This window comes from Argiope bruennichi, chromosome 9 (genome assembly GCF_947563725.1).
Source record: "Argiope bruennichi chromosome 9, qqArgBrue1.1, whole genome shotgun sequence".
In the NCBI taxonomy this organism is placed as follows: Eukaryota; Metazoa; Arthropoda; class Arachnida; order Araneae; family Araneidae; genus Argiope; species Argiope bruennichi.
The window spans coordinates 124,772,554-124,878,829 of NC_079159.1; the positions used below are offsets into that span (position 1 = coordinate 124,772,554).

Below are 106,276 nucleotides of genomic sequence, written 5' to 3' on the forward strand. Positions count from 1 at the left end.
AGGTGCACACGTCCACCATTCTACATATGTGTCAAAAATTTGGCTTGTAAAGTGCCAAAACACACACATTCAACTTTATTATTAGTATATAAATATATTTGTTACACTTTTTTTTTATAATTAAATGTTTTATTATTCATTCGTTGAAGCAAGTTATGTATGGGGTGGATAAAAAAATGATTCCATTTTTATCCTTACAATGTATTAAAATAAAATAGTTAAATATAGTAATACTAAAAAAAAAAAAAAAATATGCATATGATACAATATTTTTTTTTTTTTTTTTTTTTTTATGGATTAGATAATGCAGACAAAGATATTTACATAAATCATAAATACTACAGACGACAACTCTGTGCATGATGACTTGCAATTCTGTTATTTGGTTAAATGTTACAAACGTATTTTGGTTTATATATTATAATTATGCTAAATAAACTAGTGAATCTGTAGAACTTCAGCTCTCGAGAATTGAATAAATTTGATGATAGCTAATAGATCATCAATGATAGTTAATAGATATTTTATAGAAATTTTTAATTTAATAAATTTAAATAATAACATTTTATAAACTTTCTATTGCAAACAACTTTTTTTTATTATCTTTATTCAATATAGAATAAGAAATGAAATACTTTTTTTACTTAATATACAAATGAATCTACATTTTTCAAGGCAAATTTTTTTAAAATTTCAAATGCAATTTAGTTTCTCCATTGGTATATTGTATCTAATTATTAAAAAATATAGCATTGTAGTTTTATTATAAATAGTTTTTCAAAAGCATACAATATATTTCATCATTTGAAAAACTTATTGACTTTAAGAGGCAGAAAAAAATACAAATTAAAAAAATATAATGAAAATAGTTATTTCCATTTTTTTATTAGTATTTATATAAAAATGTTCTTTTCTATGAGAAGAAATATTATATTTCTATAATTTTATATTATTTATTTTATTTTTTTACAATAAAAAATAATAAACACAAAATAAAGTTGGATGGACACTCTAGAAACAAAGTTATAGCAAGTCGGAAAAGTCAAGGAAACAGAATGAAAGTAATTTGATTAAAACTTGTTTTAAATATTTACATAACAGCTCATTTTTGTGAGGCAGTTAAGAAAATGATATATTTGTTTTCATTAGGTTTGCTTCGAAATCATTAAGGAAATTAAAATATGAATGGCTGATAAGCATAGATAATATACTCTCAATTAGCATTGGAACCATTGTGATGTATATTGTGCATTATATATATAATTCTCAAAATTGTGCTATAGGTATAGGAAAAATATTTATTCACATAAAATATAGAAATGTACAGTATTAAAGAATATAGTAAAAATATTTACAGATTGGTACCCATAAAGCTACACTTTGCTGAATGCCTGCTAAAAATTTCTTTGGTAAGTGGTTAGTGATTAAAAAAAATAACTACAATCTGCTATTTATTTACTGAATTATATAGGTAATTCTCATAATTTATAAGACTAACAATGAAAAACATTTATACATGAATATTTAACCAAGTTAGTCCAACAAACATTGATATTGCATAATAGGAGATGCTTTGGACGTAGAATATTTTACTATATAACTTTCAAAAATCAAATAATAAAAATAGCAAATTATTTACCAAGTAACTAAATTGAATTTTTTTTTTTTTTTTTTTTTTTTTTGTCTATTGAATTGATATATTTGGCTCTAATTTACAATGTAAAATTTTAATGAAAGGAATTAACATTATCAAGAGGGTTTTGCAATGAATAGACACATATTAAATGCATAAACTACATATAAAATGCTAAGCAAAATGTGTAAACTTTATTAAGAATCAGAACAACACATAATATAAAAAAAAAAAAAATTACAACTGAATAACATAGCTACCATAATTACAATTCCAGGATCAATAAAGTAAAGAAAGCGACAAGAAGGAAAAATTTACCTAAGTATTTTAAACACTAGTATATCTTCTCACAAATCATGTGATGTGTCGCATTTTATCGTTAAAAAATGTGATGTGTCGCATTTTATCGTTAAAAGATACAAATTGCCAATACTGCAATTGATTTTGAATACTTAGTACATTCTAAAAGAGACACTATAAATCTATGTGTGCAATATTTTTACCTTCATTTTTTTCTTTTTAAAAAGAATTTATCATAGTATAATTATTTTTAATAACTGCAACTGGCTAATTGAAAATAAATGTAAAACATATGAAGTTCCCAAATAATGTCTTAAATTGTGTTTTTATATGAGAACATGATACAGTTTTGGGAATGAGATTTTTATTTCAGAAAAAAATTGGCCATATATATCTTTAAATTGGGACTGCAGAAAATGCAAAATATCAGAAAACATTCTAAATCCATTCCAAATTTATTCTGTTTGAGTTTATATTCTGAATTAACAACATTCTAATCATATAGAAAATACTTCTACAGAACGATTATATCAGGAAGCTTATTCTATTTAAAGTATATGTATTTCAGATACTTCAATTTGTCAATGTCTTTTGTGACAGTCTATGATTTAAAAATCCAACTTTTAGTTTATATTACAAAATTGAAATGTTCTCATGTCATATTTTAAATTTAAAAATAGCAAAATACATTTTTTTTTTCAGTTCAGGTTACATATTAAGACAAATAGAAATGTGAAGTTTCGGAATTATAAAAAAATAGGCATACACTGTTCTGGGAATGTAAAGGCAAATATAAACATTGGCAGAATATTTTTTTTTCTCAGATTATAAAGATATTATATCCATACAATCATATAAAGTTCTAATAGGCACATCTTTTTTATTTATTGCAGAAATAGTGCACGTTAGATGTAAATGAAAAATATGTTTCCATATTATTCAGAAATTCTTCTGTAAAGAAGTGTTATCATATTACAATTAAATTTTTTTCAAAATCAGTAAATTACCAGTTTTGAAAATGATGTATTAATGGAAACATTCATCCGGTCGACTAGCGTTGAGCTACAACTCAACATTTAAAAGACAACGTTTATCCCTGATGCCCCTCTCGGTCAAACGTCCCTACCTGTCGAAAGTATGGTTTGGGATGGATTCGCCCATCCCATAGGGATAGATGTTGCGATTGAGACGCTAGTTTCCCTAAACATCAGAAAATCCCTATGTTTTCCCCTAAGAGCAAAATTTTGGTGCTGTCCCTAGAGTCTAGTATTTGTCTATATCCCTCACTGTTTATGTTCTGCTGAATAGTTCTGGAGTTAAGATTTTGATTTTTAAAGTTAAACTTTTTAAAGTGTCTCTGTATCAGTCTTTATAAGTAATGCTAATTCTGTTTGAATTTAGTATATCCTTATCAAATACTTTTAGATTTTATATTTCCAGTTATTTGTAGCAATAAAATATTTTAGCATTCTTTGCAAAGGACAAAATTTTTTGGTATTCATATATTAATGTAGATTTCTGGATTTCTTCGTGTTTATTGGAAGATTTTTGTGTAATGGGAAAAAAAGTAACCTTTGTAAATCTTCTTTTTGATTTAAGTATTTTTGAAAATTGTCATATGAATGAAATCTTATATTTTGAATGCATTGTAGTTAAAATTTGTTAATAATTGAATATGTGATGATGCAGCTGAATGATTTTAAATAAGTGTTATTACATAATTCTATATAGAACATGCATTGACATAGAACAAACAATATATCCTATAAAAGGCATAAGAATTGAACAATCCATATAAAATAGAAAATATATACAATGTGCAGAACATAAACTACTCTTTAAAACTCAGTTTAAAAAAGTATTATGCAAAAAAAAAAAATTGTTAAATATGTAAGAATAGAATAATGGAACAGCAGCAGTTGTAGAAACCAGCTTTTGTGATTACTATTACACTTCCAAAAATTTTACAGCAGAAAAATAATTTTTACATCATTTTTAAAATTTAAAAATTGTTTTTTTAGTTATATCCATTTGGGGTTTTTTTTTGTAGTTCTTTTCTAAATTTTAGTATTTATAAACACTGCATAATTTTTTAAAATGTATTTTATTATTAAACTGAAATTCAAAACCTTTTTATTGCTTAGAAATATTTAATCTCATTATTTATCCTATTGTTGAATGCTAAAGAAGAATTTAGTTTATTCTTTGCACATTTTATATGAAAAATAAAGTGAAGTTATAATACTGTAATAGATAACCTTCAATTAAAAAATAGATTACTCATATGTGAAAGCAGTATGATATCATGAAACTAGACCCCATAGGAAGATTCATTTTCAAAAATATAAGACTATTTAAATACATGACTCAAATATTTATCATAATTTGATGCTTAAAAATGCATTTATGAAAGAATCATAAACATTAAAGCTATCCATAAAGTAAATAATTATAAAATATTTTCAGCGAAATAGTTGATTGCCAAGGTAGTTAATATAAAATTTTAAATTTCGGCATATGCACAAGATAAATCTTATCCTCCCCCTATAACCCAGTAAAAAATAAACCATCCTATTTTGATTATGTTTTATGTAATTTAACATGTTTTATATTTGTAAATATTTTTATTTAATATGTTTTATATTAGAAAGATCTTTTTATCAACATTTCATTCATTTTATGATGTTTTAAAGTTTTGGAAATTTTGTTTATATTTGTATTCTTGTTGGCAATATATTATTTTAATTATTTCAGAACTAAAGTAGGAGTTTATTGAATTTTGATTTTAGAAAAATTGTGCCTATTGCTAGTGAATTTGAAAAATTGTTTTCAAGATTCTATAATAAATATTATATTGCATTGTATGTTGAAAAAATAACTAGAAATTTATTTTTGAAAAATATTCTTAACTTTTAATATATTAAAATTATGATTTTACAAACCATTTTTATTAATGTATCTGCTGCTCTAATTGCTTCCTAAAACACCTATGAAGATGCAGAAAGTAGGAACTGCAAGTTTCAAGTAATCTCTGACTTTTAGATAAAAGATATATAATGGGTGACTTTACTTGAGCTGTCATGCTAACATCATAATTTTGGATATGAAGTTTATATAACTTGCTCAGGATATACAGTTAACCTTGTACATCTTTACTTCTTTCTTGTGAAAAATATGGTGTTCACATAGAAAAGCTTTATGATTTTTAGAACGGTAGTAAAAGTATAAATAGAAGAAAAAATTAATGGTGTTTGTATAATCTTTGCATGAAATAATAATTTTTTTACTAGCTTAACTGCCCCAAATGTGCGAGAAAGTTTTAAAAGTACAGCATTATTTTACGTCAAAAATTTGAAAAACTGAAGAAATTCTATAAGTGATTTAAACTTTACTATAAAAGTCAGAAGTATTATTTCAAGACTTTTACTATTTAATTCTGTTGACCTAATTAATCAGTGTGATCTAGATTATCAACTGGAAGTTAATTGTAGATAGTAAATTCAATATGGTAATGTTGAATAGATAGTAAATTGAATTGTAGATAGTAAATTCAATATGGTATAGTTTGCTGTAAATGTTTTTTTAAAAACAAAGGAAAAGAAGAAAATTATCAAATTGGCAAGAACATGTACATAAATTTCTACAAATTAGTAAAAAAAATTAAATAGTATATTGTAACAATATTTTGTACAATATATTTTGTATATTTGTAACAATATTTTTTGTTAACAGTATATTTTGTCTTCTTTTTCTTTTTTTCTTTTCCCATCTAGATGTAAGCTGTATTTTTTGGAAAAAGATAGGTTTTTTTTTATTTAGGTTTTTATCTTATTTTTTTAGATGTATTTACTCTAATTTCTTAAAGTCATTAAAGATAGATTACAGAAAAAATCTAGACTTATGGCATCCTCTTTAATTGATATTTGAATTTGAGTAAATTTTTTTTCTGTTAAGCTTGCAATTTAAATTATAAGTCTTTAATTTTATGTATTTTGTATTTAAAATTGGATTTAGCTATTTTTCGTGTTTCTGTAATGTTTTATACATTTTTTATTATAGAAAATGGTTGAAGTAACTGTAAAATTTAGCAATAAATTGGCACCATCTGATCCTCTTAAGAATGGTGTGCTTATTATCGGACAAAGGCAGCATCTGATAACTGTGCCATTTGAAGAGGTATTCATGAAATTTGGTACACGAGTAACTAAAGAGGTATGTTAATAATTTTACTGTGCATCTTTTAAGATAAATTTCTTTGTGCTATATGATATGATATGTTTTCTATCAGTAATTTGATTAATAATATTGGGAAAATTTTAGTATATTAAATTTGGCTTTTTTTTTTTTTTTAAGAATCAAAAATAGAGTTTTGTGATTGATGAGTATTCATTTGAAAGTCTTACCATTTTCATTTTTTGAATTTTTGTTTAGTAATAGTGAATATTCTATTTTGAAAAGGAATTTATAGTTTTTTTAGTAAAACAGTTTTATTGGACTTTTAATGTGTTTGTGTATTCTGGTTTATAAACTTAAATATTGAAATACACCATCCTGAAAACTGGGCGATATGATAAGTATGTGTATAATAGCATTCAATAATGTTTTGTGAATCTTTAAGCATGTGTAATACAATTGAACTATATAAACTAAACTAAAAACACTAATGTATAATTTAAATACTTAATAGATATAAAAATCCTCTTAATTAGAGGAAGAGCAGCTGCATTTCCAGTTATAAGATCTACTCAATTCTGAAATCAAACAAAATTTATGTTAATTCTTGAGTGGAGACTGTATTTCTACTAGTCTAGATAGATATTTTATTTGACCTTACTAGTCATTCATTTTAATTTAATTTATACATTAAAGCAGTAAAGAGTAAGTTTATCATTTTATCATCCTCCCTGTATGAAAATATGAATAAAATTACTTTCGGCCAAATTTATTTCCTTTTCCTTAAAATGATCTTATACTTTGAAATGCAATTAATTTGCTATATAAAATTTAAAGTCAGCCATTTTATACAAGACGTCATTTACTTAAACAAGCATAGAACGTGTCAAATTCTGCCCTACTGTGGTTGTTACAATTAGAAACTCAACTTCATAAAAAATTATCATTATAAATAGGATGAGTCATATTAACTGTCTTTAAATTAGCAGATAGATATATGAGTGGATGAAAGACACTTTTTTTGCCACTATTGTGTCTTGTAATGTCGTCTTTATATTGTCACGTAGGTTCTTTAGTGTGGAAAGCAATGACACACACAAGAAGTAGAGCTAAACCAATTTATTAACTCAACTCTGAACTGAGAACACAGTGACTGACAAATCTTCTGCTTTTATACTAGCAGGGAAAGTTCCAGAATACTTTTCTGGAGACAGTAAGAAAAGTCCAGAATACTTGTTTGGTAAACTAAAGAAATGTCCAGAATCTTCTGGAACATGAAATAAAGGGAAACATAAAATCAAGGAATTAAATATTTACACAAACTGTGAATCGCATTGCCTATAGTGGGATTCAAACTTACAATCTCTTGATTATGAGATCAGTGCTATGACAATTCGGCCATGGAGAGTCGTCTGCCTCTTTTCAATGTGGCAATATATATATAAAATACGTGTATTACACCTGCTTCCCCCTACCCTTCTTTTTCTTGTTCTATCTCACTTCCAGTGTTTAAAACTCTATTAATCTGCACTTGGAATCTTTCCCATAATTTATTTTTACTCTAAAAAATAAATTATTTTTATTTCCACTAATTTAATTTATCAACAGGAATTATATAATAATAAGGAAAAATATAATAAAATATTGAAAAGATTTCATGTAAAAGAAAGTAATTAATATGATGCTATTCTCTTAGCTAAACCCTTTGTGTTGCAAGCTTAAATGCTAATACTATTTTATTAGTAAGGCAAAAGTTGTTGCCAAACCTAAATATTGCTAATATGAGTGAATTACTAAATTTAATATACTGTATACTCCCAAGTATCCAAATTCTGTACTATCCAGCCTAGTTTTCTTTTATCATAATTAAGTGAGGAAGGCAAGGGGTTGCATTGGCATTATTGCCAAGGTATTAGAAGTGGATGTTTATTACAATTCTCCTACTTTTTGTGTGCAAAATACAAGATGTGACAGGAAAAGAGCAGAGTTCTGCTTGTTGTTCATTTTTCTGTCAGTGTATAATGGACTTCACTTGATGACAACAATAATATAGAAATGATGAAGCAATGAGAAGTAAAAGAGGAGGAACAGGAGCCTTTAAATGACAGGAAAACTCACATCCCACATTCGGAAGGATTCAAGAAGATTGAGGCAGTGTATCAGTCAGTAAGAGAAAGCAACGCCAGCTGATATCATTTGTTTGCGTAAGTGAAGGAATATTATGTTGCGGAAGAAAGCTATAATGCAGAAGCAGTCATCTATGAAGAATTTTTTCAAACCCTAAAAACTAAGTTTTGACTCTTATCTTAGGGGTGCGTTTTCATATCTGTGTAATCCTTTATCAGTGAAAAATAAAATCAGTTTGAGCCATTTTTTTAAGAATTAAGTCTATGATTTACGTTAATGTTTTGTTTATGCTTCCAGCATTTAAGTTGGGCATTACAGAATTTATGTTAAAATGTGAACGATTTATATCCTTTAACTTACTTTTTCTCTAATAAATTCTTGAAACATGCAGTGCTGTATATAAAAATATATAAACTACCAGTACAGTGTCTTCTATTTCAACTCTCCATGTTACCAGCAACTGCTTCTATGATTCACTGGGCGGCGGCCGCCACATTCACATTCTGCATGGCTTAAGATAAATGAAGAGCTTAGTACTCAATAAGAATTGTGAAAATGCTTATCATAAGAGTAAGCTTTGGTATAAAAAAATTTTGTCTTCTGGTATTGGTGGGCAAAGAAATGAGTTCATAAAACTTCGACATATCCAGCTTTTATGTTACCCAGCCTGCCCTTCTGCCATATTAGGTCAGATACTCGGGAATGTACTGTATTTTTATTTGAAATTTCAGTAATAAAACTGTACCATTAATTTTAAATGTGTATTAAAATTATATTACATCATTATATTTGAAATGATGTTATCATTGTTTATGTTACTATCTTTTTACCTTTTTAGCTTTATGACAGTGCCATGGACCAAATAAAAGGCTGTCATTTGGATTTAGTACCTCTTTACATGAAGTATGCTAATCTTGCAAAAATTAATGCAAAATGCTCAAGACACAATACTCCTTCTCATTGCCATATATTATCTAAATTCATTAAATGTCATTCAACAGGAAAAGATGAATATATTGTGGTAATGTAAATATTCTTTTTGTTTCTCCTTCATTATCCTTAATATACTTTCTTTTGAATATAAAATAATTGATTTGATACTAATAAATTTTTGATGACAGAAAATTACAACTTCAAAATTCTTTGAAGCATTGGAAATATATATTAAATTGTGGACTTCCCTTTTTTTATGTCATATTGATAAAAATTCTTTTTTTTTTTTTTTTTACTATGGCAAAAATAATATATTCAAACTTTGTGAATAAATATATATCAATTTTGATTATTGGTGGCCAGTCTAAGAAGATAAATGTTTAATAGAAAAGTTTGTAATAATTAATGTAGTTACAAAATAGATATATTTAAGAAAGAATGTTATACATAATAAAATTATTTTGATATTGGTAATTTCCTGAAATCTAATTAACTTTTCTTATGATTCCAAATTGCTTCATAGCAATAAATACATATTCCTATTTCTTGCCTTGTTGCTAGAATATATTGCTCTTTAGAGACTGTCATCTCCAAAATTTGTAACCTTTTTCATTTTTTGACTAAGCTGATGCCTTCTACTAATATTGCAGTTATTATTCGCTTTCCTAGTTTATTTGAAGGTGAGATGTCAGCTTGTTATATAGTGATTTGCATTGATTTTCTGCTCTTGACTTTCAACTTTTTGCTATACAGTTCTAACAATTTATGAATTTCAGCTTTCAAACCTTATTGCTTGTCAAAATTTACAGCTTCTAATTGTATGAGCATTATCACAACATTTACTACAATGTTGGTTGATATATATTCTGGTATTTTTGAATCTTTGTTCATTTTTGAAAGAAAAGAAAGAAAGTGTGCAGATTCCCTATTTGTCTCTCATATTTGTTTTGCTTATGAGTTTTACATTAAAAATATATTTTAAAATTAGAAATATTTGAAACGGGAAGGGAAAATAAGGAATCGCATAACTTCAAATTTAGAGTTATAGAATAGCTTAACTTTGACTTCAAGCTTACTTCAAATTCAGTAAATAAGTATAGTTTAACTTTGGTTATTACTATTTTTCATTACTTAAATTCTTTTCAGCAATAGGACAAAAATTACATAAAATTGCATTTAATACCATAATTACCACAAACAGATATATTGGAAACTAGGCATTAATTGCAAAAGGGCAATGTCTGTATGCTCCCATGGAAAGTTTTGCAAAATACTTTCCACTATAATTTATTGCTACCTGTGTAACTACACCCAGTACATTGGAATGCTATTAATTAATTTTGAAAAGGAGTCTGCTTAGGACAAGCCTGTATCTTAGAAGGAAAAGGGAGTTGCAAGAGTAAATAAAGGAGTAACAGGTGGGGATTGAATCTTGTGTCATTTCTATGGCAGTTAGTAGGTAAATAAGGTAGCAGCATTTCTTAAGGGCCCTACCACACCATGAAATTTCTTTGAGTTATCAAGAGTGAGTAAATTTTCTTACAGTATGACTTTGAGTACAAGGTAACATTGTTACAGTCAGATAAAAGACTCACTAATTTAATTGCTTCTCAGGCATTTTTTTTTTTGTCTTTTATTTTTACTTCTGGAATTAGTATGTACTTTTTTGCTGTTTACTTGAAATTCGGTCTTCTATCCATCAGTAATTTTTTAAACGTGAGCTTATTTACCCATTTCTGCATTCTTAATTAAAGTTTGGAATTAAAACGAATTTTCATTTTATACAAAATATGCAGGTATAATGGGGTCAACAATAAAATTTTCATGTTTAGATCAACACAAGATGTATTCATGAAGATTGCACTGAGCATGGATCAATGACCATCCTTGCTTAGCAGCTCATGCAGCTATAATCATTAAAATGCATATTAAAATTGAAAAGAAAACTTTTTTTAACCGAGTTATTATTATTATATAAGTTTAGTATTGATTATTAAGAAATAACACAAAAAATAAATTTTTGTTTGTGAAAGGGCATTTCTTAAAAAAGATGTATTTGAATTCCATGAAAGCTTTTAATACTATATTTCATGCTGCATGAATATTTATCTTTAATCAGCTGTGTGCCAGGCTATATTATTAAATTGATAAAGTATACAAATTACTTAGAGGCTTCTATCTTTTATACAGTATTTTTATTTTTGATATTTCCATTTAAACTATAAGGGCTGTGTATTCAAATTTATTTAAACTAAACTCATGTCTTTTAAATTTTGGAACATTATTCTAAAAATATTCGTAATTTATTTTGTGATTTTAAATTTATGTTATATTATATTTTTAAAAGCTTGATTTCTAATTTTAAAAAAATGCTCTATCTTATAATTAAATATAATTGATATTTTATTAAAAATACTATCATTTTTTTAAATAACTTTTTATAAAATCACTTTTATATTTATATTTTTAGATGCAAGATATTGAAACTGACTTTCGAAAAAGTTAACAATTAAAAAATTTATTTCAATGTCGAAAAATTTCCTTCTTAAAATTACTTACATAAAAATTAAATTTAAATTAATAAAAATATTTAAGTTTTGGAAAGTAAGAGAGGAACAGAGGGCACTGGCTGGGCGATTACTGTTTTTTATTTTTATTTTGGAAGAAACTGATTTTCAAATTTATGGTAAGTTAGTATTCAGATTGACCTGGCAGTTGTCAATCAGGTAATATTCAGAACAGGACACTTTCAACTTCTACAGTAAATGATTAAATTATGATTTCAGAATTGTAATCTTCATTTTGGAATATTTTTATTTCTCAATATTGTTTTCTATTTCATACAACCGTGAACTTCGTAAAAATATGTAAAACTACTGGAGCACTTTTGATTTATCACATTTTTCTTTTTGTTGGTTGAATAAACCTATTTATGAACATTTAAAATTTGTTATTGTCTGAAGGTAGTAAATTTTTTATACAACTATAGTTTTCACTGAAAAAAGCATCCTCATTTGCAGATATTCATCAAATTATTAGTAAAGATAACAAAATTCTGCACCATTGTCAATCATCTGCAAGATATGAAATGTATGAAGAGAAATGTGTATATATCTGAAAATCTAAACAGCACTTTCCATTTCATTGAATGACTGTGATTGAATGAGATCAAAATGAAATATAATATTCATTTCCAACTTTCATATTTTGTAATGTTTATTTTACATCAGAAATTCTTATTTCTTACTAAGGTTTTTTCATAATCTTCTTTATGGATATTTTTTTTAGTAACTAGTTATGTTTTTAGTCTTGTTTTAATATTAAGTAAAAGAATTTTGTAACATGTTTGTTTTTTAATTCTGTTCCAAGTATTAATATTTTTATGAAAGGATTATTTATCTTTTAATTCATGAAGAATCCAATTTGGAATATATTAAAGTTATTTTTGAACATTATAATGTATTAACATTGCAAATAATAAAATATAATCACTATGTCTTAAATTTTCTGAAAGGAGGCTCTTTATTTCGACAAATTAGAAATATAATTTTTTAAATTTATAAATTTTTTTCTCTTTGTTTAGGTTGTATGTGAATACAAATATCTTCTAGCTTCAGCGTGTGCTGTTGCACGCAGCTATCCAGTATATAGCAAGAAAAGTGTTAGTTCTTCTTATACTGTTACAGTTGAATTTATTGTTTGTGATTCTAACAATTCTAGCAAGCATCTTCCCCTCACGGATGCTGATATTAATTGTCTACAAGCAGCAGGGGATGCAGTTCGTACAGCGGGAAGGATTGTTGACACACCTTGCAATGAAATGCATACTGACCTGTTTCTGGAGGTAATGGATTTAATTGAAGTTTCGAATTTTTAACTCTTTTTTTTTTCTTCCTTTCTTTTTACTTCTTGATTTGAGAATTATATTTTCTGTTCATGTATGTATCTTGTGTTGAAGTGGAGTCTGGTTTTAGCGTTCTTAGTGAATAAATAGCTCTTATCACCAAATGAGTTCTTCAAAAAAGGACTGACTGGTATTTGTGAATTGAAAAACTTTTTATCAATAATTATCTGAATAAATCAAAACCAATACTGAATTCTTGTTTTTGTCCTTTTCGAAATAGCAACTGAAATTTGAAAATAATTCTTTAACCACAAATATAATAATTTATGGAAGAAAGAGAGAAAGAAAAAGGGTAACATTTTTTATAAACTAGCTTCCTATTCTGTCTGTTTGTCTATTCAGTGCAAATTTTACATTTGATTTTAAACTATTTTCCAATGAACTAGGGCTTGGAATTTTCAACTTAAATCAGAACTGGGTGACCATGTTTCCATTGGAAATTATATACATGATTTTCTTAAACTGCCTCTAATAGATTTATCAAATGTTGCTAATATATTTTTCCTTAAAAATAATTGATTTTAAAAGTTTTATTTCAAATTCACAAATATCTCATCTTTTTCGATATTTATATCATATATTTGTGAATATACCTTTTTTAAATAATTCTCTTATTGTTATTTTAAGCTTATCTTTTTCAACCAGCAATTATGTTAGAGGCAAGGAAATGTTGTGAAATTAAAAGTTGTTCTCTAATTCTCAGATTGAAATATTTTAGAGCATCTTGAATACATTTGATTTTTTCTTGTTCTTTTCTAATGTTGTATGTCTTTCTTTCTGTTAGTAGTCATGATTGCCTAAAATTGTATATGAATTTTGAAAATTGTTTGGGTATATATGAATAAGACTTGCAGACAAATACAAATGTGCTCTGAAGTGTGTAATTTTTCAATCTTCTTTCATTTTCAAAGCTTTAATGCATTTTTTAATAAATCATGGTTTAAATTAACTTTGTTAAAATCCATGCACAGTTCTTCCAGTCAATCCTATATTGGATGGAATTCTATATCTTGCTGAACTACAAAAAATATTTAGGGTGATCCTATACTATTAGTATGTATCATAGGGTGACATTTAGTGTATATCATGATTCTTTTGTAATTATTTATCAGAAACTGATATGAGGAGACAAATGAACTTTTTGATATTAAAAGTTTCAGAAATATTTGTGGTATTGCCCGACAAAAAATTAAATTAAAAAGAATATTGCATTAGTGTGTTAAGAAATATATCTTCACATTAAAAACATTTTCCTGGAATTGATGGCAATATTGATGGAAGGATATGTCAAATTCCCTTTTCATTCCAGAAAGGCATAAAATCATTAAAATTTTAAGGTTGAGAAAAGTTGAAATTTTTTTCAATATATATATATATATATATATATATATATTGTATGGGATAAAATTACAGGAAAATTGTTGAAATGAAAAATCATATCAGAATGGCAACTATTTTATATTGAAATAGTTGTAAGATAAAATGGGCATTATACTTGTGAAATGGATATTGATACCTGTGAAATGGTTTCATTAACACTGCATATTTCTTAAATATTTTTTTTAATTTTTTTTTTAATTTTCTTGTTCATAAAAGTATCATAATTTTTCAGAAATTACTGGTTTAGGATTTTGATGAATTTTATTATTTTGGATGTTTTTTTTTTTTTTTTTTTCTGTTTGAAAAATTCATTTTGGATATTTGTTTCTGATTTCTTGTGTATTTATGAGTAAAATAACTAAAAAGTGCAACAGATTTATAAATAATAACGTTTTATTTAAATGTATACTTAGTTTGTTTCAATAATAACTATACAAAAAAGGATAACAATTTTAGTGATTTTTTTTAATATGCTCAACTATGAACTGAATTTCTAATTGAAATATTGTTTTGAATTGTTATTGACTGTTAAAGAATATGACACATTGCTATGAATTTGTTCTTTTGATTATTTTCCAGAATTCCAGTATGATTTAGTATCAAATATAGTTTTAAGTTTTATTTCAAAATATATTTTATTATGAAGATAAATACTATTATCTATTTTTATGTGGGTTTGTTGCATTAACTAACTGTAACAGGGAAGGTTTGATGTGTATGATGCTGTAGCATATTTTCAATTTCTATATGGAAATCATTTCTATATAATCAATATTTTAATATTTTACAAATCTCCATATTCATGTTAATATTTCAGATTTAAATATCAATTAATTTAGTTTAATTTTTGTTCTGTACCATAGTTTGAGATATGATTTCAAAATTGGAATATGTAAAATAATTAAAATAAAATTCTGCTATTTTATATGCTAATAAAAGTATATTTTAAAAAACTAAAAGTATATTTTAAAAGATTTTATCCTTTAAAATATATATAATTACTGTCTAGAGACTGTTAAGTTAAACATTGCGTTCATAATACCTGGTTAAATACAGCAACAAATATATGCTTTTAGCTCTGATATCTAAATGCAAATTTTAATTTTTGTTTGCATTTCAATGAAATTATAGTTTAAGATGCAATGTATCTGTTTTATTCATTATTTTGATAGTCCGTAATAAAGTATTTATTGTTTGTTTCTGTAATATTGTTTGTACTGTTGTAAAAATATTTATTGTTTAACTATTAAATTTAATTTTAATTAAATATAGTTACAGTAATAAGCCTTTATAATATAGAACTGGTTATTTTTATGTGGGAATATATAAGGAAGTCGAGAGTGGAATATTCCTTTGTTTTCTTAGTTACAAATTTCAGAAAAATTCTGTTTTTGATGTAAAACTTTGTAATATTTCTTTATCTTGTGAATTTTGGCTAATCCAAAGCTGAAAGGGCCACAATTAAAATACCAGTTTAATTGAAACCATTAAAAATAAGTACAGCAGGAAGCAAAAAAAGTTTTTTTTTTTAAAGTTAAAAGTGGCAATAAGGATTTCTATTTAAGATTTTTTTTAAATCTAATAAATTGCTCATATTTTATAAACAATAATAAAGTAATAATAATTATAATTAAGAATAGTTATTTTAAAAATAACCATAATAAATTAATAATAAGTAAACATTATATGTCATTTTCAGTACAATAAAATTTCTTTGAGTTAATTATTACTCAGTTATTTTCTAAGAAATTTATATATTTTGTAAACAATAAAAAAAGATAACATTTAATTTAGTTTTTGTGATTGTAAACCAATTTTTTTTTTTAATTTCAAGTTTTATTGTTGAACTGAAAATAAAATCATTTAACACTTTAAAAAATGAAATTTTTTGTTCAGTACTGTAATGTTATATGATGAATGTATGATTTTAAATTTGGCATATATATAATCTATGATACAATATGTTGAAACTAAAAACTTAATTTAATTTTCAGTTTTGTTGTAAAGCAAATTTGCAAAGCTAAAATTCATATAAAAGGGAGGTTTTAGTTAATTTTGAAAGCCAGCACAGCATAGTTTTAAAATGTTTTATTTAATCTTACTTTCATTTTATGAAACTGTATAGCATTTCAAGATATTTTCAAAATATTATAATATTTTATTAAGTTCAAATATAATTCTGAAATTGAAAATGGCAAACTTAATTGAATTTAATATGCAGCAAGATTTTTGATTATAATCTTTCTAGTTTTATTTTTTATAGAATAGCTGGAAATTTTTTTTTCTTTATTTTTATATATTTGCTTATTAGAAACAAAACAGAAATATTTTTAATTAAATAGGAGTACTTTTTTAAATGTTAATATATGCCTTTATTTTTAGGAGATATATAAAATAGGAGATGCTTTGAATATCAGACCTGAAGTCATTCGTGGTGAAGAGCTACGAAAACGGGGATTTGGAGGTAAGGTTTCATTTTAAATAAAAGTTGTATATGGTGCAAACTAGATTGCCGTATTATATTTATTTTTAATTACATATGATATAAATTCTGCTAAAAAAATTTTAAATCATTCAGATAATTCTAAAAATTTTATTCTTATAATTAACTTCAGATAGAATAAATTAATTTGCATTTGCTTTATAATGTGGGGGACGGGCATGAGCAAATGAAAAGAAAACAATTTTAAAGAATATCAAATATTTTGATTCCTTTTAAAATAAAATGTAGAATGTTTTAGTGAATACTACTTCTTAAAAAGAACCAGTAAGTGCATTCACATTGAAGAGCATTACAACACACATATAAATGGATATAGTGGTATTAAATAATAATTTTTCTTTCTTTCCAGAATTTGTAATATTAAAAGGTATTTCAATTGTAATAAAATGAGGCAATAAGATTTTTTGGAACATCCAGATTTTAAATCTTCTACTATCACCCCTCCCCCCCAAAAAATATTGATTAGATAAGCATAATAATACAGCAACCAAAAGAGTTAGTAGAATAGAAATTAAGTATGAGATATTTGCACCAAATTTGTGTTACCAATTTTTAATGAAATTCTTCAAACAGTATTATATTTATCTGTCCATTCATATATATCTTTGTGTGAATTGATAGTCATACAAATATTAGGGAAGAGGTTTTTAGTCTTTTCACTAATAGCAATACCAAGAGTGTAGATTTCATTTTAAATATAATCATTATTATTGGCATATAACTATCTTACATATATATTAATTTCAATTAGCAGTTTTAATGAATATTTTAAATTATTATAAACACTATATTTACCCATAGTTGTCCTAAACTTTATAAACTATATAATATAATCAAAATAGTAGTTTCTTAAGCAAAATTTCTATGTTAAAAAATAATTTTCATTATTTTAAAAATCTGATAATATTTGTGTATTATGCCATTTTAAATTAATTAACTGGCTTAATTTGTAATAAAGAAATCTTTGTGTTTGCCTTAGACTTACATTCTATAGCTTTTCAATTACAGCGCTCCACTGTGACTTTACTTGTTTACAGCAGTGGCTCATATTAATGGTAAAACATTTTTGTGTTTACTAAAACTGAAAAAAAAAACAAAAAAAAGGAAATACCAATTTTAAAAAAAGAGGGTATGAGCTTGAAATATCATCCATATGTGCCATTACAATTTTATTTCATCATTGCATTCATAGAGTTGTTAACACATTTTATGTTTTGTGAACTTGTTAGAATTTCTTTTGTTATGGAATGTATTGAATATTTATTGAAAAATATTTTTAAATTTTGAATTTTAAATACATACAATTCAATTATTTTATTCCTTAAATAGTCTATTAAATATTTTTGGGGAACTGTTAAAAACTTTTAATTTTCAAATCGTGTTTATTAGTTTTGTAAATTTATGAGTTACTGTTTGTTTGTTTTTTCAAATAATAAACTGTGTTTATTGCATGAAATTACTTTAAACTATATTTTATTAAAATAAAATGTGAAAACTGCATTTTTGGACTAGCAAATTATTAAAATGTTGGGAAAAGTTATTGACTTTTCCTAAGAATTGCATGTGAAAGCTATTATTACAATAATTTTTCATTTAATAAGGCATTTGTCAGCATTGCATGCCTGTTGTATTTGGTAAGAAGTGATATGACCTTTGCTTTGAATTAAATCTACTCCTATTAGGTTGGCTGGTAGCTTATAAGTGTTTCTGAATTTAGTTTTCCTCTAACTATTTAATGAAGAGTTTTGTGAAATGAGCTGTACTTCAAAGATTCAGTACACAGCATAAAACTCATGAGTAGCTTTATTGTCTTAACACATCAATTAATTGCAAAATATAAATGGTATGAAATATGTTGTTGAATATCCTTTTAGATTATTTGAAAATTCAATTATAAAAATTCAATTATTTGTAAATCTACAAAAGTACACAGTAATATTAAGAAGTTAAAACTGTCAAATCTTGTAGTCCATGGATTCTCTTTCAAATACTGTAAAAATTTTACCAATGTAATTATCAGGGTTGCTACATCACCGGGAGAATAAGAAAAACACAGGGAATTTTAAAATCTTCTGATAAAACGAGAAAATGTAGGAAAATTTGAAAATTTTCATAAAAACAGGGAATTTTATATTTCTTAGTTTCTTTCTTTTTTCTCATCTAAAAAAATGCTGATCTTTAAATATTGCCGGAATAAAAGATTGTAGTCATAGCTTCCAAAAACGAAACAATACCATTTGTGATTGTGTAAGGCGAAACATGCCTGGTTTTTCTATATAGATCATCCCAATTCGATTTGCAAGACATTTATTCTTTTTCCATGAGATTCCTGAATTGCAGCTAATGGGCATGCATAAGACTTCTGTAAGTGCGCAAAAGAACAGAATTAATTTCTCTGGTGAAATTCGCAACATTTAATCTGCGGAAGCAGTGCAGTGGTGTTTAGTGTACCATATTTGAGTTTATTGAATGATTGTTTAGTATTTGAGAAACTGTTATTTTATTCAAAATAGAATAGAGAATAGTTTTAAATCAATGAGCTTCTCAAAATATGTATGTAATAGGAATTGGGCGGATAGAAAAAGGAATCCTGATTTTGCAGAATGAGTTCGAGAAGTTCCACAAAATCAATTTGTTGCATACTCTCCTCACTTTGTAAGAAGATAATAAGCTTAAGTAATATTTGAAAATGGGCACTTACTACTCATGCTAAAAGAGGAAAACATACAAGACTGCATGCCAGTTCAAAATAGTTATCATTATTTCTGGTTTTAGTATCTAAAGGGAATGACATGTCAAATGTGAAAACATCGGATTTAATGTCAAAAAATAAACCAATTTCGATCTTTTTAGTTCAAGAGCAATAATTTAAATTAGAATTTTTATGGGCATTAAAGCTTGTTGTGTCATATTTATTCTTTAATTCATTCAATGATATGCCTTAAATATTTTCACATATGTTCACTGAAAGTGAAATAGCTAAAATATCAACATTAGGCCAAACAGAAATGTCATATCTTATTTGTTACGGATTAGGTCCATTAGCTCCATGAAACTAATCGCTGAAAAATCTGCAGAAAATGATCCTTGAATACTTGAATTGGCAAAAATGAATAAATAAAAAAAAGTAATCTTGCTTTGTAATGCTTTTGTTAAGTAATCATTAAATGATTTGATGATTGAATGATTATCACGATAACAAAAAGGCTTTGTGTTTTATTTCACCTTAAGTCCTTAATTTTGTGTGACTTACAATTAAAGGGTATGAAAGGTAATATATCCCTGACTCTAATGTATAAATTTTTTCTAGTTAATTTCTAAATAATAAATAAAAATAAATTTTTGTCATGTGAGAACATGATGTTGTTTTAGTTAGGAGGTTTTAAAGCTCAAAATCGTGTAGGCAATGAATAAAGCATAAATGGCAATTTTCATCATCTTTTAATCCATTATTTTTTAATCGATATTTTTTTTACCTGCTTTTACCAGCATTGCATTATTATTGTGTATGCTTCTTTGAAAGCAGATGCGTTTTTAAAATGTTGACTTAGAACTATGACATCATAGCTGTTATTTCATCACAAAATCGGTCAAGCTCCAAAATTTTGTTTGTCAGCACTAGAAAAATTGAAAATGAAAATTTAAAAAAATTATATATATATATATATATATATATATATATATATATATATATATATATATATATATATATATATAATATGTAAGCATAATTTTTAAAGCAGAAGGCAGTTCCAAAGACAGTGAAGAGACTTTAGATTTTTTAACTTCGTTTTATTTATACAAATTATGAACAAACAGAAGCGGCGAGCACAACACAGAATGACACAACACGAAATGAGGAAAAGCTACTGAAAATTTTATCCCTGTGCGATTTTAATAGAGATTTCCATCGCATGTCAATCACAAATAAGAGAAACACAGGGATCTTTTAGTGGAATTTGTTTATATCAGCAATATTTTATCTCTTCACTCGGACTGTGGGAACCTCTGATGAAAGCACAATGCTTCAGTTTAATTAATTAAATAGAAAAAGTGGAATGGGATCAGGAAATAAGAGAATATTTTAGAATGAAATTAATATGGGCTAAATTAAGCTAAAAAATAGGAAATTAATTAAGTTTAAATTAAAAAAATTTTCAAATATCATTACATATATATATATAGAGAGAGAGAGTGAGGGTTGGTAGAGAGCGATAGTGAAGTCTTGTGATTATTTCAAACCAACTGGTTAATGACTTAACTGGTTTTAAACTGGTTAATGACTTAAATTAATTAAGACAATAATGACTTAAAAATAATAATGTTCTCACATGATAACTTGAAATTTGCGATCGTATATTTCCTTTTAATATTTTCCTTTAATAATTTTCTGTATGTAAATATAAACCTTCTTTTAATATGCTATTATTTAGAATGATATTTAATTGTTGCTTCCTTTCATTGCTTTTTTCACTCCTTAAAACTATGAGTACTATTCGCACAAAATCTGGTATTGTGAATTTTTATACAGGGAAAGCACAGGTAAACACACAATACAAACACCTGATTTTATTTTTGTGTACATTTTTAAAACTGAAGGGGGGGGGACCTTTACAAGTAATGACTCAGCTCAATAATAGTAGTAATTGATTATGTTTTACTTCTTTTGTATAAAAAAAATCTTCTATCTGCTAATGGATAAAATCGAAGCATCTTAACAGACTGAGAATTTATGTTATTATGTGTTAATATTTCATAGTAATATATTGAAAATGCTGTGGCATTTATGTTGATCAACCAAATCTTATTCTATTTTAATAACATAATTATTTTTAAGAGTTCTTCAGAATTGATCGTTTATTTTTTAAAATGATGTTAAAGAATTCTATTCTTTAAGCTTTCTAAAAGTTTTGACATTACTTTTCTTTCTCATGCACTTTACCTTTCTTACAAGGACTCAGTGCTGTGGGCAGAGCTGCAGAACATCCTCCTGCTCTTGCTATATTAAGCCACACTGTGCGTGGTGCCAAAGAAACTATTGCTTGGGTTGGCAAAGGAATAGTTTATGATACTGGTGGACTTTTTATCAAAGCCAGGGTAATTAGTCTGCTTTTTTCCCCCCCTATTATCTTCAAAATTATATGCTGTAAAAATATTCAAGGAAAAACAGCAATATTTTTGTAAAAGCATTCACCATAATTTCAAAATAACTGTATATAATAAAATATGGTAGGATGTTTTGAAAAAATATTGTATTATAAAAATATTCTAAATTAAATCAACATTTTTTGAGAATGTACTTTATTAATTTGCTAATATTTATAATTTATATTTCACAATTAGTTGGATGATAAAATTGTAATTGAGTTGGAATAATATATAAATCAAATATTCATTATATGATAGTAAAAATTGTTAAATAGAAGGATTATTCTAAAAAAAATCAAAGATTAAAATAAGAAAAAAAATGTAGTTTTTTAATATTAATTTGTTTATACAATACTTCCATCAGAAATATGAACCATGATAATTTTTAATGAATAATAATGAATTAAGCAGGAAAAAATAAAATAACCTCTGCAAATAAACTTGAATTCATCTGTTAAAGAAAAATTAATCTAAGACTGTGTTATATTTTTTTTGAAAAGATACAGCATGATTCAGACAATCATATATCTTCAGATTTTTTTAATTATTATTTTTCCTCTTGCAACACAAGCTTCCATTTCTTTATTGAATTTAGCTCTACTTTCTTTACTTTTATCATTTTTTTTTTTTCAAATTTTTCACAAGGAACAAATATTCTTATTTGCCACATTTAAACCTACTTGAAATAAAAAAATTATATTCAAAATATGCAAAGATATAACTTTGGCTCATGCAGGATTCCTTCTGAAACCCATTCAGCTATTCTTTTAAAAATAAAAGCTACTTACTTCAGATAAGTAGAAATTTCATTTATGTATATAAAAATGGGTTTCTCCCTCCTTTTATTTAAATGGAGGAGAGGTAATTTTTGGTGGAAACATTTTTTAAAACCATTTGATATTTGTGCCAACCTGATTAGTAGTGACAAAAGGTACATTAAAATTGCTTTGCAGTTTATATTTTTTTAAAAAAATTATTAACATACCCTCAATTATCTCTAAATGTAGTTTTCACTGTAATAGCATTTTTATTTTGTTGTTTGTTTTTGAATTAAAATGAAAATGTAGAATGTTTTCAGAGTTCCATGCCAGGTATGAAGCGCGATTGTGGTGGTGCAGCTGGCATTCTTGGAGCATTTTATCTTGCTGTCAAAATGGTATGATTAAGTTAGGATATATTTTCATTATAATTTTATTTTCGTTATAATTTACTGTCTCACTCTCCTGGGAGTTTAGAGCATTAATGCAGCAATTGATCAAAAAAAATTATTAACCTTTTTTTTAATACTTAAATAAGTGTTAAAAGAAACAATTCTGATTATTTATTGTTTATTCTTAAACAGTAAACAATTCTGGGATGAGGAAGGAATGAAAAGAAATATAAAAATGATATTATTTTAACATAAAAGTATTAATAGCTTAAAGGAACATAACCCAAGTTTAAATTAATGCTGTTTATTTTGCATGTTTCATGTATGTAATGTTAGAATTTTGTAATCTATTTTTGATTAATTCCAGCTTAATTTTTGGAATTTTGTGAAGTTATTGGAAATAGAAGACTATGGAATCTGTACTATTGTTTGAGGAGAATGTGTGTTGTCGGTGTACGGAACAGACTATTAATTCTAAAGCTATGAAATTTGATACAAATGTACTTAAGAAAGTGGAAACATGCATCTCAATATTTTTTTAAAAAAAATTAATTTGGTGTGGGGGATGTACTAATTTGAAAATATTATTGCTTAAAACTTATTTTTATACCATTTTAATATTTTTAAAAAATGTATTTTTTTATAATGTCAATTTAACTGCCATGCATTATTTTCCTAAAATTTGGCAATTTAATTTTTTTAATTAATTTTTAACTCTAGATTTTATTGTTATTAAGAAATTCATAAATAATAATAGTCATAAATAATACTATACTTATAATTTTAAGGATTGGGGGAGGGCTTTTATCACTGCATTAAAAATAAAAAATACTTTTTAAAAAACAAAAATCTAGAAGACAAAAAACATTAAATTATTAGGTGCAGAAAGTAATAGGTAAGGTGTATAAAGCAACGCACAACAAATATCTTAAACAAAAAATACCAAAATTTATTATATAAAAACACATTATAAATTTGATTATGATTTCAATGTATTCAAAACTTTTCTATCTGTACTTCATTTGTGTACAATTTTTATGTTGATCTCTTGATTTTTGATGGAAAAAATTATTTTTCCATTTTAATTCACTGATAAAAATGTCTTTTTTGAGTAGAAAGTTTTTTTTTTTTAATATTTATCTTAAAACAAATATAAATTGATTTAACCATAGTCAAAATAAAAACCAAGTAGAAGAATGTGCTGAATTTCAAAAGCGAAATCATTGGGCTAAGAAGCACCATGATTAAGTCTAGTGATGAGCATCTTTGCATCTATTGAAACTGAAATATTTGCAATTATTTCAGTTTACTACTTGCAGTTCATCTATTTCTTAATGGTTTCCATGACTCATTTAATTCAGATTGGAGTGAGTTAAAATTATATAACCTATAATGATATTATAGGTTGAAAGTACGTAGATCAAGTTTGGAATAGGTTGACCTCAGAGCCAGCGTGAAGAAAAATAGTATCCCATGCAAAGTTGACTTTCTAAACCATTAAAACAAATTTTGTATAGCAAAATAATTCTTAATTGCATTTGACTATTTATTGCACCACATAAATTAATGTAACAAAGATTTAAGGAATACATGAGAATGATAAATAATTAACTAATTTGTATGAAATTTTTATTTTAATCACACAAATAATTAATAACATATAGCACAAGTAAAAGCTTCATAAACTTATAAAACACAATATGGTATGTAACTTGCTAGAATAAGGTTACAATACTTGATTCATTTTCTAAGCATTTAAAGGTAATTTTTTTTATGGTAAATTCATTGTAAATATTGTGGTATTTTTGTCCTAGAAGGCAAAACTTGCCATCTAATTTTGATTTCATTAAAAGTATCAGTATCATGTTATAAAATACCATTGGAGTTTTTTGCAACATTTGAAAAGATTTCCTCAGCCAACTTATGAATATTATCCATATTATAAAAATGTTTTCATATCTATGATAAATTTTGAGTTGTTATTAAAAGAAATAAGGAAATTTTTTTATATTTAGAATTGAATTATGTTGTAGGTGCATAATTACCTGCAAAACATAGTGAAACAGAAATACCCATATTTGATTATTTCACTTCTAATTCAATTTAGAATACCAGTGACATTTAGAACAAATGCTCCTATATAATTACAAGATAATTACATATTCGGAGGTTTTGATTTAAAAAGACATAATCTAACTTTATTGCTAATTGGACAAATTTAAACATTTATATCAAATTTCATATCAGTTCATCCAATTTGCTATATGTATTTAAAAGGATCTGCACAACCTTAACCTGAAAGATTGTTTAAATAAATTTAATCCCATTTGCAGTTAGTTGAAACATGCAAATAACATTTTCTGTCAGAGAATCTGTTTGTTAAATGCATATAAGCAAATTACTTTTATCCAACCCAACAGGGGTTAGAGTTCAATTTTCCCTTGCAATATTTTTAGCCAACAAACAATGAATATGTTTCGTAGATAAAATATATAGAAACATAAAAAACATTCTATACATCAAAAGTTATATTTTATTAATTTTCAGGAAAACAGATTATTAGTGAGATACAAGTGAGTTTATTCATTGTTAGTGAGATACAAGTGGGTTTATTCAGTTGAAATTGCTTCAAAGTAAACTTGAATTGTGGAAAGAATGCAAAATTCTGTTAGTACCGTAATCACTTTTCAAAGGGATATGTAAAAGAAAAAAAAAAAAAAAATGCAAGGGCCATTGTTATTTATGCATTAATTCAATAATAAATGCAGTCATATTATTAGATATAAGACTTCAGAAGAAGTATTCTATTTGAAAGCATTAATTCTTGCTGCATTTTTAAAGAATTCTGTATCTTGCTTTGAACTTTATTCAAATCATAATTTAGGGTTTCAAAGAAAATCTCCATGCCATTTTTTGCCTTGCTGAAAACGCTATTGGTCCATTAGCCACGAGGCCAGATGATATCATAAAGCTTTATTCAGGGAAGTAAGTTATTCTTCTTAATTCAACAATTTTAACATGAAATAGAGATTTACAAAACATTGTGTAGGTTTTCTCAGGTCAGATGATATAATAAAGCTTTGTTCAGGGAAGTAAGTTATTCTTCTTAATTCAACAATTTTAACATATATCTTGAAATAGAGATTTACAAAACATTGTATAGGTTTTCTCAGGTCAGATGATATAATAAAGCTTTGTTCAGGGAAGTAAGTTATTCTTAATTCAACAATTTTAACATATATCTTGAAATAGAGATTGTTTTCTCAAATAACAATGTATTGTATTTTTTATGTATTAAAATAGTTTTTTTCTCATGTTTATTATATATTTTTAACTAAATTACAATTTTTAAAGAAACAACATTGTGATTGTGTTATTTTGCATGCCAAATTGTGCCATTTTCTATTTTTGATTGATCTTTTAATTGCACAAAGGCTAATTCTGACCAAGTTGCCCTTTTTCTGTTTTTAAAATTCATCTTACTCTTATTTGTGTATATATATAAAAAAAATATTGGTGATACATTTAGTTGAAATGTTCTATTTTTGATTAATTGATTACCATTTTATGGCATAAGGGCCAGTTATGACCAAGTTGCTAAATTCTAGTTTTGAAATTCATCTTTCTCTTATTGTGTATGTGCAAAAAAATAGCTTGTTGGTGATATATTTAATCAAGATTTTTCTCAACTTTTTGTTTTTACTAATTTTCAGAATTGTTTTAAAACTAGCACAACAGCAATTGATTTTCCCCCCTCTTCGTAAATCTTGATGTTGCTAGAAGTTGTGCTCATTTATATGCTCTGTTATTATTTTAATAATAGCTCATATGTAATTTAATGTATCTTGGTTTTATCTTGCCCTCGTTGTTCGTTTCTTTTTCTTGCTAATCTTTGTTTTCTGGTTGTGGGATTTTCTCTATACATAATGCTCACAAATACTGAAATCAAAGTTAATATTTAAGAATGGAATGAAATAATGATTCAATAAAAAAAACAAAATATTTTTAATAAAAATATTTAAAAAATATTTAAGATCTTATTAGCAGTTATCTCTAATAATATATTTGAATATATTATTAGAGTTGAATAATATTGAAGTGAGGATATAATGAGCAAAATTGCCATGGTAGAATTCAGAAAACCGGGAAAATGCAGTGAATTTTTTTATAGTTCCTTTTTTATTCCATCTAAAAAATAACCTATCTAATGAATATTATAGGAATAAAAAATTGTTGCCTTAGCACTAAAAAGGGAACTAGTCTGTAATCGCAGAAACTCGCTTCTTTTTTACTTGTCTCCCCTCACCTCTTTCTTGTATAGATCAGTTTAATTTCGATTTCAAAGACAGGTGTTCCCTTTTTATGAGATTCCCGGATTGTAGCTATTAAAGATCCGTGAGATTGCTATAACTGTGTGAGAGAATAGAATAAATTTCTGTGGCAGGAATAGAAACATTTAATTTACAAAAGTATCGTGGTGGTGTTTGATCACTTACATGTGAGTTTATTGAATGATTTTTTTTTATTATTTGAGTGATTGTGAGCTTAATTAGAGTAGATTAGAGAGCTATTTTAAATAATGACCAACTTAAATTCTGCATTTAATAGGGATTTGTCAGAAATATGAATTCTGATTTCGCTGAATTGGTTCGAAAAATTCCGCAAAATCCTTTTTTTTTTTTTTTTTTTTTTTGCGTACCACTAGCTATGTAAGAAATTTATAAGCTTAATTAATAAGGGAAAAACAAAAATTTGTTAGTCATACCAAAAGAGGATAACATGCAAAAATATGTGCCAGTTAAAAATATTCATTGTTGATGTCAGACTAAAAGATACATAGGAGAATGATGTCATGTTAAGTCTGAAAACATCAAATTTGAAAATTAGCCTATTTCAAACTTTTCAGTTCAAGAACAATAATCGAAAACAGAACTATTGTGGACATTAAAATTTGTTGCGCCGCATTCGTCCCTTAATTCATTTAATAATGTATCAGAAATATTTTCATTGATAGTGGAACAACCAAAAAAAATGTACATTAGATTGTACAAAAATGTCATGCATTTTTGTACAAGGTAGTTTGTGACAGATTTTTTCAGCATTCTTGTTTAACAGTAAAGAAAAATGCCATCAAAAACATAACTTGTAAAAATAACCAAGTCTCGCAACTCAGTTCTTCTATAGTAAAATGTTGTGAGATCCATGTAATACCAAGTCGGTCAATTTATTCAGTCCCTACTTAAGGGTCTTTCCTTCTTAAGTTATTACGTAATTAGCTAACCTAACAACATCTTATAGTGACCATATCAATATTGAAAATCTTTTATGGTTTAAATAAATAGAATGACTTGGCCATCGCATGAAAACACAATGTATCTTTACATTAAATTAGATTACATTAACATATTATATTAAATTAGATTGTTTAGTGCGATTGCCAAGTCAATCTATTTATTTAAACCATAAAAGATTTTCAATATTGATATGGTCACTATAAGATGTTGTTAGGTTAGCTAATTACGTAATAACTTAAGACAGAAGGACCCTTAAGTAGGGACTGAATAAATTGACTGACTTGGTATTACATGGATCTCGCAACTTTTTACTATAGAAGAACTGAGTTGCGAGACTTGGTTATTTTTACAAGTTATGTTTTTGATGGCATCTCATTTCTTTTTTTAGATAGTCCTTTTCTTATTTTTGTATGTAGTCTTCCTCTTTTTCTTTTCCGATACTACTTCTTGAGCTTCAGCTACAGTTTTTCTCATAGCCCACTCCCTGTATCTATGGGTTTTTCTCGTAAGCTTTGATGTTACAATTTTTGACAAGTCTGAACGGTAAATACTTCTTAGTCTGTTGTATTCACAAATTAAGGATTCCTGCGCTTTAATACTTATAAAGTCGACATTTATTAGATGTAAGCCGTCCAGACTTATAACTCTCGAAATTGCTACGTAAGCTTGACCGGATGTGAATACTGCAGAACCGATATTCATCAGTGCATTATTTAGATTTAGGCTCTGACTTTTGTGTATGATTATAGCACAGGCTATACATATGGGAAACTGTTCGCGATGAACATAAGCACTATTAATAATTTAAAATTTAATTTTGACCGGACTAAGCTCGTAAACATGTTCTTTATTAAATGTAATGTATATTTTCTTAATTATTTTTGTATTTTCCTTATCAACCTTTACTCTTTCCACCATACCGATAGAACCCTGAACTAAACCAAGACTCACGTCAATATTTCGCCTTAACATGACTTTTGCTCCTATTTTTATAATTATGTTCTCTTCCAGGGCTGCAGTCGTAGAAGCATCGTCTTCGTATTTTTTTATGCATTCACGAGCTCTTTTTGTGAGGTATCTGGGGCAATCTGTGCTATCTACAGCTGTAAGTTTTATTTCGGGATGTGGAAGAGATTTAAGCATTGCAGTATTTAATTGTTGACACATGTTTTTTGTAGGTAATAAGCAAACAGTATCATCAGGAAGTTTCTAGAGGTGTTCAATTATTTCAATTAATCTGTTTTCATTTGAATTGGATTTTAGAGTTATTAATCTAGTCGAGAGTAAGTCGCGGTCCTTTCATTTGAATTGGATTTTAGAGTTATTAATCTAGTCGAGAGTAAGTCGCGGTCCTTTTGTGTAGTCACATCAATTCTTAGTCTATTTAGCATTTCAACAAAGTCAGAATCATAGAGCTGTCGCATGTTAATTGTAAGTTCATCGTATATGAACAGTTCAATCCACAGATTCGTTATCCTGAGGGAACCTAACAACTTATTAGTTTCAGCAGTTGGTAGTTTTTCAAAAGGTGACTTTTCTCTTACTGGCGGAAGCTGTAAGAGATCTCCGAAAACTGCAAGATGTTTTCTACAAACCACCCATTCTGATCATCGCTTGTGTCGAATATTTCAGGAAAGCGTAAATGAATATATGTTAAAGTAACATTGGATATCATTGACACTTTGTCTATGATAAACAACATTACTTCTTTCAAATCAGATCTCAGAACTTGGAGCACTTCATCAGAAAGTGGCTTGTACTTCGGTGTTTACTTGTGTTCTACAGGCAGCTGCAATAGTCTATGTATAGTCAATCCATTCACATTGAATGCAGCTATTCCTGTTGGAGCACTAACTGCCACTTTTTTGTTTAAATACGCCTTAACCCAAACTTTCAGAGTTTTTATTAAAAAGCTCTTTCCAGTGCCACCAGTTCCACTCACAAAACAGCGTAAAACGTCAGCGTTATTATCAGTTGTGTCCATTTTATTTGTGATCTTATCAAAGACTCTTTTTTGATCGGCCTTAAGTTTTACGATCATACTTTGAAGATCAGTTTGCTCTTCTACCAGATTGATTCTCTGAAAGTCACCCATTGCGTTTGCAGCTTCCACAGCTTCAAATTGAATTATTCCAAATTAGATACTGTTACAAACCTGTAATTTTGCTTCCCAGAGCAAATAGTGTCATCATAAGAAAGACCGTTTTACAGTAATCTGTACTGGATGCTGTTAGATGCCGAGCCAGTGATCCCAGAGCTTGGAGACAAACTTGGCGACGAATTTGCCGACAAAATAGATAATGCTCGAAACTTCGAAAAATTTATCGATCCGTCCATTATTACACGGATATTTTAGTTTTTCCTTGATTTATACACTAAACTCTAATTGTATTCTAAATTTGAAGCTTCTATGTCTGCTAGAAGTGCCTTAGAGTTTTGATGATCTGTCAGTCAGTCAGTCAGTGACAAAATTCACAAACTTTGACTAGTTATAATTCTTAAACTACTGGTTCAAATTTAATGAAATTTGAAATATACCGTATTTATATAATGCTTGCTTGGTTACTGAAAATTCAGGCTTCTAGTTTTATCCAAAGCAAAGTTATAGGGGGGCGAAAATGGCCTGAACTGCTTCAAGAAAAGGATGGTACGGCCGTGCCGCTTGTTTTTTGCTCGACTTGGTGGGGGCACTGTCGTGCCCCCAGATACTAGCTAAAGGAGCATGATAAAAGTAGCAAAAATATTAAACAGCTTATCTTTCACATTCCTAAGAATATAAGGTTGAGAAAAGGTTTAGTCAGCCTTCTGTAAATTAAAAATAAATCATTATTGTAATTGTTATTTTTAAATTTGCTGTTTTCTTGTGTACTGATTTTTACATTCAGTTTTTCTGAATCTAAATTTTAGAATTCATCAAAATATTTTATAACAACATCCGATTCAAATCGTAATATTTGCCAAGTTATTTGTTTATAATATATTACATACTGAATATTCCATCTGAAAAATACTTAACTTTGAAACACATAAACAAACTCTTAGAAGGATAAAAATGGAATTATTAACAGAATTTCTGTTCTGTTTAGAACTGTTGAAGTGAACAATACTGATGCAGAAGGCCGTCTAGTATTAGGAGATGGTGTAAGTATTTTGATTTGTAGTGTAATATTTTCTCTACATTTCTCATGTTTTGAATCATTTAATGAAAGTCGTTTTGGCGTTAGAACTATTATCTTGATTGAGTTGTATACTTTTCTATTAACTTTTTTAAAAAATAATTAAATAGTAGCTTTTTATCAGTAATAAATTAACATTTTATTTTGAAAAGTAGTGTTATGAATCATTCATCACACATCGCCACTAACTTTACATTAAGCAGAAAATATTTAAAATTTCTGAATGCTGGGGGAAAAAAAAATCTGAATAATACTTTGAAGTTTCCATCCAATTTTAATTGCTTTTTATGTAATTTTTGAAATAGTTTAAATTTTTGTGAATATGTTGAATCCAAATTTCTTATTCATATTTTTACAATTTTTAGGTTGCTTATGCCAAGAAAGATTTGCAAGCCACAATAATTATAGATATGGCTACTTTAACTGGAGCCCAAGGTGTTGCTACTGGGCGTTATCATGCTGCATTGCTTACAAATAATGAAGAATATGAAAGAAAAGCTATTTTGGCTGGGAAATTATCTGGTGACTTAATCCATCCAATGCCATTTGTGCCAGAATTGCATTTCTGTGAATTTAACAGTTCATATGCTGATATGAAAAATTCAGTATCTGTAAGTTAACATATATTCATTTTAACATATATTAAATTAATATATGTTAAATTTATTTATGATGATAATTCTAAAATTCTTGGGGCACTATATAAAGTTCCAATTAAAACTTTTGTAAAATGTATAGTTGTGTAAAAATGTATTAAGCATTTTTTCAATCATATTAAATTTACATAATCGGCATGATCAATGGTCCTGCTGATCACCACACATTCTCTCAAATTATGGGATACACTAGACAGAGCTTCCTCATTTTCTTTTCCAAGTTGATTTTCACAATATTTTATGATAGCTGTTTCCAAAATCCCTGTTTTTGTAGAGTTAAGATATTCAACTTCTTTAAACTTTGACATTCTAGAGGTAATATTTATCTTTAACTGATAACAAAAACTTAATTATTTAATTGATGTCATAATCTGTGAAGAATTAAAAATGTAAATAAAATGTGTGGAAGTTGAAACACCATTTTGTGGACCACTACATCAATGTACATTAATCAATCTATAGAATTAGGTGTTGCACTGCTGATTAATAACAGAATATTCAATTTTTTTTCCCTACTGAGAAATTCATATTTTTACTGATTTTCATTGTTAAGTTTTAATTTATTTTCTGAAGAATTTTAGTTCAACAACTTTGAACATGATATCTAAATCTTTAAAATTCAGAACTGTGAGCAGTTTTTGTTTTTATGCTGGTCTTTTAATTGTTTGGAAAATCTTTTCAATGTGTTGGTATTTATGACAATAAAAAACTATTGATATTTATTTTTATTGAAATTTCATTTTAAAAAATTGACATTATATATTTCAAAATCGGTCACTTTATCAGCTTTGCAATAGACTGAAACTTTGTTATTACCTAGCTCTAATTGATTCTTGAACTTGCAGCATATTACTTAAAATTTTGAATATGTTATCATTAGGGTGGGAAATTTAATCTTGATATTGTTTTTAAATTCTTAAAGTGCTATAAAAGTTCAGTTTAAGCACGAAACTGCTTTAATTTCATCCAACTAAAATGTAATATTATTTATCATTCGAAAACAAATATATATATTTTTTACTTCTATTGAAATATAAATCTTTACTGTAAGTCCTTAAAATTTTCTTTGATTTTTCAGGATAGTTCCTGTGGTGCAGTATCTTGCGCTGGTTTATTTATAGGATCACATTTAGGATTTGATTATGATGGGAAATGGCTCCACATAGATATGGCCAAGCCATGTTATCAGGTAAAATTATTTTAAAATTAATTGTTATACATGTTTTGGTGTGTGGTTTAACACGCATTGCCAAATTTACTTTAAATTAAAGTATTACAACATTTTTACTTAATGAAAACTGCCAGCCATGTAAATAACAAAAATAAATTTTAATTACAAATTAAATTAACAAATATAGAATATGATACATTGGCCGTAATTCCATCGACCAGCACGAGGCAGAAGTTCTAAGCCAGCTGGCGAAGGCAGGAAGTGAATCACTCGTATCCGTTGGAGAGCAAAGTTCATCTCCAAAGGTATGATTGATGCTTATCGCCAGTTGGCGAAACAAACAGTCATTTATCGCCTGTTTGGCCGCTGCACACTCCCTCCGCAGTCTCATTGGAAATGGACATAACGACGTGGGGGTCGAACTTGTTGGCCTGAGCGAGTTGTTTGCCTTGCTGGAACGACGATGGATGTCTCAGCTGGAAGTGTTTTGGTACACTTAGTAGTGGAACTTGCTTCTTGCTTGGCCGGTGGTATACTGGAACACTCAGGAGGAATTATAAAAGCAGGTTTCAGACGGTCTATAGAGATGGTATGGGAAGTTCCCTTGATCTCGAGATCGAAAGTTTTCTGTCGCCTGACTAGAACTTTGTACGGTCCATCATATGGTGCTTGTAGGGGTTTGCGTACACCGTCATGTCTCACAAATACATGTGAACACACGTTGAGGTGAGGATGTACAAAGATTGTTCTTTGGCCATGACAGGACGTTGGAACTGGTCTCATCGTTGCAAAATGACGTTTTAAGTCCTCCACGAGTTGCTTGGGTGATGCGTCTCCAGGCGTTGGATCGAAAATTTCTCCTGGTAGTCGCAGAGACTTGCCATATACCAGCTCAGCTGTCGTCGCTTGCAGATCCTCTTTGAAGACGGACCGGAATCCTAGTAACAAGGTGGGCAGTGCTGCAGACCACTGATCTGTGTGTAGGCTTTCAAAGCTGCCTTTAATGGGCGGTGGAACTCTTCGATCAGGCCATTGGCCTGAGGGTGATAAGGAGAAGATCTGATCCTTTTAATTCCTAGTAGCTGAGAGAGAGCACGGAACAAATCACTCTCAAACTGTCTGCCTTGGTCAGTAGTAATTCTTGCAGGACAACCAAATCTGGCTATCCAGTGCTTAAAAAAATTTTGTGCTACTGTCTGTGCTGTCATGTCTGGAATTGGTACGGCTTCTGGCCATCTCGTGAACCTATCTATCATTGTTAAGCAGTAATGGTTTCCTTGAGAAGGAGGTAGAGGGCCTACAAGGTCCAGGTGCACATGTTCGAACCTCTGTGATTGGGCTACAAATTTTCCTACTGGGGTTTTAGTATGGCGAATTACCTTCCATTTTTGACACGGGATGCAATGCTTAGCCCAATTGTTGCAGTCTGTTCGAATGGAAGGCCAAATAAAACGCGATCGAATTAATTTTGAAGTGCTGCGAATGCTAGGATGAGATAAATTATGTAGTGATGCAAAAATTTGTTGACGAAATGATTCAGGAATATAAGGTCGAGCTGTACCTGTTGATACATCACAATAAATGGGAGTTTCGCAATTTGGAAAAGCAATTCTTTTAAATTGTAATGTTGCAGAATTATCGATTAAATTTTTTAATTCAGAATCAATTTGTTGTGCTTGTGCAATTTCGTTATAATCTATGGGATTTGGCATGTTTATTGCGTTTATCCTCGAAAGTGCATCTGCTAATATATTCTCAGAGCCTTTTATGTGGTGAATATCGGTGGTGAACTGAGATATAAAATCTAATTGTCTAGCCTGTCTCGGAGAGCATTTGTCCAAGCGCTGTTGGAAAGCATAAGTTAACGGCTTATGATCAGTAAACAAAGAGAAATTTCTAGCTTCAAGCATATGCCTAAAGTGTTTGATGGCAGCATAAGCTGCTAATAACTCTTTGTCATAAGCGCTATAGTTTCTTTCTGCTGGGGAGAGTTTCCGAGAAAAGAATGCGAGTGGTTGCAATTCTTCATCTACTAATTGAGACAATGTCCCTCCGATTGCAAAGTCTGAAGCGTCGACTTGTAAAATTAATGTGGCATCTGGTTTTGGATGTGCCAATAAAACAGCATTTGCGATTAATTGTTTACAATTTTGGAATTCTTCTTCCGCTTTATCTGACCAGTCCAATTTCGTTTTATCATTCTTTTTTGCACCTTTTAAATATGAAGTTAAATGTACCTGATGTTTTGCTATGTTCGGTAAAAATCTACGGAAAAATTTTAAAAAAACCTAAAAATCTTTGAAGATCTTTTACTGTTTTTGGTTGTGGATACTTAAGAATCGGTTCACCTTTATCGGGTAAAGGTTTAGTTCCCGAACCAGTAATTAAATGACCTAAGAAAGGAATTTCTGAGACGCCAAATATGCATTTTGAAACATTGATGGTTAGTCCATATGTATTTAATCTCTCTAGTACGATTCGTAAATGAGCTTTATGCTCTTCTTGGCTGGAACTAAATATTAAAATATCATCCAAATAAACATAGCAAAATTTAATATCTCCCAGGATTTCATTCATGAATCGCTGAAAAGTTTGCGCTGCCCCACATAGTCCAAAATTTAAGAATGGGAATTCAAACAGTCCAAATGGTGTACAAACTGCTGTTTTTTGTATATGATCCGGATGCACTGGTATGTGAAAATAAGCACGGACTATATCAAGTTTCGAAAAAATATTTTTTCCGTAGAGTGCATTGGAAAAATCCTGGATATGGGGTATGGGATAACGGTCCGGTACCGTACAGGCATTCAATCTTCTATAATCACCAACAGGACGAATGCTACCTGAGCTTTTGGAAACGACATGAAGGGGAGATGACCAAGGTGATTTTGATGGTCGGCATATGCCTTGATCCATCATGAATTGAAACTCTTTTTTGACGGCGTCATACATTTCTGGATTTAGCCTTCTAGGTTTACTATGGAAAGGCGGATCTGTTGTTTCAATAAAATGCACCGTATTATGTTTAACAGGTTTTAACCCAAATGTTAATTTTGTTAATTCTGGGAATTCTTCCAAAATTTTATGGTATATTGATTCACCAGAAATAAGTTTTAGAGATGCATAATTTGTTGATTTTGAAATTATTCCGGATTGGGTAAATTTAGTTACATTATCAATAAGTTTGCGCCCTTTGAGATCTATTAATAGGTTAAAGGTTTGTAAAAAATCCGCCCCTATTATTGGAACAGGCACATTAGCAATTAAGAATTTCCATGGAAAATTTCGCCTGAGACCTAAGTCCACATTTAATAATTTAGATCCATAAGTATAAATTTTGGAGTTGTTAGCTGCAAAAAGTTGCAGATAATCAGGTTTTAGATTTTTTTGGTTTTCATTGAGTGGTATGCATGAAACATCAGAGCCAGAATCGATCAAAAATTTGAAATGTGATCTCTTATCAAAAACATGCAAACAATACGATTGCGCGGCTGCCGTCGATGTAGGTTGATCGACAGCCGCTATTGCGAGTTTTCCGGATCCGCGTTAGTTGAGTACGCACATGTGCCTTTTCTCCGAAACGCGCATGATAACAGAATTTTCTCCCACGATCACCAGAACGCCCACGCGAAAAACTACGGTGTCTGTTTTTCCGATGGAAAGGGCCTCTGCTTCTGTCGCGTGAAAACCGTTGTACCTGCTTACTTAAAGCGGCGATTTCTATTCGGAGTGCAGTAAACTCATCCAGAGTGGAAGCTTTCCGCATGGCATTACTTTCCGCGCTTCGGCTTACGGCAAAGACGCTACTATCTGTTGAGGAAATACGGACCTCGGCAATTTTGTCAGCCATGTTGGCCAAATTATCCAGGGGTTCACAACTTATTGATAAAATTGCCTGCATTTTTGACGGTAGTCTTTGCAGCCATAAAGTTTTGAGAAAATGATCTTTTATGCCTGTGCCACCACCGAGTTCGCGCATCTTTCGAAGTAACTGCGATGGTTTATCGGCGCCTAAATGTAGTTCCGAAAGCAGTCGACGGATTTGTTCATTTTCCAAAGCGGCAAATTTGGCTACAAGTCGAGCCTTTAATGCATCATATTTGTTGGTGTCGGGGGGTGCGAGTAAAATATCAGCAACCGCTGATAAAGTTTCCGGATCAATAGTTGCAATCAAATGATTGTATTTTGTAAGATCGTTACTTATCTTAGCTAGAGCGAAATTGCTTTCTACTTGGATGAACCATAATTTTATATTGTTCCTCCACAGCGGTGGTATTTTCACCGAAAGATGGGACACCTGCGACTCTGTCGGAGCGTCAGCATTGACAGTTTCGTTTTCAGAATTAAGCATTTTTGGTTTCTCGTTGTGGAAAACTAATAATTTTACAATATTTACGAATATCAGAAAAATTTATAATTATTTAAATACACGTGGTTTTTAAAAAAATTTGGGAGTTAAGAATCATAATAATAAACATGGTAGCCAAAACGAAAGTAATAAGAAATTCGAATACAAAAAATAACACGAAAAATAATACTGAATATAAATAATACGATTTCTTCGCCAAAATAATGGGGAAATAAAATATTGACCAATCACAGAGAAATGAAAATAATATTCGAACACATACCTGATCCTTGATGTATTACTTCTCGGCACCATAATCCAAAATAATCCATAACGAAAAGTAATTGAGAAAGTACCGGGTCACCAGTTTGGTGCGTGGTTTAACACGCATTGCCAAATTTACTTTAAATTAAAGTATTACAACATTTTTACTTAATGAAAACTGCCAGCCATGTAAATAACAAAAATAAATTTTAATTACAAATTAAATTAACAAATATAGAATATGATACATTGGCCGTAATTCCATCGACCAGCACGAGGCAGAAGTTCTAAGCCAGCTGGCGAAGGCAGGAAGTGAATCACTCGTATCCGTTGGAGAGCAAAGTTCATCTCCAAAGGTATGATTGATGCTTATCGCCAGTTGGCGAAACAAACAGTCATTTATCGCCTGTTTGGCCGCTGCAATGTTGTTACATTTATGGACCAATGAATTACAAAATCAGATTTAGTATTGATACTATTTGTGTACTATGCCATGTTTCCACAATATGTTTTCAGTAATTGGGCTTGAACTAAATGTATTAACCTGCAAAGTTTCCTAACTACTGATAATTAAAGAAAAAACAATTAAAAAAGTAATTTTATTTTGAAAAATCTTTTTTTTATTGACATTAGATAGTAATGAAAACTCAAAAGAAATGCAGAACATTAAAAAAAAAAAACGATTTAAGTAGTGAAAGATATAATAATATTTAATCAAAGTATTGATTTATTCAGAAGTGTGTTTGATTAATTAAGTTTAAGAATGGAAAATTGCTTAAAAATAAGAATAAGATGTTCCCATCAGTTTCATCTTTTGACTGAAAGATATTTGAAGTTTTTAATCAAGCTTCTCAACTGTATGGAGCATAAAAATATCTATCTTTGAAAAAATTTTAAAAATGTGAAACAGAGTATGTTCATTATGAGATAATTATATCTATCAACTTTTACAGGGTGACAGAGCCACTGGATATGGTGTTGCTTTGTTGAATACATTGTTTGCATATGCATCCCAGAATCCTATGCTTTTAAAGTTGGCAAATTACATGAAGGAGGAATCTCAATGAAAGCAACACATTCTAATAATCCTATTGCATTTTATTGTTCTTTTAATGCATTGTATGTCAGTAAATGGACATGCTATCATCGATAATCAAAAATAACAAAAAGATTTGTTATATACTGATATTTCTTCAAACTTTTCAAACGCATTTGATGTGTAATATCTAATTATTGTTTGGGGAATGTATAAAAGTATTATCTTCTTATAGGTTTGCAATTTATTCAAAATATAAAATAGAATATGTATAATTAAAACATTATTGATCATCACTTTTTCATAAATAAAAATTGTCAAAAAGCGTTTTATAATTCTTTGACATTGTAAGATTTAGTACAATAAAGTATTTCAAATGTAGAGAATGAAGAAGTATAATATGCTGAAAATTATTTAGTAACCAAACTTTTTCTTACAAATTGTCCTTGTTAATCTTGCCCTAGTCGTAATGAAATGAAATTTTCCTTGCAGAGTACTTATTTGGAAATTGTAATGCATGTAGAATAAAACTATAGAAAATTATTTAACCAATTCAGATATGTGTTATCTATTTGCTATTGTAATTAACAAATGGTTAAATATTTAAAGTCAATGTATATTAGAGTTCTTCTACATAAAAATTGAGACAAGGAATGGAATCTTGTAAGAAAAGTTGTTTATGAGAAAAAGTAAAGTTTGCTACATTAATTATATTTCCCCATGCTAGTATGATGGCACTTAACATTCAATATAATGTTGCTTGTCCAGTGTCCGTTTTCCAACTACATCTAATACAAGAGCACATTCTTTATTTCTGTTCATTCTGTACAATATGTATCTTTAGATCTAAACGGTGTGTTATGTGCAATTAATTTGTTAGTTGCCATTTTTCCCCCTGGAAAAATTATTCTTTCAGCTAGAAAAAAAGATTAAGAAATAGCTTTATTCTAATTATTTTTAACAGTAAATGAGTTGTATTAGATGGAGCAGAACAATCTTAAAAGAAAGAAAGAAAAAAAATGATCAATTTTTCTATGTATTTCTCCCTTGTTTTTGAAAATATTTCAAATATTGATGAAAAATAGTGGTTTAAAAGAACATTTGTATGTCTTCAGTGTTTCTTTGAACAACCAATCTTTCTTTCTTCAAATTGCAATATTCAAAGTTGTTGTGACTCATAATTTTGCATGCTGCAAACATGTTGAACAATTTCAATGTATATGAATCCAAATTCAAATGTTCTGTTATTGAAGAAATTGATTTTATAATATAGGATGTCATTGATTTGGGAATTATTTAAGCTGTATTAAAGTATGTTAGTTGTATATCAACAAATTCTCCAAGGTATTTTGGTGTATAAGAAAAATATTTTTTAAAAATTAGAATTTAATATGAGTTTTACAAAAAATACACTCACCCATCATATGTCGTTGAAATTTGAAGTAAAAAAAATTAGTATTTTTATAAGCATTTTTAAAACATATAAAATAAATTATTCACTTAAAAACATATATATATATATACACATTGTTCCTAAAAATAGGTACAACCAAGAGAATGCTTGTAATGGACTAGTTCCAAATAATGTGAAGGAAATTGTTGCATATTAACATTCAGTCGTTACATTGAAATTTGCTTTCCATTTGTCAAATAGACTGGTATATAACAATTATGTTTCATGAAAATTTTAATTATAGGCTTAAATTTTAATCATTACACATTTTTTATTGTTTAATTTATTTTATATGTAGTTTTTAACAGAGTCACGAAAATTAACTGCAATCATGGTAGCATTACTTTCTCCATATATAGTACAAATCTCTAAGGCAAGATAGTGGCTAAAATGATTTTTATTTACTCACATCTCATTTTAAAAATGTAAATATAAAAAAACTAAATCATTTTTATAGCTTTTTAGATTCTCAATAAAATAAATTTTTTGCTAAATGCAATTTACTTCTGTGTTTTAAATTTGGAAAAAGAACCCACCCTGAGTGATTTTTCCCTCATATATTTCCTAATAAAGGCATCCCCCCTCTATGAATAAATTGTGGATACTGGGCAAGATCATGAACAAAATGTGTGCTCCATTCTTTTATTAATATTATTATTTATTTCAAAATAATGCACATGAGCATTTTTTGTTTCATAATGAATAAAGAAAAGCGAATATGTATTTTGGATGCCTTTTTCTTGACCAGTTAAAACGAAAATTCGCACAAATCTACAAGTGTTGGAAGAAAAGCGTATTTTATTTGTCTAAATTGTTGCTTTATCGCGTTTACATTCATACGGATGCATAGATGGTAAACCTATTGATGCATTTGGTCCAAAATTTGGCACAGATCTGCACTTCAAATATTAAAACTGTCTACTAAAGTTAATCCATTGAGCTCTTTTTACTCAGACACAAAGATCAACAATCTTCTTGTGTATAATATTTATAAATTTGAAACAAAGCCCACGTATTAAAATTCATCCATCAAGCTCGGAGCGTTTTTTAACTACCATATCCACAATGAAGCATAACTCCAAAAGTGTTCTTTTTAGGGTTAAGGAGGAATTTGAAACAAGGAGATTCGTTAAAATCGCGAGTTCCAATTTTTTGACGATTATGCTTTCTCTTTGTATATTTTATATGTGAGAAAGAAAAAAAGCTCTTAATTTAAGCCCGTATATTTTATTAAATACCCGGAATTCTTATTTCTAAACTCGCAAAACCTTCAAAAATCATTAAAACTACCTTTGAATTATAATGACTGGTAATTAAGTTCCTGATGGTTTACGGCGCAAGTCATTTATATATTGTATGATATTTTTTCTTTTGTTTGTATTGTATTTCTATTTATTACATAATCATTTTAAAGAGATATTTTTATTAAAGTTTATTTTTAACCAAAAGAGAACAATGTAAATGGTTTTTAGATTTTGTATAAATAAAAAAATGTATTTGAAAGACAAACATGTTCTGTGTACTTTATTTAATATGGAATTATGAATTGCTACAGCAACTTATTTTTGTACGTTTTGTCAATATGCAATTACATTTTAATTTTCAAGGGCCTTTATGCATTTTCACAAGTCAAACTGAAAAGCATATTGTCATGCAAAATGCTTCATATCGAAAATTCCATTTGTCAATACCTCCCGATATCACCAACAGATGCCAACTTGCCCACGCCAGAATACAAGATCCAAACTCAACTAATAAAAGTTCAAATAAATAATGAAAACAATCTATGAAATTTCTGCTAAACGGAAATTCTTTTTAACTCAAAGATTGCTTAAGATCATGATTTAACTGTAACCATTTCATGGCAATGTTCACCTTAGCATATCTGTTTCATATTATAAAATTTTCGGTTACCGATATAAATGTAGGGACAACTTACTATAATTTTGTATTTTTGTTTAACTTTATATTATGTAGCAGTCTGAAGGGACAAGGTCAATCAGTGAGATAAAAATAATGCCAAAGCCAATTTTTTAATTTTTTTTTTTTTAATGAAGCGAAAGAATGATAGAAATGAAAATTAAATGAATCTCAACTTTTAGAGCGCCCTACTGCCTAACACATTTTTAAGATGTTAAATGAATGTAAATAGCAAAATCATTCATTTCATTGGATTGAAAACATAAAATCTAATATAAGTACCCACACAATACGAAAGCAATGTAAAAATGATTTGTTCTTACCATTTTGTCATTTTTATCATCTAATCCAAGATACAAAAAAAAAGGTGCTAGGATATCTTTCCACACTCACTTCCTGGTGACTAAAAACAGATATACTCTCCCCCTTCTTCAATATTGCAAACTAAAGAAACACTAAGTATATATCTAATAAGATTGAGCCTCCTTTATCATTTGTACTTTGTAACCCCCTATAAAAAATATTTCAAAGTACAGAAAAAAAAAGAAAAAAATGAGTGTCTACGTCATACTCTTTTTGTCTTCGAATTATGTGATTTTCGTCGCCTCCATTTTAAAAACTGGAATGGTTTGAAGGTTTGTTTGTTTTTTATTTCAAAAACTGGTGAGTTTCCTTGTCCTACAGTTTTACGACAGTAAAATGCATTAAAAAAAAAACATTACATCACCTCCTGTAAGAACCGCAACTTTACTGCAAAAAGGGCCATCATTCCTTCCTCCTCATCCGCGGTTTCTTCCAGTAATAAAAATCTGGAACCTAATTGCGGTACAGACTAGATTGTGTTTCTAACTACATCCTAGTAAAAGAGGATGAATATAAGAAAAAGGGGGGGGGGGGTTTCCATTTGCCGCCGAGAAAATTGGCCGGTTCGTGTAACAACTCCTGAAATGTTTAATCCTCCACAAAAAACTTGCTGGTATTTTTTTTTTTTTTCTTTACGCAGCATATTACATAATATTTAATTTATTTCTTTTTTTTTATTTCTTCATATTTAATTCTTAAACTTTATTTTTTTTAAACTGACATTCTTACATCTTTTCCTAATAGCAAGACAATGACTCATTTCGCCATTTCTTCGATAGGAGCATACGTAATTTGTCACAAGCATTTTGATAATCAAAAGATTTAAACAAAAAATAAATGTCATGGCTAAGAGATTATGATAAACGGGTAAGACTACTCCAGGTGCAAAATCAAATAACATTTCAGAATTACTTAAAAACAGTTGAGTCTCAAAATCCTTGTTATAATAGGGGCTAAAAAAGATTAGCGAGAATTTCATTCGATTAGTTTGATGATAACCTTAGGAAGTGAGCATTATTTTGGAGCCAATTCCAGCAAATTTGTGATAATGTATACATCGCACCTGCAAATAAATTCCAGCACCTTGCTCAGACGACTCCGTGTCCAGAGTTCGGAAAGTGAAAGAAAGTGTACCACTAGCTTGAATCATGTACCTCCAAGGCCTGGATAATTCAAAAGCACGATTTTTACTGTTATTAACTTTTATTAAAGGTTTATGTTAGAAAATTGTTAAAACCGATAGAGTCGATTCAAAAGTATACAAAAATTGTAATGATATATATATTCAAACCTCGAACCGTATCTGCAAATATTCCCCAATAGCAGACATATATTGTATCATATTTTATGATATAAAACAATATTCGTAATATTGTTTAAAATTGGATAATATTATATAATATCGTACAATACTGTGCCACCTAGGTTGTAGAATCATTCACAGATGGTAATCAATACTAACAAATGTGCTGAATCCATGAACAGAAGTGTTCTTCGGCAGCCAATATTCAACTCAGCTACCGGAAGCTAATACTCAAATAATACTAAAGAATAACCAACTGATGGTTTTCCTTAAAGCAGAAGCTAAAAGACAAGAAAGAATTAATCTAACAATTAGATACAGATGAAACACGCTAATCATTTTTTTAAAGGAATTTTCTTACGAGAAAAGTAAAGTACAATTGCTGATTCATTGACCATAATTTCTAAGGACGAGAATTTTTTTTTTTAAACACTAGTAAGGACTTGAGCTCAATTTTTTTTTAAATTTTTTTATTTATTTATTTATTTTTTTTTTTGCTCAAAAGATGACTAGTATAGAATCAGATTATTTTTAACAGATTAATTACACTATTTTAATTGTCCGACACGTAAACACATAACTTAAAAGCCATATCTAACAGCATGTAAAGTCTTTTTGAAATGCGTAATATGTGGTAAAAAAGGCGCCACTAATTTATCATCCATCTCAGATATACTAGCAATAAGTGAAGGACAGTCCTCAAATTCTAAAATCAGTGTATTAAACAACATTTGGAGTTTAAGGGTTGCAAATAATTTATTAAGTCTACAAGACAGGTTTTCATTCGCATTTTGAAAATAACGCTAGTACCAAGAAGTAAAGAAGTTTTGTTTGAGAAGTCTTAGATTATGGATTCCCCCCCCCCCAAAAAAAAATATATATATATGAAAAGTCTGGCAAAAGCAAAAGGATATATTCCGTAAGAAAAGAATTCTAACACATTCCTTATCCGGTGTCATTAAATTTGATAAGTACGAATATACTTGTTAAAGAATCGGGTTAAGAAACTTAGACAACAATGCAATTTACAGCATGGAAACTTCAGAACAGTCGTCAAAATGCGATTACATTAGGTTAATGTATTAATGAGTTTGAAAATACTAATTAGTTTAGTTTAGTTTAGTTATATTAACGTCCCGTTTTAAAGCAATACAAGGGCTATTTTGGGACGGACCTCGTCATTTTGAACCGCGGTACCATTTTAACGTGCACCAGACCCGCTTACACGACGGTTCTTCAGTGGAATCGGGTCTCGAACCTGAAACCCTCCGGTTCCGAAGCTGAGACCTCACCACCAGGCCACCGCGGCCCTTGAAAACCCTAAAGTAACATTATCAGGCGTAGATAACTAGCCACAAGCTATACAAATATTCTTTGGTACTGACGTAATAAAAATACTTATGATGGCCATGCGATAAAAAATTTACATAGAAACATTAATTGGTTGATTTTAGTGACGCAAGGACCCCAAAAGTGAAAAACTTTAAAACAATGCTATACTAATGACTTTTTTTCATAAGAAAAAAATGGATATTTCTGCGCCAGCAAAATGAAATATTTTGAAGATGCAAGAACGCATTCAACGAGGGGAAAAAATAAAAAAAAAGGTTCTCAAAGAAAATTTCTAGAAGCTGTCTAAATTGATGAATAAGGCTATTTTTTTAAGACTATCTTACTTGCTGATCATTTGCCTATGAAAAATAGTTTTAATTTCGTACTAAAAAAAAAGTTACAACACGTAAGCGCAATATCGAGAAATTATATGAACACATGTAGAGTAGTCTTCGTAGAATGGAAAAAGGAAGATATCTCGAAGAGGTTCCCAAAGAAAAAATGAAGTCGTCACTAATTGCCACATCGACGTATGGTAACAGTGCGTCTAAGATTAGGCAGGAGTATAATGCTTCTTCAAAATATAAACGAACTCTCAGTCTCAATGACCGAGTTGAGAAAGGGTAAAATTTGTTAGAGTTGATTCCTCTCTATCACAATCAAACTTTATTCGCATAAATTTGCAATACTTGAGATATGCAAGGTGTTCTTGCAAAAAAAGTCCCTATAAATGAGGAAGAACCCCCCCCCCCATTTCCGCGGTATGCCAAAATTTGTCGAAATCTAAAATTATTAGGATGAAAAAGTTGATATAAATATTATTCAATTTTTTTTATTAAACGGATGAATGAACTTTTTCTAGTGGTGCCAGAAAAGTAATCAATTTGATGGCTATTTTTCAATGTATAGATGAAAGTATAAAGTATCGATGAAAGTTCATGTATAATAAAACTAAATTTGCTTTTTGCAGGAAAGTAAAAAGAATTGCTAGTTTGGAGCTTCTTAGAGTTATTGTTGCTGGTTCTTCCTCACAGATGTGGAAAGAATTTCAAACATACCATGTAATGTTAAGGTACAGTACTAGCCTGGCTAAATATAGAAGAATCATGGGTGCATTACCCATAATTATTCAAGAAATCAGAAAGATGCCTACGGATCCTGCAAATTAGTCAATTGATATTCTTCAACATAGCAGCTTTTCAGTTCGAAATGGTGAGAAGGTCCTAGCTCACTATGTCCTCCTCCTTATGAATGGCCAGTTAATAATGTAGTTGTATAAGCCAATGAGGAAGGAGTGAATGAAGAGACAAGAGGAACCATTGTGTCCTCGATGGTAAATATCCAAGTAACGAGTATCTAAAATAATCATTTTATTCACAAATAGTACGAAAAAGAGAGAATTAAGTAACTGATTCTATGCTTTCATTACAACCTTTCCCATGAAAATAAGTTAAAGGCAACATTATCTAAAGAATTCAAACAAGTTGAATATTTGGTTTTTAAGTTCCTGCAGTTAAAAGCTTTACAAGATTAAAAGTTTTTTTACTAAAACGCAATCAGTTGGTGACGGAAGTCTTAGAATTAGGATTAAATTTGAAAATAATAATGACTGTTATAAAAAGATTTCGTCTAAATTTGCTTAACTGTCACTTTATTGTCCAGTCAAAGCTAATTTGTGTAGAGCATGGGAAAAGTAGCCCATGTTGGTTCCTCAATTTTATTCGTTCATTTTAGAGAAACATTTTGGATTAATAATGGATAATAAAAATCATCCTCCCTGGTAATTATGCGAGATATGGTAAATTGAAACCAATTGAAGTGCCTTTTGCAACCCTGCCTAAAAATATATTTACCCAGACGAAAGTATTTGAGATATCTGGAGAGTAGAACATTGATAAACCGTAGATTGTGCTGGTTCTTTCTACACAACATAAAAAAATAATTTGAATGCTTTATTTACTTTTGCTGTCTGTATTTTGAATTAGTACAATCATTCACTGAAGAAGTTTTCATTCAAACATTAAGACAATTTATTGCAAGAAGTGGCAAGATTTTAGTTCTCTGCTAGAATGGCATAAATTTCTAGAAACAATGCATTGAAAGCATAACGTTGGGACAAGGTAGTCATAATCCAACTGCTCAGAAACTCATTAGGAAATGTATCTTTATTTCTGCAACATGCTTAGGTACCACAGCCTGTCGCACAACATTGTTCGATATGATATTAAACAATATTCTACAATATTAAACAATATTGCGAATATAGATCAATGTCATACAATATTTGTGTGCTACTAGGTGATGTTACTGTGGAAGAGGATGGTGAAAAAAGTGCAGAAACCTTTATTGCTGATATTAGGAATATCTTCAGTAGATTGCGAATAATGATGTTCGTGTGATTGTAAGTCAGTAAGAAATTCCGGACTTCCGAGTTGTATACAAAATGATCCAAAGAAACTGATACCTCTTACTCTCATCAGCATCTTAAGGAAACATTAGGGCAGTAACTCTAGATCTAGATAAAGTGGACCTATCTCCCATAACCGCAGAATCATATATATTCGTAAAAGCATGAAACAAAGGCTCAGAAATGAATATTGCTTTTCTGGTTCACAAGAGAATGGAGAGAAATAATGCTCTACGTGTGATTGTTGCGCTCATTGGGCGCGATGATGTACAGCTCTTTGATTGGCCTATTAGTCTTAGAAGTCTATTCAGAAAAAGACGGCGTTCTAATAATTAAGAAACTAAGAATCTTACAAGATAAGAAAGAAATTTCCAGAGGCTTCACCTATTAGAAATGTCAGAGGAAATTGGTAATGTCTTAAAGAAGGTTGGAAAAAAAAAAACTGACTTGCCTGTTGAAAATATTTCCGGCTCTTCCACTGTGAGCACTGATATTTCTGAAATGAAACACCGAGATAAAATAAGATCATGAAGAATCATAAGAATTTCTCAACCCAGATTAATATACTTTCCTCTTTTCCTCATAAGAATTCCTCCTTTTACACCGATTAATATACTTTGTTTCTATCATTTTATTCGACAATGGTAAGGACAAATTTCTTTCCAAAGTCATAAATAGAAATCTCTTTTTTCATTTAAATATTTGCTTAATAATTTAGTATTATCCATACGTCAATATAATGGGATTCGCTCTCACGAATCTTTTCTTTTGGTAAATTAGAGCTTCAATACTGTTTGTAAATATTTTTCTTCCGCTATTTTGATCAAGCAAACTTTAAAGAACAATTTGAATGACAGGAATATTATTTCAAATTTTCCCCTTTTTATTTGTCAATTTATACAATTTAAAAATTTTTTGCAAGATTTTTTTAAAATTTGCATTCACTGAATTGTCGCATGAGTGAAGATTTCTGCATATTCTTAAAATATAAGAAGACATAGTTATATCAACAAGCTTTATTTCATAAAGCTCACACTGACAGATTATATAAACAGTCGGGATAAAAATTATACAATTATATAAATCTTACAGACAAGAAGTCTTAACACATCATCGTTCAGTACAAAAAGATCCAGCTTTATGTTCTTGTTCCTGTTCCGTAGTTAGCACCGCCCACTTTGTCAACGGCCGCCCGAAGATATTCGTCTGTTAGCTCGTCAGGGGATTCGATTTGGAGTTCTACCGCAAAATTCTGTAACAAATGGAAAGAATGAGTGCGCTATTCGAAAAGTTTCTTTTTTTAAATTATTCTTACTATTAGGTCTTGCATGAATTTTAATCAGCGACGTCTATTGATAAACATGCGAAGTATATATATGCGACAACGGTTGGTTTTACCAATTTAGTATTATTGAGTTATTCAGTATATAAAGACCCCACTCATGGAACGCTCCAAATTATATTTTCGACATTCATTGCTTTTTTGTTGTTGATTTGAGGAAATCTGCTGCCAAAGCGCATCAGACACTTTTTGAAACTGATGATGATGATGCTGCTCCGTCATATCCCAATTGCCACTTTTGGTTTCAACGATTTAAAAGTGGCGATTTTGATGTCAATGACAAAGAACGACTTGGAGGGGGGTGGGGGGAATTCGAAAACATCAATTGCAAGATTTATTGGACGAAAATGGGAAAACATGTAGAAAATGATGAACAATTTTTTGATTGATATATATTGTACCAATTTTTTTCAATAAAAATGTTAAAAAAAAGTGAAAAAATGATCAAAATACACGTAAGCACCCAATATAATTCTTCCTCACCACTTTATACATTTATTTACAAAGTAATATTTACAAAGCAATGCAACCAAAGGAATTTGATTTTTACAAAGCCTTGCACAGAAATCTTCAATTTAAAAAGAAACTTCACGTGTTCCAGTTCATTAAACAAATACCCGTGATTACGTGCTTAATATTGAATTTATGGAGTAAATAGTTCGATTCATTCAAAATTCTGTTTTATGTAAAAAAGAACACTTTTTTTAAACCTTTGTTTTGTAATTGTATGATGAAATGTGTATGAATGGCTCCGCCACTCAATTCGTCCCACTTCATGTTTTCTTTATTTTCGCTTTTTCAAATGAGGTATAATCTAATTTTACTGTCACAAATCGCATTAATTCATTAAATATATTTAGTAGTTTTAAACAGGTGTAATTTTTGTCTTATCTAAGGAAGTAGCTTATAAAAATCCTAAAAGCACAGAGGCATAGGATTTGACGTACAATCTCAATCTTGATTTGTGCACAAAATTTGTAATTTTTGATGATATAACAGAATATTGTAAAATAAAATAAAAAATGTGCTAAACGCAACGAAAATTCAAGTAGTAAATGTATTCCAAAAACAATTTGCCTGCAGAATAAATATATACATAAAATAAGAAATTAAATTTTTTTCCCAAAGAAAACTCATTTTGACGTGGGAACCTTAATTTTAGTAAAAATAAGATAATCAGTAGCCGTACATTTAATGTCAACGAGCGAGAATGTTTCTCGTATACATTTGCATTATAGCACATTTTGTTCTTCGCGTAATAATATTGAAGCGATTGAGATTACATTTTGGATCTTTTATCGATTGAAATTGTAATTCAATATTTTATACCATTTAACAATTTCGGTATAAATAATACCTTCTGAAATTCATCTGTCACGTTCCGTTTTTGAATGATCGAACACGACGATCACATGCATATGAATGAACACATTTTCAAACAGTGAATGCGTTAGAAAATGAGATACAGATCCATAATTTATCTGCACTTACAAACTCGGAACTTGTTTTTTCAAGCTATTGTGTTTCTTGCACGAAAGTGGACATTCTTTTGGGGAACCGATATCAAAATTTGATAGAAATTAACGAATTTAGAGAACACACTAAATTTCATTGAATGCTTTGCTCTATCGTGTTTACAAAAAACAAAACGATATAACACCAAAAACAATTTCTCCCAATAAGTGTTGTATGAGACGAAGTCAAATTTCTAATTACTCGTGTACTTACACAGAGAAAAAGGATTTGAATTGTCGAATTCAAGATTGATTCGTTTCCATTTTCAGTCCGATTTCCGAGTGATAATTTTGGAATGACGCCTGTCGTCCGCTCTATATTTGCCCGTGAAGACAGGAACTCAAAAACGCTTCGAGCTAAAATCCGATTTGCTATTTTGAATTAGCTGAATAAAGTTCAAAATGTTTGGATTTCCATTAAATTTTCGACGAAATTCATTCAGAAAGTGTTTGGTTGGTTGTCCGAGTATAAGTGAATGATTACTACAGCTAGGTTAATAATATTTAGAGCATACATGTAGCAACTAAAATGAAATCTGTATCAGATTTGAAATCAAAACCCTTCCATCTGCCGGCCAGTTTGTATTTTTCTCATGAATGTAAACGAAGAATAACTAAAACGAAATCACTGAAATGAAATTTGTTATAGAAACGAGATGACATACCAAAGTTCAATTTCAAATTTCGGTTTCAATAGGTCGGAGAAAAGGCGTCCAAAGGACTCATGCAGGTTATAAATCCGTACTTTAACTCATGAGACGGAATTCTGTTCTCAGAGTTCTTTTTCTTAAATTATAAAAGCCTTCATGGAAAAAAAAAAAATTCATGATTCTCTTTCCTATATATTACTGTAATGCAATTGATATTAATTACTTCCTAGCACACCACAGAGTAAGAGAAAGTATTGTAATTGTAAAGTAAGTCCGAGAAGTTTTATGCTATCCCAAGTCCGAAAAATATTTTGAAATTACGTCAGTCCTTTTTATTTTTTTTACATACGATAATTAATAATTTCACAAACTGGAAGTATGGAATATATGATCTTAAAACCGAAATTATATTTATGTCAAATTTTTGACATGATGCTGAAACCCCCGAAAAATGTCTCTTTTTAACAGACGGCTTTTTCATTGATTATCGACCTTAAAAGAAATTGTTCAGTTCCCTACTCTAATATGCGGTGCATTGATGACCAATACAATTTGTCAGAGATTTTAAGTTATATTACTAATCGCCTTTAAAGCATTATTTTATTAATGACAAGTTTTTTAACGAATTTTTCACTTTGCATGACCAGTTAACCAATCAGAATAGTTTTTGTTTAGTATGTAAATAGTACTTTTATTTGATATGATAAGGTGGATCGTTCAAGTCACATAATTGGATTAGTTAATGTTATTAATATGACTGGCGAAGAGGTGACCGTTGAAGTAGATTAGTGAGTTGCGAAAGCTTAGTGTAAAACGCTATGAAACCGAGAATGTATGTTTTACTACAGATTTGAAGTTCATTTATTTGTTGTTTATATATCAGGCATTTGTTTGCATTATATATCATGCTTCTCGCCAGAAACTGTTTTGCATAAAGGTAGGACTTCGAAAGTCTTTGCTTCTGAAGAATTAGATATTCCAAGTGCAAAAAGTTCGAAACGAAAGCATTTTGTATAAGGAAGTTAAAAATCACTCTGTAGGATTTACTATATGTATTTATTTTTAAAAAAGAACAAAGAAATGTTTTAATTTTTTAAAAGCAATATTTTTTTTTATAAATTACTTGCATGAAAAACACCTATATCATAATATTATAATCACAATAATTCTGACGATCTTAATAGATGAATCTTAATTGTTACTTTGAGCAATAATGTTTGAATACTGTTTGTTATGTATTTCATTAAAGCATAACAATAACTAAATAATAATGAACTGTTGTAACAATATTTCAAAGGTATAACAGTGTGAATAATGATGTGTTGTTTCATTATTTGCTTGTTTTTCTTGATACGGTGAGCTTTATTTCGACTGAAAATAGACGTTTGATTTTTCAAAGCGCTTTTGATTTTATAAACTGCAATTCAAAATGACGACGGTGATAGTAGCTACTGTTTGCCTTGTGCTCTTCTTGGTTTCAAATACTCTGCAATTTTAACTTTTGGCACTGTTTCAATCTTTTTCCATATGTGGTTTTCTTCATGATTTTGGACCATATGGACTCTAAACGCAAAAGGCGTCATGATGTAGCTGTGCAAGCGGATATTGAAATGGTGAAGGATGTTTCCACTCAAACGAATGATTTGTTTGATGAAATGAAATTTCATGAACGTATGCTGCTTCTTGTCAAACGTTTTTTAAACAAATTGCTCACTCAGTTTGAACATTGATAATGAAACAGTTACGATGATTTTCCGGCAAATACCTGCGCCATACTTGCGATTTATATTCCAAATGAACTGAAACAAAACAGCGTTTTCGACAAATAGCTAGGATTCCTCTGCATTTTCTTCCTCTATTCAGCTGAAAAGCATGCACAAGATAAACTTTTTGTGACATATTATGTTTGAAACTCCATTACAAAGAGACATTTACAATTAAAACCACCGAAAAATATAAACTGCAATCATTTCTGCTCACTTCGTACAATAGTTTTATCAAGAATTCTTTGAATATTGAAATATCCTCAGCACTGAAAAAAAGAAGCAACGGAAAATCCTCAAGTTAATCTACTTTGGTATCTCCTCGTCATTTTTGAGTATTTTGTAAATACTCGTGTAAATATTGTACATAAATTTTATTTTTATTATTTTGTTTGTATATATATTATCACTGCGGACTATTTTTATTATTTTTTTGTACATATACTTTTTATCACTGTGGACTTTATTTTTATATGAAGATAAATAATTTCTTCTGATATTGTGAAAATACTTAACCAAATGTGACTATATGAAGCCTCATGAAGGCACTACGGACTATGACATTGCGGCCTGCTCTTTAAGGCTTACCCGATTTTGACTTCTGCCTCAGTGAGGTATCCCGGACTTTGACTGTGGACATGCAATTTGAAGATTGAATGAATATATGAGACCAGTATCTGACATTGATACTTTTTGAATGACCTGATATCGCAAATGGTAGCGGCACGGCTCTGGCACTGACTTCTGGTTGAACATCTAGTGGGTCTGTAAGAACGTACAAGACTGTATCTCGCTTCTCAGCATCTTCTGACTTGGCGACGGCATCTCTGGAACTTGTTTCTTAGAACATTAAAAAAAAAATGGACCCTGAACAATTACTCCTTGTTTTGATACATTTTTTCTTACAATAGTCAAAATTTGAAATATCTGGTTTATTCAAAAAATAAAATTTCGGCTTCAACCATATACATGTGTATTTGTTTCCTTTATTTTATTGGTTTCTCACACTACCCCTATTAATCACCTCTAGCAATCACATGATTAATCCATAACATTAATAGCCTTAACTTCTTTGTGCTAAATACTTTTAAAACTTGCAATTTATTCCGCTTTTGGTAAGCTGAAAGCATTCGTTGTTATGATAAATAAAAAATTAAAATAAATTTAAAATTTTTTAAAAAATTAGAAAGCAAGAAAGTATATTAGAAATGTGTTTTAATAATTTATCTGAATTTTGATATATTAATCAAATAAAAAAAGTGCCATATGTTCTGCGTTTATTAATATATATAATTTGCATACCTTTTTTTTTTATTATTAAAGTTGCTAAAATATTTTGCAGAACGAATCTATTCAATATGTAATATTTAATGAGCTACTTATTGAAAATGCTTTTTTTAACTTAATTAATTCAACATGAATTCTAATTAAAGTTTTATAAGATTTGACGTAAACTCTTAAAGCAGCAACATTTTGCTAAGTTTACATTAGAATTTCGAATAATTAGAAAGACTAAAAGAATATCTTTGAGCTACACATTCCCAACTTACAAAGTAAATGAGTATCAAGTTTGGTAGCTTTAAGTTAAAAAATTCGCACTGTTGAGCGCCTGTGTAGTTAAACACGTAGTTATATGCACACATTCGTCTTTATTATTATTACTAGTCGCCTTTGGCGACCAGCCGATTCGCCAATCTTAATGCACGTTAAAATTTTAGTAATTAAATATTTTATGGAATTCCCATTTTAATTGCTTCTTCATTTAAATATTTTAAAACTTCAAATTTTAATAGTCATATAATTCACTCATAATATTATAAAGGCCTTCAGCCAGAATGTAATAATGTATCTCTAATTTTATGTTAGCTCCCGTAGAATTTATGCTTTAAATTAAAGTGGAAATGATTAAACTGCAATAAATATTATGTTATATATATATTTGCTGAAACGAAGCATTTTTTTTTTAAATATGAGTACTGAGAACAGAGTCGCTTAGTATTTAAACCTTATGGGCACTAAAGAATATTTTTCTTAATTTATATAATACCTCAAGAAGTTTTCAACAAAATTCTCAGATTCATCATGAACAGATCAATTTATTAACAATGTTTAGTTTTAAATGCATCAAACACTAAAAAAATAAACAGAATCGTTTGAAATTTCTTAAGCCTATCCTCTCTAGCGTGGGAAAAAAAAGAGAAAAAACTAAAGCCTTACTCATTTGGCGGTGGGGAAATGAAAAATTTTTGGCGGGAAAGGTAGTTTATAATTAATAATTAAAATTCTAATAATTAAAAAAAGGGACCCTAGGTGCGCATTCCCGATCTCCAAGGTATGCAAGTGCCAGATTTGGTAGCTGTAGGTGGAACACACACACACACACACACACACACACACACACACACACACACACACACACACACACACACACACACACACACACACACACACACACACACACACACACACACACACACACACACACACACACACACACACACACACACACACACACACACACACACCTTTATATAAGTATAGATATGGCGTGTGCCAATAGTGACGTTACACCGGTAAAAGCCCATTCAACATAATTACACATTTATAATTTAGAGGTAAAGAAACATTCCTTCCCTAAAAGATAAATACATTTGCTGATGTAACAGACAGACATGAAGATAGAGAAATGTATATATATTATATATAAACAATAAAGAGATAAGCAGCATAGTTCCACCAGGTAACACAAAACTTTACTTATTTTCTTTTTCATAATTTATTCAAAATTTAAACTAAAACATAGGGTAAGTAAGACAAAATGAACGTCCCAATTTCATAGATGCATCACATTATCAAAATTTACGGGTCTAAGCCGATGACGAATCTATGAGATTTAGGGACTAAAGACCAACGAGTAACAGATGCTTTAGCATAAGTTTATCGTAGACGCTATGGAGACAAAGCATTATTGCTTTCATGACACTTTTTAAAGAATATTATGAAAGGCCGAGACATAAAAGAATGATGCGAGCAGTATTTACATTTGCTGTAGATAAAAACTTCATATTTCCTTGGCACCATTTACTTTTGGGGATGATTCTGAAAACAGTTTTGCCTCGTTGTCAGAACCAACCATTTCTAACTTCCTAACTCAAACTTATCGCTCATTTAGTCGTAAAAGTTTCATGCATTCTATGTCATTTCAAATGTGGACGTACCTGGACGACTTGCTTCACCAGCGCCTTGTCAATGGATACTCGAGCTCTCTTGAGAGTGCTGACGGAGGGGCCAACCCACGTCAGGAGGACGAACTTCTTCCGCTTGCTCATCTCGTCGCCGGCGAACACCCGCACGAACGCAAATGCCCGCTCATCGTCTGCAAGGACAGAAAAGTATCTTTCCAAAATTCACATCAAAATAAATAACTTTATTAAACTTAAACACAAGAGTTCGAAACCCTTTTAGAAGTAGAAACTTATTTTTCTTCGTGAAAACAATACTAATTGCCGTACAAATCCATAAAAGTAGAAAATTAATGCCGCTATTTATTATATTATGTCATATGTTATTTTTGTCATATGTTAGAATATTTTAATATTAGGTTACCTACAACCACCGCTTAGTTAAAAACTGATTTTAAAAACAAACCACAACCTCCGATAGGGTTTAAGAAGTACGAAATGTACGACTATGCAAATACTTTATATTTTTAATTCGTGAAATTATAATCCTGTTTTGAAGTTCGCATTGTTCTAAAGAGGCCCGCGTAGATTACTGGTTAACACCACTGAGCTGCTCATCTGCGATCGAGATTTTGTTGATGGATCAAAAAATATCATTTACAACATAAAGTCGAATTGGCTCAGAAAATATATCGAAAGAATCAATAAAATATATCTTTAATCTATAAAAAAGTGAATAGATAAAATCTTCAATTTTTTTATGTCAGAATTATTTTCAATCTTAGCTACGTATTTACACTTAAACTCTTGCAAAATGATAATGATGAATGACAAGAATGAATTAATCATAATCAAAATATTCCAAATAATTAAGCATAGTACAGAAAATTTGTCCATGTTGAAATGCGTAATATCTTAGCATTTATTTTAATGTAAAATATTGATATTTTATGTCTAAGCTTAGAAATACAGAAAATGCATTTGGCTAAATTTGCAAATTCTTATATAGTAATTTATGAATGCATAACATGGAGATTGACTTTGAACTTTACTGACGCATTGACATAAAATGCTATAGTTATGCCGGCTCTTTTAATACTTTCAACGCTACCGACGAGATCTCATCTTTCAGATACTTCCAACTAAATTGGAAAAAATTAGAAATTAAATTGATATCTTTAAAAAGATTTTTTGAATCTCAACACATTTATCGCTAAGGATAAATTAGATAAAAACCCCATGATAAGACAAATATCAATGGAAGTATCTGAAAGGCGAGACATCTCGTCGGTAGCGTTGAAAGTGTTAAGTGAATAGCCTTTGCTAATTCCCCGATGACGACTAGCTGAGGGGTGTATCATGCTTGTATCTTCTCTACGCCACTGTTTTGGAAACGCTCTTTCAACATCTACTTCTCACGTACTCGTTGTTAAACAAAGGAATTTGTTATTTTAATGCATTTTTACGGTAATCCCTGGTGTGCGTTTCCGAGACACAGTCGCGTCACTCAGTGGTAATCACGGCGGAAAGACCTTGGAGAAAGTCAACAACAGACCTGGAGAGAGAATTGTTTCGCGTCCGTTGAGCAAGAAAAAAGGTGATGCAATCTTTGTCCAGGAAGAGGAGGCAAAATGCTCGGACAGGCAGGAAAAAGTTTTTAAAACATCTTGGTTTGTGTGAATTGCTTTACAAATCGGATTTAGCTAAACGAAGGACAAGATGCACACTTTTTCACGTGTCAACTTTATTTCCTGTTTTGAGTTTTCAAATCGCACACATTTTAATCAATAATACTTTCTATTTAAAAGTATTTTCAAATTTTTTATTTAAGTTGACAAGTTTCCTTTAAAAATGGAATTTTGGAATCCATTTTTTTTAAAACTCATTTACTGATATATTAGAGTTTTGAAATTTTGTATATTTATGTCTTCTCCATGACTATTAAAAGTTTTGGAACTAAATTACTTAATAAAATATTAATTCAATATTAGTGGCGCTAATTGTTAGTGAATTTAAGGAAAGTATTTCTAATTGCGAATTGAAGACTAAACCAGTAATATTAATTTTGCTTTAAATATTGCCCAATAAAAGGGTGTTATTAAAAATATTATTACGCTTGTTATTTAAGAAATAGCACAAAGATGGTTTTTCCTCACTTTTACAGAAAATAATTGAATTCTAGTCTACAGAAGTTATAAAGAAAATTGAAATGTTTAACTTTACCATGTGACTATTTCTTAGTCACTTTATTAATTGCTGCATAATTTTTTTCACTTTGATAATTCAAGAAAACTTCAAAATTGCAAGATGTCACAATTTAATTCTTAGGGAGAAATTTTTTTTTTATTTCTTGAAATTATAAAATAAGCCTTTTTATTATAAATAGTTAGACATCTCGCATTTTCCGAATGCAATGAAGAAAAGAATTGGCTTGATTGCAGAAAACTCCTATTTCATTTAAAAAGATTGTCCCAGGTTTCAGCATTATCTGTGCTAACCGGGAATGATAGGTACTTCAGAGATTTGAGATATATGCGTATAACACAGAAAGAAATTTCAAATAAGCATTCTTTCCAGTACGAAGCATAGAAATAATTAAAAATAAAAAAAGATAATTTCTAATTAAGTTTTTACTTTGGAACAAAAAAAAAAAGTAAGAATTCTTTTTAAAATAAAAAATTCTGATGTTGGGAGAGGATCACTTTATGAGAAAATAAATTTAATAAAAATATATTTTTTTAAATATACCTTTATCTACTAAAAAAATTTCCTTTTTATATTTTAGTTACCTTTTATTTTAGTCTTTAATTTACGATTCATTATTAAAAATATGAATGCTTACAATTTTCCACGATTCGCTACCAGGTGGCATTACATATAAGGGATCAAAGTTTAATCGTGAATGCATCGAATCATTTAATTAAGTTCCGAAAAAGGGTGTTGCCATCAAAAATGCAAAACAGTACAAGTATTCAGAACTGTGGCACTTGAAGTGAAAACTCAATTACAACATTCCATCTTTACAGATGTGAAATAAAGAATGTAAAAATGCTTTAAAAGAATATTAAATTGCTTAGATTTAAAATAGAGTTGACTGTAAGAATATGCAACAATATTCTTACATTAAAATTTAAATTGAATTTGGAGAGCCAAAAATGTATACAGCGCATAATTTGTCAGATTAAGAAAAGCAAATTCGTATTCAAGCTACAAAAAGAGGAAATTCAATGTTTCAACAAAGTTTTTTTTTTTAAAGGACATATTCAATAGATACATAAAAATAATAGAAATCTTATAAAGCGGTTTTGTTTCTTTATTCCATTTTTGTAGGAACGGAATTGTGTAATTGACTTTTCACTACTTAAACGTATTATCATCAACATATTTTATGTATTCATGAATTGTTGATAATACACTATTTCAATACATTCAGAACCAAGTTATCAGTTAATCGATTTATTTAATTAACTTCTGAAAACTTGGTAATGAATTCGAGAAGCATGGATTTCAAGGTTTTATATTAATAGAGAATTATAAATTGAAGACTAAAAAATAGATAATAAAAAACACCTTTTTAGCATATTCATAAAAGTGCGTTTTTAAAAGTTTATTATGGATAATGTAAATACAATTATTCTAATTACATAGAAAATGTTTCTCGTAATTAATTAGAATCGGTAAATGGCATCACTAATCGATCAATACTCCCGATTCGTGATTGGAAGATGGCTTTCCATTTACCTGATAAGGCATCTTTAAGCTCTTGTAGATTCTCACCGGAACAATCATGGACTATCTCGGCGCCTTTATACCTGAAGAGAGCCCTGAAATGACAAAAGGAGATAATTTAATCACTAATTCATTTACCAACAAATAAATTTGAAATCAGCAAAAGAAGCTGTTACATAACTTCACCCCTAAAGATAAGATTCTTGTACTCTTTCAGATAATGCAGTTTCACTTTCTTGTTCCGAAAGTATTGTCGTTGTCTAAGAATTTGATATCGATATTTGTATGAATTTCACATTCTAAGTCTGAAATTTCCCCATTAGCAACCAAAATTAGTTTATCATTAAATTTCGGAAAAAAAAAATCCATTTATCGGGAATCAGTCAGACATTTGCTAAACGAATAAGATAGTTAAAGCTAAAATTTAGAATATAATCTTGTCACATAAAATGCAGATTGTGTGTGTGTGTGTGTGTGTGTGTGTGTGATATTTTAAACTCCAATTTCAATTTAATTCATTTCCAAGATTTTGTCTTAATTTAGTGCATAGTAACTTCATTCTAAAATATTCTCTTATTTCCTGGTCCAATTCCACTAATTAATTCATTCAAGAGAAGCTTTGTAAAACTGCTGAATCGGCTAAAAGCCTCATTTTCCCAGACTCCGAGTGAAGGGACAAAATACCGCTGACGAGAAAAATTCTTTTTAAAAGATCCCCGTGTTTCCCCTGCCTCGTCGACACGTGTAGCAAAAATCCCTATCGAAATCTTAATATATCAACACTGTAAAGAAATATTTTTCCTATCAAAATCTCAGATTATATAAGACCAGGAATAAAATGTTCAAGAGCTTTTTCCTCATTTCTTTCTGTGTTGTGTGTTGCTCGTCGCTCCTGTCTGTACATAATGCCTGCTTCTCCAAGATGAAATAAAACAACGTCACTAAATCGAAAGTCTCTTCACTGTCTTCGAAACTGCATTCTGCTTCACATAAAATAATGCTTACATTATATATATATATATATATATATATATATCTCGCTCCCAACCTACACGCGAATCATTTGCGAGTTGTTTCACCCTCCGTTATGAGATCTCGCCTGCCTTCACAAACAGTAACGCAGTGCTTCCTATTGCAAGAGGAAGTAGAAGGAAGATATGCTGGCTCGCTTTTTGTGCAAGGTTCGAGTGCAATTATCTAAAACAAATCTTTCGTGCTCGCGAAAGGTAGGAACAGATTTATACTTTCAAAAACCTGAGAAACATTCACATCATCGGAGTGGAAAGAAAAAAACAGCGGGAATGGTCACCCCATAACCCTTTCGCATACTCTCTGATAAAGGCGTTATCCCGTTACAGAATTATGTAGATTTCTCTCCAATTGTGAGCAAAATCTATTCAGAGGAAGTCCGACTGTTCGAATAATAACACTGTAACTACAAAACGAAAGGAGCTAAACGGATAATACACACATTAAGTATCCATAGCGTAGATACATGTCAAGTTTTGACCAAATACAATGAGGAGCTGATTGTCTGCTGATCTGTACTTCCAGAAGCATGTAAACATGATATTTAAAAAATGCGATAACCTACATGTCAGGTATGTGATGCGACTACAAATGTAGTTGTGTCAAATTTAGGTTTCAATCGATTAGAGAAAGCGTGGCTGAGACAAAAATTCACATTTATTAGAGAATATGCGAAGAAGTTTTGAGTTGAATGCAAGTTGGGAAAGTTTTCTCTAATAGGTAAACGGTGGAATGAAATAACAGCGCTAATTTCTTAAATTCGACAAAATAAAAGGAGGACGCCGACGATATCGGACAATTAACCGTCATCAGTGTGAAACTGAAAAAATGACGTGCACTGAACTGCCACGAAGAGTACACGTATCTCCGCTGTCGAGCTTCTGAAGATACCGGAAAAGGATTTCACCGGCGGATGCGCGCTTCCTGTCGCCTTTGCTCCCGAGAGACGCCTTCAGTGGATGCCGCTTCATTCATAAGCACCTAGTTTGTGAAGACTCCGTTGCGTTTTCAACAAACTCGACAGAAAGCTAGACTTTTCATAACTCTCTGAAAATGAAGCAGCACACTGATACTAGAATAATAATTAACTACTACTGTAAAGCAGTTAGCATTGCTTTCCGACATTTCCCATTTCGTCCGTTTCCTCTCTCATATTAACCGTTTTGTTAAAATGCAGGAAAGAGATCGAATGTTTAATAATAGCAGTTTTTGTAAGCACCCTTTTTTAATGTTTAATGTTAACATTAAGTAATTTTTATTTTAATTATTTTTAATGTTTAGCCATTAATCACTCAGAGTTTATTAGGAATTCTTGAACTATTATTTTTCACAGATTCATTCACAGGTCATTCGTATGGAATGAGTAACGGATAGATCAAATGATTTTGTGGAATATTAAAACAAAGTGCTCTTAAACATTTCTAAAATTTCAAAACTAGCACCCTCAAGAATCGAGTGAAATTTCTTTCGCTACAAACAAGGAAAAGACTAAATAGAAGTGCTAAAAAACAAAGGAAAGCCTGGAAGATGACTAATGGCTCTTGAATGATCTCTAACGCAATTACCGACATAAATTTTATGATGTTGTGAATACTTTTAGTTTGTGCCATACACTGCCGCCATGTCTTTTCCAGAACCAAAAGTGGAGTAAGCACAGATGTTTTAATATAACTATTCTGATCAAAACTGTATTATCGAATGTATTGTTCAACTTGAATTTGTGAAATCATTCGCTCGTTTTTACCTGACGGCGAATTATCACGGAAAACGTTCAACAGTCGATCGTTATCACTGGAAAAAAACTGATAAAAAAAATCGTTAAGCAGCAACGATTTCGAGAGCGTTTTTCCAGACGCTGATTTTACTTCGATAATTCTTCGTACTTTAAAACCTTCATTGCGACATAGAATATTTTAGACAATTGTTTCAAAAACTTTTTGTTCATTCTTTTTCTATATCTTTTTTTTTTCACAACAAATAAATTCTTGATTTAGTTAGTAGTCAACTTTGTTAGTAAAATGAGGAATCTATGTTTCGGAAGATGAAATTTGGTTGACTCTTAAAAATCGATGTTTCACAGCAAAAATGAATAGAACAGGAAATATAAATCCATAAATATTAATAAATTAAACATAAATAAAATTAAATAATCCTAAGAAAGGCAAACGGATTGCGATGAAGAAATTAAATAATCGGTCATCGTGAGCGAACATGCAAAAGCAATTTACGACAAAAATGCCTTTAATCTGCTGCGATGCACCCTAGTACTCAAAAGATCAGGTAAAAATACAGCCAGTAAAATTGGGAAAACAAAAATTCATTTTATGTCGGTTAAATTTTGAAACTAATTAAATTTCCATAATTTCACCCTCAAATTTTCAGAATTTCATGTTAGAATACTGATACCGGCATTTTAGCTTTCAACTGCTTCGCGATTATTTTTTTTAATGAATGGTAAAAAAAAATATTGAGGTACTCGGTTAGAAAAATGAAATTCATAAAAGTAATTTCAAGATAACCAGTTCAACAAAAAAGTATAAAATGCAACATAAAAATTAGATTACAAGTCATTCTAATATTAACTAAAAACTACTCATGCATGGAGTATTTGGTAATATCTTCTCAGGACCGGCATTTTCTTCGCGGTTATCAACCCAGAACAACTGGACTGACCTTGAACACATTCTATTACTGCACAAAAGCAAAATAAACCTACGCTAACAAGGAGGTTACGGCGGGAAGAATCTCTCAAATGCAAAACGGAAAAGGTTATCGTCACTTCCATGAAACAATTACGCAAATCCCAAAGCTGCGAAAAAAAGAAAAAGGAACGGAATATTCCCTTCAACACTGCTGTATTTTCAAACGAGTCGGGATAGGATTTCTATAAAAATATCGTCTGCTGATTGGAACACAGGAGCGTATAGAGTCACGAGACGGAGAGGCCACATCTTCATGACTGCAGAAGGTGAAAAGTACATGCAGACGCGAAACCGGTAGACAGCTGAATTGATCCTATTGAAATATGCTCGCGATTTGTGCTTCGAGCGAAGGTCGCAAGTTTTTCCCCGTAGCTTTTATTTTTTTCCCCCCATTGTTGTAAATATTGGTGAAGTTTTAAGCTTGCCGGTTTTCAAATCTAATATTTAAATCGTCCAAGCAAGCAATTTTAGAGCGCTTAAAAATATTTTTAAATTTATAGAAAGAAGAATTGTAAGAAAATAAATTGCTGAAGACCCTCTGGTTAAAACGATCAATTTAATTTTGCATTTCATCAATACAATTTTGATTTAGCATAAGAATTATTTGTTTATTTTTCTTATTTCAAAAACTTTGCAAAAATGAATATTTTTATTTGACTCAAAATTGCACGTTATCTATGTCAGTGCAAAATGCAATTGAAACAAAATGTACAAAATTATGCATAAAATTATATATAAAATAAACATTATAATATTAATCCACGCAATAGCTTATCGTTTATGTTGCCCCACGGCACCGACTTATTTCTTTTCAGCATTACCCACCAGGCTTCTTAAAATGCAGGGCCGTTGGTAGTTATATTAACGTTCCACTTTAAAGTATCATTAGGGTTATTTTGGGACGGAACTTGTAATTTTGAACCGCGATCACATGACAGTGTAGAGCCGTTAGAGTGACGATTTACGAAGTGCGGGTTATAGATGCCACTGCTTGCCACTCACTCAGCAGATGTTAATTTTTCCATTCGAGAAAAGTTCCCACGTTAAAATGTTCCAAATGTTGTTACTAGCACAATCGAATTGTTCTTTGACGTGGAAAAATATATATAACAGAAATTTTATTTTTTTCAAGTTAGTTATCCAAAACAAACCTCTACACTTATATCCGTTTATGTTATTAGGCAAGAGTGAGGGAGGGGTAGAAAGCCAGTTTCTCTTTTTGCGTTTAAATAAGAAGCTATTAATCTGAATGGAAAGCTCTAAATTTTTTTAAAAAAATGTATAAAATTAAAATACCTATAAGATGAAGTATCAACTATTATTATAACTTAATTACGGCGAATAAATTTTAAAAAGCCCATTTTTTTAAAAATTCCATTTAAATATGTATTGCTTAGAAAAGAATATCTGGTTAAAATTTCAGATCCATATCTGCATTAGTTTTTGAAAAATATAATTTTTCTATTCAATCAAATTCAAGGACTGAAAAAATCCATTCTCAAAATATTACTAATGGTATAATGACCCGTTTTCATAAAAACTTGGCGATTTATTCTAAAAAAAACATTAAAAAGTGGTGTTCACGAACGCAACGGTCGCCAGAAAAGAATACATTCCTGACAATTAAGACAAGACACCTTTTTTTGAAAATCGACTATACCGATACCATCGGAAATGGCAGATTACTTTTAGAATACGATTTTTTTCGGTTTGTGAATTTTAAATGATAAAAAAAGTTAGCTTCATTTTCACAACCTGTTTTTTGTTTTTTTCTGACTAAACCAGATTTTTCAAAATTAATATAGAAATAGAAATTTTTATTAGTTATTCTTTCCTACATAGCACATATTAATAAGGAATATTAATATTAAACATTTGCTCAAATGATTTAAAAAAATATTTTTCAAATTTGGACTTTGAAATTTATTCAATCGAATTAAACTATTAAGATTCATTTTATAGGTCTTATAACCTTTTAACTTTAAATTTCCTTCTGATTAATAGCTTTTCATTGTAACACAAAATTCTGGCGTTCCAACTTCCACACCCTATCCTTACCCCGGGGCCTATTTTGAGAGGCCTAACTCGATGACTCAAACCAATAAAATTGCTGTTATTCACCCCACCTCCACCCCAACACTGATATTTTCCCCATGACTATTCAACTAGACTATATTAAACTGAACATTATCGCCAATTCATTGATTTTTACTTTCTCACGTATGAAGTAAAGAGGAAATACCGTGGAACTTCGGTTAAGGAATGAGATTCATTTCAGAATTTAACTAGTAATGCGAAATAATTTTTCCCCGCCATAGGATTTCATGTAAAGCAGAACAATGTGTTCCATTCCAAAAGAAAAAAAAAATATTTAAACAAATTTATAAAATGTAATGTATACTTTTTACATTTGTCTTTGGCTGTACTTCAAAATGTGGCGAAAGTTATAACATTATCATTAAATTAGCTTTAACAGGGTGATGCTTCCCAACATACAATTCAATAATTTCCTATGCTTTCAACATCTCCTTTATTTCACTGGAAGTGTTTTTGTTCTGTTGTGTCTATTGCTTCTTCCGCTCCTGACTAAATCTCATCCTCAGCATTTTACTTTGATACAAAACGCAGCTCCATAAGCTCTTCGTACTCCTAGATATGTTTTTGCTCCAGCTCACCGATGTCATTGCTATCCTTGGCTAGAGACAAAATTTCGGAGCCGATTAAGGCTCCACAGACATTTGCTTAGATCCCTTTAAGTCACTTTCGACACCGCTATCCGGCCAAAACATCTTCCATGTAGATACGAGGGTTTACAAACAAGAACTCGGCAGACTGATACAGGTCAATCTAGCATGTGATATCACGGCGTCTTCTAGCCACTCATTCTGCGAAACATAGCTCACTAAGCGAGTCACTTTTTTACGTTTTGTTTTGCTCCTTATGCTACTCACTCGTTCAGTAAGATTTGACTGTAATTGCAGAAAAGTTCAAACTCGAGATTTTAAGGAATCTCCACGTTTCACTTTCCCGAGTCCGAAAAAAACATTTTTGGCATTATGACCGTCTGCTGCAAATGGACAAGATAATTCAAAATCTCTCTAAAGCAGACCGCTGAAATTGGGTACCTAAAATAACAACAAAATTTGTAGATTTTTATTAATAATTTGGCGTCCTATCATAATCTTAATTAGAAATCAGTTGCAGTTTAAAATAATACCTACTTGAGTAACAAAGGGGGAAAAAATGCCTTTGAAAAATGCCCTTTCTCCGACTAGCGTCCTGCAATTCGTTAACTCTACGTCGTTTGAAAATACGATTTTGCAAGGTAGTCTCCATCACAATTTGTAGACGTAATTAATTTCAAGTGTTACAATCTATTCTATTTTGTATATTTTTAATATTAAAAATATGTATTTGTATATTACTTAAATGTATTATAAATCTAAATAGTGCACTTTTAAAATTAAATTAAAACTAATAGGCAGTTTAAGTTTTAGAATAAGAAAACTATTATTCGAGAGAAAATGTTGCGCATTTATATAATACAAGAGTTTCATGCAAAGACATACTTCAATGAGTTCTTTGTTTATCTAAATAATTCTGTTCATTTCAATTCATAAGTCTCTATGGTATTTATTTCTTTATAACTAGTTGATATCCGACATTGACTCGGAATTTAAAAGTATTAGAGATGAAAGTCTAATATAAAAACTAATTTTGTATAAATTATTACAATCGTTTCAATTGATGGACAATCTCTTTTCACTCATCACAGTTTAAAAATGAAAAGTACATGAATTCTTTTCGTTGTTTTAGGCACCGTTAAATAACTGCTTTGAACCAATAAAAATCCCAAAAGAACTTTGAAACAAATTTCAAAAGTAGTGGTAGAAAAGATTAGAACCTTACTTTCACTGAATTTCAAATCCATCGGCATTATTTGCTAATGAATGAAAATTGAGAAAAAATGGCACAGAATAGAATTTGGATATCATTGAAAAGATAAAATTTTAAACTGTAAGATATAAAATATTTTCTATAAAATAACTAGCCCTGAAGTTACTATACCAGAAAAGGTAATTTCAGTTATTGTTTAATTAAATATTTAATTTACTTTTGCATTTTAACTATATTAATTATAGCTCATTTATTCCAGTAAAAAAAGAATACCCGGTAATCTGCAATGCATATCCAATGTTGGACTTAATCTATCATCGAGTTGAAAGACCAAAGTATGAATTGTGACAAAAAAAAAAAAAAAAACTGCAAATATATTAGATCCCTCGTCCGATAAATTTAAGAGGGCCAAATGCACACAGATCGCTTCATATTTGATTTGTGTGATAAAGTTTTGTGAAGAAGACTGTAGTTGGTATATAATATTCATACCGGCTTTTATGACCGTTTATTTACATTTTAAGTAAATGGGTATTCAGAGGATGATCCGATTAGATGATTAATTTTTTGGATTCTCTTAGTTTCCTTTGGAACATGGAGATTAATTCTAACCTCTTTACTGTACAATTATCTGTTTATATATGAATCGCTAACGCGCGTGGCACAGAAATCGCTCTTATTACGTATTGTCGAATGGCAACAGTTAAATGCAAACAAACCACGAGACGAACGTTTTTACAGCTGCATTTAATTCAAGCTTTGCTTAGCTAATCAATGGATAATAGTTTCCTCACTGTTTGATGATCAGTTGAGGTGTCGTTGCGACTTACGTTTCAGTTCACGGTTTACCTAGATTCCATTTCCTGAAGGTTGCTTGCAATTTCATTGGAGTTTTGAAGTAGTTTGTAGGCCAAGAAATGACAGAAAATTTCACAATTTCTCATTCGAAAAACGAGAAATTTCTCTAATTAAAGTTTGTTTCATCCTTTCATATACCGCCACATCTAGGACTTTTTAATGTTCATTCGGAGCCATTTGACCATTTTTAATTCCATATCAGTAATAATTCAAGGAGGCGGACTAATTGTATTAGAAAAAATTAAGAATAAATCAACAAACATTTACCTCTTTTCACTTAGTAATATTTCAAGTGAAAGAAAATTCGAAACATATACTTCAAATTACTTGAGATTGAAACAGGAATCCAATAACACCAACTCGAAAGCCGTGAGAAAAAAAAATCTCGAATGATTTGCAGATACGAGTCTTTAGAATCCAACTGATGTAAGAAAGTAGAAAATAATAAATGTTATTTTTTAAAACACGTTAATTAAAAAAAAAAATTAAGATTAAATTTCTTTGGTTAAAAAATATGACTAATAAATATTGGGTTTTGAAAATATCACTATTAAGAAAATACACTCTGATGAATACCATAAAAAAATGTCATAAATGAGAAGTACTAACAATTAACTTATTAAAAATGTGACTTAAATGTGAATTATTTAGAATATTTTTCTCGGTGTATTTACGATTTTGTTTTGATGTCCACAATTTTGAGTAAAAAGAAAAAAAAGAAAAAATCCCTTGCTACTTTCAAATATTCCAATAAAAGCGCTCTTTAAATAAACTTTATTATTTCAAACACTACAGGTAATAAATAATTCATAGTCAATTACAGACGCAATGTTCAGGGAAAGAGTCAAATTTTTCGAATCTCAGTCATCTGGAACATTTCTTTATCTAAAAAGACGCCACCTCGGTACGAATCCGCTCGCTTTCTTAGAGGAAAAGAGGGATCATCCTTCCAACTGGACCATGAAGGTCTTGGGCTCGTGAATTCGGAACATGAGAACTTTTCATTTCGTTCTGAATGAGGGCCCGCAGCAATCGTACGGCGAAGAGATGCTCCCAACCCGCCTCATCCCTGCCAGAACAAATATGCCAATACAGATTTAACCTTAATTCTCGTTCTCTTATTCACAGAAGACTGCCGCTTTCGCATACTAAACTGGAATTATGCATCTCGGAAGATGAATTCTCACACAAATCATAGCGAAAAGGTATCGCAGTGCTTTTTTCCTTAATATTTTAAGTGTTGGTTACAGCACTTAAACAACGGCTCAAAATAAAACAGCACTTCAGAAAGATATAGACTAATATTTATGACTTTAAATTCTCTCTATATATGAATACTTTCCCATGAAATGATATGCCGGGTACTTATTTACAGTGTAATAGGTGCTCAATATTTTCGAAATTTTTAATTCAAGATTAACACGTTAAACGCACACCGATGCTTCCTTCCTTTGCGTTCGGCCCGCGGCCTCAACCGATGTTCTTGATGCTTTGATTCCACTTATACTCAAGATGAGGGGGTGGCATTAAATCAATCGCGATCGACTGGTGGACTACCGCCTACCTCAGTAAGGCGGGGTGACCGTCTTACTAAGACTTAAGATGCGCATACTAAAAGAAACATTTACGGAACTTGAATTTTCTTTATCTCTTGAGGAAAATGAAGTTTTTCTCCTTCAAAATGGCAAAATTTTAAAGAGCACCTTATTCAGAACCCAAGAATAACTTTTGGAATCTAATGGACGAAGTAAAGCATCCTAATTTTTAAAAAAAAGCTGCATATCATTTAACATCGTTCTTTGGCTCTACCTACCTGTGTGAATCTGCATTTTCAACGATGAATATAATGAAGGCAACATATCGTTCCCATCTCACAGAAGACCACTTAGAATCCAGTGCAGGATTAGTAGGATTTAATTAAATTCAGTTGGCATAATTGGCATAATATTCAAAATTGGCAGACAGTATGCAGACCAAATCTGCTACAAATTATAACTTTAGATGAAAATGATTTTTTTTCTTGTATTTTGAATTGTTTGATATTAAATGCATCATCTGATATTATATTTGTGGATATTATTATGTTTGTAGTTATGTAGGTAAGTACATATTCCGTATTAATTTATAATACATTTTTTCTTTTAGCTCACCGCACCTACGCTACTGGGTGGACCGCAACACCTTGAAAAAATTAGAAGTAGCCCATAGGCTGGAAAAGTCTGCTCATCCCTGCTCAAGATGTTTGACGTTTTAATGAAACCCATTCAAATATTTTAATCGCATTTATTTATAGAAGGATTTTTTTTTGTTTTATATCGTATTTTATATTGTCAGTCACAGGCGGCTGTAAGGAAAATTTAACGTCAGTCACGAATGACTGACGCAGGTCGAACGGAAAGTTCAGTGTCAGTCACTGATAACTGACGTGGAAAGAGACAAAACACCGTCTTTTACACCCATGACCCTTTTAGTCACTGTTCGATTGATGCGCGAATCAATCCTAAAGCATCATCATGCAACGCTATTTCAATTTAAAATATGAACTTCCTTTTAATTTCAACTAAAAGTAGTTATTTAAATTAAATTTCGTGTTTGCCAACATTGTATTTTGTAATCGGGTTTTCAATCATTTGTTGTAGTGTCTGTCATAGGTTTTTGACATCCTTGTATAATTGATGAAAATGTTCTATTTTCAGAATCAGATGATCAGTAATTGAATTCAAAATCCGTATGAGCGGCACCGTCACCAAGGAGTTATTTTAAGAAAAAGTTATAAAAATGGAAACTAATTACAATAAAAATTCATATATTTAATAATGAAACCGTATTTTTGAAAATTATTAAAGTATGGGTCATAAAAATTGACTCAAAATAAAATCGCATTTTAAAACGATATATCTCATACTATGGTATGACAAAAAACTAGACTTAGTATAATGAAGTTATAGAATGTAGAGGAGTATCCATAATTTAAACTTTAATTCTAGATCGTTTCGTAGCAACATATGCCAATATTTTTGGAGAAAAAAAAATAGCATACACATTAGTATTTTTTTTAAAAAAATACAGAAGGATAAAATAATAAATGTCAAAAAATAGAATATCTGATACTGGTACATGAACATTCATTTCTGAAGGTAAGAATATTCATTTCTGTTACAAACGAATTTATCTACCATAAGAGTAAATGGAACGTGTGGTCGAGAAAAATATGTCTATATTCTAAATAGGAAACTTGCTAAAAATTGATTTTGAAATCGCAAATCGATGGCTTTGTATCTAATTTTACACAAAATAGAGCAAAACATAGTGGGAGGGGAGGACTGAGCTTTTTCTTTAACGGCTTTATTTATGCGTGTCATCTACAAATAAGCATTAAACCAATGAAAATGAGGGAAGATAAAAGTGCAAAAAATTTTCAAGGTACTTGAACTAAACATGTAGATATATTTTACAATTATTTTCTCTTTTTTACTTACATTTCCTTATCATTCATATCATAAAAATTTGCAGTTCTCAAAATCGCAGTTTATATACAAGAGCAGAGCTTGTTTATATTAAAACTTTTAATAAAAACTAACCGTTAAAGATAAGAACTAAATTCATTTTTATAATTTATTTACCTATAAAATTGAAAAAAAAATTAAAACTTCAGAAAATAGAAACGCAGATAGAATTTATTTCTGATAAGTGTCCGAATTTATTAGTTTCACATTGGTGGAAAAGTTAAATTTGTTGGAGACCACATTCGACGATTTGCTTAAGTCATAAATCAAAATTAAACATTATTTCATTCCCAATAAATACATCCTGTATTTAAAAACTACAATTATGTAATCCGAGACTTGCCGAAAGATTCGGGGTGAGCATTCAATCTATTATATAAAAAAACCCGAAAGACAATCTAACTACAAAATACATAATAAAATGAACTTGAAAAACACACAAAAAAAGGAAAGCTATAACTAGTAAATCATTAGAACATTAAATAATTAAGATACGCATACAGTCAATCTAAAAACATTAAAAAAAAATTTCTAAGAATTCTAAGCCAGACATTTCAGAAGCTCTTCATTAAACCAGAAGCCACTCAACTGTCACAAATGCGTATGAGGAAGTAGTCAGACGGGGTTGTCCAACTGGATGCATTTTAAAAATGATTTTCAGGACCATGAAGGCAAAGATTAACCAAGTGTTTCATTAATGTCGTAACAATTTTGTTCCTGCAAAAACACGCGAATTTCATCTCTCATCTTTGTTTACTGTGGCGTTCAATCAATTTTTATTTTTTAATTTTGCGTATACAAAGTAAACAAGATATTTTAATTGTTGAAAAATTCAGCCTTGAGATTTGGACAATTCTACATATTTCAGACTTACCTGGACCATAAAAACCATTCTGTCCATTTCACTGTTGAGTTACAAGTGTCACAGACGGATGTCTGTCAATATGATCTCAGAAGCAGAATGGAATTTGATATACGGTCTTAACAAAACTGCCGATTTGTATCGAATTTTGTCAAATGGTAGACTGCCTGTCAATGCGTCTATGTCTATATGCATGAATGCGATTCGGAAACGCCACAAGCTTGATAAATGACAGTCTAATTCGTCTTCACGCTAAAATTCTAGACGTACCAAATTTTGGAAGTAACCCTTCAAGAATATGATGCACTAGATGAACTAGCTGAACATAATACTTGAACATCCCTCTTGATTATTGTAACAATCCTATTTTCCTCTGGACCCACTATAGTCTCCCATGGAAGGTCCATCAGCCCCTGGGAATTTCCGCCAATTGTTGGGAGCCAATACTCTGATTCATTCAACGTTTGCGAATAAGATAAATCAAAGATGAACTCCAAAATTGGTTTCTTCAGACACGGGGAGATCTGTAAGGCTTTTTGTATTTAGTCTCATCGCATGGCATTAGAAAAATTATGCATTTTGAATCATTGCCTATTTCCTTTGGCACAAAATTTGATATACATTTATAATTTGCAGTCATTTTTCAGTTCGTTGTGTTAAATAGTTGCACACGGGCACACGGGCAGATAGATCAATAATCTCTCGGTTGAAGGATCTCATTTTATATAAATGCAATAATTTTAGCATGAGTACAAAATTGCATTGATCTAGTTCACCTAGTATTTGAGTAGTCACATTCATTCAAATTAAAATGTGCAGGTAGATAACTTCAAAAATGCATTTTTCTGATTCAAAGAGGTCTCAAACGAGGAAAAAGTTCATTAAAATTTCTAGATAGAATTTACAATATAGTAACTTGACGATAGCAGTATTTTCTTATAACATACTGGGTGATTATAATTAAAATACAGGTGTTTTAAATCTAAAGGGAAAACTATTTGGAGTATATTGAAGAAACTTGGTATTTGTTGTATTTAGAGCACGGGAAAATGAATTACACACTGTGTGTGTAATTCATTCGATTAATATAAAAAAGTTAATGTAAAAGGGTTAATATAAAAGAAGGTTGAACTAAAAGAATAGTAACTATACCACTGCTTTGAAAGAATATCGTCGTCTTAAAGCTTTGAGAAAAGAACTGATGTCCGTGAATGGCTTGAAGATTATTAGTAAATTTGAAGCTATAGAAAATTTCTGGTTGTTCCCTGGAACTAAAGGATGAAGCGCTGTGAATCAAAATTTTGTGGAAGAAACTAGAGAATCAATTGATTCAGGCTTAGTGGATGACAATATGTAAGAGCTAGAAGAGTAGCAAGGACCATGACCGACCGTGAAAGAAGTGCTATATTTGCGCTATATTTTATGACGCTATCCATACGAAATTAAAATTTTGTAGCGCTTAGAACCAGGAAATTCACAATAAAGAATTGATTTTGCTAACTTAATTATTTCCAAAATCGATGACGAATCGTAGATTTTCTGGGCCGATGAAGAGCATTGCACTTTATCAGGAGAAGTCAATACCCAGAATTGTAAGTTTGGGGGTGGGGGGGATCAGCCAACCTACAAGCAGATTTCGGAAAATCTTTTCATTTAACGTTTGTAACAGGTTGGTGCATAACTGCGGACTATATTAATGGTCCATTGTTTTCGAAAATCTTACACCATCAGGACTCGTTCACTACACCCAATTCCGTTTCTAATGATCGTTTCACCTGATTTGAATCCTAGCGACTTCTGGCTGTGGAAATATTTTCAAGACCGCGTCTTTATGCCATGTTGTTGATTTCAAAGGAGTGTTACTGGACATCCTAGAAATTCAACAGGAAATATTAGGTGCCACTACGGATCATGCTGCCCTTCGTCTGTAGCATTTGACTTAAAGACATATATTGAGCAAATATTGTAATTTTATATCTTTTGATAAAGAAAAATGTTGTAATTTCAGCGTTTAAAGTACAATTACATTAATAGAAGATAAACTGCTCTTTCTAAGCAATGTGTTCATGCAAGAGTTCAAGTACTTTGAAATTTGTGCATGGTCCTGAAAAAGAGAAATCGCATAGCAACACTGTGGGAGGTTCGGGGAGATTTTTGAAATGTACTCTGAACTTAAGCAAATTGACATTTTCTGTTGTAACTTTGAAAATGATAATGCAAAATGTATTTTTGTATTTAAATCTTAAAAAAAAAACATTTAAAAAGCCTTTAAAAATAAAAATTATACCAATTCAATAATACCAATTTATTCATACAATTTTTAAATTTTGACAACTTAAAAAAAAAATATTTATCCTTAGTTTGAAAAAAAAAAATGTTTTGCATTATTTCAATGAAATTTAAATCATTTTCTGTATTTCTACCAATATTTAATCCAGTTCTTTTTTACCTTCCATTGCTGACAGCTGAGAATAGAGTATACACTAAATTTATATTTTTGGAGGAAAGCATTATACATTTTTACTTTCTTATTTTTATTAATTCAAAGGAAGAATTTATAAAAAGAAATTAATAATGAAAAATCTATCAACATCCTCTAAGATATTAGGTAGTATAACCAATATATTGAAACTCTGTTTAATTAATTTAACCCCAATAACTATGTCAGAGGTGCTCATATAACAAATGAAATACGCTGCACCATTTTAAAACAGGAACTAACTGTGCATATGACATAAGAAATAAGTGTTTTAGTACCACGTAAAGAAACATGCAATCAGATGTCCGTCGCATGTACTCATACGACGGATGTGTTTTTAGGAATCGGATGTTTTTCAGGCGACGTCATGCAATTTGAATGTATTACATTCATATAGAAAATATGAACAAATGTAAAATTATAAAATGTGATTTAAATGTATCCATAATTTGATGTTTAAAATTGTCAAATTACAGAAATATTTAATTTAAATTAAGTCAAATATTTCTGGCTAACTAATTGGTCACTAAAGGCGACTACTGTTCATTTCAGTATCCTGGGACGACCCCTTTTCGACGAATCTATCTCACTAAGGGATGACATGCGGAAGGATGTGCGAATTTCCGGAATTTACTTTATTGTTAAACGTAAACATGGCCCCTTTTCCTCTCACCCTTATTTTGTCGAATTAAACCTATCCTAACACACGCGCAAAAGCGCGGAAGGTTGTAGAATCCGTTGTCAAACAAAATAACGACAGAAGTGAGGGCAAAAATTATTAAAGTAAAATCTTAAGAGAAAAACTTTTTATTCCATATTAAGTCAATATGATTGTTCCTGAACAAAAGGCGTGCAGAACAAGGATTTCATCAGAGAAAGACAAAGTAAGTAATTCAATGAGAATTAACCTTCGGAATTGCATCGCAAAAAGATAACAGATAAATGGTTTATTTTTTATTGGCACTGATAACAATTGCATTATGTAAAGGGGCAGATCAAAAGTTGTATTTTAAAACAATAGCACAAGTATAAACAAGTGCGATTTGGAGAATAATCGTCAATTAGTAAGTAGTAGATGACACATACATGCAAAATCAAGGAAGCACTTTAAAAATACATAAAAATGCATTGCTCTCCGATATAATTATCATTCAAGTGAAGTTCAGTTATAAACCCAACTCGTTTTGAAGAAGCGTGAAGCTTGTTTTGAGACGGACTTCAAAATTTTGAACCGTAATCAAATGACTTTTGATTCTATACGGCCTTGTAAAATTTCCCATCACACTAGTAGGAAAACATTTGATCCTCGTGTACCGGGCCATATATTCACTTTCCTTACCCTATTTCAAGTATGGAGGAAAACTGGGCAATATTGACTCAAACGACCGAGAACTTTGCAAAGGGTAGTGTTAATCCAGGCGAACATAAAATTTGTTTGGTTCCTCCACCTCCAAAATGAATCATCCACTTCCTTTAACTCGTGTTAAAAATGAAACGATTGTAATGAATATGGCGGCCAAGCATTTGCATTCGAATTCCGAAACTGTAGAAAGCAATGATGTAATTTTCGTCAAATCGCGAATTAAAACCCATGGTCAAATCCAATTTCTTAATAAATCTTTTGAAGTATTCGTACTACATTTTTAATGTAATATACAGTTAAAAAAGTTTAAACGCATGAAAAAAAAATGTTTTTTCTAGAAATATTTTTAGAATTTATTATAGGATAAAATAACTTTTTGCTTGCAGTTTTCTATATTTTGTTGACAGATCTCCTGTTGTACCTATGTTTGAAAAAATGCTTCTTGTCATTTATTCAAAAAATGGTGTTTAGATTTTTAGGAAATATTTCCTTTTTAGACATTATTAATAGTGTGATAATTACTATTTTTCATCTTCAACCTGTAAAAGCAAGATATATATTACATTCTTTTATACGTTATAAATGCCCGATATGTGTTACAAAATTTTAGAGATATACGAAAATTGCATTTATTGTAAAATTACTATAAACGTATGTTTCTTTTTAAATCTTCAAAATAATAGAAAACATTTTCAATCATATTTATACTGTAAAAAAATAGCAAATAAACATTTCTTTTCCCTCGATTTACCGTTCTATTAAAATCCGCTTGATTGGCGAAAATATTGTTTTTTTTATTAACATAACAGTTTCTAATTTAAACTATATTTAGAATTGTAACCTTTCCCTATTATCACAATATGCTCACGATATTATCCGTGTATAATACCGTAGAGATCTCGTAGAATATCTTGTGCTGATAAGGTTTGCATCATTTAACCTTAAATTTAATTAAGGGATATTGCTATTTCATTTTTTTCTTTAGTAACACTTTGCAGTGCTCATTTCTATGTTTGGAAATTTCAATAAGATTTTTTTTTCTTATCATTAGTTATGGAAAAAATATATTTTCAAAAAAAATTGCTATTATTGTTGTTTTAATTAAAATGAAATATTTTTGCATGAATTCAAATCAAGATTCTAGTTTTTCTGCAGCTGAGAAATTAATACGATTTATTTAATAATGGCTAATTAAAACTTAGGACAAACGCTACAATTAAAGGAGTGTCTTGTTAAATTTAGAGAATATTATTCAAAGCATACTGAATCTGAGAGTAGTGATGGAATGGCGCATTTTAAATACTTTCCGAATACGATAACAAGCTGAAAGTTCACTGATGATGTTGGGATATTGAGGGGGAGAAATTCATATACGATATATTTTAAAAAGTTAAAATTTTCAGACGCACAGATAATAGATTCGTTACCCAAGCAATTACAAATCGTGGTCTTTGTCCCAAATATCTGCACCGTTGCAACTTTAAAGCCTGGAGTTGGACAAGATAATATTTATTATTGAATATTTAATATTTATTGAATATTTATTTATATTTAAGGGTTCGAAACCTTACCATTAGGGCACTGCGCTCCAAAAATACGAGAAAATTAAAATTAATTAAAAATTTATAGCCATTTCAAACCGATTGAGACATCTAATTTCTTGCTGACCGTACCGAGCCCATCGCTCGTTCTGCACTTGGATGTTGAACAGGACGGCTTGCTATATGCAGCGAATAAGGAAAATACTTTCCTGAAATTCTTTCTGAATTCATATTTCTCTTTTCTAATGTGTTCATTCATATTCGCTTTTGAATCGTATTACTTTTTCTGTGTACTTCGTATGCAAGAGTGAAAGTATTTGAATGGTAAAAAAATTCCAGATTTCGCCGAATCTGTGTGTTTTAGAAGCCCCTGATTTAGACACACACACACACACACACAAAAAAAAAAGTTAGGCATTGGATCTATCTGTATGAGTCTTCCGATGTCTCATTTTATGTCTACTACACTGTTTAAATAACCGGACGATTATAGTTGCAGGGGCATGAAATAGTTTTATGTTTGTCTGTGATAAAGATAACTTCAAAACGCGTTGAGCTAGATGGATGAACTTTGGTCACGGTCCACACTTAAAATTTCTATATTTCGATAATATTTTGAGCAAAATTCGTTCAGAAGTATCTGTTCGAATGTCATTTTACACGATAAATACAAAATGAAGAGAGCTAGATGAATAAATTTTGGCACACAGAACATTTATACTGTAGACATTAAATTTTGAGCCAAATCCTACAAGAGGTTGAACCGACTAGCGGTCTGTACCTTCAAAAGAATGCAACTTAAAATATCAAATTTAGTATGTGATTTTATGAATACAATTCTAGTTCTGTATCAAGTTTAGATTTCAATCGGTTGGTAAAAAAGAGTGTAAAACAGAAATTTGATTCTTGGATACTATTAACCGCTTGCCAGAGATTAATCGCCAAAAACCTCACTAATAATCATGCGACAGATTCAGTAAAAAAGCCAATTTCAAGCCAAAAGTTAATATTTTGTAACTGTTTTAAGCCAACGCAAGCAAGAATGTTCTATGGGATATCTTATTAGAGAATATGCGAGAAAGTTTTGGAGAGACCAGCGCCGCTTGCTAAAATACTGGAAGAGAACGCGAGGATGCGCACAGAGTAACGGACTGATGCGCCATCGAAATCAAATGGACTGGAATGGTGGCAAACGATTAGAAGTTTATTTGAATGAGTCGAATAATGACCTTTTCATACACGGCTTTGACTTAAATTCTGGAAAAGATTTGCAAATTTTGTAAAAGTGTCATACCAAATTTCACGTCTGGCGATCCTTTCTTATGCTATCATGCTCAAAAACAATAGCCGAAGCGCGTTTTTATGACCCGAGTAAGCTATGAAATGGAAATGATCAACAACTCGAAGTCAATTTTTTTTTAATTGCAACATTGTTTACTTCGTACACTTGCTGCGCTCAATTGCTTATTTCATACACAAGAAAGCCATTTAGCCATTCCTATGGTGTTTCGAATTTCCATAAAGATTGAGAGAAATGCAAAGATGGCGTCGTGCTGGGAAGCGATTGAAATTTTCAAACGAATCTGTCCGAAATCTCGATACATGCATCATATCGAAAATTATAAGCTGGTCAATTTCGTTTCTTCACGTTTTTGCCGCCATTCAGCTAGTACCTAGAGAGATTACGAACTCGATTTCAAGACAAAAGGGGACTTCATTGGAACCGGTCAGTCGCCTCGGGATTGATCAAAGAACAGTTTTGCTCTATTATTCCAGATTAAATCGGCTGTCTTTAGGAGCACCTTGAAGATTTGAAATACATAACGCCATTCTATGGCCCCGGTACCTGTAACACTGAGTTATCTAACCAGTTGGATGAGCACAAGATGGAAGGGGAGAAAAAGAGAAAAGAAAGAAACGACAAACCATCCAAGAATCTCCACCGAGAATCCCATCGGTGTCAAATCCTGCAAGGCTGTATTTAATGTTTTGGCGAATTAACTAAATGGAAGGAACAATACCTAAAAACAAATGGTGACAATGGATTGAACTTAGAGAAATGATATTACTAGTTGAAAAGAAAAAAAAAATAATGAGTAACAATATAAACATCTATAAACATAACAAACATTGTAGAATCAGAAATCTATACCGTCATTCTGGGATCTGCGATTATGATTTCTTTTGCGAGAACGTGGTTCGTTGGTTCTATAAGGTACTACAATGATGGTGGAATAATTTCAACTGATTCTGAAGAGTGGCATTTTGGTTTTAGCTATTGTGTGGTCTTGAAGAAATCTTGGTGTTTATGAATGATTTACTAAAGCGTGAATCTTGCCACATGAAAGGACATTCGATGAAACTCCAGTACCATTCTTCCGTCGAGACTTGTTTCTAGCTTTCCCATGCGTCATGAGAGTCAGCAAGCAGTCTGTTGCATAGTGAATTGGGGATCCTATCTCCTCACAGCTACAGCAAGGAGTTGTCCAGATGGAATCTATAGGTATATCGGGAATGGTTCGTGTCCAATGCAGAAGAGGACATCCACTCTGTTCCAGTGGGTTGTTCTCACGGCCGAATGATGTTCATAAGATTTTTGTATTGATGTTAGAAATTCACATCTTACTTCGACGCCTGGTTTATGAGGTACAATGCCAGTGTCAAAGAAAGTAGCACACAATATACTAAACAAATCTGTTCTTACTCGTGCCCATTGATGAGGTACACTGCTTTTTATCTTTTTGAAGTAGTGCTAAACAGCCGCATGTTACAATGTTCATAAATTCCAAAACAAGCACCAAAGTCAATTTAAAGGCACAGGCACAGTATAGGCACATATTTTTCTATACCATTTTAATATACTTCCTAAACTAGACGACGTAGTTGATTTATAGTTCATTCACTGAACTAATAAATAAGCGCTTATAGAATCATGCGAAAACCGAAAAATATTTCCATATGCCTACATACATTGTGTGTGCGTGTGTGAGGGTCCGTGTGTGTGCGTGCATGCGCGCACATTTTGTGTAATGTTACAACAAACTTATTTCTATTTCATCTTTAGGCTATATGAATATGCTGAAACAGTAGCACAATAAGACAAATGTTACACTCTTTCTATTGTTTTCATTTTATTACGAAATTTTGAAAAATTGAGAAATCGGATGTTTTGAAAGATTTTCACAAATGTTCTTCTCTTTTTCCATTCTTTATTTCTTTCAATTTTAAGAAGTTGTATTCTTAAAATTGAAAAGGTTATAGATCATAATTCGTTTTTATCAAAAAAATTAATTCTCAAATGGCCTTCAAAGAATTTGGCTCGTTTTATATAAATAGTTTAGAATGGAATGATCTCACTGTGAGAATCTCATTAAAGCACATGCACATAATGGAAAAGAATCCTATCAATTTTTCTGCTGTGCGAGAACAAATATTTTGGGTTAAGAAACGAATATGAAATGGCAAAGTTTATTCAATTTTTTAATATTACGCTTAATGTAGAATCTCGCCTCATTCTACAGTACATTCGAAAAAGGATTTTGAATGTACCATTTTTGAATTTGATCGTTGCCGATTGTTCTTTTTGGATATTACATTTAATGTTTGCTTTTAAATAGCATTAAATTTTACTTGGTCAATTTATGTTTCATTTGGTTTCAAATAACCATTGGTATAATATATGGAGTAAAAAAAAAATAAATTTAGAATCTGTAAATAAGTTTATTTGTTTCAGTACTTTCATCGGCGGCTTTAAATTTAAAATAACTAAAATTAAATATTTTAAATATCTCAGTTGAGGTAATATTGTGAATTCGAAGTTCAATTCTGTTAAATATTTGAGCAGTAAAATAAACATCTTTTGTTGAACATATAAATAATTCTGGTATAAACACATTTTGCTGAATCGTGTTTTAGAGACAAATGCAGTTTGTGGTTGCAGTTGACAAATGCTAACATTTAATAAATATCAGCAATTAAATAGTAATTTAAAATAATCCTAACGCTGTTACAAGAGCATTTCGCTACTTTCTTTAAACCTTCAGATAAGAAATATTTTGGCTACAGTTTACAATAGCAACATTAATTAAAAAGGCCGAAAAATAAAGGTTAGATAAATTTTTCCTGACGTAATTATAAAAATTGCTCAGTTTGAATTAAGAACAATTGCCTGAATTGGACAGATCTAATCAAGACAGTAATTATCTTTTCGGCGATATTTAAAGATACGAAACCTTTCTCAAGATCATGTTTATGATAAGGTTTCCCTTATTTATGGGGGGGGGGCACTCAGGATTCTTCGTTAGGTCATGATTTTTGCGATTAATACTCAGAAAAACGGAACTTCATCGAAAGTCTGAAGTCATCTAAAAACAAACACTACCAGATATCTACTGGCATTCCAGATTTAAGTATTGGGAAGAAATGAACGCAGTCGACATTTTGAAGGCCGAACAAATGAAGCATGCATATAATTTGAACAGTTCATTAGTCATTTTATTGAGACCATAACCACCTGTTTACCATTTATGTACTTCTCTGAAGAATGGAATTCAAATAGTTTCATCATGTGACTATTGTTCGAGCACAAAAGTCACCAGCAGATTATAAAAAAATACTGAAGTATGTCAAAACCCAAAAATTCTTCTGTTTTAATTATGTTTACAGAAATTATTAATCTAATTTGGAAAAATCAGGCTTTATTTGAACCTAAAAAAAATGTGTCTTTAAAATATTTTATATTAGTTTTCAGAGCACTACCACATTCAAATATTTCGCAGCTGATTTAATTACTAAGGGATCAACTGACATTTAATTTCAGATCAATCGTTTAGATGTAACTTCATGACCAACATTCCACCAAATTGTCTGATACTAATGGCCTCTTATTTTAAAGGTCTAACTCAGTTCTGTTTGTTGTATACAAGAACCTTTCTAATGGAGAGGGTCCCATGACGTCATAACGCTATTAAAAATGCAAATATATAGTTCATCAATTGTCTAAATTTCGTTGTACAGTAACTTTCTTTTTTTAATCTTGTAAATTACTCACATTAAATAGAATCTTACTTTCTTAGCTTTCAATCATGAAAGGAAAGCACGCGATTAAATATTTAATGAAACAATGAAAGCCGTTTGAATTGCAGGGTGACAATGTAATCCATTGTTGGAAATTAGGCACAAAAAATATTAAAAAAATTGCCAGAATTCAGCAAATTATTAAAATTAGTATCATTAACAGAAATTTTTATCAAATTCATTTTTAATCAATATTTTTGAAAATTATCGAAGAAAACCGCAAAATTCAGTTTAATTTTTGATTAAAATTTTTAAAAATCACTTCGAGGTGCCCATTATCACCATCTAAGGTATATAAATGCAAATTTGGTAGCAGTAGTTCAAACGGCATCAACACACACAGGCACTTATTAGAAGAAACGGATGAATGAATAGATTGCGCCCGTTTCCTTCGGAATTACCCAGTGCAGCTATTCATTTTTGCCATTGTTCATCCAAAGATGTAAGTGCGAATTTCGAGTCCCTTTTTGCTGCATCTTCAAGTACTTTCTCTGTTATTCTTTAGAACTCAATGACCGTTTTACTTTATGCAAGTTTTGTGAATAGCGATAATCACAAATCAATGAAATTTCTCAGAGGGAAACCATACACCTCCACCGCAAAAGCTATACTAACGATAGTGAAATCCTTCTTTAACCTCGTAAGTTTATGGGAAGAGTCATTACCACCAAATTATAGCCAAGGAAAATATTTTGCTGTTTCTAGTTTGATGTCACCACAAAAACAAAGACTTTGACAATATACTGGGAATAAAAGACAAGACAAACCAAGAAACCATTTTTTATGTGGATCTTCATTCTTTCAATGCTATTTATATTTGTGGTTTACTGAATCACAAACATGAAATGTTAAGTATACGTTACGGTAGAAAATTAAATACATGCGGTCATTTTTAGTGCCTTGCCTCCAAATTGAGAGAAAAAAGAATAAAACCCATCTTGTGTTAAAATATATTTTTGGCCTATATACCGCAAAAAATATATAAAAGATGAAAAACGTATGCAGAAGCGAAAACTGCATTACTTTTGCATTAGCATTATATCACATTATGCCCGAACAGAAACGTAATTGCTAATTGCTTAATAATATCCAGTGGGCTTAGAACTCGTATAGAGATCACACATTTTACTAAAACATTTCATTAAGCTAAAAATGACTCTAAAATCAAAAATTGCATTTCATACCAAAAAAAAAAAATCAAAAACGCATTAAAAACCATCTGTAGTTCAAAAATAGTCATTTAAAGGGTTAAGGAACAATAACTGGGATGAAGGAGAAGATGCTGCAATGGGCATGAATACAAATCCAGAAGTTTCTATTAACAGTTTGCAACGCCCTTAACAAGCGAAACATTGAATCAAGCGCAGCTATAAAACTTTCAGTTTCGGTAAACAAGCAGTTTAGTTTGAAATCTTGTAGATGAATGCCCACTTCAATCATTTATTTCAAATTATCCACCGGTATATTGCCAAAACATTCAAAAAGTACATTAGGAATAGTTTTTTTTTAAAGCGAAAAAGAAAAAAATTGGGTACAACATGAAAAACAGGAAAGATGAAAAAATTTTAACTTGGATGTGGCGAAAAAATGTCATGATTAACTGCTTGCTTCGACTCGGAGGTCAAAAATCCAGTTGAAAGAGTGGAATGCATCCAAATACTTTTTTTAGAATGTTTGTGTTTTCATATTTTATGCACTGGAAAATAATGTTTCAGAATTTCATCTTGCACGCAAGTAGAAGGAGAGTCTGAAACGTTCGTGCTGCATTTCTTTGTGGCTATTCAACAATAAGTACAAAGAACCATTTCTACGCCATGTACTTGAACGTTTTACACGTATAGTTTGTGAAATATCTAAAACTTTTCCAAAAATATTTTCAAAAATTCATTAAAATCAGAAAATGATGGTGAAATTGATTTCACTGAAAAGCTCTTAGAATGGAAGAATGAGTAAGAACTGTGCAATAACGTGCTTTTAAATTATTGAGGAAATATTTAGCATTTCGATTTATTTTTTTACTACAGACTTGAGAAAATTTTTGAAAGGTGCTTATTGAATGAGCACCTGCCACTCGTGTCAAACGTTTCTTTAGCTCAGTAGAAGGTTGTCTTATCTAAAGGATTATAATCTATTAGCATTTAAAATGTCCGATTTCACTTCCATTTTTAACAAAGAAAATGACATAATCCATTTTAAATATGTAAAAATATTAAATGAAATACAAGGAATTTATGAAAAAGGGACTTTATTAACATTGCATTTATTAAATGTAGAACTATATAATGAAATGGTTCATATTTATCATGATCAGAAGTAACGGAAATCTATTTTCAAAATCGCATTGTAGAAAAGAGCCGGTTTGTTTGAAGGCGTTCATCAGAGAAATGACTATTTTATGAGTGCATATGTTAAGGTCAGTGTAAATAATAACTGGTCATTATTAATAATAACCGCTTCTTTTGGTCAAAGTGATTAAATGGTTTATAAAGGATTGGGACAGGGGTGTACCTCTTCACAGCAAGTTTAAAAAACCATACGAAGTTTTTCTATGATATTTTTTTTCTAACTTTTTTTTATTTCATAATGAGTCACGTCTTTTTTTGGAGGGGGGGGAGGAAATAAGTCATTTAACAAACCCAATATCTGTTGAAGTAGGGAAAAAACTTTTTTGAAGCATTAAAGGGGGGGGGGAAATACCGGATGGATTTAATGGCGGATATAGCAGATTATAATTTTTTGGAGGGGAGGGGGCAGAAGGATCAATCAATGTTCCCTCTGATATTGTGTAAAAGTTGCCAATATATAAAAACGCGAAAAACTGACATTGACCGAATTTCATTGGTTATTAATAACCGGTTAATGTGATGAATGCTCATAAATTATTCACTTTAAACGGCTTATTTGGTTATCATTAATAATGACCGGTTAGTATTAATAACCGATTTTTCATATTGACCGTAACATGTATCTCAATTATTTTATAAATTCTGCATTTTTATTGGATCATGAGTGTTTAAATTCCTATTTAAGATACCGATGAAACGCCAAATTACTCTAGCCAAAAGCGTTCAAAATTATTAAGACTGTCTCTAGATCAAACTGTCTTTTCCATTGAGTAGTTTGAAAAAGCTTTGCATCATGCAGGTCACCATTCATTGATAGTATTTGGCCTAAGAAACATACTGCGAAAAATGAGTTAAAATGCGACTAGGAAATATTTATGAAAAGACTTTCATGTTCCAATTCTGTTTCACTTTCATAATAACGAGTTCATTTACTCCACATTCCACGCCGGACATAAACCACCGTCGAAACCATTCCGTTTCTCCAAAACGATTTCAAACTGATAGGGCAACCAATAAAGGTTGGACGTTGTCATGGAAACGAGCGAAGTTTCACCTAAGCGACAGGGAAATGGTGGGGGATGCGTCAGAAATATTTGAGGTGGGCGAATATGCGAACGCGACGGAGACCTGCGTCAGTGAAATGCAAACGCGTAAGGCGAAAATTCCCTCAAACACAAATAAACAAATTCGAAATAGATTTTTTTTTTTTTATTGTACAGACGCATTGTCGAGAGGTAGGTGAACTTCTCTGAATTTACTCGAACGAGGAAGTGCGTTTTCATGTCTCGTTCATCATTTAAACGGATTTTTTCACCCCTGCATTTCAGAAATTGGTGAGCATTTGTGCTTGAGGGACAAGACATAGTAAATGAAACATTACTATCGACATCCTAAGTGAATAGATGCAACTATCGAAATAAGGAGGAATACTAAGAATACAAACAGAATGAAATGCAGAATTTTGCGTGGATTTCGACCATTGAAAAAAATGAAAGGACACCAGATTTGCGATCTGTTACTTTCTCGTGTACGAAAAACAGAGAAAGTAATAAAAAAATTCGAGATCGAGATTGCCCTGTTTAGACTTCCCAGAAATTTGATATATGACTTTTATACCAAATTTGTTAAATTCCACCAAATTTTGAGCAAAATCTATTCAGAGGAGGTCTATGTCAGGCTATTCGAATAAAGAGAACAATGACTGCGCTACCATTTTCTCAAACATCTAAACCACATCAAGGTTTATCCTTAACATACATCAGGTCTACCTCCAGCGAAACCGGATCCGATACCTGCGATTCTTTGACTCGAATCCGAAATCTTACCATTAGGGCTCTGCACTCCAGAAATATGAGAAAATTAAAATTTTAGATGTCTCAATCGGTTTGAAATGGCTATAATTTCTAGATGTCCATACCGCACTTATCTATCGGACGGTTATAGTTGCAAGAACATGAAATTGTGTAACGTCTCTCTGTAACAAAGATAGTTGAAATGCGTTGAGCTAGATGAATGAAGTTTAGAGTACGATCTTGACACCAAATTTGTAAGTTTCTATCAAATCTAGAAATTCTTTCAGATGTCTGTCTGACTGTTCAAGTATAAGTAAACACGATAAACAGAAAACAAAGAGTTGGAATAAAATTTGGAACAGAGATTTAACATCTATACTGTAGACCCCTATGAACTTCTGAGCAAAGGATTCAACGTTTGACAGTCCGTACTTTCAAAAACAAACGCGATAACTTAGAAACGCACTAAAATGCCTCGCATTTGGCATCTGATTTTGTGACTACAATTGTAGTTTGTGCAAAACTTAGCGCTTCAAAAAAGAATTGGATTTTCGGATCTCTCAACTCCATGTAAGTGATTAAACGCCAAGGATGACACGATAGCTTCAATAAAAATGCTAAATTGATAAAAATTCTAAATAATATTTCATATCTATTTGTGCGCCAATTCCATGTTAAGCATTCTATAGGTTCATAATTTTTTTTCAGGAAATGGGGGATAAAGCCTTTATTAGAGAGAATGCCTCGCTGGTTGGAATTATGCTAACCGATGGTTTGCTAACACAATATTAAAAGGCAACGAGTATGGAATTTAGTTTGCCACATTCTCAACTCATTTCGAGATTTCTTTCAAATCTGGACGGAGTTTATCGTTGGAAATCTGTCTACTCGAACATGATACTTTAATAGCTAGATGAATGAATTAAAGAGATTTTTAAAATTGTAAGCATGCATCAAGATTCGGTATTATATTGTCAAGCGATTGCCCGTCTGGAAGTCTGAATATGTGCGAAAGCATGAACGCATTCGCATACATTCAGCAGATTCGCATAGACCGAAAATTGGGTTCGCGATTTCCAAAACCAACATACAACATTGCATGAAATTTTGGACCCAAACGGTGGAAAAAGGCATTACATCCAGACTCGAACTAATAAACAGACAAAGTAGATAGCTACCTAGGCTGCCCCAAAATCTTGTGGTTTGCGGTATTTTTAGAGTAACATTTCGTGTTTTCATTTAATTTATAAAATCATACCTTCGAATTTGTTCAAATCAAGAATCGTTTAAATACTGTAATATTATTCTAGTACTTTTGAGGACTTACTTTTTACAAATTTTCTTCTAAAAGGATGTGTAGCGTGATAAGGTAAGTAATATCCAATCTTATAAATAGATATATAAAAGCGACAGGTTTTTAAATTGCTATTTTTTTTTTTTAATTTTTAGATGTAAATTTTGAATTTATAAGCGAGATACTGACACTCTTGAAAGTGAATCCAAAATAAAAATGATTCATTTCCGCTTGTCAAATTTTGTTTCTTAAAATTGGTTATGTGAAGTTCAAACTTTAAAATTAAAGATAACTCATTTTTAATACATTATAACATTGAGCATAGGATGCCCTCCACTCCGCCGATATTCTGCTCATCAAGTAGGAAATCCGCCTCGCGAAACATCTCAGCAAACGAAGAAGGAATAAATAGAAATAGCTGCCTTTGGGATGCAACTTCCGGCGCTGAGGGATGCTGCGGTTTCGCCCGGCGGATCCGAGAGGAGGCGAATGGGATAAATGGACGAAAGCGAATAGATGAATTTGCTTTCCGGAAAATGCACTGAAAAACTGAGAAATAGCACATCTATGTGAAAAATAGCATTGACTCGTAAAAGAGACATCTTGAAACGAATCATGAAAGAGAAGGATATGAAAAGAACGCATAAAGTAACTTAAGGTTACTCTAAATACAAAGTAAAAAGAAAATACAAAAATGTATTTTTCTTCAAGAGAAATCCACAATCAGTTTTTACCAAAATGGTTTTTTGTCCCTCACAACACTGAAAAAAAAAATCAGTTTTCTTTCAATGTAATGCAATGCAATGCACTTCAGTAACTTGCGAGATATAATCGTGCGCTTTCACACTCAAAATACAACGCTTAATGAAACAGATGCTACTTCTTGGTAGTAAGTGTTAAGAAAATTCTTCAAAATTTTAACTAACATTTAATTTGTTTCCCGCTCGGTTATTTTGAAACTATCTTACTGCACAAAAGTCAGTCATACAAATGGAAAATAATTTTCAGTACATACCATTTTAATCTTCAGCAATTTTTATTTTTAGGCTTATTATGTCATTGCTTTTTAGTGCTGAATTGCTTAGCAACAGTGAAATTTCAACCAATGAGGGCCAACAATGGACTTCTAACCCATTTTATGGTTTCAAATTTCTTACTTGCTCAGTGCTTGTATTAATATTTAAGTCAAGATACTTTTTGAGGGTCATTAACGTTAAAGCAGACTTTTCAGTTGCTAATATCAATGCAGTTTTTAGGAAGGCATCCATTCTGCAAATTGCGTGGTGTGCAAATTGCTACCACATAATGTAACATTCACGTCAGACGAATTAAAGCAGCATATATGCTTTGTTCAAGATTTGCAATATTTCAGATTTTTTTTTTTTTTTTTTTTTTTTTTTTTTTTACAGCAATAGGGGAAAGCATGCAGGCTTAAGGAAATTATTTAAAATAACAGAGAATTAAACTTATTATTTATGGAAAATATTTGGGTGTAGTTAAGTTTCGACTGTTCAAATATTTGTGGCGTCTGTATATTGACTTATTTGGTACTTTACGAGCTCAGAGGGTTTTAATGAACATAGATTTTCTTTCCGCAGACCTCAGGAATGCCCGCAGATGCCGCCATTTGCTGCCATACGTTAAAATTGTAGTAGTCTGATTACAGCGACTTTGAAGTTGAATTTTCTAAACTTCATTAATACAAATGATGATTAAGCAAATAATTATAATAAAAAGAATTTTCTCCCTTCATTCTCTTTTATGTTGTTTATAATTGATAAAACCCAGCAAAGGTTGAGATAAAAATCTTCAAGTATTTGTAACATTTTAAATTTTATGAAATAGTTATATTAATACACATCCTTAAGAAAGACTAAGGTTATCTCGGGATGTACCTCATCATTTTGAACCGTGTTCAGATGATGAGCATGATAACCTTCTCCAAACTTCCGCATTATAACAATTGGGGAGACATTTGGTCCGGACGATTTTAACGCGCACCAGCCGCATTTACATGGCAACTCTCCGATGGAATCGGGTTCAGAACCTGGAGCCCCCCCCCCCTCCTTCTCTTCCTGCCCCGGTCCGAAACCTTACCACCAGGCCTAAATCTGTCTCCCTTCGGCGGAAAGAAAAATTTCATTTTGAATGGCCTTGCACGATGTTTAAGATAATTTAAAATCTTACAGAAATTAAACGAAACTTTGTATAGTAATTAAATTCATTAGAAAAATGATTGCATTTTAAATTGTTAGAGATAATTTTCGTGCAATATTTATATCAGGAGTTATTAGAGAGAAAACTCAGAAATCCGGTTTCATTTTTGTAGTTTTATTGAATATCAAATTATTATGAAAATTGGAAACAGCACAGATTGCGTTGAAATGGATTCAAATATGGCAAGAACATATTAGTGCGCACAACCTGATTTGTATAGGAATAGGAATATCTTTGGTGTTTGTTACAATGTACCCATCCAGATATAATACAAAATATGCTGCTTTTGGACTCTTGCTTTAAAACGTGAATATTCTTCCAAATCTTGATTCTGAATTTCCTGCCAATGAGTGATGATTCATTTTGAATAAAATTCGCAAGACATCTTATCAGGTCAGGATCTCGATCATTCCGTCTGAAGCGTCACCAGGATGCAGGCCGCAGTTGAGCAAACACAGCGGCGGCAGTGACCATCTCCAGAAAATAAACCTGCGCGGGGGGAACTGAACCAATGTTTTGACGAGTCGAGCTTGTTTCGTGTTAAAAACAAACTATGAGAGTGTTCTCCCTTCGACTTTCTTGCATATTTCAGCACAACGGTGCGTTCCTCGTCTAGTAGTAGGAGGAAGACCTTCCACAATCTTGATCGCCCACTCATTTGCATGCAACAAATTCAGTCGAACGACGAAGAAATGCATAATAATTTTCGTTTAAACAAAAATGAACAATTTTTACTCAAATCGCGTTCAGAGTGATCTCATTCAGTGGTCTGATCAATATTATCCGTCTCACAATAAAGGAGAGAAAAAAATCATGGCTTCCCAACATTGTGACGAGCGAAATCTGCAACCGAATACCCAGGTTTAGTTTAGTTAGATTAACGTCTCCTTTTAAAGAAACATAAGGGCTATTTTGGGACGGACCTCGTCATTTTTAACAGCGGTCAGATGACGAAAACGACATCCCCCATCCGACCCAACCAAGGATTTAACGTGCACCAGACCCGCTTACACGACGGTTCTTCGGTGGAATCGAGTCTCGAACCTGAAATCATCCGGTTCATATGTCGAGACCTTACCACCAGGGCACCGCGGTCCCAAGGCAGATATAAGAAAAAAAAGTCTCGGTACAGGTGATCAAAACAGGGAAATTTCGATTTATTTTGATAAGATCCCTATAAAAGAAATACAACTTTATATTTTATTGCAGGCATTGCCTCCTCTTACATCAGATGTTTCTTATCTTAAATTTTTTGCTTTAACAAACTTTTATTCAATTAGCTTCTTTTTTCTAAAAACAAAATTTGGTAATCGATTTTTGATTCTTCTTATTTGTCTATAGTTCAAAAGAAACGTGTTCTCGATGATAATATACTATTTCAGTATTTTCAGAACTTAATATATTTAATTAACATATTCGCTTCCTAACCCGAGATAAAGCAGCTGCTTACAAACGTGGGGTTAAAAAACCTTTCCAATAGATTTATCTCATAGATGGCACTGACACTCAATTAACCAATTATGAGCACTCTAGTAGTCAGAGCGTTAGTTAAATTTTCAATATATACGTTTAGTTCAGGATTATTTTTTTTGGGGGGGGGGATTTTCGAATAACTGTATAATTAATAAGTTGTGAGAAAATCGGCTTTAAAATTATTTTTAATTCCCAAAAATTGTGTGGCATTTAACGTCATAAGTCTTATTTACATAAAGCTATATATAATACATAGCAAATTACGATAGAATCTAAAATCTGATCATTAAATCATTCTTGTTTATAAATGAAAACGTTCTTCCAAAATATTAATTTGAATACATTTATGTATGCAGGAAATATAATTCAAGTAAAAAAAGAATCGCACATATTTTACGTGCAAAAATAACTTTAATCTTCTATTTACCGAATTATTTTACGCCATTTTTTTTTTTTTTTTTTTTTTTGTCATTTTTAGACAAGCTTTCATGTAGAATAAGCTAGGAAAGAAGGAATTTTTTAAATTAAAATATTTAAAGATTTTTTTTTTATTATTTCTGCCTTAAGTTGGTATTTACAAATGGCGGAAGCACGCTCTTCGTGTTTTTTTGAATGTCTTAAGATTTCAACTGATAATATAGGGTCAAGAAAAAATTAAAAAGTTCCCAAGACATACCAACTAATCCTAATAAAAAAATTCTCTAAACAGATTTTTTTTTTTTTTTTTGTCGAACACCTAGTTGATATTCGCCTCCATTAAATCGATATTAAAATCAAATTTTTATATCACTTGATTATGTCTGTATGCAATAAATTATATCGACATACAGTTCAATGAACTTTGAACAGATTTAACATATCGAAGTTGATTAATGGTCCAAGGTCTCTTCTAACTCTTCTTATAAATATGGGATTTCATCAATATGCTTCTCATAAACAATTGAAAGCAGTTTTTTTTAAAGAATCATGTGGGACATACATAAATATTTTTACATGTGCATCACACAGCACTGCTTTAACTAATATTTCAATTTCATGGACCCTTTTACCCTCTTCACTTCATAGAAATCACGGGTTAGAACGATTATCACTGCTCGAGCGTGTCTTCTGTATCGACCATAAAAGTCATCAGACGCCGGGGAAAACGCCAAGACATTCCGTTAAACATAGCGGGAAAAAATCGCATAAATCTCACGATTAAATTCGAAAGAACTCGCAGATTTTATAATTCTTTTTATTGCAGCTGCGATTCGTAATTTAGATTTTACAATATCAAAAATTATTTTAACCAAACCGCTAACACTCCATTATTTTACAGCGCACCAATAATTATCAACTTGTGGGGCGCGCCCCACCAGGTAAGCGAGGATTACCCGGAAGAAGACAATAGCTTGGAGGACGGAACAAAAATCGAAATCAATCAGAAAAGAGCTAATTACTGAAATAGAAATAAAAATAGAAACATTTCATTAATACTAAAATGTTTGTCATTCAATTAGTAACTACATATAAATAAAGTTATTTGATAATCAACATTCTAAAATTGTGCAATTCTTTGTAAAAGCGCTTGATTAAAAATGCCACGGAAAGTTGGGTTCAAGATATCAAGAATCGGAAAATGCCACAAAAAGTTGTTTTCAAAATATCAAGAATAGCTGCTGTACAGAAAGAGGCAGTTTGAATTTCTACAATCAAATTTGGCGTCCTTTATGCGCTGATTATTTTTTTTTCTCTCTTTTGTTCAAATTAATTCTAAGAAACTTACCAATTTGTGTCCGACGTATCCGATCTGACATCTTGATAAGCATCGCGAACACCTTCCTTGTCTACAGCGCTTGCCATGACTCTAGTGATCAGAATTTTCCTTCCTCGACCGCACGCCTTTCAATCAACAAGGGAACGCCGATTTCACCGAACGAACAGGGACGACTGTGATCGGTAAACGAACTCCACGAGAAAGCGGCTCCGCCCACTTTCCGCGATGTTACGTCATGGTTACATCCAACCAATGACTCCTCTGAAAGGGCTCGATGATCGCGGTTGCCATGCAGGGAAAATAATATCTCGCAGTCTAGGCGCAAACGATCAATGAAGCGAAAGAATTAGCAACAAGTTCGAAGAGAAGCAGTAGTGAATCAGAACCTATGGGCAAAAATTTAACCCTTTAATGGAAGAATGCTATGAATTCAAATTCAAAAGCCAGATTATTATATGCTCAATTCAATATAGACTTAAGTTTTAAAATTGATATACACTTTAAAATAAGGGTTAAATCTCATTGACATTTCATGTTGTTTTGACTTTTCTTCGTGCATTTAAATTTTCTAGATTAAATGCAACATAGCATTTGTGTCCATTAAGCCTTGTAAATCGCCTATTTTTGCAACTCATCAAAATTTACAAGAGTGTTAAAGCATGACATAATACATTGCCAGTGTTTTTTTTTTCTGTGCGAATTCAAGTGATTTGTTGAAGAGCTAAAAAATAGAAATGAAAATAAATAAGATCTGACATTTTCTTTACAAGCATAGTTCAATGGTCATATATGCTTGGCAGTATCCACAGAGTAATTAATTCAAATTTGTCCTGTAAATGGATTTATTTTTTGTTATTTTTAGGTCTCGTTTTGAAGATCTTTGAGGGCAGACTCGAACACTGTCCGTGGAAGATACTTATGTCTTCGTTCAATTGTGAATATACCTTTTTTAAAAAATAATATTAACTACTAAGAATTCGAGTTAAATAATTTAATTTGAGATTATCTTCAAATGAATCCAGAGGCTGATTTATGCGAGTTTAAAGTAACCATTGAAAACTACTTATTCAAATAAAAAAAAAAAAGTAAGAATTTTTTTTAAATGATACTTTTAGAAAAACAATGATAACTGAAAAACGCTTGGACGAATGAAATTTGGTATCTGTTTTTTTATACCAAATTTGTAAATTTCCTTCGAATTTTGAGCAAATTCTATTCAAAGAAAGTCTGTGTGTCCGGTTATTCGAATAGGAGTTAAACACGATAACTGCAAAAGAGAGTTAACGAACGAAGAGAGCTATATCAATAAAATTTAACATCCATATATTTTAAAAGATTTAACATCTATAATGTAGAACATCTGTCAAATTTTGTGCCAAATCTAACGAGAGTAGAGCGTCTGTTGGTCTTTACTTTAAGAAGCATACAAATGCGATAGTTCAAAAACGCAATGACTTAAATATACCAAATTGATTTTAACGATTTAAATGACTTAAATATTTATATGATATTTAAATGACTTAATTATATTAATTGCGATTTTGAGACTGTAATTATAATTCTCTGTCAAATTTTGAATTTAATCGGTTGGAAAAAATGCTCTAAAACACAAATTTCCCTTTATTAGAAAGTATGCGAGAAAGTTTTAGGGAGACCGGACCCGCTGTTTAAAGTCTACGTAAAGAGCTATTAATGCTCCGGATTCTCATTGATGCACGATTTTGACTATCTTTCATCATATCGGGAAAGTTTGGTGGAAGTTGCTACAATTCATTGTGAATCTGGAGTATTTTAGCAAGATAATATTTTTAAGTTTGTATATTCTCTGTAAATTGAGTGACACCTGATACAAAAATTATTCAAGCCTCTCTACAAGGCGGTTTTAGTTATATTAGCTTCCCGTTTTAATGCAACACTAGTGCTATTTTGAGATGGTCTTCGTCATTTTGAACCACGTGAGATGACGAGGACGACACCTGAGCTGGCCTCTACTCTAGAAACTTCCGCACCTCACAAGCAGCAGGACGTTTGACCTCGACGGATTTAACGTGCATCAGACCTGCTTACACGACGGTTCTTTGGCGGAATCGGGTCTTGAACCGGAAACCCTCCGCTTCAGAAACCGAGACCTTACCACCAGGCCACCGCGGTCCACTGTGCAAGGCAGATCCCTGGATTTAGAACAATTAATTTGGCTCTAATTGGATGCTCGATAAGAAAGGACTTATCAAAATGTTTCATTATTATAAGTTCACCGAAATTTTTCACACCTTTCTTCAATAACCTCGCATCTTTTTATAGCGCACCATTTATACATCACTTTTAATTTCAAAAGTTAGGTTTTCAATGACTATACTTTTATGCCTTATAATTTTTCTTTAATTTAAATAAATTTTTAAAAACTGATTTTAAATAAAATTTGTAATAATTCTTTTTAGTATTGTAATGAAATTCAGACCAGTTTTAATGTTTTATCAAATCCTTCGTTCGAATGATATTGCAAATCATAAAATCACGATTTTTTTAATACATCCTTTGTATATTGATTCCAAAGCAAAATTCTTATTTTCGTTTTTATTATTATTATTTTATGATGATGATAATGTTTTTAGACTGGCATTCTTTCTGTAAATTGTGTGGTGTGAAAAACTACGCCCGGAATGAGACGGCAGGTATAATCAAGGCAATGTATCAAAACCATCATCGTGCTAAGATATTTCGGATTACAAGCTCGAATCTTCTTCATCATCCGCACTACAAATTATAAGAAGGTGCCCACGCTACCACAAGGTCGCACAAACTAAAACCACTCAGTGAGGCAAACGCTCCGCGGAAGTAGTAGGGAGAAAAAGTCCCCCCCCCCGCCTGGTAACGGTTGTACCATTCCCCGTCAGAATGGGGGCGGGGGGGGGCGATTACAGTAGCCGAGGCAGAGAAGCTCCTCTCCCACAGATAATGAATTAAAGGAATCACGTAAATTTGCCAACAAACGCAGGAACGGCGTTCCCTCCACGCGGAAATATCCAAGATGTTTTGGTGCTTGCTACAGAAGTAAATAACATTTTCAGCGTAATAAATAATGTACCAGAAACTCTTAGAGCAATGCAGCTTAGTTTATAAACGTCCCATTTTTTTAAAGCAGCACTAGGGCTGTTTTGGGACGGACCTCGTAATTTTGAGTCACGGTCAGATGATGAGGACGCCACCTGAGTTGGCACCTCCTCCACTAACTTCCACACCACACCAGTGGGAGGATTTGAGCTATACAGAGTAAAGATAATATGTGGGAGAAACTCATGATACTAACAGAGGTGCTTAATTCCCCCACCATTAATAAATAATTAGTAGCAGAGAAATGCTCACTTCAGTTTAAATGAACTGAAATATTGTCTTATTTAAACAATGTATCACCCCATGACCCTTCTTCTCACCCTGCCGATGCGACGAAATAGATGGTAATATCCAATGCACCTATCCCGACAAGAAAAATACCATGCTACATAATTTCAAATTGCCCTAATGTGCCCCCCTTATTATTAATATTATCCTTAGGCTAGCCTTAAATAAATTTAACTAATAAATTACAGAGTCATCATCTAAATTCTAAAAAAAATTATGCTCAACGTATCCTATTCCTCATTCCATTCGAGCAGAAGATGAAAGGCGGCCGAGCCTAGGTGCTTCCCAAGAACACCCTACTTCATTGACATTGGCTTTAACTCATCAGCATTACGGAAGTCAGGATGAAAACTCTTTAAAGCACGAGACATTGATAGGCATGCTCAAGTAGATTGTCTTGTCAAAAAATTTTATTATAAAATTATTTTCGTATGAACCAAAAAAGTCTCACTCGAAGGCGAATTTCTAACAGCAGGGTTTGCCGCGCAGTGAACCCTCTCCTCACGCAGAGCGTAAGCGCCAGGCGATAAATTGGGTTATCGAATGAACCCAACGAAATTCTATTCACGTTCAGAGGGAGCATCCATTTCGACGGATTAAAGCTGGACTCTCGTGATCCACGGAGCGCAACGACTCACTTCAACGGGAGGGAGGATTTGGGAGGGAAAGGTGGCACCGGGGATGTTGCACAGTAAACTGCCGATTACCAGCTGAACAGGGTGACGAGGCAATCCGCAAAAGGGTCGACACAAATTAGCAATTTCATTTGTACAAGGAGGATCAGCAATTTAATTAAACGTAGCAATTTAATTTAATTAAACAGTTACAATTTAAAACGTAGTAGATTTCTATTATGATAAGTTTGTGTCCATGTTAAAGCACTTTTTTTTTTTTTTTTCGTATGAGTACAATTTTCTAAATAAGGCACTGAGTTTAATTACATTAACAGCTCATTTTTTAAGCAACACTAGGGCTATTTTGAGACGGACCTCATAATTTTGAGCCAGATCAGATGATGAGGGCGATACCTGAGCTGTCACCCCACCCACTCCAAACTTCCACACAATACCAGCGGGAGGGCGTTTGGCCCCGACGGATTTAAGGTGCACCAGATCTACTTACACGACGGTTCTTCGGTGGAATCGGGTCTCGAACCTGCAACCTTCCAATTCCAAAGTCGGACCTTACCATCAGTTCAGAGGAGTTTGTTTATTCTATTTCTATTAAATTGGTTACTGTTCTTTGTATTTTTTAATTTCCCGTCCCCTTTCTCCATTCTTCCTTACCATGCCAGCGGGAGGACGTTTGGCTCTGTGCACCAGACCTAATTACATGATGGTTCTTCGGTGGAATCGGGTCTCGAACCTGCAACATTCCAAAGTCGGACCTTACCATCAGTTCAGAGGAGTTTGTTTATTCTATTTCTATTAAATTGGTTACTGTTCTTTGTATTTTTTAATTTCCCGTCCCCTTTCTCCATTCTTCCTTACCATGCCAGCGGGAGGACGTTTGGCTCTGTGCACCAGACCTAATTACATGATGGTTCTTCGGTGGAATCGGGTCTCGAACCTGCAACCTTCCAATTCCAAAGTCGGACCTTACCATCAGTTCAGAGGAGTTTGTTTATTCTATTTCTATTAAATTGGTTACTGTTCTTTGTATTTTTTAATTTCCCGTCCCCTTCCTCCATTCTTCCTTACCATGCCAGCGGGAGGACGTTTGGCTCTGTGCACCAGACCTAATTACATGATGGTTCTTCGGTGGAATCGGGTCTCGAACCTGCAACCTTCCAATTCCAAAGTCGGACCTTACCATCAGTTCAGAGGAGCTTGTTTATTCTATTTCTATTAAATTGGTTACTGTTCTTTGTATTTTTTAATTTCCCGTCCCCTTTCTCCATTCTTCCTTACCATGCCAGCGGGAGGACGTTTGGCTCTGTGCACCAGACCTAATTACATGATGTTTCTTCGGGTCTCGAACCTGCAACCTTCCAATTCCAAAGTCGGACCTTACCATCTGTTCAGAGGAGTTTGTTTATTCTATTTCTATTAAATTGGTTACTGTTCTTTGTATTTTTTAATTTCCCGTCCCCTTTCTCCATTCTTCCTTACCATGCCAGCGGGAGGACGTTTGGCTCTGTGCACCAGACCTAATTACATGATGGTTCTTCGGTGGAATCGGGTCTCGAACCTGCAACCTTCCAATTCCAAAGTCGGACCTTACCATCAGTTCAGAGGAGTTTGTTTATTCTATTTCTATTAAATTGGTTACTGTTCTTTGTATTTTTTAATTTCCCGTCCCCTTTCTCCATTCTTCCTTACCATGCCAGCGGGAGGACGTTTGGCTCTGTGCACCAGACCTAATTACATGATGGTTCTTCGGTGGAATCGGGTCTCGAACCTGCAACCTTCCAATTCCAAAGTCGGACCTTACCATCAGTTCAGAGGAGTTTGTTTATTCTATTTCTATTAAATTGGTTACTGTTCTTTGTATTTTTTAATTTCCCGTCCCCTTTCTCCATTCTTCCTTACCATGCCAGCGGGAGGACGTTTGGCTCTGTGCACCAGACCTAATTACATGATGGTTCTTCGGTGGAATCGGGTCTCGAACCTGCAACCTTCCAATTCCAAAGTCGGACCTTACCATCAGTTCAGAGGAGTTTGTTTATTCTATTTCTATTAAATTGGTTACTGTTCTTTGTATTTTTTAATTTCCCGTCCCCTTTCTCCATTCTTCCTTACCATGCCAGCGGGAGGACGTTTGGCTCTGTGCACCAGACCTAATTACATGATGGTTCTTCGGTGGAATCGGGTCTCGAACCTGCAACCTTCCAATTCCAAAGTCGGACCTTACCATCAGTTCAGAGGAGTTTGTTTATTCTATTTCTATTAAATTGGTTACTGTTCTTTGTATTTTTTAATTTCCCGTCCCCTTTCTCCATTCTTCCTTACCATGCCAGCGGGAGGACGTTTGGCTCTGTGCACCAGACCTAATTACATGATGGTTCTTCGGTGGAATCGGGTCTCGAACCTGCAACCTTCCAATTCCAAAGTCGGACCTTACCATCAGTTCAGAGGAGTTTGTTTATTCTATTTCTATTAAATTGGTTACTGTTCTTTGTATTTTTTAATTTCCCGTCCCCTTTCTCCATTCTTCCTTACCATGCCAGCGGGAGGACGTTTGGCTCTGTGCACCAGACCTAATTACATGATGGTTCTTCGGTGGAATCGGGTCTCGAACCTGCAACCTTCCAATTCCAAAGTCGGACCTTACCATCAGTTCAGAGGAGTTTGTTTATTCTATTTCTATTAAATTGGTTACTGTTCTTTGTATTTTTTAATTTCCCGTCCCCTTTCTCCATTCTTCCTTACCATGCCAGCGGGAGGACGTTTGGCTCTGTGCACCAGACCTAATTACATGATGGTTCTTCGGTGGAATCGGGTCTCGAACCTGCAACCTTCCAATTCCAAAGTCGGACCTTACCATCAGTTCAGAGGAGTTTGTTTATTCTATTTCTATTAAATTGGTTACTGTTCTTTGTATTTTTTAATTTCCCGTCCCCTTTCTCCATTCTTCCTTACCATGCCAGCGGGAGGACGTTTGGCTCTGTGCACCAGACCTAATTACATGATGGTTCTTCGGTGGAATCGGGTCTCGAACCTGCAACCTTCCAATTCCAAAGTCGGACCTTACCATCAGTTCAGAGGAGTTTGTTTATTCTATTTCTATTAAATTGGTTACTGTTCTTTGTATTTTTTAATTTCCCGTCCCCTTTCTCCATTCTTCCTTACCATGCCAGCGGGAGGACGTTTGGCTCTGTGCACCAGACTTAATTACATGATGGTTCTTCGGTGGAATCGGGTCTCGAACCTGCAACCTTCCAATTCCAAAGTCGGACCTTACCATCAGTTCAGAGGAGTTTGTTTATTCTATTTCTATTAAATTGGTTACTGTTCTTTGTATTTTTTAATTTCCCGTCCCCTTTCTCCATTCTTCCTTACCATGCCAGCGGGAGGATGTTTGGCTCTGTGCACCAGACCTAATTACATGATGGTTCTTCGGTGGAATCGGGTCTCGAACCTGCAACCTTCCAATTCCAAAGTCGGACCTTACCATCAGTTCAGAGGAGCTTGTTTATTCTATTTCTATTAAATTGGTTACTGTTCTTTGTATTTTTTAATTTCCCGTCCCCTTTCTCCATTCTTCCTTACCATGCCAGCGGGAGGACGTTTGGCTCTGTGCACCAGACCTAATTACATGATGGTTCTTCGGTGGAATCGGGTCTCGAACCTGCAACCTTCCAATTCCAAAGTCGGACCTTACCATCAGTTCAGAGGAGCTTGTTTATTCTATTTCTATTAAATTGGTTACTGTTCTTTGTATTTTTTAATTTCCCGTCCCCTTTCTCCATTCTTCCTTACCATGCCAGCGGGAGGACGTTTGGCTCTGTGCACCAGACCTAATTACATGATGGTTCTTCGGTGGAATCGGGTCTCGAACCTGAAACCCTTCGGTTCCGAAGTCGGGACCTTAAGACCAGACCACCGTGACCCTAAACAAGATATGGAAGGCTGTGAATAATGGATTAGTTAATACATTTTGAGACTGCTTTACATTTTTACATACAACGTATAGAGAAAATATTATAATTGTCAAGTAATTCAAACTCGAGCTTCTGATGAATCTCCACTTTCCTCTTCTTAGACTTCCTGCATTTAAATAAACATTTTTTTTTTAAAAAATGTCTTTATGTCCGTTTGCCTTTTTTCGATAGAATTAACACAGACAAACGGTCTGATAAAATTCGTATAGCGTCTCAACACACATTTTGTAGATTTTTATGGAATGTCGAGCAAAATCTATCAGGAAATCTGTCTGCTTGACTGTTCAAATACGAGTAAACACGCTATTTCAAAACTAAGAGATCTAGATTAATAAAATTCGGTACACGAATTTAACATTTATATTGTAACATCTATCAAATCTGGTGCCAAATCCAACAAGATGTTCACCGCGTTTCGGCCTGTATTTTCAGAAGCATATCACCGCGATGCCTCAAAAGCGCAGCGACTTAAATGTATCAAATTTGATATGTGATGTTGTGACTTAAAGTGCAGTTTTGTGTCGAACTTTGGTTTCAACCTGTTTGGGGGAAAGAAAAGGATTAAAATACATAATCACTTTTGTTAAAGAGTATGCGAGAGTTTTAAGGAGACTTCTCACAACATGGTTTTATATATATATATAATCTGAGGTACAATGTTATTTGGAGTCTATTTATTACATGATGAAAGAATGCTACTTTACAAATATTTTTTCATTCTAATGTACTATATCTTTGAATACATATCATCATTCGTATGTACTATCTAATAAATATAAATAAAAATCATATCCTTCTTTTAAACTGCTAGGCCAATTTCAATCAAATTTTGTACACCTATACTTTTCGCGAAAAATAAATAATTTTTTTCTTTTTAAGTTCGAAGTGCAAAAGTTAATTAAATATTCAATTCATTAGAAATTATCCGAAATTTTGCTGTTCTTTGCGATACCTTCGGAGCAAATTATCTTAAAAATTTTTTTATACCGTCTTAAAATTCAAAATTTTATCTTTCCTTTATCTTACGAAATTCCTTTTTTAGGCGCAATTTTTTTTCCCTCGGTTGTCATTAATTACTTTAAAATTTAACGCAGGCAGCATTGAATTATGGTGACATTAAACTCTGATCTACTGTACTTTTTTTTTTTTTTTTGTATCTTTTGGAAAATTGTTATTGATTTTAAGTACTTATTTAATGGTGTTTGAAAGAACTGGTGCACCCACCATTGAAGTGCCGGTCAATTGAAGTGATGTAGCGAGCGCTATGAAAATTTACACAAAATTAGTCTTGACGTCAAAGCATGAAAACATTTCAATTCCCTGCAAACTACTATCTTGCACATCGACGATTATCTCAGAAAAATAAATCAATACGGAGATTCAGTTAATACAAGCTTTAATTAGTGTACTGGAAAGTAGAAATTTTTTTTTAATTACTTATACGCTTAGTTTACAATTTATGATTCATTATTATAAATATTATTGATTCTAAAAAATTTTTCACAAATTACTTGCCATTGGCGCTTTGGGTATGAAATTAGAATAATCGATTAGCTGATTACTAAATTAAGTTTTAAAATATGCATTAACCTCAAGAACGCAAATATATAGAATTTAGAACGTCAGCAGTTAAAGAAGTGAGTGAAATATCGATTAAACAGAAAACAAATGACGTTAGACAAAAATGTATAAAAAAGTATAATTAAAGAATTTTTAAGAAAACATATTTTGTTTTGTGTACTAAGCAATAATTTTTTTTTTTTATTTTAATTATTTTCAGTTTTTTGAATATTGATATCTATTTTTTTCATTTGGTGCAAATTGTAATGAATCAAATCTTTACCAACTTAGTAGTAAATATAATACTAACTTACTTACAACAATACTAACTTAGTAGTTAGTATTGTAGGGAATCAAAATTATTATCCTAAACGATAATTAGGCATTAATAATTCTAAATTCTCTTCACATCTTCATCCCGGGGAAACCAGTGAAGAAAACTTCTGAATCTATTACCAATGGAAGTCCGTTCACGAAATTCCACGTTTATCAATGATGAAACGTGTTAAAAACTAAAGAAAACATCGTTTTATTCCTATGGGCGCATCAAAATGACGGAAAAAAAATAATTACATCGGCGGCAAGAAGTCTAATCCTCACTCTATTGGCGTTTCTTTCTTTTTAGCTCACTCAGCAGATTAAGAATAATTGCTTTCTAATTCCGCATGGGACCTGCTCGAGTCGACAGAAAAATGTTTGAGTGAACACGTCTGGAAATCTTCAAAGTTCGCGCATTTCTTAAAGCGAATAATTGTCTTGCAACAGCACATTTCGGGAAATAAAATTAGTTTGATCGGCAGCAGCCCATAAACAATCATTTTTACTTTCTAGAATATGAAATATCGAAAAAAAAAAAAAAAAAAAAAAAAATACTAAAATCGTAAAAAAAAAAAAAAAAAAAAATGAATTTGAGATTTTGACGAATTTTCAAGTTTTAGACCTCACCGAGTTGGAAAAACATATTTTTAGCATTATGTTTGTCTGTCTGTGAGTCTTCCGATGTCTCTCCAACTACACGTAATAAAAATAACCGGAAAGTTATACTTGCAAGGGCATGAAGTGATGTTATGTCTGTCTGTGACAAAGATAATTGGAAAACACGTTAAGCTCGACGGATGAACTTTGGTGCAAGATCTTCACACCAAATCTGTTCAGCGGAAGTCTGGCTGGCTGCTGCAATAGAAGTTAACTACGAAACGAAAAGAACTAGATGAATAAAATTCGGTGCATAGATTTAACTCTATGTTATAAACTTGTCGAATTTTGAGCCACATTCAACAAGGAATGAGCGTCTATCTTTCTAGATTTCCATCGAATGTTGTGCGAAATCAGTCAATGGGGAGTCTGCCTATAGGGATGCGAAAGCAATAGATCAAAAATGCAACGAGCTAAACAGATGGCATTTGGTGAAAAGTTTCATCACCAGAATTGTAAATGAGAATGAAGTGTTTAATCATTTCTATTATCAGGTTGATTGTCTGCAAGTTCCTCCATTCGAATCAATCGGAATGCTATAATTCAAAAACGTGACAGGGTAGGCAAACATGTAAAAATTTTAATATGAGATTTTTATATCAAAACTGTACATAAATCATATTTTGGTGCGATTTTGACTCGGGCAAATGTACTCTCTTCATTATACAATCAAGCTAAGCACCGTACGCGCCACAAAAAAGCAGATTAGTTAGTTATATTAACATTCCATTTTAAAGTAACATAAAGATTATTTTGGGATGGATCTCGTCATTTTGAACCGCGGTGAAATGACGAGGATGATACATGAGCTGGCACCCTCTCTCCAAATTTCCACACCGCACCAGCGGGAGGACGTTTGCCTCCGATGGTTTTAACGTACAACAGATCCGGTTGCAAGACAGTTCTTTTGTGGAATCGAGAATCGAACCTAAGACTCTCCGGTTCCGAAACCTTACCACCAGGCCACCGCGACCCTCATTCAGACATATAGGAAAGACCGACCTTCGCTAGGCAGGACTTTCTTTCTTTTTTTGTTGTAAAATCGTGTTTTTCGGAGAAAATATTTAGTGACGCATATTGGTTACATATGAATATTTTACAATCTCGCCTACATATGAATTGGTCATTTAAATAACAAAAAATTCATGAATGTACTTTGTTTAACATGTTATTCGAAACATTCTGTCATATTACAGTTTATCTATCATTACTTATATTTTTGAACTTGCATTCAGTTTCATCATGGTGAAAGTGGCTCCGAGATGGCTCTATATGAGCAGATAAAAAAAAGACTCTAATAGTTAGTTATATACATATATAAAAAAAATGTCTTTTTGTGTGTGTAAAATATTAAATATAAATACATAAGTAAAAAAATAAATCAAAAATCATGA

General features: G+C 31.2%; 2 protein-coding genes across 3 annotated transcripts; one reads left to right on the forward strand and one right to left on the reverse strand.

Moving 5' to 3' along the window:
* The first annotated feature begins 3,170 nt into the window (after positions 1–3,170).
* LOC129983842 (probable aminopeptidase NPEPL1) lies at positions 3,171–42,138 on the forward strand. 2 transcript variants are annotated; one of them, XM_056093502.1, is made up of 12 exons: positions 3,171–3,308; positions 5,993–6,145; positions 9,072–9,254; positions 12,750–13,010; positions 16,833–16,914; positions 21,908–22,050; positions 23,180–23,257; positions 26,136–26,236; positions 31,632–31,686; positions 32,087–32,332; positions 33,456–33,566; positions 39,114–42,138. In XM_056093502.1, the coding sequence occupies exons 2-12, from the start codon at positions 5,996–5,998 to the stop codon at positions 39,225–39,227; spliced, it is 1,524 nt and encodes a 507-aa protein (XP_055949477.1). In that variant the 5' UTR covers positions 3,171–3,308; positions 5,993–5,995; the 3' UTR covers positions 39,228–42,138. The 2 variants fall into 2 exon arrangements, with proteins under 2 accessions (XP_055949477.1, XP_055949476.1); XM_056093501.1 differs by lacking the exon at positions 3,171–3,308 and adding an exon at positions 3,355–3,500.
* Positions 42,139–48,975: 6,837 nt separating this feature from the next.
* LOC129983843 (coactosin-like protein) lies at positions 48,976–94,532 on the reverse strand. Its single transcript, XM_056093503.1, has 4 exons — positions 94,355–94,532; positions 60,167–60,249; positions 56,462–56,619; positions 48,976–49,226 (listed from the first exon to the last, which is right to left on the reverse strand). The coding sequence occupies exons 1-4, from the start codon at positions 94,429–94,431 to the stop codon at positions 49,113–49,115; spliced, it is 432 nt and encodes a 143-aa protein (XP_055949478.1). The 5' UTR covers positions 94,432–94,532; the 3' UTR covers positions 48,976–49,112.
* Between the last annotated feature and the right edge of the window lie 11,744 nt (positions 94,533–106,276).

Bases quoted from the DNA above. Each gene is read 5' to 3' on its own strand.
- LOC129983842 (XM_056093501.1), top strand. The intron at 16,915-21,907 runs GTAAGGTTTCAT...CTTTCTTACAAG, and splicing joins ACGAAAACGGGGATTTGGAG to GACTCAGTGCTGTGGGCAGA. The intron at 32,333-33,455 runs GTAAGTTAACAT...TTGATTTTTCAG, and splicing joins ATATGAAAAATTCAGTATCT to GATAGTTCCTGTGGTGCAGT.
- LOC129983843 (XM_056093503.1), bottom strand. From the start codon at position 94,431: ATGGCAAGCGCTGTAGACAAGGAAGGTGTTCGCGATGCTTATCAAGAT. The intron at 56,620-60,166 runs GTAAATGGAAAG...CTGTCCTTGCAG, and splicing joins GCTTAAAGATGCCTTATCAG to ACGATGAGCGGGCATTTGCG. The intron at 49,227-56,461 runs GTACGTCCACAT...CATTTGTTACAG, and splicing joins TGGTGAAGCAAGTCGTCCAG to AATTTTGCGGTAGAACTCCA.